This window comes from Phalacrocorax aristotelis, chromosome 2 (assembly GCF_949628215.1).
Source record: "Phalacrocorax aristotelis chromosome 2, bGulAri2.1, whole genome shotgun sequence".
Lineage (NCBI taxonomy): Eukaryota > Metazoa > Chordata > Aves > Suliformes > Phalacrocoracidae > Phalacrocorax > Phalacrocorax aristotelis.
In genome coordinates, this window is record NC_134277.1 from 52,316,830 (window position 1) to 52,448,090 (window position 131,261).

General features: G+C 42.2%; 2 protein-coding genes across 9 annotated transcripts; one reads left to right on the forward strand and one right to left on the reverse strand.

Annotated features, from left to right (window-relative positions):
• The first annotated feature begins 5,021 nt into the window (after positions 1 to 5,021).
• Positions 5,022 to 22,445, forward strand: MLH1 (mutL homolog 1). Its single transcript, XM_075083562.1, has 19 exons — positions 5,022 to 5,339; positions 6,028 to 6,118; positions 6,246 to 6,344; positions 7,256 to 7,329; positions 7,625 to 7,697; positions 8,801 to 8,892; positions 10,207 to 10,249; positions 10,887 to 10,975; positions 12,584 to 12,696; positions 13,283 to 13,376; positions 14,368 to 14,521; positions 15,363 to 15,721; positions 16,731 to 16,879; positions 18,621 to 18,729; positions 19,542 to 19,605; positions 20,180 to 20,344; positions 21,162 to 21,254; positions 21,397 to 21,510; positions 22,049 to 22,445. The coding sequence occupies exons 1-19, from the start codon at positions 5,233 to 5,235 to the stop codon at positions 22,214 to 22,216; spliced, it is 2,250 nt and encodes a 749-aa protein (XP_074939663.1). The 5' UTR covers positions 5,022 to 5,232; the 3' UTR covers positions 22,217 to 22,445.
• A 5,869-nt stretch (positions 22,446 to 28,314) lies between these two features.
• On the reverse strand, positions 28,315 to 64,565 carry STARD3NL (STARD3 N-terminal like). 8 transcript variants are annotated; one of them, XM_075083563.1, is made up of 9 exons: positions 64,478 to 64,565; positions 42,138 to 42,434; positions 39,243 to 39,320; positions 37,185 to 37,262; positions 35,422 to 35,475; positions 35,202 to 35,319; positions 32,674 to 32,772; positions 29,623 to 29,692; positions 28,315 to 28,803 (listed from the first exon to the last, which is right to left on the reverse strand). In XM_075083563.1, exons 2-8 carry the CDS (start codon positions 42,360 to 42,362, stop codon positions 29,640 to 29,642), a joined length of 705 nt encoding a protein of 234 aa, XP_074939664.1. In that variant the 5' UTR covers positions 42,363 to 42,434; positions 64,478 to 64,565; the 3' UTR covers positions 28,315 to 28,803; positions 29,623 to 29,639. The 8 variants fall into 8 exon arrangements, with proteins under 8 accessions (XP_074939664.1, XP_074939665.1, XP_074939666.1 ...); XM_075083564.1 differs by lacking the exon at positions 64,478 to 64,565 and adding an exon at positions 64,164 to 64,247; XM_075083565.1 differs by lacking the exon at positions 64,478 to 64,565 and adding an exon at positions 63,894 to 63,912.
• Between the last annotated feature and the right edge of the window lie 66,696 nt (positions 64,566 to 131,261).

Here is a 131,261-nt window from a genome sequence, read left to right on the forward strand (position 1 = left end):
CATAGTGTCATAGTTTTGGCTGGGATGGAGTTAATTTTCTTCACTGTAGCTGGTACGGTGCTGTATTTTGGATTTAGCATGAGAGTAATGTTAATAACACACTGATGTTTTAGTTGTTCCTAAGTAGTGCTTACACTAGTCAAGGACTCTTCCAGCTTCCCGTGTCTGACGGGTGTGCAAGAAGCCACGAGTTTTCTTACTTCTGCTCTTCTGATTCCCTCCCCCATCCCACTGGGGTGGGGAGAGTGAGTGAGCGGCTCTGTGCTGCTTGGTTGCCGACTGGGGCTAAACCACAACAGTCCTTTTTGGCGCCCAACGTGGGACATGAAGAGTTTGCAATAACAGTTGATGGTCACAGCACTGACTCATCTTTTCTAAATATTAGTTTATCTGACCTCCACCACGCTCTTGCTTTTGTACATGTTAAAGATTGGTGTTGGTTTTTCTAGTTTGCTGTACTCTGCAGTGATTAGCGATGTTTTGCCTGGGAGATTTGTTATTAAAACACTGGCCTTGAGCTTTATCTGGTATTTGGGTTTTGTATTGAAGCTGTTACTGTACTTCAGGTATCACCTCATAGAGAAAATTGGATATACCTCCTCCTCTGATAGGTTTTTTATGGAGGAAATACAGAATGGCACCTTCACTACCTTATTCTATGATGTTTCCTCCTTCAATACAATAACTTTTCAGTACCTTGAACATCCTTGGGTAGTTAAGATATATCTATTGGTATTTCTTGGGAACACTGGTTTGGTTTTGTCTAAGGTTAATGAGCAATTTAAGAAAATAATCCAGAGATCTGCCCCAAGGCCTGACAGTTACGAGTGGCAGGGTGTGTGGGATAGTATGGGCAAATGCCTAGATGGTGGGCACCTCCAGTGTTTTAGAACTTTGCTCCTGAACAAAAGCAGAATCCTGAAAAACTAGCCAAAGGGAACAAAATATTTTTTTAAGGTGTTGTGGGTTTTTGGAGAATGCATATTCCAAATTACAGTCTGATTGTAAGCCCTCTTGATCAAGTGACCTGGAAGATTAATGATTTCAAATGGGGCCCTGAGCAATGACAAGCCTTTGAACAAATTAATCAGGAGATAGTTCATGTAGCAGTCCTTGACCCAGTCTGGGCAGGACAAGATGTAAAAATGTGCTCTACACCACATCTGGGGAGAATGGCCCTACCTGGAGCCCCTAGGGTTTTGGAGTCGGGGGTAGAGAGGGTCCAAAAGCATGCTATACTCCAACTGAAAAAGAACTACTGGCAGCATATGAAGGGGTTGGAGCTGCTTCGGAAGTGGTTGGTACTGAAGCACAGCTGCTCCTGGCACCCCGACCGCAGGTGCTGGGCTGGATGTTCAAAGGACAGGTCCCCTCTACACACCATGCAATTAAAGTTACGTGGAGTAAGTGGCTCACCCTAATCACCCAACAGCTCAAAAAGGAAAGCCCAGTCACCCAGGAATCTTGGAAGTGATTGTGGACTGGCCTGTTCACTGATGGGGCCCGTTGCATTGTAGGAAAGCATCAGAGATGGAAGGCTGCTGTATGGAGTCCTATACGACAAGTCACAGAAACTGCTGAAGAAGAAGGTGAAACTAGCCAGTTTGCAGAGGTAAAGGCCATCCAGCTGGCCTTGGACATTGCTGAATGAGAAAATTGGCCAGTGCTCTCTCTGTATACTGACTCATGGTTGGTGGCAACTGGCAGCGCAGAGGCAAACCCATCTGGGCTGCTACGTTGTGGCAAGATATTGCTGTCTGGGTAGAGAACCTGGTTGTAAAAGTATGTCACGTAGATGCTCTCATACCCAAGAGTTGGGCCACTGAAGAACATCAGAACAACCAGGAGGTGATCAGGCTGCTGAGATTGAAGTGGCTCAGGTGGATCTGGACTGGCAGCATAAGGGTGAATTATTTATAGCTTGTTGGGCCCATGACATCTCAGGCCGTTAAGGGAGAGATGCAACATGCAGATGGGCTTGTGATCAAGGGGTGGACTTGACCGTAGACACTGTTGCACAGGTTATCCATGAATGTGACACATGTGCTGCAATCAAGCAAGCGAAGCGGGTAAAGCCTCTGTGGTATGGGGGACAATGGCTGAAATATAAATATGGGGAGGCCTGGCAGATTGATTATATCACACTCCCACAAACCTGCCAAGGCAAGTGCCATGTGCTGACAATGGTGGAAGGAACCACCAAATGGCTGGAAACATTTCCCGTGCCCCATGCCACTGCCCGGAACACTATCGTGGGCCCGGAAGACAAGTCCTGTGGCGACAAGGCACCCCAGAGAGAACTGAGTCATTTCCAAAACAACCTCATAGACAGCTGGGCCAAAGAGCACGGCACTGAGTGGGTGTATCACACCCCCTATCGTGCACCAGCCTTCAGGAAAATTGAATGATACAATGGGCTGTTAAAGACTACACTGAGGGCAATGGGTGGTAGGACATTCAAACATTAGGATATGTATTTAGCAAAGGCTACTTTGGTTAGTCAACACTAGGGGATCTGCCAGTCGAGCTGGCCCTGGCCAGTCAGGACTCTTAGGTACTGTGGAAAGGGGATAAAGTCCCTGTAGTGCATGTAAACAATATGCTGGTGAAGAAAATCTGGGTTCTTCCTGTCTTGGGCAAGGTAAGCCCGTTTGCGGAATTACTTTTGCTGGAGGAGCTGGGTGCACTCGTTGGGTGATGCAGGAGGATGGGGAAGGCTGATGTGTACCTCAAGGGGATTTGATTTTGGGTGAGAAGAGCCGGTGATTTGACCTGTATGATGTTAATTGCTGTGTAATACTGTATGTCATCGTTTCTGTGGCTGCTCTATGCCATATCAACGGTATCACAGTAGGAATCTCCCAGATTAATGAAGAATGAACTTTGAGGAAACCCCAAGCAAAGTGCAGTGGTGATGGAATGAGAACTGACTTCAGCATGCAACAATCCAACACCACACGCACCATCTCTCCTGCCCTGAAAGACTGTTAGGACAGATGGACCCCAAAGTCATGGACTAAATGAACACAATGGACACTTTAGAGGACATTTTACAGACATTTCACAGGGCTGGCCCATAGACTAAGGGGATGATATCTGTGTATTCTTTCAAAGGATGGGAATGGGGCTGCTGATTAGTGAGATCGTATTGGATAGTATGGGGCCTGAGCATGACACAAATGGTATGGAATAAGGAGTGGTTACTGTCCTGGTTTTGTCTGGGATAGTTAATTTTCTTCACTGTAGCTGGTACAGTGCTGTGTTTTGGATTTAGTATGGGAATAATGTTGATGAAACACTGATGTTTTAGTTGTTGCTAAGTAATGCTTACACTAGTCAAGGACTTTTTCAGCCTCCCATGCTCTGCTGGGTGCATAAGAAGCCGGGAGGGGAAGCAGCACAACCAAGATAGCGGATTCAAACTGGGTGAAGGGATATTCCATACCATATGACATCATGCTCGTTATATTAACTGGGGGGATTTGGCCCCGGGAAGCAGTGATTGCAGCTCGGGGACTGGCAGTGTCGGTTGGTGGGGGCTGAGCGTTTGCATCACTCGTTATTTTTTTCCTCCCTGTGTTTTGCCTTTCTCTCTCTTGCTGTTTTCCTTTTCATTATATATATATTTATTTTTTTTGGTAAAATGTAATTATTAAACTGCTCTTATTTCAACCCACAAGTTTTCTTGCTTTTGCTCTTTCAATTCTCTCCCCCATCCCACCGGGGTGGGGGGAGTGAGCAAGCAGCTCCATGGTGCTTGGTTGCCGACTGGGGCTAAACCATGACAATGCAGTGATCAGACATGTCCTGGAAAGCATATTGCGATCAGAGGCACATAGTGGAACCAGCTACTGTGGTCAGCCACATAGTGCGGTCTGTACTGTTGTCATAGACACACCGCACAGCGTGAACTGCCATCATAAAGACGTACCACTGCGCTTACTGCAGTTACAGATGTACATCACAGCGTGTGCTGTGGCCGTTACCTCAAATGTATATATTCTTCTTGGATGAAAAGGAAATAGCACAGGAGTTGTTAGTAGTTAAGAAAGTATCACAGTTACGAGTAGAAACTAACACCTGAGAATGTTAAGGAGGTGGTAAATAGTGCTTAGGCCAGATGAGAGGGTATTAGCAATGTGTGCCGCACTGACAAGTGTTTCCTCAAAAGAACACAAATAGTGGAATCATCCTGCTACGAAGAAGGCTGTGAAGATATGGGAAGGCCACAAATCAGTCAGCGGTGATAAAAGGGATCACCTGGCACCAGAAGGCGCTAAAAAACTGGACAATTGCCGAAGCACAGTAACTGGGGGAAAGGTAATTCCGGCAGGGGCAGGTTGCAACTACCAACTCAACTGAGAGATGAAAGGACTGCCCTGCGCCCCCAACTCCTCTTGAGTATGTGCAGTGAATTAAAATCACACTATAGCTTTAAAACTAAGCAGAAAAGATGCAGACCAATGGAAGAAGACGTCAGTGATTATGTTAACTATCATGTATAAATGTCAAAATGAACTTCAGTAGGTGTGCTCCATTTGTGGAAATACCCCGCCTTGCACCCCACGCAGAACAGAGCAACGCCTCCTCTCTAAACATACCTGGTGTCTTTCGGGAGCTGTTTTAAATTACAGCCGACACAGCCACACACAGCTGGGGGGGACACGCCAGCCGCGGGCACAGGCTCGCGGCGTGACCCGCACCCCACCACGCCACACGTAGCACGCAACTCCCGCCTCGGTCACGGCCACCCGTCACGACGCACGCGGTGATCACGCCCCGCAGCGCCTACGTCGCAGGTGCACGCCGTGACGCGCGCTGCCCCGCCGCGCGCAGCGCAACCTCCTGCCGCCAGGTGGCGCGCTCCCGCCCCGCCCCTGCCCTGCCCCTCAGCACCGCCCCCCCGCGCTGCTCAGCCAATCGCGGCGGTGTCCCGCCGCCTGCCCGTTCCGCTCCGTGTTTGTTTTTGCCGCGGGAAGGAAGGAGACGTGTGATGAGCACTTGCATCGCCCAATGGGAGAGCCGCCCGCTGAAGGGGGCGGGCAAGCGGTGGTTTGGCGCCAGCGGGCCTGTTTCATTCCCCCCCGGCCCCTCGCTATGGGTTCCCCGTAGACCCGTCCCCATCGCCCTCCGCTCAGAGACCCCTTTGCCAGGGCTTCCCCCCACGCCGGCCTCGGGCGCTCTTTCCTCCCGCCCGGCAGCCGCCCGGGCCGGGCTTCTGTCAGCGCACTGATGGCCGGCGTGATCCGGCGGCTGGATGAAGCCGTGGTGAACAGGATCGCGGCCGGCGAGGTCATCCAGAGGCCGGCGAACGCCATCAAGGAGATGGTAGAAAACTGGTAAGGCGGGGCCTGCCCCTCCCGGCCGGGGCCTGTAACGGGGCGGGGGGTGGGGTGGATGGGTGGGGGGGCGGGTGTGTTAAAGCTGAGTGGGGGGGTGCTGAGGGGAGGTGACCCCGTGCCCTCGTATGGCGGGCGCAGCGGGGCTGCTCCCTTGCAAAACGCTTGTCGAGACGAATGTTTGGGGTTTTTTTGTTGTTGTTGTTTGATAAGCTTATGGGCCAGTCGCTTTGGGTGTCAGTGGTTCGGCTGTTTGTCCAGAAGCTAGAGGGTGTGTGGGGTGGCAGCCGCTGGCCTGGCCCCGCAGGGCGTGGTGAGGTGAGGCGGCCGCGGTGGCTGCGGGTGATGGGGAGAGCAGGGCAGGCTCTGGGGCTAGGCGCCTTCCTCCTTCATGTTTGAAGCTTCTGAAAGTTTGTCGTAACTGTTGCGGGTGGTGATTTAGAATAATCTAATTGTCCGGATGTGTCTAATGAATCTGTCTAACCTGTCTAGCATAATCACTGTCGTTACAAGAAAAGGAAGAGACAGTAAAGATTTATGCGAAACAGAATAAATTCCAATATGAGTGACAATTAGAGTAGAAACAAACTGTCGCTTGTATGTGAACGATTTGAAATTTGGTTTAAGTCATGTAGTCCTCTATACTCCAGAACTGCTGTTCTCTAGAATGCTTTCTTGGTTTCTGCAGTTTGGATGCAAAATCCACAAGTATCCAGGTAATAGTTAAAGAAGGCGGTCTGAAGTTCATCCAGGTCCAAGATAACGGCTGCGGTATCAGAGTGAGTAAACAAAGTTGACAGCTGTATGCTGATGTTTAGTACTACCTTTTAAAATTTATTTCAGCTTTTAAATGTTTCTGATCTTGAAAAAAACTTGGAAGGTGACTTACTTGTCCATTTCACATAGAAAGAAGATCTGGACATTGTATGTGAGAGATTTACTACGAGTAAACTGCAAAAGTTTGAAGACTTGACTAATATTGCTACATACGGTTTTAGGGGTGAGGTAAGCCCTTCATCAAGGTTTTGAAACTGTTCATTTGTTGTTATCCTGTTGTAGTGGGGCTTATGTACTATCTCATTCCCAATACTCTTCACAGATGCTTCTGTTTTCTGAGAGTCTGCCGTGTGAATGTAGTTCAAAATACATTTCTGTGTCTTTCAAGATTAGATAGGTGCCTAGGAGAGGCATATATTCTTTTTACTTTCTGGAGTAAGATTTTTTATTATTATTATTTTTAAAAGTAAAACAGGGTGTGTCTTCTCAAATGCTGCTTCAGGAACCCACAGGTAAAAGTCAATGAAAGATTTGAGTGAAAACTGAATCTTAATGTCAGACGTTTGTCTAAATACAATACTTTAAATGTTTGAAGGGTACATTTGTCTTCCTTTTCTTTTGCTATTTGTCAAATTTGGTGTCTCTGACCCCTGACATATACTAGTTCTCCAAATTTCTGTAGGCTGTATCTAAATTTGTCTGAAAGGACAGTCCAGGATCAGTTCTGCTCTCCCCTCTGGATGGACCCCAGGATACATAAGTATGCTGCAAGTGCTCAGATATATAGATCCTTGCAAACCCCAGGGATGCGATTCTGCTTGAGTCCTCTCATTGCATGCTTTAAACATAATCAGCTCCACAGCCAGCGGGGTCTGGTCCTGAGGCAGGTTTCAGCAAGCTGCGTGGACATGCCCATTGAGTTCTTAAGGAAAAGCATTGTAACCCAACTTTGTAATAATACCTACAGTCAGGAGAAGAACTGGGGCAGTGATGAGGAAGTGACGGCTAAAGCCTTCCAGCTGTCCTTTGTTAACATGAAAGGAAAAAAAGAGTACAACTGTAATAACTTCTGTGGACATTCCTTCAGCAATCGATGGTCTCCTGAGTGAGGTTTACAAAGGTGCTTTCTCTTTCTGTAGGCATTGGCTAGCATCAGTCACATTGCCCATGTTACGGTAACAACTAAAACAGCGGATGCAAAGTGTGCATACAGGTATGCTACCTATTATCCAAGTGTCTTCTGTTGCATGTAATAATGAACACATGTATTTAATTCTCTTTTCAGTGCTCTTAAGGAGGAGGGTGGGCTATGTGTTTCCAGGGTAGTTACAAAAACACCCAGAGTGTGAGGAAAACATAGTTTGATTATTTTTTTTTTTTATTTCAAATTGTAAAGGTAAGCTTTTAGCTAAACCATAAATTTTAAAAGTCGGGGGAAAAAAGATAAAAGAAATTCTACTTCAGCAGACAATGTAGGGTAAAAAATTATGTTTTTATTTTCTGTCTAGAGCTACCTACAGTGATGGAAAAATTAAAGCCCCTCCGAAACCCTGTGCTGGAAACCAAGGAACTCAGATCACTGTAAGTTGTGCATGGTCTGTCTTGTCCCTCTTCTGTTTCTCAGTCCTTACCCTTGCAGCACTTATCGGTACATGATACATTGTAAGGTACATGACAACAGTATCGCCTTGTAGCGTATTTTCCAAATGATGTTGTTGTGTGGTTTTGTTAGTTTATTTTGTTTTGTTTTCTTCCCCAAAACCAGCAAGGTAAACTTCAGAAGATCCTCTCTCTTTCTGGATTTTTTCCTTCTGAGGACAGCATAGTCATACACTACCAAAAATATTTCATAATCCTTCTAGACTGCTGAAAGCATCAATGGGCAGTTAGGGCTGCAAGAAGCTGAGTATGGAGGAGTGGTCTACATCAGACAAGCCAGAGTGGGAAGATGAGGGCTGGCACAGGGAACTGCAGAACCGCTGTTTGTCTTTTGGTCACATCTTTCTTATACCTACCAAGCTTTGAACATGGGACAGGATTAGGGTTGGCAGTAGGATTATGAAGAATGAGGAGCTGGGAATGGGAAGGAGCGTGCATGTTGCACAGTGTAGGGTGGGAAGTTGAAGCCTGACCTGGGAGCCCGCAGGCGCATGCCTTGCAGTGGGAGCATATGCCCAGCAAGCTCCACGTGTCCATATTTAGGATAATGTATCTTAAAAAAAGAAGCTGAACTCGACATTTCTGCCTGTGTCACTATAGCAGAAAAATAATTTGCGTATTGTTTAAATGAACAATTTAAGCTTCTCTTTTAATGACATTAACAGCCTTGATGGCAGCAACTGTTTTAACATACACTCGCATTTCATTAAAACACAGCGTAATCGGGGAATCCATTGTCATCTGCAATGAAAAGCATATAACTTTTGCTGAAAAGTTGCAGAATTGTTATTATTGGTAAAAATACTGATGTACCAAAATACTTGAAAATGTACATTTCTCTCGAGTTGCATTTTGTTAGGTGAACCTAAGCAGGTAAGGAATAAACTGAATGTTTATCCTTCATAAATGAAAAAGTTTTAAGAAAATGTTCTAGTATCTATTAAGAGGATGGATTTAGATTAATTATACAGTGAGAGAAGATTATTTTTTTAAATTATTTTTAATTGTGATCTTTCTCTCTGTAGGTTGAAGATCTTTTTTACAATGTAAATACGAGGAGGAAAGCTTTAAAAAATCCAAATGAGGAATATGCAAAAATACTAGAAGTTGTTGGCAGGTAAACTGGGATAGGAGGCTCCAGGTTTTTCTACTGCCATTGAGAGTACTGGGGTTTTTCAAGGGGACTGGCATATGTGTGTGTGGTGTAATTTTTGTGATGATGGTTTTCAGGTTTTTAACTATTTTGTTAGTATACAGTGCCAAATTACAGTCCAGTTTGATACAGAAAACAATGGAGAAACAATGTATTTGGACTATGGCTATTACTTGCAAGAATCCCAGCAAACAAATGGTGGTAGACCTGAATGAGTGAACTCTCAGTGAACTTGGGGTGAATAGAATCCACGTAAAAACTGTGCAAGAGCATTGAGATTTGGCTGAATATGAAAAAGCTGAATAGTGATTTCCTATCCCCCCCCCAAAAAAAAACCCCAAACCACTTTAGCTACCAGATATTCCCTTCCTGAGTCCCTTCGTTGTATCTTTTGCCACGTGCAGAGGCTTTGCAAGCAGGATCTACACAATTTAACCAAAATAACTGCTTTACGCTTCCAGTAAACACAAAAGCTAGCAAAGAACAGCAAGACTATATGCTAAGTGTTAGTCTGCTCCCCGAATGAGTTACTTCAGAGCCTTTATTGGGCAGGCAGACTTCAGCTGGGAGCTGAAGGGTCAGGTCCTGCTGCCCTGTGGAGCAGCCTGAAGTCTTGCTGAGTTACAGGCTTCCAACTCACTGAGGTTTTTTCCCATTGTGATTTTACATCTTCTCGTTTTGTTTTGCTCTTGAATTTTTGAGTCACTCACTGTCATGGTCACCACAGTCTAACCTCTGTCTGCATTTTTACGTTTCTTATCTTGCAAGGTTCTCCTGTGTGTTCTTTCTCACAACTCAGCAACTTTCCTAGAAGTCTGAGCCGAGGTTACGCAGCTGTAGTGTATCAGAACTTGGCCCTGGGGTCACAGACAGCTGAACCATCTGGGTAGGAGAAGCTGGAAGGGCGAGCTAGCTGTTTTTCAGATCCTTGTTCATAGTAGTTGAGACTTAATTCTGTGACACTGAGGAGGTTTTGCTGTTCTCCTAGTTAAACCTATGCAATGAAATAGAACTAACCAGGTCTATAGAAGTTGATGAGTTATTTTGGAGAAATAAGCTAAGCTGATCCTTGAATTTTATACAGTTACAGATGAGTTATAAATACAAAACATTCATGTTTTTAGCTGTTTAGTCTACAAAAGCTCAATTTGGCTCAAACTACATTACTATGTAACAGGAAATGAAATCGTTTGCCCCTGCCACTAGCTGCTTTTCAGTGATCAGGGAAAGTAACCTTTTCTTTCATATACTGCAGTCTTATGTTCACCTTTTTTTCAGATATGCCATTCATAACTCGGGCATCAGCTTTTCAGTTAAAAAGGTATGTAAATAAAGTCTTTAACTTTACTGTGTGTTTGTGTGTTTGTATATATATATGTTTGTATGTGTTTATATATATGTGAATATCTGAAAAAGCCAGAAAACTTGCACTGCATCTTTTGCAATGGGCATAGCATATAGAGCCTTCCCTTGTACTGCAGAGGTGAAGTGTATGTTGATGCAGTCTGGATAGAAAACATATTAGTTAAAAGTAAACAAGACAAGAATATATTTGTCAGTTCGGTGTTTTCTGTGTGGTCAACATGTTACTTTGCTTTAGCTTTATGAGCTGTTTCAGCTTCTTCTGAGAGTCTGGTTAGTAATAACTATATGAAAGAGGATGGGGTAGAGTACCTTCATTCTGTGGCAGTCTTGATAATTAATTACTGAACTGTCCATGTTCCTCCCTTGCAAAGATGGAGTTACTAGCCTGAATGTGTCTGATGCGATCTAGCAAATCTTGTAATCCACTTGCCATCTATTGCTTTTCTGAACACAAATAAGTAAATAATAATACAGAACATTATAATGGTGTTAGTCCCATGCCTTTATGTTAGAAATGTTCTCTTAAGTTTAATGTACTTCTAAAACTTCAGCTGAACTGTGAATTGATCGATGCTCATTTTTGCTCCCTTTAGCAAGGGGATACCGTGTCAGATGTTAGAACCTTATCCAACGCCTCAACAGTGGACAACATTAGGTCCATCTTTGGCAATGCTGTTAGCAGGTATACTGACGTCAAGTTTCCTTTTTACATGAAGTTTTCTTCTAAACCTCCTTCCCCTTTCTCTTTTAAATAACATGGGCTGTGCTAACTTTTCTTGCGTCTTTCAGGGTGAATTGCAAAGAGGGAGTGTTGCAATAATAGGACTCCCCCTTGCTTTGCAGAATGTGTGACTTTTTTTTTTTTTATTGGTATATCAAAGGAAAGAGGGAAGTTGCAAAGCTGTTCCTTTAATGCACTAAAAGGGAGTCATCTGCTTGTAACTTTGTGTGTGTTCACTTAAAAAGAGTAAGCTGTACCTGTGTTCTTTTCAAGTTCCTAGCCTCTTCCTACGCCATGAAAATGTTACAGCTTCTTGCCACAGTCTGCTACCTGACAAATTTTGAAGTCTCCTCAAATTTGTTACAGTTTAATACTTTGACAAAAGCTACATTAGATGAGGCAGGAAAGTTGAAAACAAATAAAACCCATCATCTTTTGAAAATATATCTGCTGCTTTAGGAAAAATTCTGTCTTTGTAAGACACTTAGCTGTGAAGAATTCATTGAATAGACTTGTGGCATGGATTTGTCCCATGAATATTTGGGTGTCAATTTGATTCAGTTACTAAAATGACACTTCATATGTAAGGAATGTAACTTCTGATACACGTAAACACCTTTATGAAATGAAACAAAATAGAGAGGCTGTTTAGTGATAAGGTTTGCAGTGTTGTTTGTATTTCTTTGTTATGCATTTTTTTGTCTACTACTACTGTTTATTTGATACAGTTTTTCCTTTGTACAGTTCTGAATAAAATTGTCAGTTTCAACTTAAACGTTTTGATCAGATGTGTTGAAGTGGAACTTTTCTTTTACCCAAGTTAAGATGCTGTTTAGTCTAGCTTGTTATTTTGATTTAACAAATGAACACAAATAAAAATGGCACTCAGTATATATTCATTGAATTGGAATTAAATAGTCCGTAAGCCTTTTCTGTGTTAACTTTAGAAGTTGGCATAATGCCTTGCTAGAGCTGTGCTCACCAACTACCAAAGCGGATTTCCTTGATTAATGAATCATGAAAATTATAAGAACTGTTATGAAAATTGTTAATGTTGGGATCTGTATGAATGAGCAAGAAAAAAACTTTTACGTTTTTATGACTTCATAACATCCGACCAATAAACATTAGACTAGCAAATGTGGACAGGGTAGTTCAAGAACAAGAACATTCTTCCCTGGCTGCTGGCGATTTTGAAGTGTCCTTGTCTATCTCTGTCAATGACTTAAACAGTGAAATGCGTATTAGAATTATCACTAGATGGGAATGATATTATGGATACTGTGGAATGTTAAAGTATTAAAAAGATCTTGTGGATAGTTTTACAGACTCCAGTCATACTGTATTACTATTTTACATATACTTAGGAAGAAGAAAAAATGCAGTTCAAGTTAAATAATTTTTGTGACTCAGCAATGAATGTTTGAACTCAGATAATCCTAATGTTTTCACTAACTGTGATATAAATAGAATATAGAACAATATATTGCTACTTCTGAGCACTGTTTGAAATTTGCATCAACAGAAAAATTTAATTTTTTGTGTGTGTTTCTATCAAACTGTCAATAGGGAACTGATAGAAGTGGGTTGTGAAGATACAAGTCTGGCCTTTAAAATGAAAGGCTACATCACGAATGCAAACTACTCTGTGAAGAAATGTATATTTTTACTCTTCATAAACCGTAAGTTTAAAACAAAAAGGCAGTATGTTGTACAGTCACATGTTGCTTAAATAATAATCAGAACAAAACTTTCTGAAGAACTGAAAAATGTATGATTGTTCTTAAAACACTGAGGAATAAGTATTAGAGTTAATTGTAATTCTTAAGGTGTTTTCCTCTTTGTAATGTGTATCATGCTTTGCACCCTGAATAGGGGAAAGCAGCTAAGACTGGGCCCAAAGAAACTTACGCTTGTGGAGTATCAAGGTTATGATTGTGTCCTGCCGACATACACAGAGTGGTCTCTCCATCCTGTAGCAACACTGGCACAGGATGCAACAAACCTTGACTGTATGAAATAATGAAAAGGTTGTCTGGTTATTTCAGTGTTTGTGGAAAAAAACCTACTAAATGTAAAACATACTAAGAAGTTATTGCCTATTCCTGGTTTTATATGAAGAATAAATAGGTCTCAGGAAAAATGGGTATCACAGGTACCCTTTGAAGATACAAAGCATAAAGAAGTTGGTCTCAGAGTGTAGCTGGACACTGTGCAGCGTTATTTCAGTAGTGCACTTTGGAAGTAGCGTTTTGTTCTGTGTTTCAGATCGATTGGTAGAGTCAGCCGCTTTGCGGAAAGCCATAGAAACTGTGTATGCCGCTTATTTGCCAAAAAGTACGCACCCGTTCCTATACTTAAGGTAAAGTAATAGGAAGAAGTAGCCTTTTAATACTATTGTGTTGGATATAGCTGGGCTAGGGTCAGTCAGTTTAGAAGGAATTTGTGTTCCTGATAGTAGTGTTAAGCATGGCACTGAGGTAATTAATGGCCGGACAGGAGGTAATTCACTGTGTATCTTTAATGTTATAAAGATCAATCACATTAAAGAAATCTTAAGAAGATGGGCCACCTTTTCAGAAGTAGCGTCTGTAATTTCAGCTTAAGTCCTTTTGACGTGATGGATGTTCTTCACTTAGGAAGATTAATTACAGTAGGAATACAGCAGAGCATTTAAGACCAGTCATATAATTTATTCCAAACTCATTAATGTTTTTCCTTGCTGGGATTTACATTTGTCTCGTTATTTTTAATAGTTACTGTTCTTGGTAAGCTAATGCAACAGAAGGAAGTGAATTGCATACTGCTTACAGGAAATAATGTTTTTTTTTTCTAAAGTTAAGTAATAGCTAAAATTGAACTGGAACTGTCCTTTAAAAAACTGGAGAATATGATATAGAGTGGAAGACTGGGCTTTGTAATTGCTAAGCAGTTGAATCTTGCCATTCACCAGTGAGACTTACCGATATCCAGTGCTTTCTAACAATGAAGTTCTTGCACTGCAGCGTTAAATGGAATTCCTGCTTCGGATTATTGCTAAATGACAGGGCATCAGAAGCACTAACTCATGAGACACTGCAAGTAAAAGATATTTCTAAAAACTGTTTTGTAGTAGTACAACAGAGAGATTAGTTTAAATTTACCTATGTAAGCTGATTTTGGTGTGTTTGGAACAGACTTCTTCAGAGTAATTATTTTTTTAATACGCTAACTTTACCAGGTTTCAGGACTATTTTTGGCTTCTCTGCATGGAGTAATGGCCCCAAGTCTGACAAATTTTGTACTGAACCAATTTGTGCCCTCTCTGCCATCCCTGCGAAGTTTAGGTTAACTTCTTTTAAAATGTTTTGCAGCCTGGAAATAGCCCCCCAGAATGTAGATGTGAATGTGCACCCTACAAAACACGAGGTCCATTTCCTTCATGAAGATAGCATTCTAGAGCGTGTGCAGCAACACATAGAGAGCAAGTTGTTGGGCTCTAATTCTTCAAGGATGTACTTTACTCAGGTGAGAATATGTGTTTGAAGTGCAGAGCTGTGGTTGCTATTTTAACTATCGTGGGTACATCTACTCTGTTCAATAGTACAATATATGCAGTGATTGATAGTCATCAATGTCATACTGGTAGCTTGAGATCTTTGCTCTATGTTTCAGGGATGAAATTGCTTTAATATACCTATGTTAACAATTAAAGAAATCTTAAGAAGATGGGCCACCTTTTCAGAAGTAGCGTCTGTAATTTCAGCTTAAGTCCTTTTGACGTGATGGATGTTCTTCACTTAGGAAAATGAATTACAGTAGGAATACAGCAGTGAACTGACTGGAGGAAAAAGTACATGAAAAACTTCTAAATACTCTTCTGTCAAGTACCTCTTCAATCTCTTTAATTTTACGATATGTTAGTCTTCACATGTGGTAAATTGTTTTTATTCTGCCCTGGTCTGTGTGACAGATACGTGACTGAGGAAGTTGTTCGTTCTATGGATTTGACAACACCTTGGATTTAATCTAACCAGGAAAAAAATCAGGAAGATTTCCTAATATCCCTTTATATAAAGCATAGTTTTAAACTATAACTACAATCATTTTTTTAAAAAGCAATTTTCCTTGTTTTTTTTTTTTACATTAAATATGTTTCCCTTTGAGGTAAGGGAGTGCTAACTAATGATTTCGTTACCTGCCAAGATGATGACTCTTATGCTGTGTCTAGCAAAGTTGGCAGCCTGTTTAAGCGGTTCATGCTGCGTTTGTGGGGCTTGAAAGTTACTTGCCTCTGAGCAGTAAGATGCTGTGAGAAATGTGGCTGATCTTTGTGGGTTTTTTTTTTTCTTGTTGTTGATCTACGAAGACCTTGCTTCCAGGGGCCGACTGCTCTTCCAATGAGGTTGTAAAAGCATCAGCAAACTCTTCTGCAGCTACCAAAGGAACCAGTGATAAAATTTACGCACACCAGATGGTCCGCACTGATTCCCGAGAACAGAAATTGGATGCTTTTCTTAAGCCGGTGAACAACCCCCTGCGTGCAGACCCCGCTGAAGTGACAACAGAGGCTAATGCACAACCTGCAGAGGACGTAGTCAGGCCACAGGATGCTGAAATGGAAGACGTCAGTGATGTAGTTGAAATCTCGGATGCTCAGGAGGACACAGTGATGCCTGGGGGGTTGAGTGAGGGCGGACGCTTGTCTCCTGAGACAGTGCCTCCTCGGTAAGTCTCATCTTTACTGATGTCGTAGAAGACTACCCATTTATTTCATGGCACGGCCCTGAAACCGAAGAGTTTTCTGGTCTCTTTGGACTTCCACTTTTTCAGCAGGAAAAATTTTCCTAGAATAACTTTCCATGGTATTTTATTGAGAAATTACACTTAATCTGTAAACTGTAAATTACATAACTTGTGATAAATTTCATAACTGGAATGGGATTTCCGTGCATACAGAAAAGCAGGAAGCAGTATAAATGGCAGGAAGATGTGCCAGGGGAGGTTTAGACTGGGTATTAGGAAAAGGTTCTTCACCCAGAGGGTGGTGGAGTGCTGGCACAGGCTCCCCAGGGAGGCAGTCACGGCACCAAGCCTGATGCTATTCAAGAAGCACTTGGACAATGCCCTCATGCACATGGTGTGAATTCTGGGGTTGCCCTGTGCAGGGACAGGAGTTGGACTCGATGATCCTTGTTGGGTCCCTTCCAACTCAGGACATTCTATGATAAATAATGACATTAACTTTAGTTTAGGGAGATCATAGTGGTCTGTCTCTCATTGGAGGCCCTCCCTTTGTAGGGGGATAGAAACTACATTACTGAATTTTGCAGACATTACCCTAGTAAAGGTAAAAGTGCTGTAATCTTATAGCTCCTGCAGGAGCTGTTGTGAGAGTCCAGAGTCTTCTGAGGAAATTTGATCCCCCCCAGTATTACAGAAAAATTATGGAAAAAATAATTAGAAATATCAACATTTCTAATGTGTCCTTTAGAGCCCAGTTCTCTTGGTCCTTATTGTTATTAGAGAATCATAAATTCTGTTATGAACTTCCTTTTCCTAACAAATTATGCCTTGGAAGTAAAATAAACCAGTCTTCCTTTCTGGGATGCTCTGGGAAACTTTCTGCATTTCCTGTGTTAATGTACAGCATGTGAATTGAGCATCCTGTCTGTTGGTGTGTTTTGCCTAAGTCATAGGAGAATTGAATGTAATTCCTTTAGTTTCGGTATTGCAGAAAGAGACCACGGGAAGATGCAGACATAGAAATGGAGAAAGATGACACCAGAAAGGACATGACTGCTGCCTGCACCCCTAGAAGAAGAATTATCAACTTGACCAGTGTATTGACTCTCCAGGAGGAAATTAGTAACCAGGCACATGCAAGTAAGCAAGCCTTTTGCTTCTCAAGATTATTGTTATTCCACCAACTAAATATGATTGATTGAACTGCTGAGGAAAAAGATATTTAAAAGGTGGCCCGGTCAGCTCACTGTGCTGCTGAGCAAGCTTTTAACAAAAACGTTTGTTAAACATTAAGGGCTAAACTCTGGACAGGCAGCTGAGCCACTCTGGAGGACTGTTTTAAAAACTTCCCTGTACCCTGTTAGTTGATAGACCTTTTTTGCATTCTAAGTATTTTGCAAATCTTAACTTGCATCATAACTAATAACACTATAGAATCACAGCTTGGGAAGCTACGTTATATTGTAATTTTCAAACAGAAATGGGAGCTGTGATACGGTCAATACAAAAATTTTGCTTAGTTGCATGATTGAGAAGTAAACTGGGACAGACTTGATAATCATCAGTTTATTTACTGCTTTTGCTTCTCATTTTCATTTGTAACTGTCCCACTTATATGAAACAAAAAGACTCGTGAAATATTATTCTTTCTGCTGGTAAGAGTTGTTTTAGAAAATAATAAAAGGTTTGCAATTCTTCATGGGGTTGTTTCCCTCTTAGCTCTTTCAGATGCCTTCAGAGTCAAGCTGAGTCACATAACCTGTATTATTCAGTTAGTCTAAATCTTGAGAATCTCATGTTCCTGGGGGGGGGGGGTTTGTTGAGTTGATTTTGATTTTTCTGATAGTAAGAACTGGGGATGCTCCACAGCTAAAATGGCAAGGCTAACAGACATCTGTAATAATAAACTACTTTTATGAATTACTAAAAATCTTGACCTTTAGAAAGCGTGTACTTACAAGTTACTTGTGCTACAGAAAAGGTTTTGCATTAGGCTGGTAATTCTGAGCCAGTAATCCCATATCTGACTGTCACTGTTTAAATACTGAAATCAGAGAATTGTCCCTGTGCCATAAAATGTCTCAAAATACATGGCAGAACTTGTGCAGCTGCTTGAGGTTGTGTCTTGTCTTTGCATGGGTAAGACATACCTGCAAGAGACCTTTGCAAGAAAGAAATACTCTGCCCACAATATTGTATTCCTTGGGAAAAGATAACAGTGGAATTTGGGTAGCGCAGTGTTTTGTACATGCTGTGCCTGCAGTGCCACCCTCCTGTAGCGAAGCTGCTCCCACAGACTGCAGCTAGTGACGCTTTTCTGTGGAATGCCTAAAATGAACTCATACTACGGAATCTGACTTCTCTTTTTTTTTTTTTTTAAAAGAGATATATAAATGAGAAGGCCAGAAACTTATTTTGGGAGAGAAAAATGAATTATGGACCTATAATGTCACACTTCAGAATTTAGTCTGACAATACTAGATTTTGTTGCAAAGTTGTTTTACATCTGCAGTTTTCTTTGAAGTGTGTCTGTGCTCCCTTACTAATCTCCTGGGGCTGGAAATGAATTTTGAATGGCCATTCAAGTCAAGCACAGAGATTTTCTTTTTTAAAATTGGCATTTTACTTTAACTTATATAAACTGTTCTCACTTAAGCTTTAATATATATATGTGTGTGCGCGCGCACAAATAATTATTTCAAGACGTGGATAATTGGTAGTACAGGCCTACAAGAAGAAGCAGGGGGTAGTAGTGACTGAACAGTAATCTGAGACTTGAATGCTAAAAAGACACAAACCACTCAACTAAATAAATTAGGGCAGGGTTGTAAATATGAAGGTATATCCTTTTATTTCTTCCCCACCCCCTCAATCATTTCAGATCTTCAGGAGATGCTACACGATCACTCGTTTGTTGGCTGTGTCAGTCCTCAGTGGGCTCTGGCCCAGTATCGGACAAAACTGTATCTTCTCAATACGACAAAACTCAGGTAAAGAAGCTGTTAGACTTGTTGGCAGTTGAAATAAGTACCAATTACCCAGCTGACTAGAAGGAAATGACAGGAAAAACAACATTGTCTTCTTGTTGCCGATCCAAAAAGTCACGAGGCTAAAGATTAAGCGATTGGTTCAGAACAGCACAAACAAGTCTGGCATGCTAGGGCAAAGTGGCAGGGAATCGGTGTAATTAAAATGCCAGCTACTGTACTGTGTGCTCACAGACTGGGGGAAGGGAAAGATGTTTTACTTGCTTCATGATTGTCTACAGCGTGCTGTACAAAGATGAGCAATCAGAGGCTTCAGAAAAGTCATGTAAAACGTTGTATCCAGTTATGTTAAGAGAAGCTGCAGGACGTGATCGTAACGTAAAGTTTGTATTTTTGCATATGCAGCCTTGCAGGGCCAGCTACATAAATTTTGTAACACATAACAAAATATACTTAAGATAGAAGTGTCTATCAACTTCCAAGCTCCTGGGCATTTCTTGCAGCACAGCAAAGGAGTAAAGAGGTTGAAATATAAGGTGTCTGGGAATAAACTGATAGCGGCTACATACTTGACTGTGTAACATTTCTGCACCCATGTGGCTGATGATGTCAGAAACCAACAAACAGATTTAATGGTAAACATCTAGATAGTGTGCGCGAATCTTAAACTGTCGAGTCAAAGTAAGATCTTCATTAACATGAACAGATACGTACGTCTGACGTTTCCAAGATGACCCTTACCTTCCCCTATTAATTATGATAACTTGGAGATACGTGATCCTGTCCATGTAACTAATTTTTGTACTTCAATTTAGCCAAGAACTCTTCTACCAGATACTTATTTATGACTTTGCAAACTTTGGAGTCTTAAGGCTGTCTGTAAGTATAATTTTACATTATATCCTACATTAAAAAAATCTTTTAAAAATTTGTTTACAATAAGCCTGTCCTTTCAGACAAATGTATAGTTTTACAGGTTGGTTTTTGTCCACTACAAGAGCGATGTTTCACGTTTCTTTTACAGTAAGAATAGAACGTAGAAAACTCTGTTAGTAATTTTGTGGCTACTACTGTAAGTTGTCATCCTGGCTGCTTGTTATTAGTGTCACTTCTGGACATTCACCAAGTCTCGCTGTTGCTCGTTACATTGGGACAAATAATTAATTTGAATACACAATCTATCAGAGATACAGCGTTGGTTGCTAGCGCTTATCCTCTAAGTATTGCAGCACTCTGCAGGACTGTGGACTGCACAGAATTATATCAGAAAGAAATTCATACTTCTTACACTGGTTATGATAAGCAGAACTGTTTGCTCTGCAGGCCAGAAACTAATTACATATTACATAATTACATATAAACTAATTACAATTAGTTTATATGTGAAGGAAGAAGCTATAGATTTCCAGTAGAGCGTGTTGATCATTAACAGCTTTGCCTTCTCTGTTTTTAGGAGCCAGCTCCTCTATATGAGCTTTCAATGCTCGCTTTAGAGGATCCTGAAAGTGGCTGGACAGAAGAAGATGGCCCAAAAGAAGGGCTTGCTGAGTACATTGTGGAGTTTCTGCAAAAGAAGACCGAGATGTTGAAAGATTATTTTTCTCTTGAAATTGATGAGGTGAGTGCTGCTATTACTTCTGACAGGGAATGAATGGTGGACTTGGCAGCGTTAGGTTTACGGTTGGACTCGATCTTACAGGTCTTTTCCAACCTAAATGATTCTAAGATTCTGCATTGTGGTAACAGGTAGCTGCAGTAGTTTGCTCACAGTACTTAACTATCACTAAGAACTAGCCCCAGTAAGATTTAGGTGGGTGACCTCTTTCACTAGAAATGCCCAGGACTTATGCTGCTTTTAGAAGGGCACTACGCAAATAAGTTTACATTTAATTAGTTACCAAATAAAATAATTTAGTCGTTACTTCCATAACCAGAAAGCAAATATCTTCGCCAACAAGGTGTGCAGCTCAACCAGCTCTCGCCAGGCGGGGCTACAGCGTCACCATGGCTGTTGTTTGGTGACATCATCTGTCTTTTTTTTTTGTGTGTGTGTGGCCTAATGCATCCCTTATTCTATACACAACTGAACAGCTTCATCAAGGGTCATATAACCCAGACACTGCGCTCAGATATCCTCTTGGGAAGTGGGATCTGTGTAGTCAGTGGCTAGAGGTAGAGGCTGAATTCAGGTCTTCCTGAGCTGAGTGGCTTAAACCCAGGCCTTGTGAAGCTAAACACCACCACTAACCCTCTGCCTGCAATGTCTGCCTGGTACCAGGCTTTAAAAACTTGTAGCTTCAGATACCCGTAGGACTTGCTATGTATGTTAATAATCAGTCTTATAATATGTAACAGTTTTGGTGAGTTTACTGCAAGAGTGAGGTGTTTTTTTTTTTTTTCCTCCACTTCACTGAAGCAGCAGCGTTGTCTTGCAGGAAGGAAACCTTACGGGGCTACCACTTCTGATAGACAACTATGTTCCGCCGCTGGAAGGACTGCCTATGTTTATCCTTCGCTTGGCCACAGAGGTATATTCTCTTAATGATTTTATTAATTCATAGACTACTACTTCTGGGTTTTTTTGTTCTATATCTTTACCTTATCAGAATCTCCATCAAGCCTTTGACTGCTACCCAAATTCTATTAAATAATTTATTTTTCTTTTAACAGGTAAACTGGGATGAAGAAAAGGAGTGTTTTGAAAGCCTAAGTAAAGAATTAGCTATGTTCTACTCCATTAGAAAGCAATATGTAATAGATGAAGCCAACCCGACAGACTCTCAGGTACAGGAATATATAACTAGCATTATGACCAACTAACACCACCCAGGAAATGCTGCCCTTTTTCAGCTGTAGACTTCTATCCCCAACTCTGCCTTCAGTGAAGTGAATCAAGTGGCAGTTCCACAAGATTCTGACAGAGTTTGGCTTAAATTTTCTGAAGTATTAGATGTATTAAAGAGAGCCTTTTATCTTTGGGTATTGCACTGTACTTAATATTATAACAATCCTTGGCCTCTGAGTTTTGGATGTATTTTTTAACATGCTGAGCTATGATAAGCTTCTATATAAGAATAAGGATGCACGTAAATTAAAAATATAGTCTGTTTCTAAGGATCTGCTTAATCACTCAGTTAAGCTAGCCCATTCTGTGACTTTCCAGAGCTTAAAATTAACTTGACTGTATAGAATGAACTTCTCTAATAGTAGCAGAATTTTACAGTTGCTGTAGTCTTACATAATAACTTTTCTTAAGGAGTGCTCTCCTCTGGTAAAAGATAATTTCAGTTTAATTATTTGGCATTTTTTTTCTGTATTTCAGAATGAAGATTCTGACTCTGGTTCAACAACATGGAAATGGACTGTGGAACATGTACTTTACAAAGCTTTTAGGACTCATCTTTTACCTCCTAAACACTTCACAGAAGATGGCAACATTTTGCAGCTTGCCAACCTGCCTGACCTGTACAAAGTTTTTGAGAGATGTTGAGCAAGTAGTTGGTGCGTATCGAAAAAACATTGATGCTACATTCTGTTTTACTTAGTAGAGGATAAAGCTGGAATCCTGATGGAGGAAAGAAAAAGAGGGGATTTAATATTATACTAACATGATAGCAAATGGTCTGTTTTCCTTCTGTTCAAAGAATCAAAAGAATTGTTTTAGCCAAACAATTTAGTCTAAACCCAACTGGGGTTCCTAAAATAAAATCTCAACTAATGCTTTGAGGTTTCCCTATTAAACAGCTGCTACTGAAGAAAATTAATTGGGTTAAGTAATTGTGAAAGGAGATAGAGCCTAACTTAATTGAAAGGTGAGTGCTTTAACTTAGCTTGCTTCTTTGAAAGCAGTATAGGTTACCTACCCTCCTTTTGTTTTAAGAATGACTGTGAATGTTCATGCAAAGCACTTAAAATAATCTGTTAGGGCAGGAGCTAGTCATGCAATATTTCACAGCCCTTGCTGGAAGAAGGCAAATCCCTTCCTTTCAATCAAGGAGTCTGAAAATGGAAACAAATGAGCATGCACGCACGACATTCACCTCAAAGAGGAGTTGCAGCTGACAATCTGACTACAGGCTCCAGCCGTTAGTCTTGCTCAAGCAGAGGGAAAAGGTGCTTGAGCTTTCACTTGACCCTTGACCTTCCCTGACACCATCACAAAGTTGAGTTGCCACAAGGAGGCCCTTGGTACCACGCTGCAGCTTCAGTGGGGTGGTTTAGAGCAAGGGAACTAGAAGCAGGTGTGCTCTCCACCATATGCCAAATGAGGTTTTAGCAGATGCTTTGTACATGTGAAGGCACTCAAAACTCCCGAAGTGTTCTTTAGCTTCACAATATGCACTGTAAGAACAACTAATGAACACCCTGATGGTTTCTTCTGAACAAATAAAATGAATGTGAAGTGGCAACAGTGCGGACAACTGAATGACAGTTGTCTCCAATTTAATGAGTAGGCCTAAGGTGATCTGCCACATACAAGGCCGTTTCTCAACAGGGAAAGCATTTTTCTAAGCCCCAGCAAGCTTCAGTTTTGTGCTGTAAAGGTAGCTGTTCCATTTGAAAGATGCGCTGGTCCAAGCAGAAGCACTAATACTTTGGACCATAAAGGTCCTGAAACCTGCCTTGCCTTGAGAAATACTCCTGAAAGGCAGCATTTGCACCAGGAAAGCACCTGATATGGGTCCAAAAGGATGAGGCCTCTCAGATGGGTATCTGCTGGCCTCAGCAAAGTCTAACATGGGGGCAGTCTGATTTCCAGTATTTCAGGACTGCCACTGCAGGTGCTGCTCATTTCCCCTTTGTGATGCCAGCTTGAGAAGAGTGGCAGTTCCTATTGGCATTCACTGTCCATAGAGAGTAGGCTACGGCCAAAACCCACGCTGCTCCAGAAGGCACCTTCTTCCTTGTACTCCCCGCTGCCTTTGATGGCAATACTGTCAATGAGATAACTACTGGACTGGCATGTCTTCCTGAGCCAGCCAGAGCAGCAAGGGGGAAGCAGACGCGTGGCTCAGGCTCCACTGCATGCAGCGCAACAACTGAGCAGCCAACAGCCCGCTTATTACTTACCTCCTGGTGATGGGGGCACTGTGACAGTGGGGTGTAAAGGGACTGGCACTGGGAATCACATTTGTAGTGTGATTCCACCGTATCTTGCCCTTGCTATAGTGTGATTTCAGCGTACTGCCGTATCGCTCTTCTAAATCCAACCCGTGTAATGCCTAATACATCAAATAAGTACATTTGGTATTAAACATGAAAAGGTCCCTCTGTGGAACATCTGAGAGAACCTCTTTAGACAGTAGTTGATTCAACGTGTGCACATGTGAGAAATGTCTACAGATATGCACAAACCTGCTTAAATATACATTAAGCGTGGTGGCAGATGGGGGGCGTGCACCCCCCTGCCATGTAACAAAAGCTGGCTCCTGATCACGCTGGTCTGCAGGTTCCTGATCCCACTCAAAACTAAAAACCCAGAAAATCCTAAGTATCTCTTAAGTTACGTTCATTTTTGCCCCCCGTTTTTGGTATTTAATGGAAACCTGATTACATAGTGCCAAGTTTCTAGCACAAAATGAAAAACACTCCTCGTAAGGCTGAAACAGCTTTTTTTAAATCTATATAGTTCAGAGCTTTACGCACCTGGATACGGGTTAACTGTTTTCCTAAGGAGAAAAAAATGCAGGAAACCTTTCTTACAAAATGTATTTTGAAGTTAAGATTGCAATAAATCATCGATCAAAACACTCCTAAGCCTGTCATGGATAACAAAATGCCAACCAGCCAATGGTATTAGTTTGGTCAACAGCTTGCTGGGGCTTGGGGTTTTTCCCTTTTAGATTCTTCATTCAAACCTGCTTCTTGAAACAAGACTAATTTCAAATCTCATTTTCAAGGCCAATAACAAGCAAACCCAACAAATTATAAACAGCACGCAGCCACATTTGCTGGGTCCACAGCAGTTCACAGATTCAGCTTTTCAAAACTAGAAAACCTCAGGGTGAGCTGCTTCCTTGCCTGCTTGTTTAACTGCTCAAATCAACTCAATTACTCATGTCTCACAGGAAACCTGATTATACAAAATCAGTCCTCCAGGCCTGGACATGCAGTAGTTTAGCTGAGTTAGATACCCAACTCTAGATTCAGCTATTTTGTTGTTTTTCTGACCACAACTTCCATCACTAAAACCCAATCAACTCTGAGAAATCTACCGTGACAGCCAGTATCGTACTGACCCTGAATCTCAGTAGGCCAGACTGAAGGTCATTCGTCTCAAGCTCCTTACTTCCAATTGTTAAAACATAGCAGGGTTCAATCGTGCTACTTCATTTCAAAACTCATCTACCTGCTGCCGGGGAACCTCTCTAGGCGACACCACAATGAGCACGGATTGTTCTTCGAATGCAATTCTCGGTCCATGAAAGGAGAGCCCACATTTCTCCTCAAGGCAGAAGCAAGAGCTTTCCTGAGCTGGGAGCCATGGCTGCTTCAGCCTGGCTTTGCTGTAACGAGGGCAGCTCTGTTGCCGTGATTTTCCTACTGGGTACGCTCGCAGGACAGTACCGCCAGAGGAACCGTCCCTGAGGAGCTGGGGCACCGTCCCAGAAGGACAGCTTGGAGACAACCCACGTCTGGGGTACATGGATAAGGCTGACCACTTCAGAGCTGTTCTTAGCACAAGGTAAGTCAGCTTGCTGTCAGACTGTCACACCAAGTCATCAGCCCGTTACCGCTGGCTTTCACGTGAACGATCTCATTTGTGCTAGAAACAAAAGCAGGCAGCATTTTCTAGGAAAGGCTGGTGGAAAGTGCTTCTGGTGACATCTCTGGGGTTGCCTGAGCAGAGAAGAAACATCCTTGGGAGGGACAAAATTCAACAGCTGAGTTTTTGGGTCAACTTTGCAGGTTTTACAGATAGGTTTAAGAGGAGTGAACAAAATTATTTCAGATTGTTTTAACTCCGTTCCATACCGTAACTGATGCATTTTAGATTTCCAGGAGATACCACCTCTCACGGCAGCGAGCAGAACTGTTTGTGGATGTGCCAAAGGGAGTAATTTCCTTGGCAAACTACCCATGTATGAAAACAGGGCCTCTCATTTAACTCAATATACAGAGGCCCTGAACCATGCTGGTTTAGGAGAGGCTTGCAAAATCTTTACATTTGCCATATAGTTATTCACGTTTGGTATAGCGAAATACACCCTGAAGGACTTTCTGTCACTAGTGCATCTGGTTTGTTCTGCTTTGCAGCTAATGATTTCAAATTATTTCCTGTCATGGTTTTAGCTGGGATTGAGTTAATTTTCTTCACTCTAGCTGGCATAGTGCTGTGCTTCGGACTTAGCATGAAAAAAAATGTTGAGATAACACACCGATGTTTTGGTTGTTGCTGGGTAGCGCTTGTACTAGTCAAGGACATGTCTAGCTTCCCATGCCCTGCTGGGGGCACAAGAAGCCGGGAGGGGAGGGGGCACAGCTGAGAGAGTGGATTCAAACTGACCAAAGGGATATTCCATATCATGTAACGTCATGCCCGGTATGTTATGGGGGAGCAGCTGGCCGGGGAAGGGAGGGAGCAATTCGCGGCTCAGGGCCGGGCAGCGTCGGTCGACAGGTGGTGAGCGGTTGTATCGTTTGTGTTTGTGCTTTTTTTCCTTTTTCTTCCTTCGTTTTCCATTTTATATTAACATTATTGTCATTATTATCATAATAAATATTACAATTATTATTTTATTGTAATTATTAAACTGCTTATCTCAACCCACAAGTTCTTTTGCTCTTCCAATTCTCTTCCCCATCCCACAGGGGTGGGGGGAGCGAGCAAGCGGCTGCGTGGTGTTTAGTTGCCAACTGAGGCTGAACCATGACATTCCCCTTTCCTAATTTTTCTGAGTACTGAACTGCAGGAGGAAGCGTGCACTGAGAACAGGTTGCATTTCTTAGATTTCCGGAGGAAATGCATCTTCCAGTTTGAGGAAGGTGTTCAAATAAAGTCATGCACCTACATGAACTTCGCAGGCTTAATGGAACCTTTGACCTATCCCAGATGCATTTTTCTCACTGAGTTTAATACTTGGTTTAGGAACATTCCGGCATTGTTAAATGACAGGTTTTGATTTTTTTTCCTTCTAATGACTTACTCTTACCTGCATCCTCTGAAACAGACCTTGAATATTCTGAAGTGGCATAAGTGATAGACTTGATCCTGGCTTATTTTTTGCACCCAGCAGTCACAGAAGAACATTTTAGAAATAGCATGCTGAAGCCAACGTAACCATTTGCTGCCTCCAATGTGTATTGATCCTTCAGTGTGAAGGAAGATAGGCTGCCTAATCCTTTAGTCATACACTTACTTACAGAACTGTTATTTGGAGCTAAAAGGCTGGTGATGATTTCACTGTTAAAGCTTGATAGCAACTAAAGTGAAATAAAATAGCTGTGAAGGTATTCTTGAAACATCTGCTTAAATGTAGCTCTTGCAGACTCCAGTAGCATCACTTTCATCTCCACCTCTTCCTCTCCATTCCCCTTGTACTGCCCCCCAAACAGTCTTGTTTTCGGCGCTGTAGCCTCACCTCCAGCAGGACAAGTAAGCAAGCGATCATGTTCATGACTCAAGCCCACTTTAATAAATGATCTCCCGGCCCACTTGCGATGCCTCATACCCAAAGCTGAAAAGAAAACAAATCGTGCACCCACGCAGCCCTAAACAGTGTTGAACACAGGTATCCATCTGCAATTTCTGGGGCTCATCAAGTTCACGGCTGGGAGTCTGACGGCTGCAGTGGCTTACAAGCCCTGCTGCTAGTTTACTGAATTGCTGAGACTGAATAAGGGGAAGCCAATGTATGTTTTAATGCTGTGAGGACTGGCTTTTGGTTTGTGCTTTTAGTGGAAGAATCCTGTAAACTGAAACAGTCACTACTGCTTCAAGGAAAAGCTGTGATTGGAATGGATAGACCACAGCCCATCCTGCCTTCTACCCACTGTGCTTCTGTTCCACAGCCATGGAAATACTACAAAGCAATATAGTCTGTACACATGAGTTAACATGTGATGAATACGTCGGTACTTAACAGTCGCTGTGCAGGTTGCTATATGGCTATATAAGGGAAGTGACAACGCTTACGTTTCTCTTTAAGTAGGAATTAGGTGTTACCTAAAACTTTGGATCAAGCATTGGTTAACACTTAAGATCTGTATCTGAAAATACATATACTTACACACGTAAATCCAACAACTGACTACCTTCCTTTCGCTACTCGGGTAGTGCCAGTGTTTGCAAAGGCTCCCTTACTCCAGTTTCCTCCTTGAACCTGAAGAACATCCACCACCAGTACAGGAGTGGGAACCAAGTTACTTCAAAAAGCTCCTTGCATCTTTTTGATGTCATATATGCAACAAAGAAAATGATGTTCCACTACCACTAACACTGAATCCCGACAGGCAGCCAAACAACACTGTAACACATTTTGCACAAAATCTATGCAAACTAGAATCCTCATTACCTCACAAGAAATAAAGCAGTGGTACATGCAGATTTTCAGTTGATAAAGCAACAAAATATCATAAAGCATTACCCATGTTTTAACATTTTTATTTTAGAAAGTGAACATATCCATTAAAAAAGAAAATGCATGGAGTTAAAAAAAGTAAACATAAAACTAATGACAAATTTGCAATAACGTAAAATAATTCTACCTAGTGAGTCCCAACAATCATTAAATATACTTTGACCATAGAGAAGTTTCACTTCATTATATTACCAGTCTCTTGATTAGGTACACAAGACAACACTTTCCAGTAATTACCTAGTCATTAGAAGAATCAACTTCAGGAATCACTGAAGAATAAAATACATCATGGAGAAATATTTTCATACCACCTGGGAGGCAACCTAATATACATATGTCAACAAGGTACATCTTTGTGAGGTATTACAGTACACGGGAACCATCCCCTTTGCTTTCTAATGAATAAATTTTCCTGTCAGCAGTTCCACCAGCAAGTCAGCCACAGACTCTGTTGCCAGTTTCCAAACCCCAACAACTTCCCTCAGAGATTTTCCTTCTGTAACAGATAACACAAGTCAGGATAAATGACGATGCGAGTGAAGAAAACAGATATTGAAAACAGGAAGCCTGAAATGAAAACGTCATCCACTCTTCCAGATGCGCACTAGAAGATTTCAAATCAGAAGCTTCAGCTTCTCAAGAATATTTAATCCCTCCCCTAGCTTGAGCTTTGCCATGTGTGGTGAAGTGAAAGCATGGGGCAAGACAATTCCAAAAGTAAATAAAGTCATTTCCAAAATAAGGAAACAATCTCTCATATTTAACCAAAGCACAGTACAAAAATCTTAAGATGAAGCTGCTCCACTCTAACCCTTTTGTAATATTAAACAGACTGAGGAGGGGAAATATCACAGTAGTTTTGCACAAGAAATCTTCAAGATTAATATATTTGCCCTAGACCTAAACTAAAAGAAAATCTTTTTCTAGCACTCTTGCACTGCAATCTCCAAAGAAATATCTCTCCCTACTTCCAAAAAAAGGAGCTTTTACACATCTGGTCCACCACTGTCCTTTCCAGGACAGCCAACAAATAAATGCTAGAGGTGTTCCGTCCCAGCCTGCAGCCTTTTGCACTACGCTCCAGAACAGCTCGCTTGGACCCATGAGCCTGGGTTAACCAGAACTCGGCAGCAGAGGACCCCAACTATAGGCTCTCAAGAACAGGATTTCCTGCTTTAAGGTTGCTGAGACAGACAGACTGGGTTCAAAGATGATGAACTCCTAAGAGTTTGCCCACTGTTCAAATTATTTGGGAAGGAACTAAGAAGAAAAAAGTATTTTTAGGAATATCCAGGTTCTATGCAAAGGAACTTACCTGCTTTTTCATATCTGCTATACAACTGGTTTTTCACTGTCTTGTTTTTCTTCAGATTCTTCATCAGATCCTGAAAAGGAAGACAAGAATGCTATTAGATCAGTTCAGAGAAGACGACAAAAATAATAGAAAGAGAAAGACGCAGACCACCACTGGTAATGACTTACCAAAAGCCAATTCAAAGCAACTATTTCCTATTAAAATACCTACTTTTTATTTTAGATTTATTTTCTTTTTGGATGTTTCACACTGAAGGCTTTTTAACAGTTATCAAACCCAAAACCCAGCACTGGGATCATCCTTGAAATACCAACCTTGTTAATGGATTTAGTTTGGAAGTGCTTCAAGTTTTCACTACGATACACTTGGGACAATCAACTCCACATTTGCCCACTGATAAACAGATCTTCCCACTTGCTACATCCTGCCCTTTGAAAGACGGCTTCAGAAAATACTTTCAAAGCAGCCAGAAATACTGCTTTATAAATTAATAATTTCTGCAGCTAGTGCTCAGGCAAGAGATTGTCTCACTCTAAGCCAGAAACCAAACAGCTCCCTCTGCCTCTCCCCTGCCCAGTTCTCTTCTCCTCGTCCCTTGCGTGCTCTCAGCTCTGCTGTGACAAAGCCCTGGAAGGCCCCAGAAAGAAAGCTTAGCTAGTCACAGGGGTACGTGCCCAGAGACAGCTCCTGCTGGAGGCATGGCTTGAGAGCGAGAAGTTATCAAGCAAGCAGGGTGAGCAGCGCTGACCCCCAGGTCTGGAGATCCAAGCCAAGCCGCAGATGTCTCTGCCCACATCTGAGGTGGCAGCCAGTTCTTGCAGCAGTCAGCCCTTGTCAGGGACGACCGAGGAAACTATAAGCCCATGCATTTCACCATACGTGTCTTGGGCAGTTAAAACGACACTCCCACAGGGGAAAGAAAAAAAAAAAGGTGAGTAAAGAACTGTCTTTGATAAGATGCCTGGGAGACTTACTTGGGCTTTTGCCATCAATTTAAAGCTGAACTATGGACCTATGTTCCCTCTCTGAAAGAAGTAAAAAAAAGAAAGACAAAGCTGTTAGGCCTTTTTTTTTTTTTTGCCAAACTACTCTGAAGTCCTTTCCTTTCTTGGAATAGCATACCTGCCTTTCATTTTGAAGCTCAAGTTGTACAGAAACTATAGAAATTTACTCTTTCCAGGCTGATTTTCCACTTGCTACCTCCAGAATGCTTACTTGGCAACCAAGCCTAATGTTGAAGATGAAGGGTCAACCCATATAAAGAAGTGGATGGAAAAGGGTACGCCTGAACACGTGCATCTTCAAGGAAGACATAAAAAGATAAATATGCTGAAAATTCCAACAGAGCCTGTTATAAATGGCATCTCCTGACAGCAAAGATTGCCATGTCAGCAGAGGCGTTTATTCCCCTCTGCATGATCACGGGGAATAGTTTATTTCTAAATATATTTCCAATCAATATGTAAGGCAAATTGACCAAAAATTGCTCTCTTAGAACAATCCATAGTTGGTCTTTTCTGAAAGAATCGCAGAATTTTGAAGAAAATGTTTTTAATTGTTAGCTAGCTTTACTGTACATCATCTGTTTCAGAATACTTTGTGACTACCAGTGTGTGTATTTTAGTTCAAATATATTCATTTGGCTGTTTCCTTTGCTTCTCATACCCATAAAAGGTGCTTAAACAAATTTACTTGGCAGTTAGGGCAGACTAGGAGAAGCCACGTGAGCTGTTACTGAAAGCCAGGTGACAAGCAGCCATTTGCTAAGATGAAAGCAATGGCAGAGCCATTCACCTGTAGTCACCACACGCATGCTGAGGCATGATAGCTCACTGCACATGCAACACTGACCCTGCGAAACTGCCGAGGAAAACATGTTAGCTCCACTTACGCTTCCTCTCACACTGTATATTCTATTGCCAAAAAAATCCCAGGCTGAATCCAGTATCATACTTCCAACCATTATTCCTCAAGATATACTCACAGCTTTAACTAAAATACGTTTTCACTTTGAATCATTAATTACACTAGACACTGTCTTAATGCTTTGTCATCCCTAGATGGAGCCCTAAGTCATCCATTATGCCAAGATGTTCAGCAACCATAGAGACAGCCATTAAACTGAAAAATATCACCAACGTGTATAACTCTGTAACACAAGATAGGCAAACGTACCTGTAGCAATTAGCAGATATTAATATTTTAAATATATTGCATAATACAGCACAGCTTTACAGAAGATATTTACATTTTAGGGTAAAAAGACTGTCATAGGATTTGGGTGTTCACGGTGTGTCCTCAAATAAACCAAATCCATTCAACCCATAAAGAAGTTACACATTTCCTTGAAATGCCTGCAAACACATTCTTAAATCTTGCAGTATTTCCATTTATTTTTTGGATTATTGGGCTCACACCTTAGCTAGAACAAAGCACATGATATGCAGAGTTAAGATGTAATTAACAGTTCCCCTCAGTTTAATATACCCACACAGCTAGCCTTTTTATACAGACAAGGCTTTTTCTTTTTGTTATGAGAACAGAAAAGAGGCTCTCATTGAAATTTCAGTTTGCTTTAGAGCAGTTTCAGGTTCACCGCCTATCCTAAGATACTGTAAAGCTCCAAGTTTAGGCTGGATTAAACAGTGCATTGCTGCATAAACACTACTGCTAGCAGATAAAAGATCACAGAATATCGCAAGTTGGAAGGGACCCATAAAGACCATCGACAGCAGAAACAAACAGTAACCACCTCCTTTCAGTTGCGGTACCATTTTCCTTCAAACTTATCCTGTTTTTAACACCTTTGGGGCACATCACAAGCCCACTAACTACATGTAATTAATCTGATAGGTAGTAACTAAACTGAATTACTGAATTAAAAAGAAATATAAATCTTTCATTTTAGGATTGCAAAGTACACTTTGCCTTTAAAAAGGAAAATACATTTTTTTCCCTTCACCCTTCCACCACCCCACTTTCTGAATGGGGTGAAATACGCAGAAGCTTAATGTCAATACGGAAAATCATTCACTACGCGAACATAACTACCTGCAACAGATTCAGGAGGAGAATAGAACTGCCCATCAGAGAGGACTCCTGGGTGAAGGAGAGCTGCTCGTTCAGAAGCATCTTGTGCTATCAAAAATCCTAGAAGGTAAAAAACAAAAAAACCACCCTGAATCCTCAGTGCTATCACATATTGGAGAAGAATATTAAAGACTGATGTATTATACTGGCATTCCTAGCAAGTTACTTCCATAAATAAATACCTCAGTAAAAAAGCAAACTGTTTATTTAACATTTATGTCCTCTTTATAACTTCAGGTTGCTAAGGAGACCCACCCTAGAAAAACAGAAGTACTGTACACATGAATGAAGGAATACTTCCTTCTGCTACATATGGTTCATGATTAGGATGCCGTATGTAAATGGCATCTAGTCTCAACATACCTAGTTACTGCAACCTTCAATTCCTTTTGGCTCAATTTCATCTAAAATCAGGAAAATTACTTGGAAACCAGATGGGGCTATTCTGGTGTGTTTAATACAAGACAAAAAACAAAAGGGGTTGGGAGCGAAGCTAATTCATCTCATCCTTACTGCCATAAACAGGCCTTCTGATAACAACAGGGCAAAGATGGCATTTTGAATCAACACAAGGCTATTGAACTTCCATCCTTTACTCTCTGCCACATGAAGACTGATGGGAAAAAAGAAAAGAAAACCTTGATGTTTTACTGAATCAGGAGAGCTATCGGAGGGAGTCAGCAGTTATTAAAAAAAACAAACCTCTTTCCAACTTAAACTATTTCTACATACCTATTTATCTTATTAACCAGTTCAAAATCTCCAAAGGAGCCATCTATTTTACTTATATTTCCACTCTGTCCAAAAGAGGATGGTCAATCTCCAGACTTAACAATGAGTCACAAGATACCAGAAGACACATACTGGTTGCACTTTAGCTTTAAATCCTGCTCACAGAAGGAAACTATTAGAACTAGAGATCTTCTTCGGTGGAAAGTAAGTTTTGCCTTTTTTTCTTTTTTTTTTTTCTTCCTAAAATTACAGACAAAACACCTCCAAATTATAAGCCCTGCTGCATTAGGCAGAAAATGGCTGTGGTGAGGTTTTTTTTTGTTTGGGTTTTTAAAAACAAAACAGTAAGATGGAAAAAAGTCAGCTTCCACTCCCACTAGAGACAGGAGAGAAAAATACCTGGTCAAAAAGCAAAAACTATTAAAATCTGTTTTCCTCATCCACCTCAGATTTAAAAGCAAATAAGGCACTATATAAAAGTAACACTACACAACACAATCCAAATGTGCCTATGATTTGTCTGACCTAACTGCTTAAAATCAGCATTTTATAGTGAAAGCCCATCTTTTTTGGAAATACGCAGAGTTCAACTAAAAAACATGTATTTCTAAATAAATACCATCTATTTCAAGCTCAGTAGGCATGAAGAAAGTGTCATTGAATCCCACAGGGATTTAGCAACAATATCTCAATTTTATGAATAGGATCATCAAGTATTTACATGTGTATGTATCAAATACTTTCTTTGTCTATGAATATTCAGTATAAAAAACGCAGAGGTCTCTGAACTGGTTAGATTTATCTACTGAGATAAAAGTGTGATGCAGCTGTATTTACTCACCCCCTCAAAAGCAAAAGAAAAGAAAAAAGTTAACCTGAGTGTCCCTTTCTCTGGGCAAAACCCAGTGTATTCATTTAACCAATTTCTTTCTTGGAGTGGCAGGAAAGAAGAGGGAAGGGATCAAAGTAGAAAGATTGCATTTCAGTGCACTAAAAAAATAGAAGCATCCATGCCCACGTAAAGTTTTTATTTCTACCTAACAGCCAAACATGCCCTTCCAACAGTTTCAGACTGTATTTCAGGTAACAATGTACAAATAACAGGTTCGCTGTATAGTTTCAACAGCAGGCAGGTAGCTAACAAAACAACTATAGCAGAAATCTACGCTTTCTCTTCCTCACCACTCAAGCAATATACTCTTTCAACTAAATCAGTGGGTTTCCTCCAATTATTTGAATACATCAAGTGTCAGATGACCTGCTGCCTCATCTCGGAGGCTGAAATTCATATGTTCTCTGGCCTCACTCCGTCTGTGCATGAAGCACTCTGCACAAAACCTTTGATTTCCCTTTTCCACCTCAAAAGAAAAGTTAGTGACATTGAGTTAGTTATTGTGTCTACCATTTCTAATAGAGGAACCAGACACTTATTCAATGCATTACCCAGAAAATGAAAATTTAACTGACTTGGCATGTAAAATTTTACACCTTAAGCAAACAAAATTATGTGTATTCCTAAGTGCTTGACAAATAGCTGATCTGGCCCTGGTAACTTTTAACTTTGCCTCCCTAAATTAATTAAACCCTTCTTTGAAGGCATTTGTTCCTTTCCAGAAAAAGAGAAACTATGACATCTGATTTAATTTTTCCCACAGCTCTTCAAATTCTGAGAAGCCGAAAGAAGCATTCTTCTGCCAGATAACATGGGATCAAATGTTGCCAACTGCAGCAACTGAGAGGAAATATCAAAAGCTTACTATTTTCTTCTTCAGCTTCTTGTGGTAACACTTTGAAGTCCAGGAACCAAGTTTCAATCCAAGCAAGTATGAAGGATATGATGGGCAGCACGTAGCCAAAAGCACCCTGTGAGAACAGCTTGAAGGAAATAGAACCACACAACATTACAGAAATTACCTTGAAGAATCTTGCTTTCAAGAAAAAAACAAAGTAAAACAAACATTTGATTAGAATATATACCTGTGAAATAATTACTTTTGCTAATAAAAAGGCACTGGTCACTGCTGTTGTAAACTGAAAGAGACAGGGTAAGAACAGTTAAGACTAATAAATGGATTTACTTCTTCATTTCTGCCATTATCTATCAGTTGCAACGTTAAATATTTATCAACAACAGCAACATCATAGATTAATAAAACGTAACAAGTATGATACAGTTAACTTAAGCGTTATTAAAATAACCTCCTTAATAAAGATAACTTTTAATATGGACATCTCCAAATGTTGATTTCCACAGAGCAGACAGGCAGTTTAGATGCTGCACAGATGCTGAGTTATATAATCGTGATCTTACTGTATAATGAAGATCCAGTATTTTATTCACCAAGTCCCTTAAAAAAAAATTTAAAAATCCCATCTATGTATTTGGGAAAAAGCAAACAGCAATTGCTCCAAATGCTCTTCACTCCCATCCAAATCAAAAGATCAATTTCAAATAACAAAACATCTTTGCAAGAATAAATTTGAATTAATATTTTAATTCACATACTGATATTGTGAAAATTAATCACTCTGGAGACTTGATACTCCCTGACATACTTAAAAAATGGCAGGCACCATAAAACGTATGAAAAAACAAAACAAAACAAAAAAAAACAGTGGACAAGTACTGTTCACTTAAGCAACGCTTCTAACTCTGTTAGTGCATTTGGGTCCAGCAATTCTTTAAATAACAGCAGAACCTAACTAGCTTCGTGTAAGCACAGGTAGGATTTTAAGATTAATGGCTTTTGCAAAGCCTTCAGTGAAGCTTTATACATCTAGTTGCTTACTACCATCATGGGTTCACTCTCGCCACGTCACAAACAACTGCATCAAGTTGGAGGCTGTCACTGGAAGAAATACTCTAAAGCTACACAACTACGAGTAAGGGATTTTGAGAGGCGTGTACTTAAAAATAAACACAATCAGAGCAGCAGTTACTATTATTTCAGTAAATCATGGCACGTGATCTCAGACTACTAAACAAACAGCATGCTACTCACTTGAAGAAAGTCACACATGACCATATTCTACACGCGCCAACCACAGTGTAAGGGGAAAAAAGTCCAAGATTTACAATGCACTAAGCCAGCAATATGCCTATTGTATTACAATCTATAGTATTGACTGGTGGAAGTAAGAATTTGTCATCAAGTTTTGCATTCTTTCCCATCCACACAGCACAGCTGCATTACACATATATGATCCAATCCACTGTGGTTGCCTACAGTTCTCAAGAACTTCCTTTCCAAGAAGGGATGTGTATTCAACATTTTGTATTGGAGCATGAAGCAATACAGGGGCTAGTGCTCACTGGGTGGCATCCGAGTGAGTGAAAAGCTGAGAATGTGGGAGTCAGTGGACAGCTGGATCTCTGGTATAAATAATGCTAATTCTTTTTTAAATACAGTTCACTATTTCAAACGCAAATATATTTCAAACATTAATTAACAAGTCAGAGGAAACAAGCAGTTATGACTAGCCACCCATACTGGATTCAAAATAAGTCTTCAGTTTGTATTAGCGCGATACCTAATAAGGACAACACCCACTGTGCTATTAAATTCTTGTCTTTAGGCTGAAAATCTTCCAGAACAGAGGTTTTTGATCTGTTACTGTACAGTGAATTTTTATATATAGCATCAAGATGATTCTTAACATACAAGCGTTAAGAGGCATCTAAAATTTTGTCTGTTTGATGCATTCTAGTTAAAACTCCATTAAGCTTGACTACTACTCACAGCTATTGCCCACCAATGGCGCAGTCTGCACATTGCATATGCAAGTATTAACACCTTAAATCGAAAGACTGCCAGTAGCTATAGAGAAAGGAAAAAAATATTTGTCGGTTAATTCAGAAAACAGAAGAACCACAAGATTCTCAGCTCACCGAAAATACTGACTGCTTACAAAACAACTTAAAACAGGACAATCTAAGTTCTGTTATCGAGAAACAAATGTGTATGTGTGCTTATAAAACAGAAACAGAACATAATTTCCCATTTGCAAAGCACTCATATGCCCACATCGGCTCAAATATGCAAGCATGTGCAATTCCACAAGTAAGTTAGAAACATAAGAAAGCTACAGAGAGTATGTTCATGATAATTTTACCTGACTGGAATCTAAGCAGTTAAATCTAGATACAGTTAATCCAGCAAATACCCCGAACATCACTGTGCATCTCACTGACCTTAGTGCTGCGCTACTGCGCAAGAATATCATTAAAAACTGTAGAGACTTCACAAAGGCAATCAGAAAATGGGAAGAATTTTTAAAAACTATTTTTGTACTTACTAAATCTTTAGTATTTATTAAAATATTAACATTGCAACAATCAATTATTCTTTATGGAGAAGCCTGCAATAGCAAACCATTCCAAATATTTTGCCGTAAAGAAAGGTAAGTTATGGTATTTATAGGCCAGAAAATTAAATCAATAGCAGACAGATGAGATTTCTGAATTAGGGACCCTAATCCTCAATTTCCCTGTTTATTCTTTGATATTAGATGGCCTCCAACTTATTTTAGATGTGTTCAGAATCTAAAAAATGTGAAACAAATGCTTAAAAATGAAGAGAAATCAAGGATAGACATGGCCAGAGGTATAATGAACCCATTTAATATTAATATGTGTTTCAGTGACATTTAGTAAAAACAAAAGAAATCCAGTATACACCCACAAATCATTTGGCAGAATGCAATGACCTAGTCCCTTCCCAGGGAATAGAAGTCTATTGTTTTGCATTACATGTTTTTAACCCTTGGTTCAACTACAGGGCAAAATAATTTCCAGAGCATCAACATTTACAAATAACGTTTTTTGCTTTCTGCAGTAAAGTATATCATGGAGAACCTGCCAGCAAAATAATGAGAAAGGTGGAAGTAGCATAGTTTGCTAGCTTATGAAATTTTTGAATCTGGTACTTCATTCCATTTGACACAGCAAACAGTCCAATGCAGAAGCAAAAATAAGTTTTTACACCAGTTTCAAAGCGAGATTTTGGATATGGTCATCAACATAAAATGACTGATACCAAATCAACTCATCTCTGGTAGGCAAACAAGATCTGGCAGAATCAACGATCTTGCAAAAACATGGGGGCCTTTAGAAGAACCGTAAAGAAGCAGCTTTTACTTTGAGAACATGGTCCATGCACGGCAAAATGCATTGCAACTAGAGAGCTACAGCATTGCAGAAAGACAGAGAAATTTCCTAATGCGGTAGTTCCTCCCATGTGCCTACGGTGCTTATACATAGTAAAAGAGAATCCTACTTCACATCATCTGTTTTTAGGACAATGTTAAAAAAAAACCTGTTTGAGTTAAAACACAGAAATGTGAAAAAAACCTGACCTATACAGGCCAACATGGGAACAAGTCTCTCCTCGCTGCAACTGACATTTCTGGGGAAGGACAAAAATGTCAGTTTAAACAAAATTATTTTACAGCTGGAAGACTACTGGTCTTGCCCTCTTAATGATTTATCTTTATGCTACATCAGTCTCACATTCCTGACTGAGGTTTTTCATCTGCTTTTCCACACCCCCCAAAGCAGAAGATGCAATTTAAGCGTGCCTAAGCACCTCTAACCACAGGCTCCATGAGCCTGCTGCCAAAGCAGGACTGGGCAACCCCTCGATGGGTTAAATTTGGCACGAGTCCTTACGGTTTAAATTATCAAGAAAGGTCAACCCTTTCCCAGGACTTAAACTAGGGAACATCTATGGAAGGTGGAATGTGGGAAAACTATACTTTTGCTGCTTCTTTTTTTTTTTTTTTTTAAAAAGAACACTTACAAATATATCAAAATATGAAGAAGAGTAGTCATATTGTAGGACTTCTTTCTCTAAGGTAGTCTCAATGCCTCCTTTTACCTACAAAGAAACAAGAGCACATACAGCTTTAGAACAGAAGTTACTGAAGCCAAAATACACACATCTGAAGGGTGAAATTAATAGTTCCCCACTGATGTACAAAAAGATAACTAAACTAAGTACAGAGGACATATATGCTAAGAATGTCAATTTCAGGATTAGTGTCCTTATTTGTTTTTCATGATCGTATACAATTTTCAAAGTGAAAATGCTTAGAATTATCACCTGGCCTATGCAAGCTACATTTCAGACTGTCCCAAAATAAAAACAAACAAGTTCTTGGGGGGAAGAAGAAATGATTAAATATAAGGTCTGTTACACAAATTTATTGAGCATTTTATGTCTGATAAGGAGGATCAAAACAGCTGAACAGGTGAAAACACCCAGACTAGCGCTCGTTAGTCACATTAGCAAATAGGAAAAAAACCAGTAACTGAGTTAATACTCCAGAGCTTTTCCTTATCAGCATACATCCTATTTGTTTTAAGAGAGACAAGCAAATGAAACAACTGTAAAAAACAAAAGAGCTGCAACTATTAGCCCATTCTCGCACAAATAACTAATGCCCAAGTTTAATTCTTTCACGATTTTTCATTACATCTTCCTTAGCCACTGTGGTTTTTTTCCAGTGGAAGGATTCATCACTTCCCTGTTCATACTGGGTAAGAAAACCCTTTAGGATGTCCTGGGTCAGGGAGTGAGAGGAGAATATATCTTAGTTGGGAACAAAACACCTTAGTGTCCAAATCCTGTTGTTTTTAATATTAAATTCAATAATTAAGCACCGCATGAAACAGTTACATGAAGTACTGGAAAACAACACCAACAGAAGGCTTTAATACTGAGTTTGACTACTGTTATCCTTTTAAAGAAAGGCAGTACCAAAGCACACCAACAACATACACTCAAAGCAATGCAGTCTAGACACTTTCACACTTTCCCAAACTATACTGCCGGACAGTGTTTTCCTGAGACTATTCACTCCAACTCCAAATTTCTTCTACTACTTCTCCTCTCCCTCCCCTCCATGGCTACCTGACAAATAGTTTTCTAAATATAGCTTCCCCTCGGCTGCTCTACTGCATCAGGTATGATCACGTTTCCAGCATAACTAAGGAAGATCAATTTCCCGCCCTCCATGCTGTTCACTGTGTGGCTGCTTGAGCACCACATTGACGTAAGAATGAAGAGAGAACTATGACAGCCTTGACTTAGGGTTTGCTCAAACTGCCATGAAGCTACTCCCTGAAGTGTTTAAAAATAGATTACACCTAAGCACGCTGGATAATAGCGACAAAGGGAAAACAATACTTACAGGAACTCTGGCGGCAATTCTGAAGTCCCATTACTTATGTACCAGTAGACAGTCATAATACAGCGCTATTATTTCACTTCCCAATGGACAAAACTTAACTTAAAAAACAGAACAAAAAACCCCTAACCATGCGTCAGATCACAGATATCAAATGATGGATTCTAATATTATGACTTCTGAAGACAAAAAACTGGTTTTCATTCTTGATGACGTTTGGCTATATAGGACTCCGGTTCATAATATGTTCTGCTTAAAACAAAGCTTTTCACAAAGAAAACTGCTAGGATCTTGAGGTCCCTTAATGCTGCAGCATTCAAAATGAAACACTGTAAGTTGGTAGCATTCGCTATACAGAGTCTTAAAAATTCTGAGAGTGCTAATATGAAAATCTGTACTATGAAACACCGACAAGAAATACAAACCCAGACCCTGATCCTCTCAGTCGAACAAGCTGTTGAGAAACTGGCCTAAAAAAAAGAAATGCATCAGAACTATGCTGCTTTTTCTGAGACCGGCTAACTTCACACACCGGATACAACAGCCTTTCCACCCAGAGAGACAACAGATGTCTAGTCCCAAAATTACGGCATTCAGGCAAGCGAAGCCTGCTTTCTTGAATCAAATCAGAAAGTGTAGTTTTTACTGTATCAATGAACTACGTGAACAGTCAGCTCCTGAAACTTTATAATGTCAGATCAATAACCAAGGTTACTTATCTTGGAATTGGAAAGGAATGCTGACAAAAAAAAATGTTTACTCAAGATCTTTCTTGCCTAGAAAAGGGATTCCTCCAATTTTTCCTGTGTGTTTTTTCTTAACTGCATACTTTAGATTATAGCTTAAAGCGCAGCTCAAGGACTAGGATGCTACTTATGAAATAATAACCAATCAGCTATCCTATTGCTTTCTGGAAATTTCAGAACTGCCTCATTTTCCAAGTTACAAATGCTGGAATTAAAAGGTGGCAAATGTGGGAGTTTATGTTGTTTAAATGCACCCTGCTATACACAATTTATAGCATATAAAGTTTGTCTCAAAGAAAATACATCACAGCAAAAGAAAGGTTTTGGCCTTTGGAAGTCTTTGCAGGGACTAAGACCTCAGTGAAATATCACTGATTTTGAGTTACTCAGAAGGCAAACTCTCAAATCTTGTTAAAATTCACACCTCTGGTAAATTCAAGGACATACAGTAACATTTTTGTTTACTTGCTGCCTAGAAACTTCACTGGATTTCCAATGGTTCCTTCAGCATGGTTCATAGACTACAGGAACATCAAAAGGTTTAATGCTAAGAAGACAATAAATCATGTATCCTAATGACTAAAAGTAGATGCAGTTGAGTAGATACTATGTTCATGAAAGCTTAAAAGTAAGAAGCTGCTTTAATTTAAACAGCTACTAACAGCACATAATTTGGGATAGAAAAGAGCCATTTATTAGCTGCTTCTGAAGTGAATAAATAAATTAATAAAGTCTAAGGGTACTGAAAAGGCAACTCACATTTAATTCTATTATCCACAGCAAGGTTATGAATAAGAGATCAAATGTAACAAACAAACAGAAAGTCCTTCTGACATCTGATATGCCTTTCTTCTCTCTGCCTTCATATGACTCGATCCTTGCCATCAGCTGCGCTGGGTTGATGGAGTGGACATCCCGCAAGGAAGGACAGGATTCCACACTGCTGCTGTGAGCATTTTCTGTATCACCTGGCACCCGATTCATCCTGGGTTTGCTTAGAGTGGTCTTCTTCCAGTTGCACCATCACTAGAAGGCTGATCCATATAGGAAGAATTTCTAAACAAACAAATAAACCCAAAACACATTAGACACCAAAACCCCAGTAGATACTTTCATCTTACCATCTCAGTTCTCTTTTTGCTAAACTGACACCTAAGAGAATTTGGCAAGTAGGCTCTAAAAATGTTCCTGAATTATGATATATCTAGGCTGTGTTCATCTCTCTGAGGATTTGTGAAACAAGAGACCTGATGTTCAATTAGATCGGTGGGAATAAGGGAGCACTGTCTAGATTTAGAAGGCTCTGTTCTCCACGTTGTTAGAGTGACATTATTAAATGGGAATGAATAAAAAGCATGATGTTGTGCGTCTTTAGGGTTTCCAACACTGATTTAAACACTATCAATAGGAAGCCAACCTAAAGGCAGTTCCACATACAATTCCTGAAAAATGGCAATGTTAGCAACCAGTACATCCAGAGCTGATACAACCAAAAGATGAGAAGTCCATTAAAATCCTGAATACTGTGGCAGTCATTCGACAAAGCAAATACACTGCTATTTGCTCTATAGATGAATTCAGCTGCTACAACAATTTACATTGACAGACAGGGTCTCTGAAAAAACTGTATGCAACCCAGTGGTTAAAGGGAATGCAATTACCCTAAGTCTCTTCTGACTATATAATGCTTTAAAAAAAAAATTTCAGGTTAAATTTCTTATAAAACTGGAGCAGTTTGATGTACAAGTCATTACATTACTCCACAAGAACCTTTTCCAATTAAAGAGTTGACTAAGAAGGTCACAAAAGTTTCAAGGAAACACACAGAAAATTTAATTTTATGCAAAATACTCAGAAGATTAAGCTGTATATCCTGCAAAACAAATCACATCGGCCAAGCTTCCGTAACGCTGGGGGAATAACTTTCTGAAATTCAAGAGCAAAACTTTCTCTTCCTGTGTGGGCTGTCTTTCAGTAAACTGCAAAACAGAAAGAGAAACCCTTCCCACTCTTCTATTCCAACAGTGTTTCAACTCCCAAGTCTGCAGGCACAGCCAGTCAAAGCACAACTGGAAGTGCAGACGGGATCTGTAGCACACCGCTAGGCAAACATGAGGGTACAAGGACACAGGGAAAAAGAAAGATGGGGCAGGGAGTTGCCACTGCACACACATCACAGCCGAGGAAGAGGCACGCCAGCAAGGGATGGCCAATGTCTAGGTCAAGTCACACATACAGCCTTCAGGTAGTTCAGAGTCCACTTTTCTTGGCCAACGTCATGAGAACGATAACAGACCCGCAACAGAGACAGAAACTACCTTGCCAGCTGAGTCTCTGCCTGAAGGGAACAAGGGATCATAGGCAAACCAAGCCACTATCAATCACCATCTCATTTTGGGATCCAGCTGTGGGCTGAACCAAGCACAGCACCAAGCACCAGCACAGGCAGGCTACTGCCATACTGCTCCTGCCTGGCAATCAACCCCAGGACGCTCCTGCCCGTGCCTTTCCAAAGCCAACCTAAGGTATTATGTCTTCTGGTTCTCAGTCGTAAGCCATGGGACCAGGAAAGCTGACAGGCCTTTTGCTGGGCCTAATCTGCTTTAAAGAGGTGTTAGCAGAGTACACATTACCAGAGAAATCAAGAAGTGGGAATATCAGATTATCAGTTTCATCATTAACTGGAATAAAAATAAAGACAGAAATCACTGTACTGCACTTGCTCCTGTTTCAATATCTTTTCAAGCCAATTTACAGCTGATCGTCTTCATTACTTCTCATTCTCACTCTCTTGTTTACCCAGCTTTGGGTGAGAGAGGTCAGGATTTGTGCAATGACTTTTCCCAGTAAGTACGAGTCAACTCTGTAACGCATGCTCCCTCCCCTCCTCTGCATCATGCACAAATTAGAATTTATGAACACCGTTAGGCAAGTGGAGAAACATTCAAGTTAAACAGAACTTGCATCAGGTTTCTACCTTTTATTAAAAAAAAAAAGGCACAAAAAAACAACACACATTTGACAATTATAGTACTGGAAGGACTAGGAAGCTTTACTGTAGGAGCCCGAACGCAGGCTTACTCCACATTAAGAATTCCAGTGAACCTGCTTCTCTCCAACTATCCCACGCTCATACACATTTTCAGTCAGAAACCATTTTGCAATTACTTCTATACCTCTGTTCCAAATATCAGCCACTAAACCTTATTCTACAAATCACATTTATCTGTTTGATAATTTTGATCTGTTTGATCTGTTTGATAGTTTGATAATATCCACATTATCTAAAATGTCTGTCTACACAAAGTGCATCATTTAACTGTTCACTGTGCAGACATATTTCAGTACAGTACACAGTAAAGTTGAGCGGAAACATGGTTATCTCGTAACCTCCTCCAGTAAAGCCTAGTACATAACCAGGGATTTGTGTTTCTTCTTTGAGGAAGAACATTTTGAAAAGTAAGTAAAAGTTCTGAAGAACTGCCGTTTATTCTGTCCTCTCTTCCCCCAAATAGAAATAGTACTACTAATTGCCACTAATTTCATTAGTGCCATCAGACTCAAGATTCTGTACAGCAGAACAGAACAGTTCAGTTCAGCTGGAACAGACCCACACAATCACCTAGTCCAACTGCCTGACTGCTTCTGGGCTGACCGTAAGTTAAAGCATGGTATTAAGGGCATTGTGCAAATGCCTCTTAACCATTGACAGGCCTGGGGCATGGACTGACTCTCCAGGAAGCCTTAATAGAAAAAGACCTTAATTTTGAACAGAACAGGTCTAGAAATAATTGATAATTTCTTATAAGACCTCAAAGTGAAGCTCACCCAGGTCTGCACACCAGAAAAGGTGATGGCGCTGTGCCTGCCACTGGACCTTCATGGGGCTCTACATGGAGCCAACGTTTTGCTTTCTGCACACAAATGCCATTCACCTTTATGCTTGCAGGAGAGGAGGCAAAACCTAAAGTGAAAGGAAAGGTACTAATTTTGGAGTATTGTTTAGGTGTGTGTTGTTGTTATGCATCCTAGCCCTAGGTAGCTGCAGCCTGCCAGATGCCGACACAAAGGAGACCAGTGACAATGTTGTATTCCTAACTGGTGAAATCACTTTTACCCAGCTGAATTTCTATCCCATAAAATAAAATATGTTTATTCGCTGATCAATTCTCTGACTTAGAGGTGAACTTTCTCAGGACAGCAAATTCATGAGTCTGCATCAGCAACAGTTGACCCTCAGAAGATTTTCTTAAATCACTGACATAATAAATAATGCAGCTTGTCAGAAGGACTGAATTCTGAATAAGTACTCTCATCTGGCGTTCAGCTTTGAAAGAAGCTGCTTCTGTTGTGAGCTTCAAGAGAGGCTCATGCCTAAAGTGTGCTAATTTTTCCCACTGTACCAATTATGCTAATGAAAGATATTGCCTCTTCCTACAAACCTTGTCTTGTCAAAGGGATGTGGTTTCTCTGCTTGTGTGTACACTTGATACTCTGCAGATTTCCAAAGAAAAATTATGTTTTAGGCCAGAACAGGATCTGTCCTGGATATTTTTCTTAGTCAAAAAAAAACCAAAAACCAAAAACAAACCAAACCCAGAAGAGAGCACGCTATGAGGAACAGGCAGTGTCCCTTATCATAGGAGAAAAATTACCCAAACCGATGACATCTTCCCGTTTCCAGCCTGCTGGGACATCCTAGGCTGGAAATCCCATTCAAGGAATCTATAACATTCATGTTCCATGTAGGTGAGAATGGGGGGAAAAACAACAATGAAAGACCAAGGTGAAAAAAGAAGTGAGATGAGGCAAAATTAAAGTATGCCAACAGAGTGGTAGCCCAGAAACCAGCCAACCACACCGCAAATAAAAGAAGGGGGGAAAAATGAAAGGAAGAAGACAGAGAACCATCTTTGCCTGCCCCTTCTCAGCCTCTTTTATGGGTTTATAGAAAAATTGTGGGGGACCAAATCCAAATTTAAAGGTTCCTAACCATCAGCATTTCTTCTCAGGCAATACAAACCTCTGAAAGACCTGACCAGCCTGGCAGAGTACCTGTGGGGTTTGCTCAAGCGGATGCTGCTCACTCAGCGCCTGACGGCCCCGCAGGGACCTGCACAGGGCTTTCGGGTACCCCACGGACGGAAGGAGGCTTGGGGTGGATTTGACCTTTCAGGCTCACTTCAAGGAAGTGCCAAACAGTTACACCTCCTGCTGAAGTGGGTAGATCATCTCTAGCCAGTGGAAATCAACTGTCAGCGCTTATGACCCTGTTCTTTCCTTTCCAAGAACGCATTTCTTAGTTAGCTGAGCTGCTGAATTTGGACACTGAAAGCGCCTAACTGCCTTCCATGTAATTCCCACCTTGTGCTACCTCACACTGCCAGAATGCTATTGCCCTTAGGATTATTTGTTCCAACAGTCTCACTCTTACAGATGTGGATGAAAAGGACTGACGGTCCCCGTGGGAAGCGTTAGGAGAAATAATCAGAGGGAGCAGTCCACAACAAAGCAAGGCAGGACACGTTCCCAGGCACCTGCTGCCTTTCCCATCACACGAGCCACCCGAGCTGGACTTGCAAAACAGGCAACTGCAAAAACTAAGCCACCGGAAGCAAAGCACTATCGCGCTTCAGAGATTGGGGCTAATATTGGTGCTATATTAGAGCAGCACTCGCATGATGTCAGACGTGTTGCTTGCTAACGAAATCTCCCTCTCTGGAGAATCTTTTTTTAAGAGCAGCAGCAAACGTTGGCTATTGCCTCCATGGCGAGTCGTGTCCTCCATGGCGAGCCAAAAGCACCAGGCAAGGGCAGCCAAGCACAACACATCTTTAAAGCTTCCTCCTCTATTTCTACAGCAGCTGCCTGAAACGTGGCTGTCAAAGGGCTTTAGAGGAGGAAGACATATGTGGCATGTGTTTGGTCAGGTGTTTCCAGTGCTACAATGAGCTTTGGGCCACCTGAACCCAAGGGTGTGAGCAGAATTGCTGCACTCGAGTGCCGTAAACAGCACTTGCTTTGTACTGAAAACTGTCCCACTGAAGTGCCCTGCTGTGTAACAGGCGTTCACAGGAAAACATTTGGGATGAGATATAAACCCAAGACCTGGCCATCAATGCCAAAAGAGAAGAGAGAAGAGAGAAGAGAGAAGAGAGAAGAGAGAAGAGAGAAGAGAGAAGAGAGAAGAGAGAAGAGAGAAGAGAGAAGAGAGAAGAGAGAAGAGAGAAGAGAGAAGAGAGAAGAGAGAAGAGAGAAGAGAGAAGAGAGAAGAGAGAAGAGAGAAGAGAGAAGAGAGAAGAGAGAAGAGAGAAGAGAGAAGAGAGAAGAGAGAAGAGAGAAGAGAGAAAAGAGAGAAAAGAGAAAAAAGAGAAAAGAGAAAAAAGAGAAAAGAAATCGTTAAAGAAAGAAAAAAAAGCTAAGAAACACCCGCACTTCCAAAAAATTTCCATCTACACTGGCTAAAAGATGTGACTTCTTTTTGATGTGGCAGTCAGTGCAATTATCTAGGAAATTGTTACTTCCAGTCTGGATCGTTGCTAGATACAGCACAGTACGGGAATGCAATTAGTACAGCTAGAGCTAATTGTTTCAGGATGTGCTAGTTCAAGCATTCATTTGCCTTGCGGGGCCCTTTGCAAAGAGGAAAGCATGCTCTTAAAAGGCACTGGCTACCAGTTCACTTTCAAGCAAAACTCGGGACATCGGTTTGAGCTTAAAAACTCCGTATAGTCTGAAATCCTTGCTACCAACAGCCTGTCTTTGCCTCAAAGCCCTCTGGACAGGGGGCACTCCTGGCAAAGGAATTTGCCTCTAGCCTCACTCTGCCTGCTGATCCATCAGATCCGCGTTTGGACACATGCAAGGGCCTGTCTTGTCACACTGAGCTGCCATCAAAATACTGAGGTTCTTTAACTGAATAGAAATAGCCTGGCACACTCCTGCACTCACTGCACCAGTTCTGCAAACTGATTCATCACAAAGTCTGCGCTAGAAGATTGTTTTCCATCGTTTCCATCATCACTGGAGATGGCCAGCCACCTCCTTACCCATCTGAGCATTACCAGCAACAACCTTCCTCTTCACTAAATGCCTGCAGAATTCATTTTAAAAAAAGCATCACACCTCTATTCACACTCCTGGAGAGTAAAGCATATCCCCACGGACAGCAGTGCCACCAACTGCATCACATTGACTCACCAGTGTTTCGCCTCCTGTAGCTATTCCAGCGTCTGGGCTGATTTGGCCCTTTCCTCAATGAAAATTCCAAAATGGAACCACAGCCAGTGTCGGCTTTGGTGATTTTCTTCCCTGGAAGCAGACATCCATTTTGAAAGTGACTGGACTGACACCACCAGCTGCATGCTCAGAGCCACCCACGCAGCCCATCCATTGCTCAGCCAGCTGGAGGAGGACTGGGTCTGCTGGTTGTAACTGCTTGGAGCTGGACTCCTGCAGGCTGCTGAGGGGTGAAAGCCCCCTTACCACATCTCTCAGGCTCCACCCTTCTCGCTTTGATGCCATCAGATGTATGAAACTGACGTTCATGGTTGAGTCTTTTGAATTCAGATTGCAGAAAACCATCGTTCAAGAACTGTAGGCTTCCTGCCTTCTCCAAAAGATACATTCATTGGGCACATCATAGTCTGGATTTCATGGCATCCATGAAGCAGAAAATGCTCTGTCTTACCGTACAGTTCTACGGCCCCCATCCTCCCTACCAGCTGAAGCTCTGACAGAAGAGATGTTCCCTATATCAGTAAACCCTGCATGAAGAACTGCAGCATAGACATAGGTAACACAGCGTCAGGTGGAGCGCCATGAGTTTCTGCTGCATTTCAGAAACATCGGAGTAAGCAAATGTTCCTGCAGGCATGAGTAAGTCACAGGGTGACTTACATAGGTGAGCCCATAGATATGATACAGGCAAACACATTCTTGTGTGTCAGGCAAGGTATTTCCATAGGAAGGGCAAGCACTGTGCAAAGCCCTGGCAAGCACTCACCTGGACCACTATGGACATTTCTCATTATTCAGCTTCAAGAAAGATATTTCCATCTGGGATAAAAGCAGGCAAAGACTAAGCAGCTGATTAGGAGCATGGAGGACCTACAGGAGACGATGACAACTAGCAGGAGCAAGACAAAGGCTGACTTTCAAGAAAGATATCAAGGATGAAGGCCAAAGGAGGAAAAGGGCTATTGAAGTGCAAGGAAAAATACGGGAAACACCACAAAACAATTCAGGTCTTCCTTCCAAGCACACATCCTCACCATAAACAACAGTGTGATAGCACATGTCACTTGATGCATTGGTAAGGAATGGCGAGGAAATCATGCATGCTCTCTACATCTCTGCAAAGTTCACGCAGAGGGAACCAAACCCCCTTCTTCCACCTCTGGCATCACCACAACCGAATAAATGTATCTGGTATAAAAAAAAAGAGAGTGGGGGGATCTTTTAACAGCCTGAATGTACATATGAGTTTTGGTGTAAACGTACAAAATGACAAGAACTCTACATTCCTTACACTTTCAGTACTCAAAATAATAAATCCTACAGGAAAGAGGTTTGTCAGGGTTTTCAATAAGCTCTGGACATCTTCCCACAAAGTGAGGTAGAGAAATAACTCTTAGAAAGGTGAAAGTCACAAATGAGCTGTGGAAGCTTTACCACGTGGCTGAAGCACATTTTGCATCCCTTGTAAACATGGTGTGTGTGTAAAACGGCACAACTTGGTTTCAGTAGGACAAGGGGACGTGACGGCAATAGCAGCAATGGGCTACTTATGCCATTTGGATGAGTTGTCATTTGCCTGGCTGTGCTTTGGGCATGAATCTAAATGTTCTAGTTCTGAAAATGACCAACCTTTCCACCACACCAGTGTCACCTCCACTCACTGGTTTTTCAAAGCCTGTGTTATTTCCATGGAGGTCTACTGGCACCGTCCATCCCAGCCTTTGGCTCTGGTTACACTTTGGCTTTCCTCCGGGCTGTGGCTGCCAAAACCACCCTCTGTTAGCCCCCCAGAAGAGTTTGTGCCCATCCTCCTCCTCCCTGCAAGCTCATGGATGTTAGCTGTGGCACAGAGAGAGGGCGGCCAATAGGGGTGGTCTGTGGGCTACAGGGTTGGTTTCTGCCATGGCCTGAGGGAAAAGTAACTGCACCAGGTTTTTCCTTGGGAGCCGAGTGGCAGAGAAGGCACCAGGGACGCCCAGCAGCTGTTGCCAGTGCATGGCCACCAAGGGCAGGGACAGGCCTCTGGGCCTCCTGGGCACAGGGACTGCCTCAGGGCCAGCACCCCAAAAGCCTTCCCCTGAAGGATGCTGGGCAGAGGGCTGGTGGGTGGGGCTGCGCATGGAGGGCCCCGTCATCCCCGTGTCACAGGGCCACCACCCGGCAACGCAGCAGTCACAATGCCCCGGGACAGGATAAAAGGGAGCAGCGTCCCTGGCCGTTGCCAGTGCTGGCCCAGGGGCAGCCTGAAGACATCTGCGAGGAAGACCTCGAGGAGCCAGTGGAATTACTTGGAGGCAGCTAAGGGAGGAAAACCTGAGGATGGACAGGGCTGCTGGAGATGAGAAGAACCACCAGCTCCTGAAGTTACCCTAGGCCATCAGTCTTTTTCAGCTGGATAGCAGTGAAGCTGAAGGGAATGTCTTCTTGAGGAACCCTGCACCGCCCACCATCCTCTTCCCCTGTGGAGCCAGGGACTGCAGCCATAACAAGTTGGATACAGAGAAGTTGCAAGGGATCCCACGGCTTTGGAGCACCCACTGGTGGGCTGCCAGGCGCAGGAAGGACTCTTGCCCCACCAAGGTCAATCAGGCCAGGGCCATTTGGCCACTCTTGGAAGCCCCTGAGGTGGCTCCAGGCTGAGGGACAATAGGGCTTGGGCATCTCCTGGGAGGCGTGACCAGCCTGTGGGATGAGGAGGCAGGTCTTGCTCACATGCTCAGGGAATAGCCGATCGCCAGCGCTGCGGTCAGGAAGGAATTTTCCCCCAGGGCAGATTGGCACTGGTCCCTGGGGGTTTTTTGCCTTCCTCTGCAGCACTGAGCATGACCACTTGTCAGGGCTCCTCTGCTCCCTTTTAGCTGGGTCACTGCCTGCTGCTCGTGCACCACGAAGATGGCCTCTCGTGCCCTGCAGCTCAGGGGAGGAAGGCTTTTTTTTCCCCCAAGGTGGGCTAGAGAGTGTCCCTGGGGGTTTTTGCCTTCCTCTGCAGCACAGAGCACGGCCCCTTGCCGGGGCTCCTTTGGCCCATTTGGGCGAGGTGCCTAATGCTCCTGCTCCACGAAGGTGGCCCTCGTGCCCCGCATCCAGGGGGAGGAAGCTTCCTAGACCCCCAAGGTGGGCCCCCAGGTGGCCCCCAGGGGTTGCTTCTTATCCTCTGTAGCACTGAGCGCTGCCCCTTGTCAGGGCTCCTCTGAGCCCTTTCAGTTCAGTTCTTGCTGCTGCTCTTGCACTTCCGAGGTGCCGCTCATGCCCTGGCTCTCTCTTGCCCGCTGCAAGTTTGGAGTGGGACTGAGCTCTGCTCTTCCTTCGGCTCCGTTCCCTGAGGTGTTCTTGCTTGCACAAAACAGCCTGTGCTTGGAAGGGCTCCAGGCTTCCTGCACCATCCGGAGCTGCCGCTTTTCAGCTCTCCCTGCCTGCAATACAAGCACCAGACAGACACGAGAGCGTTTTTCATGCGTTGCTGGCCAAGAAGCACAGCAGAGCAAGTTTTGGAAGGCAAAAGTGTGCTTCTCATCAATGTGTGTCATACTTTTGAAAATACCACACACCTCTTCTTTTGCCTGTGATTGGTACTGATCCTCATTCTCGCTCTTCAGGAAACAGTGACTGTTGGCCTGTGCTCATGCTGCCATATTATTTGAGGTTTTGCATCCTAAGTGTTACATGACATTGGTTATAGTCCTTTCGATTCAAAGGCTAAAAGGAAAAAATAGCTTAGGAAAAAAGAGAAAAAATCATTATAAACTAGATGTGGGAATGTTTGGGTTTGGATTTTTATTTTTACTTTACGCCAAAATACAAATTCATGTGAAAAACCTCATTTCCAGAAAAAAAAAAAAAGAGAGAAAAATCACATTCTTAAAACTCTTGAGTTTGTTCTAGAAAGAGCCTTCTTTGTGCATCCGTCAGTTATCTGCTCTCCTGTTTCTGGCAAAGGTTAATATTTTATAGTTCATTTCTGTTTTTTCAATATCAGTTACATATTTTCAGGACTGTTGTATCATCTGTGGGTTGACCCAGTGTCTGCCTCTGATTTGAAGGAGACCGGCTTCAGCTGGCACCCTTTCTTTCGGCTCCAGGCAATCCCATTGTTTGGATTATTCTACATGGCAGGCCTCAGGAAGGATGTGTGGTCAAAATCAAGTACGTCCTATGAAGGAATGATGTTTACAGACCGGCATGTTCATTCCCTGCAGCGCCTGGGTGAAGGACATTCACCAGGAAGACAAACAGCCTGTAATTCACGATACTGCAGGAAACTCTATGGGCAAACTTGCCTGGAGAGGTGGAGTTCATAGCAGCCGTGCTGGATCCTAACTGTGCCATTAACTCCTTGTCACAAGAGACATGTGAGCGAGCCAGAAGTCAGTATTCCCCATTCAGTCTCGACAGCACAAGGCTCTCCACAAAATGTAGGGGATTTGTGACTTTCTGTAGCTCTCTGACTTGCCTTTGCCAGACTCCAAGGGTTGTTTTTTCAAGCTAAACTGAGGATTGCATCAGCCTGCTCCTGGCTACACTTGTGCACTGTGTTAATGCTTGTGAACATCTGCCCTGAAAGAGTCAGAAAAATACAATAAAATCCTGTTTCCACTTGTATCCTTTGTCTTATGTGTCCTTGAAAGAGTTTTTGGAGCTGAAAAGCCCCTGGAATTTCAGGCAAATAACAGTCTCATCGTTATTTGACTCACCATGGGTGTAGAACAGAACAGAACACTTCAGCTGCAAGGGACCCTACAATGATCACCTTGTCCAACTGCCTGACCACTTCAGGGCTAACCAAAAGTTCAAGCATGGGATTAAGAGTATTGTCCAAATGCCTCTTAAACACCTACAGGCACGGGGCATCAACCACCTCTCCAGGAAGCCTGCTCCAGGGTTTGACCACCCTCTCATGAGTGGGTAAAGAAATGTTTCCTCAAGTCAAGTCCAAACCTCCCCTGACAGATGCAGCTTTGAGCCATTCCCACGCATCCTGGCACTGGGTACCAGGGAGAAGAGGTCAGCACCTCCCTCTCCACTTCCCCTACTCAGGAAGCTGTAGAGAGCAACGAGGTTGCCCCTAGGCTCCTTATCTCTGAACTAGACCAAACCCTGTGTCCTCTGACAAAATCCTCAGAGGACATGCCTTCCACCGGCTTCCACAGCCCCTTCACCGGCTTTGATGCCTTCAGGTACCTTAAACATCCTCTTTAAATGGTGGGGCCCAGAACTGCACACAGTGCTTGAGGCGAGGCCGCAGTTACGCTGAATACAGCAGGATAATCATCCCTTTCAACCGGCCGGTTATGCTGTGTTTGATGCACCCCAGGATGCGGTTTGCCCTCCTGGCTGCCTGGACACGCTGCTGACTCATGTTGAGCCTCCTGTCAGCCGGCACCCTCAGACCCCTCCCTGCAGGGCTCCCTCCAGCCACTCCTCTCCCAGTTTAGACTTGTGTCTGGCGTTATCCATCCCAGGGGCAGAATCCCACATTTGTTCTCGTTAAATGTCATGCCACCGATGACTGCCCAGTGCTCCAACCTATCCAGGTCCCTCCCCGCAACGCCTCTTGTCCCTCAAGACAGTCAACAGCACCTCCCAGTTTAGTATCATCTGCAGACTTACTAATGGTGCATGCAACTCCTGCCTCCAGATCATTGATAAAAATATTGAACAGCACTGGCCTTAGAGCTGAGCCCTGAGGAACACCGCTGGCGACTGCTCTCCAGCCAGGTGCAACCCCATTCACTGCAGCCCTTTGAGCCCTGCTGTTCAGCCAGTTCTTCACCCAGCACACCATGTACCTGCTCACTTCACAGCTGGACAACTTGCCCAGAAGGATGCTGTATGGGGAAGTATCAAAAACCTTACTAAAATCCAGAAAAAACTACATCTACCGCCCTCCCTTCATCCACATGGCAGGTGAAATGACAGAATTTATAAGCTTACTGAAGTGTCAAAATATTTAAGATGAAAATAAAAAATTCTGTGATAAGAATCCACATTAAGTGTATTTGTGATATACTTTCTCCTCCCTTCTACTTACTTCAAGAGAAGTAAGATTTTATCTTTTTTTTCTTTTCTTTGCTACTGCATACATTCACTTTCACTCATTTCATACCACTAAAATATTTAGGTAAGTTTCCTATACTGACCTATTAGAAGTCTTAAACAACGGGGGTGGGGGGTGTCCTGGAAAGAAGCAAAGTTTATCTCTGTTTAATTTAAAATACATTTATGTTTTGTTTTCTTTTTTTAACAGTTAATTGTTATGGCCATAACTCAGGCTTCCAAACAGAGAATTAAATTCCAAAACTTTTCCTAGTAAATATTCCTAAATATTCCTAAATATTCCTAAATATTCCTAAATATTCCTAAATATTCCTAAATATTCCTAAATATTCCTAAATATTCCTAAATATTCCTAAATATTCCTAAATATTCCTAAATATTCCTAAATATTCCTAAATATTCCTAAATATTCCTAAATATTCCTAAATATTCCACTCCTACTAATGGTATTAACTAGTATAATAAGTGGAAAATAAAGGAGTTTATTAAAATTAGCAAAGTTAGGACTGCAATTCTTCCCTGCCCTCAAAGTCTAATGAAGGCTTCATTAATACATGGAGACAGCTAGCCCATGATTTTCAGGTTACATTTACAATTAATACCAATATTTTCACTCATACTGACAGAAGCAGATGGCACACGTTGCACATAACAGTTTTACGTCCATCTTAGAGATGCAGGATCAGAATGGTACTTCTCTCTTCTATCATTATACTATCACTATTCTTTCATTCTGTTGTTCTTGTTTTAAATTATTTTTGTGTTTACTGTCTTTCCAAGGAAAAAAAAACAAAGCAGAATTTAACTGGGAAGATATAACAAAAGTGTTTTTTTTTTTTAAAAAAAAAAAGAAGGCTTAAAGGGCTGTCAACAGCTCAGCAAAATTGAAAGTGAAAATGTCACATGGAGGCAATTTTAGGACAAAGCAACTTTGTTTTAGTTTAAAATATTATGGAAACCATATTTGCATAAAGTAACTAGGCACACAAAGTAACAGTGTGTAACAATTTCATTGAAACCTACTGAAAACCTACAAAACTTACCTATGTCTCTAACAACACTAAATACTGCCTAAGAATTCCCACCATAAATAGCTCTCCTGTGAAGGTTAAAAATATAGCCTGAAAATATTTCTTTCTTTTCAATGAGTAAAATAAGATGACATGGCCAATACAGCGGCCAAGATGCTAAAGTATTGTGAAAACGACAAGGTGTTCAGTACTAAAGCCTTTCCTGATGAGAAAGCTGATACTGAAACAGTAGTAATATTAATTCATAACAACAACAACAAAAAGGCACTTCCTTGCGAAAAGTTTCTGCATATAGCGATAAATAAAACACACCAGTTATTTACCTCTCCCTCTTCTTACCAAAGGAGTTATTTTCTCATAAAAGGACCTGCATTACTGCTTATCAATCTGCAGGGATACACTACATGGCATAGTAAAAACAAAATTCCTCACAAGACCAGAGCTCAATACGGTAGCTGATATTATAATCCTAATGATCAAATATTTAAGTTATACTTAAAAGACAATTTCAGATTATTTTAACATACATTCACACAACATAAAACAGAAAAATGTGTAAGCATAACAAGCAACCTAATACCCACAGGAAAATGGTTTTCAAGTCAGCAAGTTCTGAGCTGGCAACTTTTCAGGCAAGGAGGGTGCTGGGCAGCATCCCACCCCAGACCCAGCGCGGGCAGTACCCACCACACGGTGAAGTGCCCATCACGGCCACGCCAGGATTTACCCAGCCAGCATAGCAAACTATGCCGGAGCCGAGTTCACTGCACGCATTCTCTGGAAGCAATAAAAGACCTCAGGTTCTGGGAACTGTCATACCTGTTTGCTCTCCCACCATCACAAACTCCAACTTCATTCTTCATCTAGGCATAGACACAAATTGCTCTAGTTAACGCCTTGGACAGAACATACAATTAACTGTAAAGACTGGTTTGGTACATGTCAAACAAAACCTAATAAACTGAGAATATCTGCTATAAACCTGTATTAACCTGCAAGAGTATTAGCAGAATTCTCTCGATGTGTTTTCCGACAGTCCCAGCATAAACCCAAATTAAGAGCCAACACAGATAAACCCAACTCCTCTGAAGATGAGGTAATGCTGACTGTAAATTTGGGGGGGGGGGGGAGGAATCCCAAAGAGCTGGATACTGCCTCCAAAGCTTACCTGGACATGTTTTTTTTATACCATTCTCTACTATAAATAAGCCGAAAACATTCTGCTGACATACTCTCTCCCTCTTCTGTTTATATAACTGAAAGAACTAATTTTCATTAAATCTGCCTGTAGCAACACATTGCTAGTGACCTCCTGATAGTCATTGCTCCCTCTCCTGAAGGGCACTTAAAGCCTTTCCAAGCTGCACTCATTCTGTCTCTAGCTCTCACACATCATTGCCTCGGAAGCATTTTAAGGTTTCAATGCCTTTAAAAATACTTCTCAGTTAGTCTGAAGTAATGTTCTGTTTGAAACAAATTTTCCTTAGTAAACATGAGGGAACATTTAAAAAAAAAAAAAAACAACAACTAGAGCATAGGTCTGGGGAAATATACCATCTTAATTTCAAATCTGATTCGTTAGCTGATATTACAGCCTGATCTTGAAAGTACAGAATTTGGAAAATGGAAATATCTCCACATGCACTTCCATCTTGCAAATTTGGGTTTTAGCTAAACAAGAACCAATATTATAAAGCCTTTGATTGAATTTCACTACTGCAAAACATTAGTCTAGAGACTGGTCAACAACAGCTTACCACCTCCTGCACATCAACATAAATACCATAAGCAGAATAAAAAGACAAATTCATATAAAATCTGGCCAACATGAAGCAGGTACACAGTTACAGAAAATACAGAGAATGAAAACTCAGTAATTTGTGTAGCCACAGAATCACAGAAATGTTGGTTGGAAGGGACCTTTGGAGGTAATCTAGTCCAAGCTCCTCCCAAAAGCAGGACCAGCACCAGACTTGACCAGGTTTAACACTTGATCAGTTGAGGCTCTCAGCAGCTGAGTCCTGAAAATCTCTAACAGTTTCTCTGGGTAACGTACTAGTTCTGCACTAGCTCCTACAGAGGGTTTTCCTATGGTTCAACCCAAGTCTCCCAAGCTGCCCCTTGTTATGCCACCTGCTGCTACCAAGATGAGTTTGGCTCCATCAGTCACTGCTTTAAGACTCACACTCAGCTGCACCTAAGTTAGCGAAAATTCAGGCATGAAAGGAAGTGATTAAAACAAAAAATAGGCTTGCCACAGCAAAAATTAACCTGCAGTTATTTTAAGGCAAATCCAGCCTTTCCTGAACTTTCAGTTTCAGAAAACTAGCTAAGACTTGTTGTGAGATCTTACTGGCATAACTCTGATATCCCACAATACTCAGAGGTTTATAGGGCCACCTGAAGACACCTGCCCTACACATAGTAGCAGCCTTTATAGTCATGAGAAGTTGCCTAATAAGTGATGCATCATGTAGTTTATAGTCCTGCTTACTCCTTGCATGTTAGACCAGAGACATAGCATCTGAATCTTCATTCGAATGAAACAAAAATATTTGAGGCTGTACTTACTCAAATCGACCCAACTTATCTGTTTCCCTATTAATTACTTCACAGCATGTTTGGGAATTTTAAGACTACTCTGCATCCTTTCTCTACAGATCCTCTTATTCCAGTTAAAGCACAAAATCTACAAAAATAGTTCCTTTTTATAATCTCTAGTTTTAAAATAGGGAGGCAGAAATTTTTGAACTGTATAAATAGGTGCACCATGGTACTGGACATCCCTATTCAAAACTAGAATCTACTGAATAACAGAGGACTACAAAATAACCAAACAGAAGCTAAAAGAACAGTGGTTATCATTTAGAAAGGAGACTAAAACAGGAAAAAGATGTAATTTCCATTGACATGTGACATTCTAGTTAACATTCAGGTCACATTATATCATGAAAAGGCCCAAACATAGAACCACCGTTTACAGAATTAATATTGATTTGAAGCAATTGCTTTTAAGTGGGTTGTGTCTGAGGAGCAGGCACAACTTAAAACTCATAGCTGCACATTGCACCAAAAGGCTCAGGCTCCGAATAGTGAGACTAATCAGTATGAACCAACACGAAGGTACCAAAGACACCTGAAGAAGCCTAACACTAAAAAAAATGGTACCATAGATACCAATTCCAATAACTGTCAGTCCAAAGAAGGTTTTCCCTCAACCAGAAAATCTGTCCTTTGCTGTTCCTGACTTGCGCAGGATTGTATTTCCTTTACATTTGTCTTCTGTGGCTCCCTTCCTCTCCTCTTCAGCTTTATTCACATGAAGTTCCTGCAAACAAGTAAAGCACAACTCCCCATCTGCAGAACAGGGTTAATCAGCTCCACAATGCCTACTCCAATGTTCACTCCAACAGATATTTCATCTAGTTACACAGTTAAAGATATACCTTATCTTACAGTCTATCCTTGAGACTAATTTCCTAGCTAGTTACTGAAAAAGAAAAAGCACTTAGATAGCATCACATTCGAGAGGCCCTATAGACTTCAATCAAAATAAGACAGGAAAACTCAAATGGATGCACACCCGTAAAATTCCCCGAACATAAGCACAAGGTACTGTGTGTAACTTTTTGGCAATACCCTAGATTTTCAATTAAGCAACACAGCATGAATTACAAGTTTAAAATATGCAACACGTTTAAAGACTTCCCCTCAGAGGAGCCAGGCAAGACTCATCACTATACAGGAGGTAAGTCCTTACAAAGAGTTTGGCTCCATCTGAGTGTTCAGAACTAGAGTAGCTCTGCTTGACCCTGAAGTAGCAGCTCTTACCTATCCCTCAGGCTAAAAGAACACTTCCCATCCAGCATGCAAGATGAATATACAAACTATACTTGAGTACAGCTTGTACAGCATACAAATTACTCTTATATTTATAATGCATATCTGGTTTCATACCAATGAGCCCTGAAATAACTTATCACCAAGATTTTGAAAGATATGCCACCAAACAGATGGCTAGATGTCAGCCAAAAACAAAGCAAGAAAAGCAATTAAACCTGCCTCGGTTACAAAGTGAATGGAAACACAAGTTTGCTTTTGCTCGCAAATTACTGTTATTTTGTTTTGCGTACTTCCTATTATTTCTTTCACATGAGGTTTAAGTCTTACTTTCTACAAAATTATTATACAACTCAATTCTGAAGATATGCTATTTACTTTAGTAAGAACTGTATTTGAAAAACATTGTGATAACTTCTGCCTTTAAAGAAAACCAATCCACCAGTTCGTTTTTTGGGGTTTTTTTTCTAAAGTTTCCTTGAGAAAGATGTTTCCCTGATTTCCAACGCTCCAACAGTGACCTAACAAAATAGCAAGGCAGTTGCACACATCCCACATTCATACTGAACAATAGTTTTCCCAGAACATTGGAAGAAGGTGCTGAAGAGTGCACGACACAGTTTGCAAGCTAAAAAGAGAAAGAAAAAGGTACGTCAATCTTTTGGGTCAGTAGGACCTGAGGGAACAGCAACATCACCTTCCACCATCCCAAGAGTGAGACTCTTAGATTCAGAAAGTCAAATCAGAGTGCTCCCACCTTGGACTAATTTTTCCCTGCAGCTGAAGAAGCCCTGCCAACTGAGCAGTGTCCTGCAGAATGCTGCTGTCCTTTCACAATCACTTCGCTTCTTGTTCTACAAGAGCTGAGAAAACAGCAAACAGCTTGTAAATTCGGTATCAGCATTGCCTTACTTTTATTTTCACTGCCACTTTCCCCTCTGAGTTCCGTCTTAACAGCATATCCCAGACTTTTTACTTCAAAAATGAGCAAGTAAGACTTTGTGTCTGCATATGAGAATGCTTAAACCAGACATGGGAAACAGCATAGGAACGAACAGTTCTTCAGAGCTAAACCAAAGTGACTTTGAAAATATACTCCACGCTGAATTCATGATGCACTTGAAAACACACTTGCCAGACCTCAAAATGTGTGGAGTTCAGCTTTTGTTTAATCAAGAGTGTCATCTTAAATATGCAACTACATTCTAAGAAAAACATTAAAAACTAACATACAAAAAGGATGCACCATAAGAGATTCCAAAGGTGTGCCTCAGATCTCAGCTGTACTCAAGATATTTAACCACTGCAAACTACAAAACTGAAGCACATGCATTTTATCAGTTATGTCCTTTGAACATACAAAGAACAAGTATCTCTGTTACAGAACTGACGACACATCATCCCATTTGAGACCAATACATTCTGATTGATAGTATCAACTTAATTACCCAAACTAAGTTAGTGTTTTATGGTTTGGAAGTTCTAGACTAGTCTTGCTAAAGACCTGAAACTACATCAGGATTTTAAGGCTAATTGCAATCAGCCCCAATAGTTATATTTATGTAGGTATACAGTATTTTTGTACCTTTTATTTATATGTACACACACTGGTAACATGCAATTAAAAAATTTAAAAAAAAAGAAAAATAAAAAAAAGAAGCCACTGATTTCTCCAAAAGCAGTGAGGGAGGAGAAGTGGGCATAAAGGGGAAGTGATACAGAGAAAAGTCAATTTAAAAACCTCCAGCAAATCTGGTCTTAATTCTTCTTCACATCTATTACCTGTTCTCTGAAGCTGACTTTGTAGCTCACCTAACATCCGCTCACATAAATAAAGATTTCACTGCAAATTTTACTCCACAAAGCACTAAATACTAAGCAACAAGGTCTTATAATCCATTCAGTTTCCCAGGGTTAAAACAACTGTAGGCCAAATAAACTGTTTAGGTCTCAAAAGCATAAACTATTTTGCCATGTCAGCATTTCTCAAAATACAAAAGGCAATCCTTAAAGACCAAGCATCTTACTGATTGCATCAAACATCAAGCACGACACTGGTATATTATACAGGTTACTCATTCATATCTTTTTTTGCTTGTTTTCCAACAATCTCCAATTAAACAACAAACATATGCCCCAGGGCTGCTAGCCAGATACTACTTGGACAAGAAAAACTCTTTTGCTAGCACAGAATTGTGGGGCTTTTCCTGAAATATGTCAGTCATTTTATGTATTAGTGGGAAACACCCAGGATTCTGTCACACCCTCAAAAACTATTCAACAAAATGGAGTGAAAGTTTTATCCAGGCAAACTCAAGCCCTGTAAACTCTTGAGCACACTTAAGAAATACAGTATTTTAAGAAACTGACATCCATTTTAGAATATAAGATAAACTTTTGGAACATTTTTTTATTCTTAAATCCTATTTTATAGCTCTGGAAAATGCTTAAAAGCAAAAGGAAGTATCAGGTTTTACATATTACCTCCATTTTTCTCCTTACAAGACTTAAAGGACATTATAAGGAAATAATTACCCAGCCCAAGCAGCAGCAAAGTCTAGCAAAGATCTACATCTGAACATTCAGCATCAAATATTTATTATAACGCACCTCCACATAACTCATCTCTTTTTCTGTTGATGACAGACAGAAATTAACTCCTGATGTCTGAAGTGATGCTGTTTCAGGGCTTCAGCTGATGACTGAATAGCTGGTCTTAACATGAAAAGCATGATATTGTCACACGGTATTCATTTGGTTCTTTACTAAGATTTTTCTTTTCCTCCAAACTTTAATTTTAGTCTTACTCCTAGCTGTATTTAACACAGCAAGGCAGAGAGGTAATATACAAGTTGTCTTTCAGCACGATCACTAAAGATTTAAAAATCAAGAACAGATTTTTAGCAGATACAGTTAAATTAGAGAATTTTTAACAAGCAACACATCTGTGATCCTTTAAAGTGACTCAGCTAAGTTGCTGGATGCTGCAGGATAACCGTGCAAAATCACAGTTTCTGCTGTCACAAGTGCGATTTACTATTACTACGTCACCAACCCCTCCTGCACTGATAAGCACTGATAATACTGTGCTTACTAACTTTATTCACTGAATGAAATCCATTGATCCTGCTTGTTAGAAATGAGGTTTGGCCTTGTAAAACTTTACAACAAATACAGTTATTAAAACATATGCTTAACTAGGATGGTCTAATGAAGTTTGAAAGGTAAAGTCTAAATACATTCTTTTGTGTGAATGAAGGCCTGGAACAATTGTGCTAAACTCATTCTGAAAAAGTCATGGCTAAACACTTGAGAATTTATGAAAATTAGAATGCATTGCATCAAGAAAATCCCATTCTAGTCCCAACACACCAAAAAGAACACCTGATCCATCTGAACTAAGAGTTTAGTAATTCACAAATTTCAGCATCATTAGAAAGTTCAAATACTTCTTTCTTGACCTATCAAGTCTATAAAAAACAACATTCATCCTGAAAAATTCTAACACTCAAATAACAGAAGAATACTTAAAGTTAAGGATCTGTGTCATAACAAGAGGACCACCAGTGAATTTTACCCAAAGCATCAGGCCCTGAACACTATCAACAAACAAACAAAAACCCAGTCACTCTGCATCCGGCCTACTTAAAACTGCAAAGCTGGAGAAAAACATCTACTAAAAATAATAACAGCCCTTTTGGTTTATAAATAATAATGAGCCTTCTTGCAATGTTGGATTGGCTAACAGCCCCCCCCAAACACTAGGATTTCCAGAACAAAACAACAGGTCGCACTGCAAGTAATGCTCAAAACAATCCTACATCACATTTTAAAAACCTAGATGACATACACGCGTAATAAAATGTCCTGGCAACACTGCACAGAGATGCTTTAATGTCCTTACGTCTCTCTAAGGACACTAACCTTATTTAAAAAAAAAACCAAAACAACTCTTTCTTCAAGTTTAGTATTTGTAGTGAATAATTTCCATGCTAAAGTCAATCACTGTATCTACTTACACCTGACTGCCCTGAAATTGTGGACTCAGAAGTTACCACTTCATCAATGAGTAACTTTGCGAGTACAGACTAAACCGCTGTAAGCTTAAGCCGTTTGCTCTGCAGACGTACCAGCGTAACCCTTAAGATACATGTAAAACGCTACATTTCAAGACTGAATGACCCACTTTTAATTCGGATGCTGAAACCGGGCAGTGCCTCTCCGAAGTTACCTGAATTCAGTCCGACATTAAAATTAAACCTCAGCGTAACATCTCCCGTGATGGAACCCAGAGGTTCGCACGCCCTTATCAGCTCACGCCGTTATCAGCAGGACAAACAGGTCACTGTACCTCCGTGAAGATGTATTTGCTGAACTAGGATCTCAGAAAGACGGCAAAAGCAAAGCAACCCTCCTCCTCCTCCCCCGGCCCTCGGGTCCGCGGGCAGACGGAGCGGCGCCGGGCGTGCGGCAGGCCGGGGCGCGGGAGAGGCCCCACACGCAGCCCTGCCCCTGGGCACCCCCCGACCCCCGCGGGCACCCCCCGACCCGCAGAGGGAACCCCCGCGCCGCCCCGCCGCCGCCTGGCACGTGACCGCCTTCCTCCCCCCCCCACCCCCACCCCAGCAGGGCAGCGGGCGCCGTAGCGGGAGGACAAAGCCGTTCTGTGGGAGCCCGGTGAGAGCGGCGGCGGCGGCGGCACCGCGCGGGGGAATGAACGGGAGGGCCGCATCGGCGCCGCGCGCTGCCCTGCCCCGCCCCGCCGCGCGCCGCTCCCCTCAGCCGCGGCCTCTTCGCCGGAACGCCGCCTCCCGCCGGTGGCGCGGCCAGGCCGTGCCCCTCCGCCAGCAACGCACCCGGCATCCCTCCCGCGCGCCTTCCTTCCCTCCCCTCGCTCCCCGCGGCCGGGCGAGGGGCGGCGGCAGCTGCGCTTACCTGAGCGCGCAGCCGGCCCGAGGGAGAAGGCCCGCACCGCGGCCCGGCACCGTCGCAGGCCCCGGGGACTGGCGGGGCGGGGCCCAGCGCGGAAGGGGGGCGGGGCCTGACGCCGGAGGGGGCGGGGATATCCAGGGGGCCGGGCTCAGCCCCGTCGGTGGCGCGACGGGGCTTCGGTTTGGTCTTAATTAAAGAAGCGGGAGGGACGAGCCGCGGTGCCACCAGCCGGGCCCGGTGCCTCCCCGCCGCCGCGGCGGTGTGCGGGGCTGTGCGGTGCAGGGCTCCGGGAGCAGGCGGCGCTGGGGACAGAGGCCAGGCAGAGCGCAGATGGCCTATGTGCAGCCTTGTGCCCCGCGGCAGGGGATCTTCTCCTCAAATGTGAACATCCCCAAACTGTAATGAAGTGATCAAAGCGAGCAGTGAGGCTGGTTAACTGTCGTTGGCCTAAATCGTAGAACCATTAAGGCTGGAAAAGGCCTCTAAGATCACCAAGTCCAACACTCAACCCAACACCACCATGCCTCCCAAACCATGCCCTGAAGTGCCACACCTACATGTTTTTGAACACCTCCAGGGGTGGTGACTCCACCACCTCTCTGGGAAGCCTGTTCCGATGCCTGACCATTCTTTCAGTAAAGACATTTTCCCTAATAACCAATCTAAAACTCCCCTGATGCAACTTGAGGCCATTTCCTCCTGTCCTATTGCTAGTAACTTGGGAGAAGAGACCAACACCCACCTCACTACAGCCTCCTTTCAGGTAGTGGTAGAGAGTGATAAGGTCTCCCTGCAGCCTCCTCTTCTCCAGGTCAGTTAGGCAGGACCTGCCTTTCATGAAGCTAGGGTGGCTGGGCCTGATCCCCTGGTTGTCCTGTACATGCCTGGCGAGCTCACTCAAGATGAACGACTCCATAACCTTCCCCAGTACTGAGGTCAGGCTGACCGGCCTGTAGTTCCCTGGATCTTCCTCCTGGCCCTTCTGTAGATGGGCATCACATCAGCAAGCCTCCTGTCATCTGGGACCTCCCCTGTTAAGCAGAACTGCTGATAAATGATGGAGATTAGCTTGGTGAGCTCCTCTGCCAGCTCCCTCAGTACTCTTGGGTGGATCCCCTCCAGCCCCATAGACTTGTGAGCATCCATGTGGCTCAGCAGGTTATAAACTTCTTCCTCCTGGATTATGGGGTGTTTATTCTGTGATCTGTCCCTGTCTTCCAGCTGAGGCTGCTGAATATCCTGGGGATAACTGGTCTGACTGTTAAAGACTGAGGCAAAGGTAGCATTAAGTACCTCAGCCTTTTCCTCATCTTTGGTGGCAATGTTCCCCTCTGTGTCCAGTGGAGGATGGAGATTCTCCTTGGCTCTGTTTCTGTTGTTAATCTATTTGTAAAAACACTTTTTGTTATCTCTTACAACAGTGGCTAGATTGAGTTCTAGCTGGGCTTTTGCTTTCTAATTTTATCTCTGCAAGACCTAGCAAGATCCCTGTACTCTTCTTGAGTTGCCTGACCCTTCTTCCAAAAGTGGTAAACTCTCCTTTTTTTTCCTGAGTCCCAGCAAAAGCTCCCTGTTCAGCCAGGCCGGTTTGTCTTACGGCACATGGGGACAGCCTGCTCCTGTGCCTTTAAGACTTCCTTCCTGAAGAACGCCTGGCCTTCCTGGACCCGTTTGCCCTTCAGGACTGCCTCCCAAGGGACTCTCCCAACCAGTGTCCTGAACAGGCCAAAGTTTGCCCTCTTGAAGACCACAGTAGTGGTTTTGCTGACACCCCCCTCCTTACTTCGCTGCTTAAACTCCTGTGTCTTGCCATTGCAGAATCCTTATATTTACAGAGATTAGCACCAGAAAATCCAAGTGTGATTGGCATTGTTGTGAAAATATGACAGAAACTCAACCAACCAGCCACTAAAGAAAACCGTCCTTTCCTTTTGGGGATGTATGGCTTCCATCCTTATTGAAGACCAAAGCTTGCCAGATGCTTATATATGTCGTAAGGTTTGTCTGCAGTCCAGCGTTGCAGGCTAGAGCCATGATACATCTCTTCTAACAAAAGATGTACAGAGATAATGTGCTCTGCTGTACATATCAAGTTATATAGAGCAAAAAAGAGCAAAATAAAATTAATCACAGCTATTGGATTAGAGCAGGGAAATGGAGGAAGAAGGATTAAAGGTAAGGTCTAGGAAAAAAGGCTGAAACTACACAGTTTGTGGTCACCCACCCCACCCTGCCTGGCTCCGCCCGACCCCATGCATCTTCAGGGCGGTCAGTGCACAGCAGCTGCAGGAAGGTGACAGTGGCTGCTGGGGTGTTTAGTCTGGAGTTAGAACACAGCTGAAAACAAGTACCCTAAGCACTTGATATAATAAAAAACATTATGGTGAATGATAGCTGAGATGAATCACTTCATCCTTGTTCCACAACCCCAGAACTTGCAATAAAATGCACTATCCACTACTGCCCCTCATTAATGGGAAGGGAGAAGAATTCCTTTAGCTGTGAGAAAAATCTTGTAAGATTTTTTTTTTAATCATTCTTTCTTATTCCAAGTCTGTGAACATGAAATCACTTTTTCATCTTCTGTGCTTTTTACCCATGTTAGTTTACTTTTATTATCTTTCTTTGGTTTTTCTCAGTTATTCTACTAAAGATCACCTCAAGCCATCAGGCAGGTAGCTGTATTTTGGATTTATTGTTACTTTTCATACAAATGCAAAGAGAAAGACTTTTAAATCTCAGTGGTAGCCTGTATTTGAATTACCTGTCTCCAGATAGCTTTGATACAAGTTGATTAACACTTTCAAAACAAAAGCAGCAGCTCTCTGTCACTGCATATATTGAAATAAATTTATCTTTAAATAAAATGTGGTTGACGTTTTGCCAAACAGATTAGGAGCATAATGGTGAAAACACGTGAAAAGCTACTGTTATTCAGGACTTCTGAGTGATTATCAAACTATAAAAAGCCTAATGTTACATCTTACAATGTTATAAATTATGGCCCATAAATTAGCTAGCTTTCAGCCAGCTAAAGCCTATGCAGGCTGTGCGTAACCATTAACATCATAAGCAAAGCAGAACTCTCAATATTCCTGCCCATTCCTGATGGAATAAATTAGTATAAACCAATAAAGAAACATGATAATTATAACCAGCTGAGTCTCAGGCCTGATAGCCATACATATTCACAGAACCAGGCAGCTGGCAGGTTAACGGTAAAAAGGAGATCTGTCTGTAAGGAAAGGACTAGGTAGAAGGTAGATTGTAGCTCCAGAATGGCTATTCTATTCTGTAGTTAAGCTAGATATAGTAGTAGAATAGCAAAAAACCCCAAACGTAAAGTCCTGAAAATGTAGAAGTAATGTAAAGTAGCTCTGAGATCAACAAAGAATCTTCTTTAAACTATTCATATGAGCCACTGTGATTTGTCTGTCTCCTCAAGCTTCCCGTCCTGTGGACAGAGTGCTGGTGAGAACTGGGAGAGGTTAAGCTAGAGAGTGGTGGAGAGCTAGAGAAAGGAGTGGTTGGCTTTAAAGGAAAGACATGAGGCAACTCTGGAAGGGAGGGATCCTGGGATCCTGGATCAGATTTAGGAGAGAGAAGAAATTTCTGTCTTAATATAACAAATTGATGTCTGAAGACCAGCCAGCTTGATGTTTGAATCTCCTCCTCCTTCTAGGTGGCCTATCTCCTCTCTTCTGCTAGCTTTGTCAAAATACTACCTTAGAGAATGTCACTGGGGAGAAAACAGTGTTTGTTCCGCTTTTCCTGTTCTTCAGGGTGCATGGAGGCAATCCTGATGGCTGAAGAACTGTTTCAGTTCCTACTGGAAGGAGTCAAATACACCATGTCTTGCATTATTCATGGAAATTCAAGTAAGGTTTGCTGAGAAGACTTTAGTAAAAACAGTTAGTAATCAAAGTGCTTAAGTACAATATGCTAAGGCTATGTTTTCAAATCTACTGAAATTCTGACAACCAAAATACCTTCTCATGTAACACACAGTATTATTACTGGATGCCTTAATTTCAGATCATCTTAGTGAGCTAAATAACACCTTGATTTTGGGAGCTGATAACCAACTTCTGCTTTTGGATAAGAAGTTGAGAGATTTGTGGGTTTACATTCAGTTACAACTCAAGTAACTTTAGACAGATTAAATTAAATAGAAGTTGGCTTTGAAAGTCCTAGTTATGAACAAATTTAACAAAGCAATCTTGTGATTGCAATGCTCTCCAAAGAGGGGACATTATTGTGGCTTAACTGACAGACATTTAGCATTGCAGACTTGGAAAAAATGAGCTGATCATGGGCTAATTTTTCCAGGCTCTGTAGAGGTATTTTCCTAACCTTCAGTGGATCTGAGTGTTGGGAAGGACAGACAATATTGGATCATGTAAAGAGGACTCTGCAGTTTCTGCAATAGTGCTTTATGAACAGAGGCATGTCTCTCTTGTCCTGACACTGAAGTTTGAATGTGAGCAACTTCTGTATGCAGGAAATGGAGTGCCTGCTCCACCTTCCAAAGGAGTGGGGCAGGTTGCACATAAGTCTCGGACAACATTCCACTTAAATTGTCACCTTGGACTGTGTTCACGTGTGCCTATTACAAGGCATTAAGGAAAGAGTGTAATCTTCTGGAGCAAGAGAAATAGAAAAAGAAGCACAGGGTCAGGACTCATAATTTACATCCTAAAGCCTTCCTCATTTAGTTTTCCTCTGCTTCTACATAAGTTTGTATTTTCAGTCCTTAGGTCTGTTCCCACTGTAAAAAGTGTGTAGCAGTAATAGCTTCCTTGGTGAAATAAGTAGCCAGCAACCAAGACAGGTTCATATTTGTGTATTGTTCTTAATATGCTAATTCTCAGCTTTATATTCTTTCTTTCTTTCTTTCTTTCTGAGGAAAGACCATTAAGGGTCAGTACTTCTCTGAGGGCTGAAGGAATCCTAATTCATATCCAAAGGTGCTGTCACTACTTGACAGATAATAGGTGAAACCTAATTAAAGCTACCGGATGTAAACTGCTACCTAAAGATTCCTCAGCCTTAAGCTGTGGCAAGGGTAGGGAAAGAGGGATACCATATGGAGGCAAATATACCTGAGCTCTTCCTAATGCTGCTCTTTAGAAGGATTTGTCAGTCTGCAGCAATAGTGGAGGGGAGTCTGGGAAGGAGCAAGAAGGCCTTCTTGTCACTTGGCTTTACCAAGGGAGGGTATGTGGTATAGAGCTTCCTAGCCTGTGCTGGATCTGTGATATGGGTCGTTGTTTCAGCGTGATCCCTCGCCCAGGGCAATTAGCAGGTCTAAAGGCTGGGAGTCTCAGTTAAGGCAGGGCACTGCTCTTTGCTGTCCATGCTGGCTTTGGGACATCAGTTAATTGTTCTCACAGCAGATAACACTCTAAGGTGAAGCCTGGGTGCTGCAACAGTTATCTGTAATATGCCTCATTACATCAAGTAGGTGGATGTAAAATGAGCCACTTTCTGATGTAAGAGTCTCAAGTATTTCTTCCTGCACTTTCATGCTGTGGTAAACAGCTGAATGAGTCGGTTGGTTCCTGTGACAGAACATAGATAAACAAACCTGTAGTTAAATATTAGTGTCTAAAGACAGACACTAAGATGTACAGTCATTACACCCCCAAATCTCCTTTGAAATCGAAGGAACTGATCTGCTTAAATACATTTAAGGATGTGATGGGAGGTTCATCAAACCTGACTGGTTCTCAAACCTCAAACTGCAAACCTATGACCAAAGACATCCCTGGTATCTGGGAGTTAACACTTCTGCTTCTTGAGCTGGAAGCGTCTATTTCTCCTTCAAGAAAAGTGAAGTAGGTTACACTGGGGGGTGATCAGATTGCCTCCTAAATAGATAATGCAGATAGGATGTGATTAAATATTTCTGCAGCAGAGCAGGAAGAAAAAAAATCTCTTGACTAAGAAATTGTGAAGCAAGTATAGAGTTAGGCTTCTCACATAACTAACTACATTTCAATGTTAAAGCTGATATTAATGCTTTCTTCCATGGTGTGGTTCAATTTAAGTGAACAAACCACCCAGTATAGGAACTGTAAGCTCACCCTGTGGCAAGAAAATGGCTAAGCAAAAGCGAGAGGCAAACTCCAACCATTTGTCAGGCATTGAAATAAAACACATTCTTTTTTAGATCTTTTTTTTAGGATGACGTGATGGTATTAGTGCAAGCAGTAATTGCTGCTTAATATTCAGTGCAGTAGCTGAGCAGCACTGTTCAGCATATTTCACAACAATAAAAAGGCTGACATGCCACTTTTGCAGGCACCTTTTGCATGCCATGAAATTAGATACCTCCCACCTACCCTACACTTCTTTTCTCAAATGCCAAAAGCCCCAAAATTTCTAACATGCACATGAATCAAATTTTATAACTCTGTGCTCTGAAGAGACCCTCTCCTTCCCTGGAAAAGAAACAACCCACAAATCCCCCTCTCTCTGATGTTAATGGGAGCTTTATTTGGCTGAAACCCACAGCAGTTTGCTCGTCAGCTCAGTGACAGAAATGTTCTTCTCTGAGCTCTTGCCCATCATCAAAGAAGACAAATCCTGTCTTAAAGATAAGAGCTTATTCACTTGGGAGGAAGAAAGAAATGCTTGTATTTTAGTTTTAAACAAAAGACCATTCTGAATTTCTGTTGGCTTGTGGAAAGTGCTTTGAGCATGCAGAATGCTGCCGGGCCATTTCCCAGCCGATTTCTTAATTTTTGGCCATGCGCACTCATGTTCTATTACACTGCAAACTCTTTGTCATTTCCCCTTCTACTGCCTTATCTTTCTAATGCTTATTATTATTTTCTATTAACTTTCCCTCATCAGTTCCTCTCTGTTCCATCTACAGTTGCCCAGTTTCTATAAATTTTTTTTTCAGATTGTACTTCCTTCTTCTTTTGTATCAAGTTCCTTTGCCCCAGGAAAAGTGTTTTCACCCACAGTTTGAGTTCACAAGTTTAATGAGAGCAAAAATGAGCAGTTTCAAACATTTAATGGACTTTTTTGCAGTTTCTTTTCCCTAGAAACTGGTGATAAACCATCTACCTGTACCTAAAACTCTCTTGCTATCTTTATCAAAAACCTTCTATATGCAATCCTTATGTACATCAACAATTACCCCATTTTTAGCTATGTTTTTGTTCATAAACTACTATATATTAACTTGGCTCTCAATCTACTTAATTTTCTTTTATCTATTTTTCTGTATTTCTGGTTTTAACTACCCATGTTTTCCACCTAAACAAGTTCCTTTATGCATAGAAATTTATTTAGTAAATATAACCTTAGGAATATGTGTATATGCTTGCATGACCAAATAAACATCTGGTAGTTTCATGAAGCTTTAAAAAGAAGGCATTATTTTTGTCATTCTTGTGACCAGACCTATTGAAGCTAAAATATTTAAGTGAAAAAAGGAGAAGTAAAAATTAGAAAAACAAAAAACCACCACCCTAGGCCAGAGATTTTAAGTGTGACCCTTTGATATATTTTATTCTGCTAAAAGAGGAAATATGTCCAGATTACTGTACAGAAACTGCCCAGTAAGCAAGACAGGGTTTTCCACCAAACTGGACTTTACCCAGGAAGTATTTCTAATGCTTATTCTGCAAATCCTGAGACAGCAGACCAACAGGGTTAAGTACAGTTGCAACCTTCAATAAACAAATTTACAGTTATGGTATTATCAGTATGACTGTCATCATCTCAGTAGACAGTCAATACCTCTCAGGTTTTAGACTTACTTAGTTAACAATGTAGTACTAACAAGAGAGTAACTGTTTCCTGGATAATTTACATACGTGCAAAGTCCTTTGCCCACAGTTATGTTCAATAACATTTTCTGACCATAAATATACTGAACTCCAAGGAAATAATGTGTATTTAAAGCACCATCAGTTCTAGAAAGGTTGAAAATGCTGACATCTTGCTTCAGCAAAAGGGTTACTTAAAAGGGTGTTTTGACAAAAGCTGTTCAAAACCATTTTGAAATGAGTGCTGAAATAGCTGCTGTCCAGTTTTTTTGTCTTAGGTGGCCGTAGAGTGAGTAGGTCCCTCTAGCCCTTGCTTCCTCCCACCTCTTCATCCTCTCTGTTTTGCTTCAAGGATGTTCTAATAGGAAGGCTGCTAATGTCAAATACGTTGTTCCTGTCTGAACAACAAATATTTTTCTGAACACAACATTTGTGGGGAATTCTGATTAAGTGGATGAAAAAGTACTAAATCATGCAAATAAAAAAATGAGGCAAGCAGAATTATGCGAGTGGCAAGGAAACCTGAGAAATTCAAATGACTAAACCTTGTACCTTTTTTTCTCCATACTTTAGCACATGACCACGGATGTGGGTATCAGAGTTTAAAATATTTACAGTCCTTTCTCCCAAAACAATATACACAAAACCAGCAGAATAAACTGCAGAATGCACCTTTTAATTTTCTGTAATCAAACTTAATGAAGCTTGTGTATTTTGTTCCTTTTACTCACTCCTATCTGAAAGACGCCATGTACTCCATTCTATCTCTTTTACTGTTCCCACAACTACAGTTTCTTCTGAAATTCCCATGCAGTTTAGGTTTGTTTCCTAAAATAATATACATGGACCTCATGCAATGTACTGGCTACAATTTCAGTTGAATCTAGTTAGGCGAGTCACTCTAACCTGAGAGGCTCCTTTTGAAGATGCTGTTCAGGCCCTTGTGCTGGCGTGGCACCTACTTCTTCAGATTAGTCCCTTGCAAAGCCCCTTTTGGCTCGAGGGGGATATAAAGCATACCAGGGCCACACTCAAGGTGCGGAGTAAGGAGCTTTCAAGCTGCTCGGAAACTTGGTGGTCTCTCAGTGCAGATGGTGTACCATCTCTGGATGGGTACATCCAGGACCCTGGTTCTTTGCAATTGTCCTACCACCAAACTCGGAGGAGATGCTTTTTGTTTTGGCCACCAGTCGATTTCTGGGGAGTGCACACCGGAGGCTGGGTGACAGACGGGGCGGGGGGAGCCTGAGGGCTGGCGAGCCGCAGCTCAGGCTCAGGTGGGTGCCCGGGGCGGTGGCGGGGCAGGGAGGGCTGGCGGCCCCCGCACCCCCACCCCGAGCGCAGCCCGCTCCGCCTCTCCCGGGGAAATGCGCGACCGAAGCGCTTTTTTTTGGGGGGTGGGAAGCCAGCCCCCTCTTCTGGGCAAGCGGTACGTTGCACCTCCTGCTCCTGCAAGCAAAGCCGAGGAGCGGATCGCTGCGTTTCGGCTGAGTCCTGCGTCCCGGCAAGCCGGGCTGCTCCGAAAAGCCGGGCTTAGCCAGCCCTGGCGTGTTGTTTCCGTACGGGGAGACATTTCTCTTCGTCCAGCGCTGGAAGTCATAAAAGTCATCTGTGGCTCAGCTTGGCAATAAACACTAACTTACAAGAAAAAAAAACCCAGCCTCTCTCATCAAGCAAAAGATATCCTGGAAAGGACGAGAGTCAGAAATTAATTTGGCCCTGAAAATGTAGAAGCTGGATGCTGGAGATGAGATGAAGATATACAAGAACAGCATTTGCTGACAAAAGGCCTTCACATGCGTGAGATATCTTGTCAGCGTTCATTTGGTTGTCAGCCAAGGTAAAACACTGCGCTATTCTTGTTCTTAGAGTTCAGTCTAACAGTCCCAAACCACTGCACTACAGAGAGAAGGAAAACGATGTCTATGAAAGTTAAAAAATGGTATCTGACCCACTACAGCTGTCTTTGAGCTACCTCTTGTAGAGGCTTTACAAAAGAAAAAAGAAACATAATTTCCATCTTTTTGTCCAGGATTCTTTCCTTCCAGGAATTAGCACCCTGCAGGGCAAAATTATCATTCTGTGCAGCCATCTTTTTATCAGAGAAGGCAGTTTCATCATCTGTATTGCATTGGAATGCAACTTTCAGAAAACAGGGCTGAATGTAATAGGTCAAGTTCACACACATTACAGATATTAAAGGATTTTTTTTAGTTGGTGAAATGTAGATATAAACTGTATTTCATTTAATAGTAATTTGTACCCAGGTAGATAAATTTGGACAAAGAAATTAGTTCAGCAGGCATCGAGAGCATTATCTTTCTTCACATATGTATTAGAGAAAGATACTTCACATGTAAGAGTACACTTTATTCCCTTTTATGCTGAGGTTGCATTCAGCTGTAATTTATTTGCAGTAAATGGCTCTGCGACTTTCAAAACACAGATTTTTACAGTGATCTGTTTTGTATAATCTTACACTGGTAGTAGATATTGATAATAATAACACAAGCAAAAGAATATAATTTATTTAGACAGTATATACATAAGAGAATACCAGTTAAAGAGGAGGTAACAAAAGCATCAGCTTCAAAAGTCTAACCTTAGCTTTAGAAAACAAAGCTTTTCTAGAGATTAAGCAAATGTTAATAACAATTTGTATTTTTAAGAATTCTTAAACCTGATGAATAAATTCCTGAAAGAAACAACTTTGAGTTCAAAGAGACTGTAAATGTAAAATGTTGAGAGTTTGAGAAACTTTATGTTAAAGCTAACGATTTCAGTTGCAAAATGATGTGTTTGTTACAGTTGCTTAAAAATGGAGAGAGGCTGCTGTTCTAATGCTGTGTTGAACTCTGCCCTGCACTGTAGAAATGGGGAAGGAAATGCTCATGTTTTTCAGTCTGTGATATGGAAGCCTAAAACTGTCCCTTGCTATAGTGGGAAATCCCATCTGTTAGGTAGACAGCGCAGAGCAGTGCAAGCAGCTGCGGGCTGCAACCTCTGTCGCTGGCTCTGTGGGAGCTGAATTTGATTTTTTGAGATATGTTTTGACTGGTACTTCATTTAGGTAACACAGCCACTTCCCTTTCCATCACACAGGAGGAACTCTTGAATTGTCATCTGGTGGCACTGAGCCCACAAAACCGTGTCCCCTGTGGGGACAGGCTTTGATTTTGAACTTGCACCTTATTAACGATTGGCGTCGTTGCCAGGGTTGTGACTTCATTCACACAAGCCTTGTTGGCTCAGGAATACCTCATTGAACTTCTTTTGAAACCCTTCTGCCCTGGGCAGTGTTACGTCTTGCTGCATGCCAGGCGGCTGGGCGGAGATGCGGCGGGTGCGTTGCTCCCAGGGTGAGGGCTGATGGAAAAGATCCCTTCATCCTGGCTCTGCTGAATTCTTTCTTCTTGTTTACAGTAGGACCATGCTGCAATTATCACACGTTTCCCAGGTGCGTTCACAGTTAGACGTTGTTGCTTCCTTGCTGGGAAATATTGTCTTGTTCTCCTTCTGTGATTGCTCTCAAGGGAGAGAAACATGCACGCAATTAATGGGTGGTTTTACGGCTCCAAGCTGGCACCTGTTGCTGCACGATGGTGTTGACAGCTTAAACTTTTCCCACACTGGGCAGCAGCTCTGCCAAAAACTGGTGTCTGACCACATGTGGCAGCAAATGCAGTCTGTAAGCATGGTGGGCACCCGGGCACGTTACCCCCAAGCCTTCAGGGTTTTGCGGGTGCACTGGCCAGCGAAGGGATGTGGAGGGTCATTCACCCCAGGCTCATTTCAGACCTTGGGAAGCTTAGGAAACCATCTGCACCTCTGTTTTGTTAATCACTGCATTGGCAGGGAACACTCCTAGGACCTTTTTCAGGGATACAGGATTTAAAAGCCACTCTACTGAGCTGTTGAAGGTGCAGACAAAGTTATTGTGCTTGAGGGTGGAGGCGTGGAGGTTAGATTTCAGGGTGGGTGGAACAGGAACTCCCAAAGGTGGATTTTTCCTGGAAGGACAATTTAGCAAGTGAGGCATCAGGTGAAGAGCAGAATAATTAACTTACTCTGGGACCAAGTAAAATATTCAATTTGAAGGCTACATATGAAGGCTGCATAGTTAATTGGCCATGGTTTATGCAGTTCTGGGACAGCGACTGAGAGGCAGGGGCAGAAGGACAGGTCAAGGACATTAATGCAAAAAGGGGGTTAGGTGAATTAATAGACAACAGGTCCATATACAAATAGTAAATATGTAATAAATATAAACCAAATTTTATTCCTTTTATGCTGAAGTTGCATTCAGCTGTAATTTATTTGCAATAAATGGTACTGCAACTTTAAATGTCTTACAGATTTTTGTCGTGAGGATACGTAAGGATTTGTTAGTGGAGAGGTGCAGAGATGTACATACACCTCTGCCAGTAAATGCTTTCATAAATATCTGTAGATGTGCTCCCATTCAGAAGGTAGCAAAGAGTTCAAGGCTGCAGCCAGAAGCCACGGGCTGTGTCCCGAGCACCGGGTTACAGCCTTCACAGGGAAGATCTTGACTTCCAAAGGAGAAAGTTTTTCTCAGACAAATGCTTATTTTAAAAGTATTATCTGCCTGAGCCTCTATGAAGAAGAACTAGCGTTGGTTTGTTTGTTTTCCTCCCAGGCTATGGGATCTAAGCCTTTTTTAGCATGGTACAGGGAATGTGAGCAGTTCTGCTCTGGTTAAAGCTAGTGTTTGCCTTTAGAAAGAGATTTCAAATGAAGCAAACTGTAACAAACACTAAAATGGGTGGATGTATCAGGGCCAAAGTAAGCTTGCTTAACGTTTCTGTGACCTAAGCCATAAATGTAACCAGAACCTTTCCTTTTCTGAATTTTTGAAGTCATAACTTATGATAAATTTAGGGCTAATTAAGAAACATTTTAATATCTTGAACCAGTGGTGAAGTGTGAACTAGTTCCCTTGCATTTTAAATTATGTTAGTTAATTCTGAAAATCAATAAGAACAGCTCATGGCATGAATACAGTAATGCTGTTGCTTTTTGAAGGGGGACCAGACTGCATTAGGTGTGTGGCAACACACCTGGAAGAGGAGAAAGGTAACGGCAAAAGTGCAGGTGAGGTACAAAGTACAGAAAGCAAGATGAGTTTCCAAGGACTGCTGCTACTGCAGGAGCAAGACACTAAACAAATACCTCAAAATCAGTTCATAACTGACTTACTGACTTTTGACTTGTACGCAGGTCTCCCAGAGATTATTGTTGGGATCATTCTGACAATAAAAATGAAGAATTACAGCAAATTTGTTACCTGTGCCCTAAATTCACAAGGTTAACAACTACAGCTGAGGGACTGTTTAAGAATGGCAAAGTTGCCAGAAGTACAGATAAAAAAGCAGCAAATCAATGGAGAAAAAAATGACAGCATGGGTAAATAGAAGCATTTTAGAAAATTTTCTATTTAATAGGTGCCTTACCAAAGAGGAATTAGCTAAGCCATACAAAAAGACAATCAGGAAAGGTAGCTTTAAAAGAGATGACCAAGTCAGAAAAGTGTGTTCTATCGATGTATTAGTAGTATCTACTAGCAAAGCAGACTAAGCTAAGCAAGCCATGTGTTGGTAGAATTATGGCAGAGTTTCTGTAGACTGTTCTGCTTACACCCTAAAAAACAAAGCAATAAAGGCTTGAAAATATTTGGTTCTACTGATCAATATCCTGTGTATTAGGCACTAGCGCAGGGTTACGGTAAGCCTGAACTTTTCACATCTCATTCACAAGTGATGGGACGGGATAGAAAGCTGATGTTTCAGTTGTGGCTTGGTTCTACTCTATTGTATTTTATTATAATTACACTGGTTTGAGAGTGAAATTACTGATGAAGTGGCGCATGATTCCCATGTCAACATAAAACCTCTACAAACAAGGTTTTGGTCTCTAAAATACACACATCACAACATACTATCCTATCATTTACATCTGACAAGACATATCCAGTATTTTGGTTGGCCATCAAATACATGGGAATAGCCAAGTTTCCAATAGCTTCACTTTCCAAACTTTAAATGAGGCTTCAAAAGCTGTAGAAATGCAATACAGGACTATGAAGTCCTATACATACAATATCAAATCTTTCGAGAAGGAAGAACTGTGGGTGCAATTATTGTTATGCTAACTGACATAGTTTCTGGAAATTGCTTGGGATTAGTTATGAAGACTTCAGAAATCTTTTCCATCTGTTCTTTCTCTAGGTTATTTTAGGGTGCATTTATAGAAATACATTCACAATATATTGCAGCCACAATACGTAGATAATATTTGAAATATGCATTTCCACTATAAAGCTAAGTTTAAAGTAATATGAACACTGATTTCCCTAAAGAGGCACCCAAAGTAATGCTAGGACTGAGAATGACTGAAGACTCAGACGGATAGTCTTGGCTAAATAATAGCCTGAGGAAACAAAAATTCACTTGGTCATTAGCCTCAGAGGAGTGAGCATTGTCTTCCTGTTCAGTGCAGATCTCAAGCCTGGGAAAGGACTGAGTTTTTCTTCACATAGACATACTTCAGCAGAACAGTATCCAATCCACGGAAATACCCATCCTGCAAAAACTGATCATCTATCCCGCAAAAATTAGGAGGCTGCACATCCTGTGGTAAGAACAGGATAGTTATTACAGGTTAGTTAGTAGCTAGCCAAGATGCTGACACTATGCAAAACACACCCACTGCATCAAGGCTTCAGCTGTGGACCAGTTAAGTGCATGTTTTTCTCATGCTGACTTGGTTATCCAAGAGATCAGGCACACCAGACCTTTTTTCAGCTGCTTTTCAGGATAAAAGTGCTTATAATACTGATATGTAAGTGAAATGTAGTGTTTCAAGTTTCCGATGAAAAAAAAATCCCCAGAGGACCAGGCCTCCAAGTCATGGTTTAGGCAGTAGGAGTGAGGGACACCTGGGCTGCAACCAAGGATGTCATCTTTAACGGGAAGCAGTAGACCTCTTTCTGGAGGAGCTTCTGTATCTTAGGCACTTAATTTTGCAAGCATTGCTCACCCCATTGACAAAAACTGTACAGCGGGCTGAGGACTGATATAGTCTCTAAAGTGCTACAGCCTCATCAGCAGGAAATCAACCTTGTGAAGGGGTGGTGAAGGAGTCAGAAGTAAAGACATTCAGCTGACAAAGCTGGAGAAATATTTTGTTTGTTTGTTTGTTTGAATGTTATTCATAAGCTACTGCTAAGTTTCCATTACAGAAGAAGGGGAAGTGGAGGGGCTTGTAGCTGTTTTTTACATGATTAAGGGCATTTAGGCACTTCTGAACAGAGAGATGATTTTTTTCCTCTTGGGTATGCCTAAAGAACTTCAGTGTTCCCATGCACTGCTGAAGCTCCTGCAGAGCTGTGGTGCCAAGAGACTATCTCCATACCCCCAAGAAATTTTCAGAGTGGGAGTAGCAAGCTGGCACAAATCTTCCTTGATCTATGGAGGATGAACATTGCTCCACCTGCCTGGAGGACCTCTACAAGCAAAGTGATCATAAAATGTAATCAGAAGCTGATGGGATCTTGAAAAATATCACATTTTAGTCTATCATAATTTGCTTTTACATGGAAGTATATACAAGAAAAAAGTTGCATTCCCTAGTCATTGCTTTTAGGCCCAGGACTAACGTCTTCAAGTTTCGGGTAGGATGTATGCAGCTGCTCTGTTCCGTGACAATGGTTCAGTTTCTCAGCCTCAGCTTCTTCTTGTCCTCTCTCATCTCCGAATATAGTATTGAAGCAAATTGTTATTTTTCTTTTTAGACACCAGATGCAAATCTAGGCATGCAGCCAACTTCATGTATCCTTGAACAGAAATAATAAGGCAGACCTTCTGGGAAGAGCAAGCGAGGAGTTCAAAGGGCAAATATGCTTCCAGCTGCATTTATGTTATGCTTACACAAGCCTCAGCACCCACAGCAAAATTAAAAAAACGTTGGAAAGTAAAGTTAAGCCCAACTGCAGGTAGTTAGACTATCATCACAGAGGAGCAAACAGTTATCAATGCAATAGTTACCAAAGAAATGCCAGCAGCCATCATGTGTTGCCAGTCATGCTAATCACAGCATTAAGTGCAGCATCATGTAGAGTTGAGAGTGACATGTCATCCCCAGAGAGCATGCAAGGAGCATCCAGGCCCAGCAAATGGCCCTTGGCCTTCTGAGTTCACACCACCCTGTTGAACTGTGAATAAATATCAAATGTGGAGGGAAGAGAATGAAGAGGAGAGCTTTATTTGCTCATGTGTGGGCTAAGAAGAAAAGCAGACATCTCTCTCCACTTGTAAGAGAAGCCCCGTGGAAGAGATGAGGACTAGAGACTGCTGCTACCAGACCCTCTGAAGAAATTAAGTGCATGAGTGTTGTTAATAAATTGTTGTTGGTTTGAGCTGCTTTTTTGCTGAAACTGATGGTGATAGAACTGCTATTCCTGAAGAATGTAGCAACCAGAATAAGGCCTTTCTTCTTTTTTGTGACAGCCTGGGAAATTGCTGGTGAAATTTCCTAATGCATTTCCTAATCCTTATTTATTTGTCCTTCTGGTGCATCCATCACAGTGGTTGGTAGAATTTAGGGACATGGTGAAATCTGTGGGTGCTGAAGGGGTAGAAACAGATGTTTCTTGATGTGACTGTGACTGCTAAAAAAGAAATGTCTAGAAAAGAAGGCTGAAAACCAAACTTTATCTGCACAATGCTCTAGTATTGACAGTCCTCAATGTTGACTGTTGCCTGAGCTGGAATTGTGCTACAGTACAAGTCTGAATGGGTGGGAGGTCAAGCGAAGAGCATGGATCTGCAGATGAATAAGCTGGTGAACAAGTGGTTGTGGAGTACTGAGTAGAGATGGGATAGTGACCATGTCTGCATGGCCAGTGACAGGCTGAGAAGACAGTGCATAGGTACACAGTCACATGGAGGGTTTGGCAGGCACCAGGTAGTGGCTTTTACAAGCATTGTTAGTAGTTAGTAGAGGGGTGCAGAGGTGGCTAAGTCCCCATAGCAACAGCAAAACTGGTTTTGATAATGATTTGAAAGAGCTTTTATGTTCTTCGCGTTGCTGACCCCTCTCACTGAACCAAAAGGCTTAGTTCTGAGGTTCCCCTGGTCCACACCTTCATCAGCACTTTACTGGCTGATTTGTTCAGTTGAGCCTCGGAAGGGAAATACACCTGGAGGACCACAAGGAAATATAGTGTATGACACTGTGTGAGTCTGCTTGGTAGGAAGATGCACACATCAAAACAAACAGTTTTGATGCACACAAAGTCAAATGACCAGAACAGCACCCAGTAGCTATCTATAGACACTTGCATCCTGCAGCATTGTTGTGCCTTACTCTGAAAGTAAATGGAGTATGACTAGTGAGGCAATAGGCGTGGCCACCAGAAAAAAAGAAGTGACATTTAGGGAAGTCAGCTAGACTGTTCAAACTTGCAGCATCTTGGTTTCCATTATGACAACCTCTATGATCACAAAACTATGTCTTGTAAGACCCTGAATCAAAGAATAACATCATCATTTCAATAACACTCTAAATGCAAGGTGGGGTTTTTTCCATCCTGGAAGACCTACTGATGCATATAGCTGAACCATACCAGAAAAAAAAGCACAAACCCATCAGCAGTACATATTCCACATTAGATTTACACCAAGTGATTGTCACTAATGCAGTACTTGCTTTGTTTCTATTTTATGAGCACTGGTCAAATATATTTAGCAGGGTCTGTTGACGTATTTGAGTATGGAAACTATATGTTGGGAAATGGAACCTCTCTTAGTGATTACCCTCATTTATCAACAGGAAATTCAACTGTTCTTTAGGCATCAACACTATTACAGAGACCCATTTAAGTAACTGAAAACAAAACAATGTTAATCTGTGCTGAAGGATAACATTCACTGAAATGACATGTCAGATTATTGGCTATTTCTCACTTGCAAAGCTTTGGTTCATATTGAATTCTAGATGGAAATTATATCTACAGCTCAGTGAATCTTGTGAAGGTTTATTAAATCTGTATTGAATGGTGTGGTTTTATGTTCACAAGCATGGTTGAGACACCCCAGGGCTGACCTTCCCCTGTGTGGAGCAGACAGCTATGCTCCACACTTGCTTTCTATCTCTGGACAGGCTCCTCAGTCACAAAGAAAGACGACAGACCTGCAAGAACAGTTTTAAGCCTCCCCAGGTCCTGAGGTCTTCCAGATCTGTCTGAGGTATGGCAACTCCTGCTGCTGTTCAGTGAAAGTATTAGGGGGCAGGGCAAGGTTTTGGATTAGGAGCCTAAAAGGAGACCAAGAACATCAGCATCTGTATTTCAGCATCCAAGGTCTGTAGCAGCAGTTGTCCTTCACTGTTATAAGGTTGCATTGAACAGGGGTTTCACAGGACCACCACTGATCGAATGGAGCAAGCCCATGACTAGTTTCAGGCTTGATGAGTTTGACGCTCCAGGGCCAATTCAAGAATGTTTGTCCCTAACATAAGCAGCTGGATCAAAGAGTGTCCACTGGTGATGAATACTGAGGACTTCAATCCTTCCAAGTCTTATTCTTTTTATATCTCTGTGGCTGAAGAATCTGAATTACTTATTTCTAGCAGCCACTTCTGACTAGCCTTTAGAAACACTCTGGTTGAGATTTGTCAATATTTTGATGGCATGATTGTCTTTAGGAAGTTCTCCTGGTACCTATCCATTTGACAGAAGTTGATCAAACCATATCAGGATTTTTTTTTCAGGGTCTTATGTGCTTCAGAAGCCTAAATAAATTTGGGCAGGACACAGATATGCAAAATCTGAATTCTGATGTGGAGTTTCACTTTTGTTTCTAAATCCTGTCCAAACCTCTCACTGCAGAAGCTTTTAAGCCAGTTCTCCAGATCTAGCTTTCTATGCCCTTTCAGCCTAAGGGCACTGACATTGCCCACCTCCTCCACAATTTGTTTGCTCTCTTGAATGTCTTACATCTTCATGGTTTGGCAAGAAAACTGAGTTTTCCTATCTGCTCAAGAAACCCACAGCGTAAGGACTACTATCACACCTCAAGTTATTGGTACTCTTTTGAGATTTGCCCTGGCTGAAAAGGACTTAATCAGTTCTGTATATGAAAGAATTTTAAATGCAAATCTATTTTTTTAATATATTTTTTTTAAAGGCATATACTAAAGAACCTCAAATCCTTTCTTTCAGGAGAATGTCATGCACAAATTTATGTAAATGTGTGACAAAGTCAGAGACTATAAACATGGGAAACGTTGCAGTAAGAGCAACAGGGTTTTTCCTTTAGGTTTTTAAATAAGGGTTTTGGAATTATGTATCTGGACTATACGCTTATGACTTCCATGAAGTCTAATTAACAAGCCACCGGTAAGCTTTAACCCTTTCTAGATTAACTGGGCTTCATCCCATCATTTGAAATGGAGGAAACCAGAACAAAATGTCACAGTGTGGACACAGGGTCTTGTTGCAATGATTAGGCATGAAATAAGTGTATTTGTTTTCCAGTGGTCAAAGTGGAGTTTGAAATTTTTTATTACTCGTGGCCAAAAAGTATTTCTGAGAGGACTTTCGGTCACAAAGGGAGACTATGTACTCCCATGGTTGGTATGGCCTGTATATACAATAGAGTATGCAATATAAGCTTTTCCTTAGCTTATTAAAAATTCTCGTGCATAAAATGCATTAGTATTTTTTAGTTTTATAAAATTTTAAAAATGAAATATAACTAAGAATTATGTAGCCGTTTTCTTGTTAAATGGCATCTAAAGAATTTTTTTAGTACCTTTTTTCTACAAAAATGTATACTAGCGATGAAATACAATACTGTGGGATTAATATAAAAGGGTTGTTTAACATTACAAAACAATAAGAATAACTCTAATGTGTTAAACCTTGTACAACATAAATTTTTGTATAATGAAATCCAGAAATAACAAAGGTCTTTAGTGGGTTTATAAATAATACCTATGCAATTGACGCATTAAAATATGTGCTATGTTTGTTTGATAGACAGCAGTAGCCCAGGCAGCTGCTCCCTTAGTTACACATAAATCAGTACACCAGACAATTGCAGGGGAATTTTCTGAAATGACTCACTGGGAGAGCAGGGTGTTGAAGGATGAGGTGGGAAGACAGACAGCCGAGTCATCACTAAATTTTAAGCAAGAGGAAGACAAAATATGTGAAATTGCTGGTCTTCAGAAATAATTGTTAACCCAGACAATAGAATAATTTATTTTAATTAAAATAGGCAGCTCCATTTTTCCTGGAGTCAGCAACGTGAATTGTCAGGCCAGGATTTTAGGCCGAATTTTGGCATAAACTGAAGGGATACTTCAGACTCACTAAAGTAAAATTCTGTAGATAAGCACGGCTAAAATGAAAATCCTTAAAAAAGATTAAAAACAGTAAAGTAACTGACTAACTATGATTGGCTTTTTTAAAAAATAAATCCGTATTATATGTCTTCACAAGGTGTGTTCAGTGGACTGGCTATTGGGCTTTGCTATCTTTGACCATCCTTCACTAAGGAAGCGATTGTTTGTATTCCATGAAATTAGACTTCAAAGCCAATGGTCTTGCAAAACAGCTTTGCTAACAAGGAATTTTAAAAGGGTGTTCGAGAACTTGCTTGGGTAGTCTTGTAATCAGTGGCATGATATATACTGTGCTTATGTCATGCAGTGAATTTGCCATGTTTTCTTTGCTGCCAGAAGACACCTCCTTTATTCAAAGTGTTCTCATAATAACTAAAACCTTGTAATTTGAAAAAATAAGTACTGCCACAGCAAAGCATAAGGGATGCCAAATATGAGATTCAGATTTGAAGCATACTACCACTGCTAAGGAAAAGAACTGACAACAAAGAAGGAGGAAGAATAGAAAAATTAGGATTCATAGCCTGTAACTAGCGGAAGACAGAAGACCACACAACACAATGTATGGATGGACATGGATTTAAACTTAGCTTGCTTTCTGGTGATGACAGGAACAATCCATATGAAGCTCTCAGTGTAGAAAACAGAAAGAAAATATATTCCCCCCACCTTGCTGAGATGCATCAGCTGAGCCTGCAAGGCTTACCCAGCCTACATGGAGGGAGATTGCCAAAGGTGATGGACCGTGTCATGCAGTGCTTCGGTGCTAGCAGTAGGAAATCGGAGGGACTGGCACCAAGGAGAGCAGTGCTTTCTTTCCCTTGGTGCCAAGATAGAGCTGGACGAGCAGAGGCTGTGATTATGCAGGACTGTGTTAACGGCAAGCAACATGGAAACATGGAAAGGAGTATGAGTAGCAAAACACAAGCCCTTCCAAAGCCACCAGAGCAGCACCAATGAATGCCCCAAGTGATGCCTGGCTGCATGTGTTCCCCCCAATAAAGCTCTTGGTTACAACTGACCTACCCAGCGACTGTCCTCCATCCTGCCCTGTCTGTCATCCCACACAGTGAAGATTGGTTGTGGAGGGCATATGGCTATAAAATATTCTTTTTTCAACTCTAGAGCTGTGGTGGGGCAAGTAGGTGACCACAGGTCATTGAGATCTGCTGCTGCTAAGATTTCCTATGGCAAGGTTCCCCTCTGGCTACTGCTTTTCACCATGAATGCCCATTTTGCCTGTTGAACACCTTTGCAGTTGGCTGGCTTGCTTGCTCTGCCCTCCTCTAGTTGTTTCCTCTAGCCATGCTGGCTGGGGTGGACCTTGTAGCAGCCTATTTCAGTAACTGATTTATTTAAAGAGGGTGCAGTGGCGTGCGGGATCCACACAGAGTCCTTGCCACATAAAAAATGACGGCTTCCTAAAAGGAGTTTTTCCTTTCTTAAAAAACCCTCTTTGCCCAACATTTTGTGAGTCTATGGCTTTAGCCTCTAATTAGGGTGGCTATTCACTCCAGGCATGTCGTGTACAGTGAAGTTGCCGTTGGTTTTCCCCCAGGGTAGTAAATGTCCGAGTTTCTCCATCTTTAGGAACAAAATGGTTTTTAACTGTAATATCCCAAAATATAGTATCAAGGGATATGAATTAGATGTATGTAGGGCTGCCCACCAGTCCCTTTGTATCAGCTCTCTGAAGGCTCCCCTGTGAGTCGGGCAGGGCTTGGACGGAGGCAACCGCCAGCCGCCCTCAGAGTGGGGCTCTCAGAGTGGAGCTGCTCTTGCCCCAAGCCATCAGCCAGACCTCTACAAGGCAAGGGGAGATTGCTTAAACCAGCTGTTCTGAAAACTCCATGCTGGTGCTAGATGCAAAGAGTTTAAAAATATGTAGCTATATATTTATTTTTGCAAAATTTACAACAATCATTCTCAAGCTTAATTTCAAGTAATAAAAGTAACTGCTCATGTCACTGCATGTTAGTTAAGGGGAATAGCAATTTCATCTTTTGCTATATTAGGGGAAATTGCCAAAGAACCCCAACACACAGCAAGTCCCACTTTTTTTTTTTTTCTGTTGTTTCTAGGCTTCATATGACAACCATCCAGAAAGTCTTCCACAAGTTATATTTCTTTAATGAGTATCATCATGGCACCTTTAGTGGATATTTTCACTGTATGAGTCTGCACAGTGCTTTGCAATCCCCCCAGAAACCTCAGGGCTGCTTTTAAGCATACTCACAGGTTATGGAAGAATGTTTTTCTAGTCCCCTGTTCTTACATTTTGGCCCTGCTGTCCATACACAGGACCCTTAGACAGAGGTACGCAAACACACACACACATATATATATACATGTATGCACATCTATATGCAGACATACAAAGACACAAAACCACACACATTAACTTGTTTCCCAGGAAAATAAAGCATATCCAATATATGCTTGGTTTTATTACTCTCTACTTTTTTTCTTGCATATTTTTTTTCAGGAAGAGTCTGAAGGCAAAACCACTTCACGATAAAGGCGGAGGAAAGGGGAGAGCAATGCATACCTTGGGCAACTGTATGAGCTACAGGAATTGCTCTCATGAAGCTAACAAGGTGCAAAGACTCTAGAAGACTTAATATCCCAATTTACTGTGTTTGGTGAAAAAATCATGGGGACAGGGAAATCAGAGGATGCATTAACTCAACCTGCTAAATATGCAGTCACAGAAAATGGCCATACAGATCATTGTATTGGGAGTAAAGAAAAGCAAAACCACTCCTTTTGCACAGCAGGATCAAAAGTAAAAACTTCAACTTTTAATCTAAATCTTTGTTTTATGGGCGTTCGTCATAAATGCAGACACCCTAATGGTTACTATGATTTTCCTTTTGGGAGGTGGGGGAAGGGGTGCATATATTTAGAGAATTTCGAGACTAATCTTAGAAATGCTTATTGTCTTAGTGACCAGTGTGGCTGCTTTTTTTTTTCCTGTGTTTTTTGTTTTTGTAGAAGCTAAAAATAATTTAATTGGTTTGTGTTAGCAAGAAATGCTTGGTTTTTCTTCTGTGCTGCCATGTGGCATAGTCTGGGATGTGGGTTTTTAATGGCCCAAAGTAGTTTGTGCTTTGTCCCCACAGTATCATCAACACCATATGCTCCAATGTACCCTGATGTTTGTACAAGAAAACGAAACCTTCAGGCACCGCAGCCTTTCTTTTAATAACTCTTCCACCTGCCGGACCTGAGTCAAAGTTAGGCTCTACAGCATTCTAGTGTGGTGTAACGCTTTGGCAGAAAGCAGAGTTTAAAAACAACAGGGGTTGTTCATGGGTGCCTTTGGTACTTGCAATACCCTTTTGGGATTTGTCTTTTTATTAATATTTCAATACTCCTCACACTGGACCTCAGAGGTACCACCTTCACATACTAAAAAAAAAATTAAAAGATATTCAGGTGGGGGGCAAGGCTTCCAATATCTGAGTTTAAGCAGATTTAGGGGCAAAAAGAGCTGCGTGGCCCTGGTGCTGAGTTATTGTTCATTGCAAATAATAAGCCTGAGAAACTGAACAGGAGTTGCTGGCTTACACCACCATCTGTAAGTCTTTTAACTTCTTGTAGTACTAGTCTAAATTATATACTTGATGCTATAGGTCCCTAATCAGCTAACCTCTTGGACCTGGGAAGGAAGGAAGGCAGGGATGGGGAGGAAAGATCACTCACCTGGTAGTCATATATTACCCAGCATTTTTATTCTAGTTAGTAGGAATCATCCTGTAGCACTATGTCTAAATTTGGAGGATAAGGCAGGATGTGTCTTATCCCAGAATATATGAAGACCCTTATGCTATGCCACTGGTTTGTGTTTCTTTTGATCAAGCCAGATAGTGCTTTCATGTTTTAGTCTGCAAAATTCTGCATTCCAGCCTTGTTCAAGGAGCAGATTTCAGATCAGGAAGGAAACCGAGCAGTGCAGTAGAGCCAGTTGTGTTACTCAGCTCAGTAGCATGACAGTCTCCAGTATCAGGGCACTGTAGAAAAGTATGTCTTGCGAGAAAAGCACAGCTAACAATATATTGCAAAAAAAATCCCCCTTCATCTGTATTGTCTATGTACATTATTATGGACAATTTGGATCTACAGGGTTTCTGAGCAGGAACCGCTTATGAAGATGAGAGTTTCTGCTTCCTGTTGCTGCACCTTCCTTCCCCTCCAGCTCACAGTAAAACTACCCTTGCAGAAAAGGATTCGCTACTGTCTGGGACTCTTAAGACCCTCTGCCTGATGCAGTTAAAGTTTTGTGTCAAGATTCATGCTGCTTACAGGCTTCCATCATGCTCCAAATGAATAGACATCAAGGCTTTTATTATGGCTGGTCCAACTATGTGAAACTTACTTGCTCTGATATCAAACCCCTTTAATGTTTTTCACTTACAACTGAAAGAGCTCTAGCCATGTCTTTACAAGGGGCATTTAAAATCAAATTCCATTGATTTTATTTGCTATGTGCATTTAATTTGTGTATGGGTTGGTGAATGATTTAAAAATGTTCTTTACCATGGGATTGTCCATTGATCAAAACTTAAGTAACCCCATAAAAATGTCTTGATTTATTATTCCTTAAAAGAAAATGGCAATTTTATCAAATGAGTGGTAGAAAAAGTAAACCAATCTCCAGCTCCTCTGAATGTAGTAAAGCACAGGTTTATGTGTGGGTGCTCAAGAGCACAAGGAAGGTTTGCCTTCCTCTTTGTCCATCACCATCATCTGTCCTCACTGAGGAGGCACAGCTATGGAGCTCTACTATCACCTCCATGGCCAGACCACCTCTGCTAAGGAATAAATGTGTGGATATTTAACAAACTGTCCCACTGGCCTCCTGTGGTCTCCCTGCAAAGTGGTTATTTTGTTGTACTCTATCCAACACCTTAAAAACTCATCTAATAACATTCTTAATAAAAGCACATATTTCTTTTAAATCAAGCATTCACCAGTATTCATGGTGAGTTTTCTCAGTGCTTATCCTAAGTTTAGCTTTAGGGGTTTTGGGGTATATATACAGTAACTGCAAGCAGGCACAGAGTTGGCAAGGTACAGAATAGCTAGAGGAAACATTAATCTACCATGATAAGACATGAACTGTGAATCTGACTCAGGGACCAAATTTATGAGTAAATGTTAGAATGTGGCTAGGAACCGGGGTATAAAAGCCACCGTAACCAGCCAGTTAATGCCACTGAATGATGAAAACCATGATAATTACATGGTTGTATTTGCCTTTACAGCCATAGGAAATCTGTGGTAAAGCACAAACTGAAAAGCCAGCACAAAAACACTATCAGTATCTCCAAGCGGGTGTCACATTTTTACAAGAACACAAAGATGTTTTTCAAACCTCTTTTTTATCTACATTGGTGTCGTAAAGAATAGGAAGGCCAAAAGCTGTAGTTGACAAGTGCGTGACCAACACCTAAGATGCAATCCATATTGCCCTGCCTCAAGAGGAGATGGGGAACTGCTGTCTGAGCTGCTAATAGGGACCAAATAGCCCCTGAAAGTGCAGCCTGGGGGACTCCTTGCGAGCCTCGCGGAGACATGAGAAGCATCAGTGCCATCAGGAGCAGAGGAAGAGGGCAACAGCTGTCCTGTAGGTAGCCCTGGAAGCAGGAGTTTGCCTCCTTGTCCTGTCAAGGCAGAGTGCTAAGGCACAGCATGGTCTTTGAGTTGCTCTAAAACCTTGACTCATCCTCTGAAGTTTCTGAAGTCAGACCATTTTGCAGGTTTAGGCAGCAAGAAGACGAGTTACGTAGCACTCCCTAAATTCTTTATAACTTTCCGGCTATACTCTCAGCTACATCATGGTTTCTAGGGAAGAAAGGGAAAAGGAGAGGGTAAAGATTTTGCTAAATAACCTGGGCTTTGTCTGCAGATTGTTTTGGGGCTGGTCTTTGGTCATTTGCCTAGAGGTCAGCCCTTTTAAATAAATCAATAAAGGCTTGGGACATATTTATGACTGCTTTCTTAAAATCCCCAACTTGATGTGAGCCATGTTGTTTCAGAAGGTGCACCTTGGGAAGAAGGCACAGCTGGAGTGGGAGGTGGTGAAGGGTGACCAGCATTTGCTGTCCTCCCTGTCAGCTCTGGCTGTGTGGATCCAAAAAGAGCTGTTGTAGCAAGCAGGAAAACTCCCTAAAATACCAGTGGTTTTTGCGGACAGACGGTTACCTTTACAGCAGGCTGGGATCCTTCCCATAACATATTAGGATGCTTTTATAGGACCTGTCTCCCTTTAGCTCTCTGGGCTGGAAGTTGATGTCTCATGAAGCTCGTTGCAGTGTTTTGTTTTGTTACTGGGAGTTTGAAGCTCGGGGCGTGAAGACTGTGACCAGCGGCCCAAGGGATTCCCCGGGCTGCAGCCGCAGCAGCAACCATTTGTTTTCTTTTGACAGCCTGCCGGGGCCCTGAAGGCAGCTCAAATCCACCAGTTGACTACAAGCTACAAACCACAACCCCTCTCCACTGTTTCAGAGCATGTACCTGACGAGAATATAAGCCCTGGAGGCCCTACTTGTGCTTTCCCAACTGTTCTCTTGCATTTCACAGGGTTCTTTTTTAACCCAGGATTTGCCCAAAGGAGCTTGCTTGTATTTTGGCATCCCTAGAGGTGATGGCAGCATCTCCAGCTGCAGCCTTCCTCTACAGAGGAACCTAGAGGAAGAGATTTTCAGAGGGATGGGAGGTCTTTTCTACTCCTTTAAAGTAACTTGGGTACCATAGCATGTCTGCAGAAAATATGTTGTCCCACCCTACAAGTGTTAAGAAAGTGTGCATGAATTGGGTTAGGAAATTATAGAAAGGATGTTTCATCCCTTAAGCTGTCTGTGAGATTGCTGTTTTCACATCCCAAAGCACTTCCTAAACAGCACGGCTAGAAGGAATTTTAGATAAATTTGAGCTGGAAGACAACCATTTCTTCACTTTGTTCAGTGAAAAATGCTAGACCCCAATGGCCTGCTCTGTCATCCCAATAGGTTCAAGCAGAGCAAGGCTGAGCAGGCTGCTAGCACAGAGCCCATTACCACACTACTGTTAAAAACTTTCTTTTTCCAAAACATACAGGAAAAGTTTTGAAGCCCTATGAGAGGCAGATAACTATGGAGATGTGTTCTTGCAGTGATACTGGAGAGATGCTGTAAATGAAGGACCCCTTCTCCCTTACTCCCCAGTATTGGGTAGATTCAAACCTTGTTGAAGATAAAGAAATAATAATATTAATAATTGAAAAAAACCCCAACCACATGCACCACATATGAAGGTGTTCATAAAGTCCAACGCTTATTTGTGGACAGGGCCAGGCACCATGGACCCTGACACATCTGATGTCTGACTTCTCAATCTCTCTGGAAGATTGGGAGTTTTCTGTAGCCTGCCTGGTAGACGGCAACCTCCCCCACACTCAGCAGTCCAAGACCTGGTTCAGCAACTGTTTGCCTGCTCTATCAAAGGCAAGCACACAGGCCACACAACCAGGCTGGAAGGATAGTTATTATTTCACTGTGGTAGCTAGTCGAGTGTCTTTTCAATCTGTTCCATGATAAATTTACACAGGGGATGGATGACCCCCACCTCAACTGTCGCGCATGGTGCCTTTTACTCTAAAACTCTTACAAAACTACTGAAGAGATCTAAACACAATTGAACATCTCAAAGGAATGGTGGGTTTCTCACACTCAATCTGATGCATGTTATAGTTAAAGCCCTATGAGGTCAGTAGAATGTATATCCTGCAAGGGGACAGAGGGGCAAAATGCGACCTAGCCCTTACTGTGGGATTAAGCATGCTAATTTCAGCTGTAGAAGAGAAAAAAAATAGTTGCTTATTGCTTGGGGCTTTATCATAAATAGGTAGGTCTGAAAACCATTTTCTAGCAGCGCACAGCTACAAACACAATATTATTTCTAGAAACCACCCATGGCCTCAGTGCTGAAAGATGTAGAGGGACCTCAGCATGAGGAACATCAAGTTCTCGTGTTCCAGACTGCGGTTTCCTTACACCTTTCCATTTTGGCATAAGTTTGCAAAGCCACTCTCCATTTTTAATATTTAAAGGTTAGCTGACGCACCCAGCATATTCTTGGGAAATGGTGTAGCTGCAATTCCAATAGACATAGCTGAAAGCGGGGAAAGTAACACGATTGTATATCTTACAACAAATGGGGCAACAAGCTGCATGAGCCAGGAAATACATTTTTTCCTCGCCTAGGGAGTTAAGTCTTACTTTTTTCTTAAAACTATAAAGACGCTGGTTAAAATTAGATGATTCATGTTGATTCACTACAGGTTTAAAAACAAAAAGCCTCTCTGACCAAATTCTTTAGTGGGTAGGAGAGCCTTCTTTGTTAAAAACAAAACAAAACAAAAAAAAGCACAACACACACACACATTCACACACACTTAAAAGTTACTGTTTTCTCCCTGGAAAATGTGGTTTCTCTAATTGAGGGTTGTAAAAAAGAAAAAAACCTTTTCAAGCATCCCACTCGATTAGTCATTCCAGGGTGGGTCAGTCTTATCATATCACGTGATGTCCAGTAATGGTGATGCAATAAAACAGATGCTGTCCGAATTTCATGCCACCAGTCAGCAGCAAAACTATGCAAATCAAACCGCTGTTCTTTTCTAGAAATTCCAAAACATCCCGTCTCTTCCACGCCCTGTGCTTAATAGTCTCTGCCTTCCCAGACAAACTAAATACATGATCATTTCTTCTTCGGCAGCACATGACCAGGATGAGGCCCAGGCTACTGGCAATACAGCTGGGTTGAAATCCTTGTGTACAGATGGGTACTCCACCTTCTTGGAAGAAGAGGTGGGAAAAAATAAGATTTCCATAAATTGAGTACAGTTGGCAATCTATACTGTCTGGCAACCAATACTATATGTAAAATCTCATACTGAGGCAGGATCAACTCACTTAGTCCTTCCAAGACACTGTATTATCCCTGGAAGTTTTTACACCAGGAAAGAAGGATGATGACAAGGTGTTATTAATTCAGTTTCTATTTTGTGCATTTCTTATCTAACTGATATGCGGATACATAGAAGGAAAGGTAATGTGCTGTACTGTCAAAGTTAATAGCTAATTTATTTAAACACATTTCTATTAAGTTGCCCTCCATGATAGAGACTGTGGCTTTGAGTGACTAGTTATAGTCAGCTTTTACCCAATAAATGAGGGAAAGCCTAGTGAAAGTGTTACACCCCAAGATTTTATTGCTATGAAGTGGGATAATGTTAGCAACATAAGAAGTACAAGGATGCAATCAGAATGACTAGCACCAAGCACAGCAGTCCCTATAAATCATACCATCTGAATAAATGATAAGGTATGATTTTTATGTTGAATCTGGTTTTGCTTGAAAAAGTGGCAATATTTCTGCTAGAACACGAAGCCTGGAAGTTATTTATGACTGAAGCTTTTCTTCATTCTCCAGTTGCCAACAACAAATCTATAGCAACACTATCATCTCCCTTTAAACACTTTCTTGAGATGCATGTCCTGCCAAGTTGAGGATGAGTTTTCTACCTTATAAGTAATTTCTCTAAAAACTTCTGAAGCTACTTTGGGTATATAAGTAAACCCTAATGGGATTTTCCCTAGTGGGAAAATGTGCTCCGTCTCCAACTGCAATTCTAAAATTTGTAGACATGCTTTTTATAGCTAAAGAAATGATACCATAGATTAATGGATTGTGTAATTAACGCCTGAAGAATGAAAAGCAGGGTTTTCAAAATATGAAGTCAGCTGTAGTGAAAAGACAAGATGTGATGGCAGTGGCCACGTGGCAAGCGCAGTTGGGTAAAGAGCCTGTTGCTGTCAGTTTGCTGCTGATAGAACTGGCCGGTGTACTCAGAGAAGAGACAACCAGGGTCACTAGCTATCCTCCTAAATAAAGCTCCGGAAAGACATGTCGCTACTAACACCAGAAGTTTGCTCAGCCAGCATAGCATGTACACATCAGAGAAGTCAACCAAGCTAAACACAGCTATAGTAGAGCCAAATCATCCCAAGACTTACCCTCTGTGCTCCAGTAGCTTCATAGCCTTTTTGCTGTGGGCAGCGATGGTGCCCTGTGAGGCTGAGGTGTCAGAAGCTTACTACGCACCACTCTGTGCCCTCCAGCATCCGATGAAGCCAGCATGTGGTTTGTGGGAAACAATTCAGGAATACAAGACATTTTGAAGGGTCTCCAAGTGCTGGCCCAGGAGAAGGCTTGGGACTTAGACTGGAAAGGCCTGGGATAAAATGCAGCAGTGTCTGGTGAAGTTAACTACTTGGAGAAGTAGAGATTGGGGCAATAGAGTATTTGGCCTGAGTAAGGGAAATAGGGAAGCAGGCTTCTGGCAGGTTTTCAGTGATGGAGTAGTTAAGGAAGTCTAATTGGCAACAGGCTGACAGTGAAGTGTGTTTAAGGACTGAGGGATGGTAAAGGAAACCTTAACAAAACCATTGCTTTTCACAGGACAATGCCTTTCCAAGGTGTTCAAGTTTTCCCAGAATCAGATGTTCAAAAAAGCTTCAGCAAGGCTTGCAAAAGACCTACAATGCCACCGTTTGTACCCTTGGCCTGCTTCTGGATTTCATGCTCAGTCCTTTCTCCACCAGCATGATGTAGAGCAGCGATGTATGAAGGCTGAGTCTGACCTAGTTACAGCCTTGAGGTGCTTTAAGACGCATGCCCAGACTGGATACGTGCGAAAGGGCTGCCAATATTGGGTCTCCTTGGCCAATGTCTCTGCAACCATGTGCTCCCAGATCCTCCTTAAAAGAGACTCCCCATCCCCTGTGTGGTGCATGCCACTCTAGCATAGCAACTTGGAGCAACTGAGCAGAAAACAGCAGTTTTCTGAGCTAGGACTGAGCTAGAATGGAGGGATGCAAATGGCATTTGGAAGAGGAAGAGCAGGAACTGAGACCTGTCAAATGAAGACTGAGAGAGAATGGAAATATATCGAGCATTTCCTTCCAAACAAGAACTTTGAACCAAATATTTCAATACCCCTTACACGACAAATTGAGTTAACTTACTGCAGTCAGAAACGAATATGCAATCTTTATGCATTCCCAGGAATGTGAGAGGCTTAAAAGCTCTGTAATATTATAGTCTACTGCCTTTACTGGAGACAACAAAAACACACAATGGTGTGGTGTTTAATTTGGGAACGGAACACATTTTCTGGATATTATTTTTTATTTGCATTTGTTCGAGAGAAATAATCTAGCCTCATAACATTTATGCCTCGTGAATTTACCCAGGTGAATTTTATGAAACCAGTACAGAACAAGTGATCACCCATTCTGCTTGGAACAGGTGTTAGCATGAGAGTTTTGGACAGACTGAAGGAGTGTTGCAAATGCACTGTGTTGTAGTGACATGCATTGTCTTTTACTAGTATGCTGCACGTTTAAGCAAGGACCACTGTACTTGCACCTTGTTAGGCTTAGCTTTCTGATTGCAAGACTGAATACAATGAAGGAATAATTCTGGAGTAATTTATTTTACATGCCACCATGTCAAAATCGTTAAATAAATTATCAGCTTCAGAAATGACCATGTAGCACATGAGGTCAGCAATGGCAACACTGGTTTTACTTGTTTCTTAGTGATATTTAGTAGTTTTTGAACTTTCCTGCCTGCAACATTATGAGTGCAAACAACTTTTGGAGAAGTCCTGGAATCTAGAAGCATTCTGATGGGTAATTTGGCAGAGAGCGACAGTACTGTGAAGAATAAAATGCTTTTCTAGGCTTAAAAATAGCCAGCGTTAACAGGTCTCTAATCTTGCACAGATCTGTCACTTGGGCAATGCAGTCATAAAATTGAGTACTGAACACTTGCATTCTGGTGTTTCCATTTCTTAATAATTCAAAGTGCTTGCCAAACATAAGGAAACTTAAATTCCAAAGATGCTCTGATGCTGTGTCAAAGAGGAATCAATCATTTTCCAATAGATGATGTCCAGGAATGATGCCTGCCAGAATCTCAATGGGAGGCTCTGAAGGCATGTTTTCTATAACTGAAGGCAGAGGCCAACTTATTTCACACAGCTCTTCAGCATGATTAAGTTTTCAAATGCCTGGTACCTACTTTGAAGTAACTATGGCTGTTTCATCTTGCTTTCTGTGTTTCCAGTGTTGGATTATTTGCCTTCCTTCATCTCCAGCTCTCAGTTACAGGGCCTGTTAGTGGCTGACATTTGGCAATTTATGTGTATGAAGGATATTAGCCAGTGAGATGGTCATGGATTAGAGCCCATCTGTATCTTCTCTGTGTGTGGACTCACAGAGTCCTTCAGGCAGGAAGGGACCTCAGGAGGTCTCTGGTCCAAGAAGGGTCAGTGCCGAGTTCAGACCATGCTGCACAAGGCTGTGTCCACTTGGGTCTTGAAAGCAAGGAGCAAGGTGACGACCTCTTCTTGATAACTCTTTTCTGCACCCCAGGAGGCTACACTGAGGTCCCATACCTGGAGACCCTGCCAGGTTCGTTTGGCCTGAGGAGCCAAGCTAGATGGTGCTGTACAATTGAATGCTTGGGCAGCATTAGAGCACAAACATTCAAAGACTTCCCGTACCTTTGGGTCACGCCTTCCCCTCGTCTCATATCATTGTTATTGTTTGCTACCCAGGGGAAGGGTGTCCTGTGGAGGGCTAGCAGAGACCTGCGTATTTTCCCTATTGACCTAAGGAGTTGCATTTAACATGAGAGGGGCACAGAAGGGTGCTAACACACCACGGACATTAGAGTAGCATAGCACATGTGAACCCTGTGTGGGAGAAGAAAAGATGTCACAGAGCCAGAAATAAACACAACTTCTATTATCCATCTTCTAAAAGTGACTTGTCCTTGTGTTTTCCACTCTTAGAGCTGTGGACTTGGACAGGCAACGGAGGAAACCTTCCCTTCCCAGAAATTTTAACCAAGCTGGATGAATTTCTGGGAGAGAACTTAAGTGGCTGACATTGATGGGAAAGATAATCAGTGCTAGGGTGAATGCTTTGCTTCACTGACTCAGACATTGCTCAGTTAATGTTACGTGCAGTACTTGCAAGATCTCAGCACAACTCTTGTGGCTTTCCCCATTGGTTTACTTCGTCGAATATCAGTTCCTGGTAGGGCCAAAGTGGAAGCAGGAGAAGAGAGACATGCACTGACAGAAGCAAGTAGTATGGGTCCCCACAACTGAGCTAGTGCTCTCTGATAAAATACAGCAAAGGAGTATAAAGTAGGCATGAATAAATTCAAGCTGGAAAGTAGAAGGTGTCTAAATGCTAGAGAAGGGAGATCTTGCAACACACTATTCACAGGAGCAGCAGGAGGCAAAACAACATTATTATTTCTATGATGGAGCAACCCTGTGCTTATAAAAGTGAAGTGTGGTAATAAAAGGACCATGTCTTGGTGCTCCAAGAAATCCTAGTGCTCCTTTGATCAGTAGGAAAGATGAATTTAAGAAAGCTGCTTTTTCATATAAGGCAAAAAAATTCATTTTTTTTTAATATTCTGGAGAAGTTTTATAATGGAATTCTGTAATGTGAGTGAGTGAGGAAACACTCGTAGCTTCAAATGAAGAGTACTTCATCAAAACAAGGAATGCTGCCTCTCTATTTTTTAATTTGACTTGTGGTTAATGAAGCCCTGGGAACATTTTCCTTGCCCAATTAAGCATCAGTTATAACCAAATGTTTGAAGATAAATGTCATGTTTCTGGGTTCTTTGTTTTTTTACAAAATATCCCAACAACAAAACGTTTCAAAACCAGATGTGTTGCCCTTATCTACTATTGGGTAAACAAGTCATGGCTTTTGGGGTGGGGGATTTCATGACGTGTTTGTGCCACAACAGCTACCAGCATCTGAGACACACCAGGTGATTTCATTTTGGCTCATGCACACTTATAAAACCCACAAATGTTACAAATGTGACTGCCAGAGCAGTTACCTTCTCCTCTCTCACCGCCAGCCCTGGTCCACTTTAAGCTGTGCTTCAATAACCTCCTGGTATTTCTGTGTGAGTGTTCAACAAAACCTCCTGTATGTCTGGCTGACCTTCTACTGAGGGTGATATTCTGCAGCCGTTGAGCTAAAAATCAGTGATACAGTACTCACTGTCAGGGTACACTGTTGGGCATTCAATTTATTTCCAGTCTGAAATACTAGTCCAGATAGTCCTTCTACAGAAGGTCTAACTGGTTACTGTTCACCACAGCTTTAGTTACCTTGCTCTGCTCTTAGCTGTTTGTCAAGCCACTTTAATTTCCTTCTGTCACAGGCTTTGTGGGCAAAGCAAAAGCAGTAGGTGTCATATATCTTAACCATGTTTCATATAACACTCATAAATAAGCTAGGGAAATATGGTCAAGATGAAATTAATATGGCAGGGGGGCGAAGCTTCTGGAAAACTATATAATCTGTGAATGGGGCTTTATCTGAGTCTGATATTACACACCATTTTTGAGTGACCTGATGATAGAAAAGTGTTGTATTAAATTTGCAAATGACACAAAGCTGGGAAGGAGGACGTGGTTAGAACTCAAAGAAATTTTGCCAAATTGGAAATATATTAAGGAAACAAGATGAAACAAAACACTTTTCAACAGGGACAAATGTGGGGTGTGCAGTCACTGAGGAGTAACAGCTGGCGAGGCAGCACATCGGTAGGGAGGGGACTACAAGCTGAACGTGAGTCAACAAAGTTGTAGAGCTACAAGAGAAGCAAAAACTGGGCTGCATAAACAAAAGGATGACCTATAAGACACATGGATGGAAAAACCCAACCATTGTGTGACAGCACAGCCGTAGCTGAAGCTCTGTGTCTAGCTGGGAGGACACAGCTACTTGAAAAGTATCCAGAGAAGAGTAATGACAAAGAGCAGAAGCCTAGGAAATGCAGTCTTTGAAGAGAGGTTGAATCTACTTGTGTTTTTCCTGAAGGCGGCATGGCTAAGCAGGGGCATCACAGGTTTCCAAACATGAAAGGCTGCTGCAATGGTTGCTGCAATGAAGAGAACAACATCATCTAGGACACTCCTAGGAGCATGGGAAGCAAAGATAAATGATCAGAGGAAGCAGTGAGGTCTTCAGTTTTGGAGGCTGCTAGGAGCAGACTGGTTAAATGCTGATCAGGAATGATGCAGATAGAGCTGATCCAGCTGTGGGGCAGCAGACATGGGTTAAACAGCCTGCCAAGGTACCATCCAGACCTGTGAGCTGGAAATCACCGACCTGGTAAAACAACACTGGGAAATATGGATGAGGGCTCAAAGCTGTTCTAAAAATGAGCCCATACCACTGCAAGGGAACTACAGCTTCATAGATCTTTTTCATGCCTGCCTGGAAACGTAGGGCAGTTGTGCTGGGGGGAGATGGGGCTGCACAATACCACTTCAAAGCAATTGCCAGAAAGCAAAGGCTTAATGCTTACCATCAAAAAAAACCCACCAACTTTCTGCTTTAGTGTCCTGTTTAGTCTCTCTCTTTGCATCATTACAATGTAACCAGGAAAGCACTTATCCCACCTCTTAGGCTTCAGCATTTTACCTTAAGATAAAGACAGAAATAGTAAAAAGGAGATACAGAGTTTAGTTTGGGCTAGTTTATGTCTCAGAATACACGCAAAATATGGTATCTATGACAAAAGGGCCCTGAACTACTCAGAAATCGGGTCCTTAGATAACTTCAGATGCTGTCATCAAGCATTACCACCATATCGCATAAGTCCAGTGCGCTTAGGCTCCTTTCAGGTACCATTCAGGCACCATTCAGGCCTCTCCTAATAACTGCATCAGTCTGGGGATTATGGGAAAAAAATGCAGGATCAGAACCAGCCCTTTGGATCATGTGGTCAACCGATCCAGGCACCCATAGCTAGAGCTGGTCCCAGCACCACTTTCAGAAGTGGAGAGCTGCTATTCCCAAAGGTTTTGTTAGACAGGGCTCTCTCATGGTGTGAAAGAACTGAAAGAGGGACATTTTCCATGAGTAAGCCCCAGTAATACATCTTCTGGGCCACGTTTATGTGATACATGATATGTGACAGGTAGTGAAACACTGCCTCTCAAAAAAGTAAATATACGCATGCACGTAACAGTGCCAGTGCTTGCAGTGAAACCGCTTTTGATAATGCCTTGAGATAAAAGGCAGTGTCTAAAAACTATGGGTAGTTGATGTGAAGAATAACATGTCTAATAGCTTTTGGTTAAAAGTACTCTGGTGCTACAAATACCTGTTATTTTATATACTATTCTGATGGTTTGATACACGAGATGTTTCACTGAGAACTGGAATTGTGCCTTTGTTGAAAATTTACTATGAACACTTACTTAGCAAGGTTTTACAAGGAGTAGCTCTGAAGTTTAACCTCCATAATGTCTATGAAAAGTCCTTAATAGACAGAACCCAATCTGAGTGTCATCAAAAGTTGCACAAAGATACAGCAACATGGAGGGGTGGAGGTTAATCACAGAATCATATTGTCTTGGGGTCTTCTTCATTCATTGTACCACAGCAGGCTGCTACAACATGGATGAAAGAGATTTCCTACCTGGTACAAGTTTCAGCGAACCAAATCCTGCAGGGGAAAGTATTACTGAAGTGATCAAGATACTAAAGTTCTAACAGATGTATAGAGCTGCCTAAGCAGGTTTTTACATAAGATTTCTGGGCTGAGAAGGCATGCAAACCCCTGGAATGCTTTCATTGCAACCAGATGGTACACAAGACAGGGGAAATGTCAAGTGGGAAACCATTAAGAGAAGGAGGTCAAATATCAGCCACTGAGGTGGTAACATCTGGATGTTTAGTAAGCCTGTGTAGGAAGAAATTCCAAGGTCTCTTGAGGGGGTGCTTCATTTTCAAGTTAAAGTGCATAGATGATGGAAAATCTCCTTCACTTCTTACCCTAGCGAAATCAAGCAAGTTTTTGTTGTCTGAATAACAGTTCTTGTAACAATCAGCACCTCCTGCATTTGAGTGTTGAAATTTTCCGTCTGTTTGATGATCAACAGAGTGAGGCTGACAAGTCTGGCTTTCAGCTCCACAACACACTGTATATACTAGGCCTTACTGTGGTAATCTCTTCTTTTTCCCCTGCTTCCTTTTAGAGCAGTGAAAGCAGAAACAGTGCTCACCGTACTGCCAGAACTGAGTTTAATGAATTTACAACAGCTAATGGAAAGAAACCTTGTTGCACAGGTTTCTCTGATCAGAAATACAAGGTGACATGAATAAATCTCATCCGTTTGCCCCAGCTTACATTGCTGCTCACAGTAATAACAACTTGACAGCCCTCACTCAAAGCTTGGAACTTGAGAACATTTTCACATATTACACGACAATTGCTGTGGACTTTATCCTTGTAACATCAAGGCATAATGAAAATTATTTCATCAGCTTGAAGTTTGACAGTGATTAGACCAAGCGTCAGACCAACAAAAACTGGAAATGTGATGATAAGAAGTGTGTAGTCTTCCAGGCACGTCTGGCACACTTTTAGTTCTTGTAAATTTTCGAATTTGCTGCAGTGCGGTTCCTCTGGGGAACTATGTATGAAAGACATACTTTTTCTTCTTTTATCTTGAAATAAAAAAAAAGCTTTGCAAAGAATATTGTCTTTTTTACAAATGGGATGCTAAACCAGAGATCACTCACCTAATCTGTCATGGTAGATTTGGGAAGCCAAGAGGAGCCTGAGTCAGCAAGGTTGCTGAGGTACCAAATTGTATTTAGTTTCCTAACTTTATGCTGAGCTCAATAGGAAATAAGTTGCCTAAATAATTGTTTTTAATTTTTTTAAATAAAATATCCAGACTTTTTAACAACCACATTGTAGATAATGGAAGGATTACAAAAACATCCTTTTATATTAACACGTAAAACCATCTGCAGAGAGCCTGCTACTAATTATTTGGATAGTGGTAACACTATCAGACAACAAATCCTTTGCTGTAACCTCAGTTAAAATAACCCTTCTCTCCCAATCAATTGAAATGTACCTTTCAAAGGAAATAAATGTATCTCTGAGGAACATTTTTAGTGCCTCGCTTGGATATGCTACATTTCTTGACAGGCGTCTGAAGGTGAAGTCCTTACATGTAATAGACAAATTAATAGAAAGAGACAATGAGACAACAATAGAAAGATACAAGTTTCTCTAAATAACTGGGAAGAGAAGGGTCAAGGGAGGAAACATTTTGTTGTCTTGAAGTTGGTTTAAAGCAGTTTTTGAAACGTTTTATGCTTTAATAATATGGCTGGGGGAGTGGGGAGTTTTTGCCTAGAATAAAACTGGAAGAATGATTCACCGTATGTCTGCAACTGTTCCTTGATCCCAGTTAAGTTTGACACCACTAACACCTATGAGTCAGCGGAGGCTCCTTGGGATGGGCTTTGCCTGCTCTGTTTTGAGCCTGTTACAGTAGGATCTTTACCCAATGCTGGAAATTGGCTTCCAGCGTTGACTGCGTCAGTTTTTCCTACCCACTATCAAATACCACCAGCCTCCACTAAGAGCAGGGATCCCATGATCTCTGCAATACAGTTGTAATAGTCTATACTTTACCATTTATGTCCAGGACCTCAATACTGTTTATCGTCTCTCTGTAGCCAGGTTAACAGACGTTCCCATAGGGACTTGTGACACAATGTTGAAGATGAACATCTGGACTGGTCAACACAGCCTAAAAAAGGATGGCTGTCATAAACAGCGGCCAAGCCATGGGAAGGATTTGTGTGTCATGCTTGAGGATCCTTTACTCTCCCTGAACTTTCATGTGCTCTGTGCTTAAGTTTAGGAAATGATTCTGCTTCTAAAAAAAAAATGATGTAATTTTGGGATTTGACTAAGTAGAAAGTAAGGGAACTCTTCCATATATGATGCCATATTTTTCACATCTTATAATACGTCTTTGTCTTGTTCCGTTCCAAGATTGCTCCAGCCTCTGAGCTGCTTCAGCTTTCTATCTTGACTTGGCCTACAACTCCCTAGGCAACTGTTACAACATTTAAATTTTTGGCTAATGAACAGGCTTCTATCTTCTGGAGCCATTTTTCAAAAAATGTGATGAGGAAATTGTAATGGGAATACTTGGAAGCACATTTGATTGATGTGCTTGCTACATTTATCCAGAATTAGAATATTTTACAGGAGTTATGATTTCTTTTAGTTCTCTACCTAAACCTAGTTGTTTGTTGAGGTTTGGTTTGGGTTTTTTTTTGGGGGGAGTGTGTGTGTGTGTGAGGTGCTGTTGTTAGTGAACATCTTACTAAACAGTCTTCTCTATACTGCAGTGGGATGGACTGCTGACCATCCTGCAAAATGAAATAATTTCTGAGAGCCATTTTTCTCCAGATTTAAGTATCAGCCACCACCTCCCATCAAAAATATTTTATACACACAGCACATGGGCTCCTTCTTAAAAGATAAACATTAGCGAACAATATTAAAAAATAATTCAGTAAATGTAGAAGAATGATCTGTTTAAGCTATTTGCCAATAGTCACAGCAAGTCAGCAACAGGTCTGGAAGAGAAGACAGGTTTTTTATGTAAAAGCAAGTGTGGATGCATCTTCCAAATTTCACCTCAAAGTATTCATTGCAATGTGAACTCTTGGACAGTGTTAATGGATAGTCCAGATAAGAAAAACAAGTTTTTAAATAAATCCCCATGTCTGTAGTGCTTGCTCTGCACATATTGATTGTAACAAATTGACACCTAAACTAAGACCAGCTTTGGGAATACAGAGTAAGGTGTTTGGGAGGCATTTGGCAGATGCATAAACAACTCTGCAAAGCTCTTCAGAGGGATGATTATCTGCTAAATTTTTCACTTTGCAAAAGGTGATGAGTAGTTTTCCATGTCAGAGTAAGCAATCTCTGCAGTGATACCACCTGGAAAAGCAATGATTAAGGGGCTAGTTAACATCCATGTCTATCATATAAAGTCATCATTGCTGTTGATGGCCACAGGTTTCTGGTGTAGGGTAATGGTTTTGTTTCTCACCTGTTAGTTTCAGACTGGATTACTCTGATGGTCTTCACTTACACCTGATGCTTTTCCCAAAGTGGAAGGCAGCACAGGATTCAGGTTGCAGCTTGGTACCAATGGCTATGTCTTTCCACGGTACATCACATCCATGTGCCAGGAACCGAAACACTTGTCTGCTGAATGCTGAGTAGAGTCTTGTCATATTGGGTTCTGCTCATAAAGTCTTTAATGGGATTGCAATTATTTATCTTGATCTCTGTCTCTTCCTGTGCCATGCGGCTTACAGTCATGGTCAGAGCAAGGATTCCTGTTCAGTAATAGATGATACAGTTTCCGCCTAGAGACAGGAAAAAAATCCTCTGGCATTTGGCTTTCTGGCTTTCCTGAAGGTATAGACTAGTTCTGTTGCATCTGACTTCAGGCTATGTGCTAATATTTTAGCTGCTGTTTCTTTGATTTATTGACTAAGCAAAACTAGAATTTCTAGAATGGATTCTTTATTTAAAAAATAATTCAGCAGAAAAAGTTCATGTTTTTGAAATGCTTATGTAAAAGCTTTATATTTGTCTTTGTTGCATTTAGTTGGCTTCAAATTATGCAGTCCCAAAGCCTGACATTGAGCACATCCTGCCTGAGCTTACACTGCCCTTGAACTTCCATCATGTCTTCAAAAATGAGGGAAAAGTACATCAGCTCCTACAGTCATGCTCTCCTTCATTCAACAGCTCAAACAAATTTTTTTTAAATGACAAATATATTGTTATTTAAAAAGTATGTACAGGAATGATTCCCATCTTGTCTGCTCACCACTTGTAGATGTAACACTCTTAGCTTAAATCCTCTTTACAAGCCCCCAGAATGGTAACTGTAAAAAGTTATATCTTTACCAAAGCATAGTCTTAGCAGAAAAACTGAGGTCAAATTTAGAAAAACAGTTCCCGTACTGCAGTCTGGGATTTTCAGACTTCTTCAAGCCTGGCCACCCATCTCTCTACTCCTCTAGAGCTTCAAGAGGAAAATATTGGAGCACACCCCGGGATAAGGTCTTTTAACCTTTAAGGTAACTTTGCCACTGCTGTAATTACGGTTCTTTAATGTTGCACTATGTCATAATTTATTTGCAGGAAGTTTTGGATGTCTCCATGTTAAATATTGTTTTCGTTACAACAAAAGACCTCATATGATCATTAAATTTGCAGGAAAAAAAGATTCAACAAACTGGTTTGTTTTCAAAGAGTATGTAAAAATAAAGTTAAAATATTATCAAAGGGTTATTTGGGAGGAATTTAAAAATACTTCTGCCAAGAAAAATACTTTTGGAAGCTGGTGGCAAGGTCAATATTTGAAGTTTTTATTCTTTAACTTTCTTAACAAAGTCTTTTCAGTACAAACAAAGATACCCTATCATTAGGCATCCACTCAGATGGTCCTGCTGGATTTTCTCTGTCATAACTCTGAAGAATGGTCATAAGTCTTCATGAAAGAGAGCAAATTTTAATACGCCAAAAATTATATAAGTGAGCTGGAGGTGAAACATTTATTCCATTAGAGGGTCCTGTATTTTAAAAATAAATGGCATTTTAAATGACGCACAAGAATTTCCCTCCAGACTGGTCTTGTGAAATGTAGTGGCTTTGTCTCTGTCGTGGTTTGGGTTGGAGGCCTTTTGGTAAATAATAGGTTTTTTTAGTTCTCGTCCAATTATTCCTTCAGTCTAATATCTGTCTAGGGTTCCTTCTGGGGCAATGATAATATCACAGTAAGTGTTCTATCTTCAGTGCAGAAGAAAGAAATGGATTTTAGGAAAGAACATTCAGCTACACTGGACATTTGCTGTCAGGTGACTTGCAATTATTTTTCCCTCCAGAGCAGGCCAGCAAAAGGCCTTGTATTTTATCAGTCAGTAAATCTCCTTTTAATTCTGTTACCAGGTACAGTCCTTGAAGGCATCTCCAGAGGGCTGAGGGCACGCATGTCACTGCCATCCCTTTGTGGCCAGGGTACAGGCCAGCAGAGGAGAGGAGAAAGCAATCCTTCACAGGGTCGTTAGAAAGCGCATGTCGTCAGGACTGCTCAGCACCTCCCTTTTCTTTCAAAATGGTGTGTTAATGAAATAGCAGTGGTACTGCTGGGGTGGACACTTTCTGCAAAGACCAGTATCATTCTTCTCATCTGGTACAGACTTTCTCCATCTAGGTCTTTTAAAAGGATGCTAAATACCCAAAGATTTTACTGCAAATCTGTAAATAACTACCCGCAGCCATAGCACAAATCTGCATAAATACTGCTGTTGTACTGAAAAGTTTAAGTGCTCATTAGAAAATATCGCTATTTATTTTAAACACAAGGACAAAGACTCGGAGGAAGCCTAAACATGAGTCTTAAGGTGCTGATAAATAGCTCTTGGTTTGTTGCCTGCCTGGGGATAGCTGAGCTACCCTGGCCTGGAAGTTTAAGGCTAGAATTTATTGCCTTGTGTTGTACAATATGGCAATTTGTGTCTGGAAACTTCTTAGGTTGTTGGAGGAAGTGAAAAATAAATTTGAGCAGAATGCTTGGTCTCCCTAATTATATACCCAGGTGCTTTACTTAGTTCAGAGGTGGGTGAACGCTCCACTCCAGCTAGAGCAAAATACTTCCATATTAAATTATTGGTTATGAATTCAGAACGTGAATTTACATCAGCCACTGAGGTTATGTTTGGAGAAACCGCTTAGGTTTAAAACTAAAATTTCCCTGACTTTTCCAAGTCTCTGTTCTCTATACTCCTGGGATTTATAACTTGCTCTTTTTTTTCTTTTTTTTTTTTTTCTTTTTTTAAGTTATCCCTCAATTTTGAATGTTTGAATAATAAGCTAGTAGCAGCTTTTACAGCTTTGACTTAGTCAATGGTCTCAGTTGGCTGAGGAAAATCTATAGAGGCTCTGAGAAGCAGAGCTGTTCATGCCTGTGTATCAACCGTCGTATTATTCTTTCTGTAACTGCTATTGTCATTAAAGAATTAAATTACTTTCTCCAGTCTAACCCACAAACTTTTCTGCCTTACTGCATCAGAAATTGGAGTATTTGCCACAGCAAGTTGAAATTTCAGTTCTAGAGGATGTTGCTCAGTCTAAATGGCAGTGAAAGCAGGTCAAGTAAATATAAATTATTTTCCTCCGTGATCAGCTCTTATGTCCGCATTTATATTTTGCGATATTTTGAAAACATCATTTGAATTTAGAAGACCTGGCTTTTTAACAATGTTTCTAAAAGATATGGTTGATGCTAATGAAAGTTTTTTCCAGGATAATATTATTAATAAAGTTACTCTAATAGGAGACCATAAGTTACTCTTCATTTTACAAAATAAGCCCGTCTAGATATGTGGCTTACCATACCATGTCTGGGGACTTTGTCTATTGCAGATGCTTATTCATTCTCTTATGTGCCAAAATATGGGTTCCCTTTGGTAATAGATCAGTATTTCACTCCCAAATTCACTTGAAAATTAGAAAGCTTGGTTTCAAAGTGAAAGTGGCAAAAGTTGTAAAATGCTGATGAAAATATAAAAAAAGTCTTCAACCCTTCAGATTTTCTGGAATTACTTTGCCATCTCCTCTGTTCTTCCTACTACCTGTTTACACACTCTTAGGGGAAACAGTGAGGGGGACTGAGGTACAGCTTTCAATAGGCCCGACTTTGTAAACCTCTGCAGAGCACACAGCAAGGGTGGCAGAGACAAACACTTCGGTACCCAAATACCCTTGAAGGCAAGAGCAGGCAAAGTGGGAGGAGAGTTGCTGTCCTTCACCCCCTGAGGTCTAGCAAGAAAGTGGATGGAGCCAGGCTCTCTGAGGTGCCCAGAGAAAGGCCAGGAGGCAATGGTTGAAATTTGCAGCAAAGGAAACACTGGTGGTCCATAAGGGGGAAAAAAAATCTACTGGGGGAGTGGTGCAGCCCTGGGAGAAGGAAAGCTTCATCCCTAGAGATACATTCTTTGGAGAAGCTCAAGACACAGATGGACATGGTCCTGAGCAACCTGACTTCTCTTTAGAGATAGCCCTGCATTGAGCAGGGTTGGACTTGAGGGCCACCAGCAGTCACTTCCAGCCTCAGCTATCTCGAGTCAATGACTCTCATGTAAGATATCCAGATAGGGTAGAGGCGTGAAAAACCAGATAAAACATTCTCACACCCTTCAGAGGGATAAGGTGAAAGAGGAGAAATGGTTCCAGAAGAAAGGTTTAGAACAGAAATCTTATTCAGATTTTCAGGTTATAGAAAATCCTCTGTAAGGTTCTCTCACAGATACTTTTTTTTTTTGCAACATACAGAGAGAAATCAGTTGTCTTCTGAAATGATTTAGTTCAAATCCTTAAGTCAGCAGCAAGCTTGACAATAGTCAGTGTTGAGCAGCTGAAAGCTGTTCCTATCTGGGCAATACAGAGTCTGGAAGCTAACTCCTCTTCCAATTGTTTATGTTATTGTGGGTTTCATTTTCATTTAAGAGTAAGTTCTTGCTAGAAAACATTCACTGTGTCTGTAACGATGATATTATAATAAGTTTAAATGAGTGCAATTTTCTAAAATCCTCAAAAATGTTCTACCATATTTTTTCTCTGCAAACTTTTTCCAAAAGTAGCTCTGCATTTACTGGCTTTGCATGTTGTCTCCCTGACAAAAAAGTAATTGTAGTGAGACAGGAGGAAATAAAGCCATTCATAAGTCAAGTGATGACCTTCTTAAAGATTAAAATACTCTGAAAGAACACAGGTAAATCTCTTCCTAAACAGTCGTATAAACAAAACTACCACAGTCTTTAAATCTTATGTTAATATAAGGCTTTACGAGCATCAGCTGAGGCTTTCTAGTCCTCTGCTAGATATGCAAACATAAATCATCAGTTTTCTGAATTTGAAGTCCTACCTAGAAGGAAAACAGTGCTTGGTAAAATGATTTAAATGCAAATTAAAAACCTGTCTTTATGAAGGAGTCCGTGAGTAATGACTTTTTATACTGCTTAGGTTCAAAATTCCTCAGTAACAGTGTTTAAAATGTTTTAAGTACTAAATTACAAGTTAGCTGCCCAAACTAACTCAAGTGGATGGTACAGTAGATTGCAAACCAAAGTTTGCATCTTTTCCTTGAGAGACTGGTCCAAAGCCAGTTGAAGCTAACTGGAATCTTTCCAGTGAATTCACTTTGGGCTTTGGAAGATAAACAATATGTAAGTGCTTATGTCTTTTTAATCTCCTTCTGCTTCCACACAGGGTATGCAAAGAAAGGGGAAACCAATGAATGCATACAAGCTTCTGAGTATTGGGTTTGAGGTACAGTAGTGACACGTGCTAAATATCCTATTTCAGTGCTGTGGCAAATAGTCCACACAGCCTGCAGCCAAACACTGACAGCCACCTCTGTTACTGGATGCACAGTCCACCACTTCAGGCTGCAGATCTTACAGGGGCATTGGGTCATCCTCTGCAAGAGTGAAGTCCTCGCTTGGATCTGCCCCAAGGCTCCTGCAACTCCCTCATTCCCCTCATTAATATACCTTCAGGAGGCATCTGTGTTGTGCCCAGGGTTTAGCTTCTCTTACTGGTAGCTCTAGGTGTCCATGTACTGAGTTTGAGCTCTTTGCTTGGCATGATCCCACTGCTAAGCCTGATCTCAATATTTCCAAGTGTATAAAATATAGTTTTACATCCTACCACAAAGCATGAGATTCTTAGCTCCATCTCATTCAGCCACCTGCATTGCACTTTGAAGTCAAAAGGCTACCTGAAACGAAAAGATATTTTTGATCCTTACCTGTCTCATAGATGCTGGTATCATATGGCAATCAGCCATTCTTCTTTTTTTTTTTTTTTTTTGCATTTATTTTCTTTTTGCATCAATGCAAATCAATTTTGCACAGGTAAAATCCCAAAGCATAAAGCGAAGCAGGATGGAAGTTCTGTAGAATCTGTCTTATTCATCCTGCCACAGCTGGGAGCAGGGAGGAGAGGCAGAAATGGGGTCTGTCACTATCAGGAAGCATCATCCCCATCCACAGCCCAGGCACTGCAACCTCATCTCCTGTTCAGCCCTTTGGATTTACCCAGCGTTTTACATCTGCATGCAGCACACATGTGTGCTTTAGGTGGCAGAGTCTGAACTTGGTGAAGTTAAGAATTTGCATTGTCTCCTGCCAAAACTGCTGAGTCCACTAATAGCTACAGCCCTGTAGTGTTTAAAAACGCATTATATTTTTAAATGTTTTTGCAGGGCTAGAGGCTACCAGATCCCAAGTGCTTGAGGAAAAAATAAAAAAATATTCTGAAACACTGGACATCTGTATCCTATAATGGCAAAAATGTAAATTTAAAACTGTGCTCCTGTCTGCTCTAGCTCCAAGTAATGATGCACAGACCTGTAACACTGAGAGTGTTTCCCAACAAATTTCTGGGGATTTAGATGAAGTTCAGTGGCAGTCTTGGCGATAGATGCTCTGACGTAGTTGAATAATTGATAAAAATATCTGCTGTGAAACGATTAGCTAGGCACTGAAACACACCGTCTGATTGCGCTCCTCTCATTAGAAACACTTGCACAGCCAAAGCCTGAGCCCTCCCTGCTGCCCAGTGCTGAGCTAATTGCTGCTTGCCTTGCATGACAAACTTCTCCCCTCTTTCTTAATGCAAAACTGCTGATTTGGCTCTTTTTCCCCACTTTGTTCTTAAGTTTAAACCAAGGGCTCGGTGTGCAATCCTTTTGAGGTCCCCAGCATGCATGCTCACTCTGAGCAAGATTTTGATATAGTACAATCTGATTTGCATGCATAATCTCTAAATATTAAACGTGAGTCCTAGCTCATTCTGAGGTCTTTTGTTTTGCTAGTGTAGTTAACATACTACTGTAGGAATCGTGAGCCTATTACCTCAGCTGCAATGCAATGAATGCTTATGGTAAACTTACCTTCCCCAGCCCTGAAACTTACCCACTCCCTAAAAAGCCCAGACCTTTACGGACTAATGTTTGTGTGCAGAGCTCGATAAACATTGTCTGTGAGCGTAAAGCAACATATACAATGAGAAATACATAGCTTACAGGGTGAAACTATAATTATGTTGTTTCAAATAACTCTTTTCTATCTTAGCTGCTGGAGAGGCTGAGGTCCTAAAACTAGCTATAGCCTAGTTTTGCCTAATATAAGGAGTTAAGGCATGGGACAGACATGAGACTAATGCAAAAAGGTGAGGCTGCAACTTTACTGGGACTGGAAAGCTGGCTGTAACCAATACACTCTCTGGGCAAATACCTGTTATGAATTTCCCATCCTTGGGTAAAACAGCAAATCTAGACAAAAGGTTCCTCCTTGCTTCAGGAAGCCTGCTTGTTTGCCCACAGAGGTTAGGCTGGGTGTCAGTACCTACTCCCAGCTGCTCATGCTGCTCAAGGGAGCCACGTGGCAAATGCCCTTCTGCTGCAGGGCAGGATTCAGACCTCACTGCACAGAAAGCAGTCCTTGACAGCACTTCCTTGCTTCAGTATCGGCTACCTGTCAGTCATAGTCTTTGGATCTGGCTTTCCAGGAAGATAAAAGTGCTCTATGAACCAAATAAAATCTACAATCATCAACACTGGGCATATGGACAGAGGAATGCTGTCTGGGCAAAATACAAAAGGCAGCAATAAAACATCCTGCTGCTGCAAAGTGTTCCCGTCCAGCCTCATGGAAACCAGCCTAGAGCCAGAGAAGCCTGTCTGCAAAGGAGGTGGAAAATTTCACAAAGTGAGAAAAGCTCTTCTATGCAAAGAATCTGGGTTCACTCTCCCAAGCACTGGGATAGGTGACAGCCCTGCCCATGGTGTGGGGCCTCCTCTTGTCCCACTGGTGGGGATAATGGGTGTCTTGCAGCATCTGCACCACCCCACCGCACCAGGCAAGCCTAGGGAAAGAAAACACCCTTTGGGAAACTTCATTGGCACACAGGAGTGTCCGACCATGAGTTGCAAAGAAACAATTGCACATCCGCTGGCAAGCTCACACACTTTAATTTTAGGGGGTTTAAGCCACTCTCATTATATCTGGGAGCATTTTTCTTGATGTCTGAATACTGGGGGCTGGCAAAATAGCCTCAGTGGATGATATTTGGCACTTCATATATTTTCCATGCAAGGTGAGCCAACAAGCCCAAGGCAGCTGAGGCTGGCCAAGTCCTCCTCCCTGTCGTGCAGACTCATGATGTGCCAAGGAAGCACCACGAGTGGCTGCACAAAGGTGGGAAGGCAGCGGGGGGAGAGGAAACCTTGGCTGCCCATTTCACTGCTCTCCAAATGGCTCCTAACATCCAGGAGGAGAAACTGCAGAGGAAACCTCTCCCTGCATCCGCAGCCTGGCTAACAGGAGACCTTTCTACTCCTGCCCAACACGTGACGGTCCTTTATTTGGATGTAGCTTCTCTCCCACCCCCTCACCGCCGATGATGAAAACCCCCAAATTTGTCCCAGAAGCAGTGTACCTGACTGTGTGGAAAAGGACAACTGTCTGCTGCAGAAAGAGCAGCAGATTGGGCTGTGGTTACTGACACTGTCTGCGGCTGAGGGCTCTGCCGGTGGAGGAGCCTACGTCCAGCCCTCGGTGATGCTCCCGCCTTCCAGAGGTGGCTGGCAGATGTTGCTGATGTCTTTGGCTGCCCTGAGTGCCCCTCGTTCAAGGCCCTGCACTGAAATCTCTCCTCTGCCAAGAGGTTTAGAAAGAAAAAAGAAAAAAGAAAAATAAAAAAAGAACTAGACTTACATTTAAAAAAGCAGTTTGGAAAATATGGTGCTTAAAATCAACCCCCATTCAAAAAAATTAATTCAAGATGTTGTCACTTTCCAAGCCAGGAGACATTGGGCGCACAATGCAGAAAGCCTGTCCAGCCCCTGCACTCCCCTCTGACAGGGACACATTACTGTATGCGGTGAGATAAAAGAGTTTTCAAGCACCCAGACAAAATTTTCCTTTGACTCTGTGCAGTATATATGTAACCCAGTCTGTGACCTGCACTGACCAGGGGGATGGAAAAGAGATTCGTCATCCTTTTTCAGCTATATGTCTATGAACTTGCCTGTTTTGGACAAATTACAAACAGCAGCATATACCCATGCTGTGGTAAAGTCTACTTCTGCCATGTTGCCAGCAGGATGTGGCTAAAGGGGGCTGCCACAGACCCCCTTCACCCTGCCCAGGCTACCCTCAGCTCAGCGCTGGGCAAGATCCAGGCCAGTCCCTGGGGTACCAACAGCGGGTAAAATGCTGCAGTAGCATCACACCTGCCTGAGAGAAAAAGCAAGTGCTGCAAAAAAGCTGTCAGTGTTTGGGGTTCCATATTTGAGGATCTTGGTGGTGTCTGAAAGTGTGACAGAGAATAGCTAAAAAAATCAGTGGAGAAATGCAGCAGCACAGTGCAAAGGGTGGACTAAACCGTAGGACTACTGGGTAGAGATGCGGCAGGAGGCTGATGCCAAGTAATGCAAGGGGACAGTGAGCCCACCACGAGAAACATAGGAGTAATTAAATCTTTTAAAGTGAGCAAGAATACTGCTCTGTGTGTGTGGTTGTTAGGTTGTGATACGTGCTAAGAGCACTGAGACATAGAACGAGAACTGAAACAGAAAGATACCTGTTTGTTAATATCTGTCTTCCAGCATGACAGTGCAATCACATTCACGATTTATTTTAGAAGGGGGAAAGAAAAGGAGGAATAGCATTTTTTCTTTACCACTTCAGGGTCAGATCCAAAGGTCTTTAAAGTCAATGGGCATCTTTCCAGTGCTTTCATTATGTTTCAGCAGATACCTGACTGAAGTAGAACAAACTGGCTTTATTTTATAGGCAGATAAGTCACCTTTAATTAGCAGTAAGTTTCAGTGCGAGAGAGACAGAACTCATATTTGGGAGTTGATATATTGTTTAATAACACTCTGGCAGCACTGGGAGGTATGAGATTTTGGATGACTCCATAGAACTGAACATCCCAAAGAGAGGAGAAATGTAAACTGGCATCTGCTGTGCATAAGGTGTTGCTTCCAAGGGCCCCTCCTTTTTTTTCTCTTTTTTCTTTTCTTGTTCCTCATTTCCTTAGCCTGCTCAGCCTCTCCTTTTTATCTTTTATCCTAAGGTTTTTATTTCAGTGAGCCAATGCTCAGCCTGTAGAATATGCACTCCAAGGTGAATTTTTTGGTAACACGGTTTTAAGGCAAAGATCAAAATTAATCTTTCTCCATTTTTAGCATTGCAGCTCTTTTCCATGTCTGGTAAGTTAAAATACATAGCACCGTAGTGCGAAATAAAGGCTTATAAGACATAAGCAAAGAAGTGCAAGTTCCATTCTCAACACATATTTTAGTAGACAGAATCACCTATTTGTTAACTTAAGGAATTGTATAATTTAATAACAACTTGTAATTGTTTATATCTGTAAGTAGAACTTACAGAATTATTTCTTCTCAATACAATCTGCATACATTTCTGAAGAATAACAAAAAATGTAGTTTAAAGGGTCTAAAACATATTCTAAAATAACTTTTAGATATAGATTCTTATAGCACTGAAGCTGGATCTCCCGGGATCCTCTGTAGAAAGGACTGTATTTCCTACTTGCAATGCTATCACAGTCTTGACTCTAATTTTTGAAAGTGCATGTCAGAAGTTAGGGTTCAAGTTAATTTGCTGGCATTTGAAATATTAATGGTTTGGGTTTTTTTTGTCAGGGTTGAACATTTAAGAAACCACTGTCTTTGATATTATCTTAGAAGGGCTTAAGTATGAATTTAAGAAACTGAATTTTGAAAGCTGGATGATATCTCTTTGGCTTTGTTTAACAATTTTTGAAAAGATTGTTTTCTGTAAAGTAACCTTAAAGTAAACCTATACACTGGCAAGGAGTAATTTCATAAAGTGATTTGAACAAATAGAGGTCTTTTCCCCTCTCATTTAAAGGCAAAACACTGCAGAGATTAGCAAATATGTGAATTTTGCCTCCTGGGGTTTTGGGAGATGAGAAAACAGTTCTTTTCTTGTTGAAGTAAAAAAAGGTCCCATTTTATCTTCAGCTGTAGAAATATTTGCTCCATATTTAAGTAAATGAAAAGCCTGGCTACAGACTAAAAAGTTTTCATTTCTGTTCAGGTATCAATTATAATAATAATACCCTGAGAAATTAGTTATATGATAAAGATGAAAAAAAGATCTAGGAAATTAATCACTTCACAACGTAAGATTTGTATCACTACCCAAAGGGAAAATCATAGCAACTCTTGTTAAAATATGCAATGCAAGGCAATAATACTTGCACAAAAAGACTATTCACATTTGGGTGCCTAAATCTGCGAACTTCAGGCAATTTCCTTCAACAGTGGAAAACAGAGGCAAGCTTCACATGGTCCAAGGCAGATATTAACAAAGTTACCCGTGTTGCAGCTGGATTGAAGAGATTAATTTTTCAGTCAACTGAGCATTTTGAGCATTGCAGTGACCATTGCAATGAATGCAATGAGCATTTTGAGAGATTTGTCTCCTCCTAAAGCAGACTTCTCACTCAGGTCACATAGCTCACTCCATAAAGTACCTCTGTTTATTCATTGCCTCTAAGGGGAGCCGAGCTTGCTCAGCCACAGGTCGGTCTAGCTTCCCATGCTGGTATCCAAGGTTGGGTAAAACTGTATAGGTTATGCATGTAGCTTTGAAAATATCAGAGTGATTTTTAGTTGAGAAACTTAAATCTATGACTTTTTTTTTTTTTCAGGTACTTAGTTTAAAAATTCCTGCTGAACTGAAATATTTTATTTTCACTAGAGATATATGAAATGGGTCAGGAAGTCTTGGACCTAAATGCCTAATTGCTTTCATAAGTTTTCTCCAGATGACAGAACTAAATATAATTGTGCTTTAGGATATTTTTCAAAGTATGTGTTACTTTCCAAATTAAATGTAAAAAGAATTTCTAATCGGTTAGGTATGTCTGCTACCTGTGGCTGCTTTGCTCTCTCTTTCATAGACACATCTGTGCTGTGCATTTCTCTCATTGAAATAGAAATAACTCCTATCCAAAGTTTCTTCCTGAATTAAAAATATAGGCAAAGGTCAGAAAAGAGAAGGTTAAGCATAATTTCTAACATTACAAACCCATTCAAGCCATAAATAACAAGGTGATTTGGTTTCTTAATGTTTACCATGACTTCAAAACTAGCAGTAAGGAGTCTCCAGTACTGGGAAGTTGAAGATTATTAAAGGTTATGAATATCAACCAGAACCTAGATGTTAGAAATGGGGCTATAAAACAGGCCAAAGCTGTGCTGGCTGTGAAGAAATAAGGGTTAGGAGCAAGACTCACTGGCTTTATGCCGGAGAAATTCTTATTTGACAAATCATTCCACGAAATCCACTGTACCTTGTCTGTGTGCCAGCAGCTTTCACAAAGGCAAGGCATCGCAGTGGGACATTTCCTGCTCACCCTGTGCAGTCTGGTGCTGAGCACTGAGTAAGAGCAAACATACCACGTTTCAGACCTCCAGTTCAGACTGAGACATTGCATGCTGGCTGCTACAATGGCAAAAATCTGGAGAGTCTTTGCCCAGGAAGGTAAAGGTTGCTCTGGAGTTACCTTGATGGCCTTGGGTTAACCTTTGGGCTTGACTTTGAACATGCCCATTTTCAGTCTTCTGGTTAGGGTTTGGGTCATTCACCTTGAACAGACACATAGCTCAGTATCATAATGTTTTAGTGTTAGCACAACGTTACACACTGGACTTTTCTGCAGGTTGTCTCAGTTTTGCTGTTCTGGTTCAGGTCTTCCCCTGGCATCCTTGCAAACATCACTGTGGCCTAAGCTTGGGTCCTCTCAAGGCATTTCATCCAAGTGGAACTGGTTATCCAGATTATTAACAGAGGATACCACAAACTACATTGTATGGAAACAGGAAGCAACAGGGACCTCTTGGATTCACACACACGCCTGTATGTGCACTACAACCTGGGAAGCCAAACATTACCTTTTCTGTTTGTTGGGTCAGGACTACCTTTTGTTGTGCTTCAGGTGCACAGAGGTTAGATCCATGGGGTCTGTGCACCAAACAGGACACCCAGGCAATGTCACAGAGCCTGTGAGTGATGCTGATGAGCAATGAGCTGAGCATGAGTAAAGAAAATCCAATCTGTGCAGAGCACCAGCTTGCACAGCTCCTGAGCCTTGGCCTTATGAAATGCACTTATTGGCAGAAAGCTGCTGTTTGCTTCCACTTTCTATTTTGCTGGAGCTGTGTCTTTAATTGCAATGCCACCCTTGCGTGGTCTGGCATGTGCTTGTTAGGGGATGCTGAGCTCCTGCCAGCCTCCTGCCAGGAGTTCATTAATTACAAGCACAGAAGTGCCGCCTGTGCGCTGTGCCAGCGTGTGGCTTCCAGGTCTTTGATGGCGTGTGTTTATGCAACTGCGGACAGCACTGGCGTTTGCTGTGCCTTGCAGGGTGACAAGGAAATGACAGTAAATTCAAGGGTGTACTCGTCCACTGCTTACATGAAACCATCCTGCTTTCATCATGCCAGAGAGGGGCCAGTGTCAGCACTCAACTTTATGAGGTCACTTCACCAGTGTCATGTCACATGCCCCCTGGGATAGTTGCATGGCCAGACCAGCAAAGTTGAGGAGATTCACATTTTGTTTCAGAGGCAGTTGACCAACATGCCACTGGCTAAGGTCACCAAAAACAGAGCTAAAACTGACCCAGGCTGTGTAATGGGGAGCTCTCTAATATGGCCCTTGGGGCTCCCTGGTGTCCCCAGCCCTGAAAGGATTTTCTTTTGCCTGGATTTCATGCATTGCAAATGGTAGGTAAGAGTCAGAGGCTCACTCGACACCAGGCAGCGTAGCTCTACTGGATGCTGTGGACTGACACTGGTTTGCACCGTGCTAGGGTCTGGCGCACGGTCTTTTGGACCTCCTGATTACTGTGAGTCATCCACATTCCAACTGAAAGAAGACAGTTTAAAAATGTAAAATTAGTGCTTAGTTTCTTGACTGCTAGCATCAAACCTGGCCAAGATAGCTATCTGTAATTTTAGAATGTCTCGAGAACGAGAAGATTTATAGATTGCATGAAAACACTCTTTTCCATCTCCCTGGTGATTTAGTCTTCCACTTGCTTTTTAACTTCAGTCCATCTTTGGATCGTGTAGAAACAACAGTAAAGCTGAACACAGAATGAGAATGAGCTCACACCATCTGCAAAGACTTCTCTCCTGGAGATGCTATGTTTAACTTAGGAAGACCCCTACCAGGGCAATAGGAGTTCAAATAAAAAGCTTTCTGTAATAGATTTATTTTAAGGGTGTATACAGTGATACAGAGCATCACACTCACTGATATCCTTGCCAGGATTTGCTACAAAGGAACATCAAAATAGAAACGAGTTTCATGAGCAGATGACAACCTTTTTTAATGTTAGACTGAAACAAAACTTCGTAGGAAAAGTGAAATAGAGGAATAAGATTGGAAAAACTTAATATAATGATCATAGCAGTGGTGGAAACTTCCAAACATGTTGTTATAGCCATTGCATGTAAGGTGAACAGTCTTCTTAACAATATTTCCTATGTAAGTAACCACAGTAATAATGATTAGTGCTTTCATACTCGGCAATTACAGATGTTATCCTTGTATTGTACAGATACGTATAACATGCATCTGTAATATAATACACTGTTACAGGTGAGGGGTGAGGTGTTCTCAACTACCACCTGACAAGGGATCAAGCAATTCAGTGCCGTAAAAGGAATGTTTACAATACACTTGTGAGTGTTTTACAATACTCAAAAAATGGAAGAAGTGGGGTACAGTAACTGGAAAACAAAATGGTATGAGAGCGCTTGGAGCAGAGGCCAGCAATAGGGTGAGTAGAGAAGGAAGGACTTTTGACAGAAAAATATAAGCTTAAACTGCAACAGGTGGCAGCTGAACTGCAGCTACTGCAGATAACTTGAAATAAAATACTAGGAACTGTAGAGCCAACATGCCTGTGCTCTTCCGAGAATTGCATAAATTTAGGACACCAGTTTTTCTTCTTAGAGTTTTCCAGTCTTCCAGAAAGATATTTCACAAGGGAAAGTCAAAAACCACAATGAACAATGAACAAATAAGGAGCCCAGATCATTGCCATATTAAACCTGGAACCAAAGATACTTGATAGAATCTTTTATGATGTTCCTTCATGCCCATCTGCAGATTACAGAGCCCTTCAGGCTCCTGCTACTGAGTGTTGTATGTCAAGCTTGAATTGTCTGCTGGCATGCCCACTTTCCTGTCATACCTGCCAGGAAAACATGTGGCTGAAAGTCTGATAGGAAGCTGAATCCTTTATTTCTGTTATCTGATGCTATACAATGGGTGAGACTAACTGCTCGGTGTCTGTCAACAAAACAAAAAAATGGACTCCCTGGATTCGCCTTCCAAGGTCTGTCTGGTAGGAGGAATATTTGAAAGTCCGGCTAAACTGTCCTTGGCTCCATACTTGCATAAACTCACAGAAAGAGCAATATTCTTGAAGGCATTCTTGAACTCTCTCTTTGTAGCCCAGTTCGGCAATTTTGCTACTCCAGCAAGCATGGTGTTAGAACCAGGTGTTTTTGTACAGTAGACATCCCCACTGACTGGAAGCTTCCCAGTGTTACTCAAATTTACAAGAAGGGCATAAGGGAAGACCCAGGAAAGTACAGATTAGATTGTTAGTCTAATTTCAGTACCTGGAAAAATTATGGAAACCATCATAGAGGGTGTTATTGAAAGGCATTTAAAGGATAACAAAATAATCAGGCACAGTCAACAGGGGTTCACAAAGGGAAAGTTGTATTTAAGTAATTTGATAACCTTCTGCAATAAGGTCACCAGGCTAGTGGAGGAAGGGAAGGCGGTGGATGTAGTTTTTTCTGAATTTTAGTAAGGATTTTGATACTCTACCTCACAGCATCCTTCTGGGCAAGTTGTCCAGCTGTGAAGTGAGCAGGTACATGGTGTGCTGGGTGAAGAACTGGCTGAACAGCAGGGCTCAAAGGGCTGCAGTGAATGGGGTTGCACCTGGCTGGAGAGCAGTCGCCAGCGGTGTTCCTCAGGGCTCAGCTCTAAGGCCAGTGCTGTTCAATATTTTTATCAATGATCTGGAGGCAGGAGTTGCATGCACCATTAGTAAGTCTGCAGATGATACTAAACTGGGAGGTGCTGTTGACTATCTTGAGGGACAAGAGGCCTTGCGGGGAGGGACCTGGATAGGTTGGAGCACTGGGCAGTCATCGGTGGCATGACATTTAACGAGAACAAATGTGGGATTCTGCCCCTGGGATGGATAACGCCAGACACAAGTCTAAACTGGGAGAGGAGTGGCTGGAGGGAGCCCTGCAGGGAGGGGTCTGAGGGTGCCGGCTGACAGGAGGCTCAACATGAGTCAGCAGCGTGTCCAGGCAGCCAGGAGGGCAAACCGCATCCTGGGGTGCATCAAACACAGCATAACCGGCCGGTTGAAAGGGGTGATTATCCTGCTGTATTCAGCGTAACTGCGGCCTCGCCTCAAGCACTCTGTGCAGTTCTGGGCCCCACCATTTAAAGAGGATGTTTAAGGTACCTGAAGGCATCAAAGCCGGTGAAGGGGCTGGAAGGCATGTCCTCTGAGGATTTTGTCAGAGGACACAGGGTTTGGTCTAGTTCAGAGATAAGGAGCCTAGGGGCAACCTCGCTGCTCTCTACAGCTTCCTGAGTAGGGGAAGTGGAGAGGGAGGTGCTGACCTCTTCTCCCTGGTACCCAGTGCCAGGATGCGTGGGAATGGCTCAAAGCTGCATCTGTCAGGGGAGGTTTGGACTTGACTTGAGGAAACATTTCTTTACCCACTCATGAGAGGGTGGTCAAACCCTGGAGCAGGCTTCCTGGAGAGGTGGTTGATGCCCTGTACCTGTAGGTGTTTAAGAGGCATTTGGACAATACTCTTAATCCCATGCTTGAACTTCTGGTTAGCCCTGAAGTGGTCAGGCAGTTGGACAAGGTGATCATTGTAGGGTCCCTTGCAGCTGAAGTGTTCTGTTCTGTTCTACACCCATGGTGAGTCAAATAACGATGAGACTGTTATGTGTCCTTGAAAGAGTTTTTGGAGCTGAAAAGCCCCTGGAATTTCAGGCAAATAAGACAAAGGATACAAGTGGAAACAGGATTTTATTGTATTTTTCTGACTCTTTCAGGGCAGATGTTCACAAGCATTAGCACAGTGCACAAGTATAGCCAGGAGCAGGCTGATGCAATCCTCAGTTTAGCTTGAAAAAACAACCCTTGGAGTCTGGCAAAGGCAAGTCAGAGAGCTACAGAAAGTCACAAATCCCCTACATTTTGTGGAGAGCCTTGTGCTGTCGAGACTGAATGGGGAATACTGACTTCTGGCTCGCTCACATGTCTCTTGTGACAAGGAGTTAATGGCACAGTTAGGATCCAGCACGGCTGCTATGAACTCCACCTCTCCAGGCAAGTTTGCCCATAGAGTTTCCTGCAATATCGTGAATTACGGGCTGTTTGTCTTCCTGGTGAATGTCCTTCACCCAGGCGCTGCAGGGAATGAACATGCCGGTCTGTAAACATCATTCCTTCATAGGACGTACTTGATTTTGACCACACATCCTTCCTGAGGCCTGCCATGTAGAATAACCCAAACAATGGGATTGCCTGGAGCCGAAAGAAAGGGTGCCAGCTGAAGCCGGTCTCCTTCAAATCAGAGGCAGACACTGGGTCAACCCACAGATGATACAACAGTCCTGAAAATATGTAACTGATATTGAAAAAACAGAAATGAACTATAAAATATTAACCTTTGCCAGAAACAGGAGAGCAGATAACTGACGGATGCACAAAGAAGGCTCTTTCTAGAACAAACTCAAGAGTTTTAAGAATGTGATTTTTCTCTCTTTTTTTTTTTTTCTGGAAATGAGGTTTTTCACATGAATTTGTATTTTGGCGTTAAAGTAAAAATCCAAACCCAAACATTCCCACATCTAGTTTATAATGATTTTTTCTCTTTTTTCCTAAGCTATTTTTTCCTTTTAGCCTTTGAATCGAAAGGACTATAACCAATGTCATGTAACACTTAGGATGCAAAACCTCAAAGAATATGGCAGCATGAGCACAGGCCAACAGTCACTGTTTCCTGAAGAGCGAGAATGAGGATCAGTACCAATCACAGGCAAAAGAAGAGGTGTGTGGTATTTTCAAAAGTATGACACACATTGATGAGAAGCACACTTTTGCCTTCCAAAACTTGCTCTGCTGTGCTTCTTGGCCAGCAACGCATGAAAAACGCTCTCGTGTCTGTCTGGTGCTTGTATTGCAGGCAGGGAGAGCTGAAAAGCGGCAGCTCCGGATGGTGCAGGAAGCCTGGAGCCCTTCCAAGCACAGGCTGTTTTGTGCAAGCAAGAACACCTCAGGAAACGGAGCCGAAGGAAGAGCAGAGCTCAGTCCCACTCCAAACTTGCAGCGGGCAAGAGAGAGCCAGGGCATGAGCGGCACCTCGGAAGTGCAAGAGCAGCAGCAAGAACTGAACTGAAAGGGCTCAGAGGAGCCCTGACAGGGGGCAGCGCTCAGTGCTACAGAGGATAAGAAGCAACCCCTGGGGGCCACCTGGGGGCCCACCTTGGGGGTCTAGGAAGCTTCCTCCCCCCGGATGCGGGGCACGAGGGCCACCTTCGTGGAGCAGGAGCATTAGGCACCTCGCCCAAATGGGCCAAAGGAGCCCCGGCAAGGGGCCGTGCTCTGTGCTGCAGAGGAAGGCAAAAACCCCCAGGGACACTCTCTAGCGCACCTTGGGGGAAAAAAAAGCCTTCCTCCCCTGAGCTGCAGGGCACGAGAGGCCATCTTCGTGGTGCACGAGCAGCAGGCAGTGACCCAGCTAAAAGGGAGCAGAGGAGCCCTGACAAGTGGTCATGCTCAGTGCTGCAGAGGAAGGCAAAAAACCCCCAGGGACCAGTGCCAATCTGCCCTGGGGGAAAATTCCTTCCTGACCGCAGCGCTGGCGATCGGCTATTCCCTGAGCATGTGAGCAAGACCTGCCTCCTCATCCCACAGGCTGGTCATGCCTCCCAGGAGATGCCCAAGCCCTATTGTCCCTCAGCCTGGAGCCACCTCAGGGGCTTCCAAGAGTGGCCAAATGGCCCTGGCCTGATTGACCTTGGTGGGGCAAGAGTCCTTCCTGCGCCTGGCAGCCCACCAGTGGGTGCTCCAAAGCCGTGGGATCCCTTGCAACTTCTCTGTATCCAACTTGTTATGGCTGCAGTCCCTGGCTCCACAGGGGAAGAGGATGGTGGGCGGTGCAGGGTTCCTCAAGAAGACATTCCCTTCAGCTTCACTGCTATCCAGCTGAAAAAGACTGATGGCCTAGAGTAACTTCAGGAGCTGGTGGTTCTTCTCATCTCCAGCAGCCCTGTCCATCCTCAGGTTTTCCTCCCTTAGCTGCCTCCAAGTAATTCCACTGGCTCCTCAAGGTCTTCCTCGCAGATGTCTTCAGGCTGCCCCTGGGCCAGCACTGGCAACGGCCAGGGACGCTGCTCCCTTTTATCCTGTCCCGGGGCATTGTGACTGCTGCATTGCCGGGTGGTGGCCCTGTGACACGGGGATGACGGGGCCCTCCATGCGCAGCCCCACCCACCAGCCCTCTGCCCAGCATCCTTCAGGGGAAGGCTTTTGGGGTGCTGGCCCTGAGGCAGTCCCTGTGCCCAGGAGGCCCAGAGGCCTGTCCCTGCCCTTGGTGGCCATGCACTGGCAACAGCTGCTGGGTGTCCCTGGTGCCTTCTCTGCCACTCGGCTCCCAAGGAAAAACCTGGTGCAGTTACTTTTCCCTCAGGCCACAGCAGAAACCAACCCTGCAGCCCACAGACCACCCCTATTGGCCGCCCTCTCTCTGTGCCACAGCTAACATCCATGAGCTTGCAGGGAGGAGGAGGATGGGCACAAACTCTTTTCTGGGGGGCTAACAGAGGGTGGTTTTGGCAGCCACAGCCTGGAGGAAAGCCAAAGTGTAACCAGAGCCAAAGGCTGGGATGGACGGTGCCAGTAGACCTCCATGGAAATAACACAGGCTTTGAAAAACCAGTGAGTGGAGGTGACACTGGTGTGGTGGAAATGTTGGTCATTTCCAGAACTAGAACATTTAGATTCATGCCCAAAGCACAGCCAGGCAAATGACAACTCATCCAAATGGCATAAGTAGCCCATTGCTGCTATTGCCGTCACGTCCCCTTGTCCTACTGAAACCAAGTTGTGCCGTTTTACACACACACCATGTTTACAAGGGATGCAAAATGTGCTTCAGCCACGTGGTAAAGCTTCCACAGCTCATTTGTGACTTTCACCTTTCTAAGAGTTATTTCTCTACCTCACTTTGTGGGAAGATGTCCAGAGCTTATCGAAAACCCTGACAAACCTCTTTCCTGTAGGATTTATTATTTTGAGTACTGAAAGGGTAAGGAATGTAGAGTTCTTGTCATTTTGTACGTTTACACCAAAACTCATATGTACATTCAGGCTGTTAAAAGCTCCCCCCACTCTCTTTTTTTTATACCCGATACATTTATTTGGTTGTGGTGATGCCAGAGGTGGAAGAAGGGGGTTTGGTTCCCTCTGCGTGAACTTTGCAGAGATGTAGAGAGCATGCATGATTTCCTCGCCATTCCTTACCAATGCATCAAGTGACATGTGCTATCACACTGTTGTTTATGGTGAGGATGTGTGCTTGGAAGGAAGACCTGAATTGTTTTGTGGTGTTTCCCGTATTTTTCCTTGCACTTCAATAGCCCTTTTCCTCCTTTGGCCTTCATCCTTGATATCTTTCTTGAAAGTCAGCCTTTGTCTTGCTCCTGCTAGTTGTCATCGTCTCCTGTAGGTCCTCCATGCTCCTAATCAGCTGCTTAGTCTTTGCCTGCTTTTATCCCAGATGGAAATATCTTTCTTGAAGCTGAATAATGAGAAATGTCCATAGTGGTCCAGGTGAGTGCTTGCCAGGGCTTTGCACAGTGCTTGCCCTTCCTATGGAAATACCTTGCCTGACACACAAGAATGTGTTTGCCTGTATCATATCTATGGGCTCACCTATGTAAGTCACCCTGTGACTTACTCATGCCTGCAGGAACATTTGCCTACTCCGATGTTTCTGAAATGCAGCAGAAACTCATGGCGCTCCACCTGACGCTGTGTTACCTATGTCTATGCTGCAGTTCTTCATGCAGGGTTTACTGATATAGGGAACATCTCTTCTGTCAGAGCTTCAGCTGGTAGGGAGGATGGGGGCCGTAGAACTGTACGGTAAGACAGAGCATTTTCTGCTTCATGGATGCCATGAAATCCAGACTATGATGTGCCCAATGAATGTATCTTTTGGAGAAGGCAGGAAGCCTACAGTTCTTGAACGATGGTTTTCTGCAATCTGAATTCAAAAGACTCAACCATGAACGTCAGTTTCATACATCTGATGGCATCAAAGCGAGAAGGGTGGAGCCTGAGAGATGTGGTAAGGGGGCTTTCACCCCTCAGCAGCCTGCAGGAGTCCAGCTCCAAGCAGTTACAACCAGCAGACCCAGTCCTCCTCCAGCTGGCTGAGCAATGGACGGGCTGCGTGGGTGGCTCTGAGCATGCAGCTGGTGGTGTCAGTCCAGTCACTTTCAAAATGGATGTCTGCTTCCAGGGAAGAAAATCACCAAAGCCGACACTGGCTGTGGTTCCATTTTGGAATTTTCATTGAGGAAAGGGCCAAATCAGCCCAGACGCTGGAATAGCTACAGGAGGCGAAACACTGGTGAGTCAATGTGATGCAGTTGGTGGCACTGCTGTCCGTGGGGATATGCTTTACTCTCCGGGAGTGTGAATAAAGGTGTGATGCTTTTTTTAAAATGAATTCTGCAGGCATTTAGTGAAGAGGAAGGTTGTTGCTGGTAATGCTCAGATGGGTAAGGAGGTGGCTGGCCATCTCCAGTGATGATGGAAACGATGGAAAACAATCTTCTAGCGCAGACTTTGTGATGAATCAGTTTGCAGAACTGGTGCAGTGAGTGCAGGAGTGTGCCAGGCTATTTCTATTCAGTTAAAGAACCTCAGTATTTTGATGGCAGCTCAGTGTGACAAGACAGGCCCTTGCATGTGTCCAAACGCGGATCTGATGGATCAGCAGGCAGAGTGAGGCTAGAGGCAAATTCCTTTGCCAGGAGTGCCCCCTGTCCAGAGGGCTTTGAGGCAAAGACAGGCTGTTGGTAGCAAGGATTTCAGACTATACGGAGTTTTTAAGCTCAAACCGATGTCCCGAGTTTTGCTTGAAAGTGAACTGGTAGCCAGTGCCTTTTAAGAGCATGCTTTCCTCTTTGCAAAGGGCCCCACAAGGCAAATGAATGCTTGAACTAGCACATCCTGAAACAATTAGCTCTAGCTGTACTAATTGCATTCCCGTACTGTGCTGTATCTAGCAACGATCCAGACTGGAAGTAACAATTTCCTAGATAATTGCACTGACTGCCACATCAAAAAAAAGTCACACCTTTTAGCCAGTGTAGATGGAAATTTTTTGGAAGTGCGGGTGTTTCTTAGCTTTTTTTTCTTTCTTTAACGATTTCTTTTTCTTTTCTCTTTTCTTTTCTCTTTTCTTTTCTCTTTTCTTTTCTCTTTTCTCTTCTCTTTTCTCTTCTCTTTTCTTTTCTCTTTTCTCTTTTCTTTTCTCTTTTCTTTTCTCTTTTCTTTTCTCTTTTCTCTTTTCTCTTCTCTTTTCTCTTTTCTTTTCTCTTTTCTCTTTTCTCTTTTCTCTTTTCTCTTCTCTTCTCTTCTCTTCTCTTCTCTTCTCTTCTCTTCTCTTCTCTTCTCTTCTCTTCTCTTCTCTTCGGGCATTGATGGCCAGGTCTTGGGTTTATATCTCATCCCAAATGTTTTCCTGTGAACGCCTGTTACACAGCAGGGCACTTCAGTGGGACAGTTTTCAGTACAAAGCAAGTGCTGTTTACGGCACTCGAGTGCAGCAATTCTGCTCACACCCTTGGGTTCAGGTGGCCCAAAGCTCATTGTAGCACTGGAAACACCTGACCAAACACATGCCACATATGTCTTCCTCCTCTAAAGCCCTTTGACAGCCACGTTTCAGGCAGCTGCTGTAGAAATAGAGGAGGAAGCTTTAAAGATGTGTTGTGCTTGGCTGCCCTTGCCTGGTGCTTTTGGCTCGCCATGGAGGACACAACTCGCCATGGAGGCAATAGCCAACGTTTGCTGCTGCTCTTAAAAAAAGATTCTCCAGAGAGGGAGATTTCGTTAGCAAGCAACACGTCTGACATCATGCGAGTGCTGCTCTAATATAGCACCAATATTAGCCCCAATCTCTGAAGCGCGATAGTGCTTTGCTTCCGGTGGCTTAGTTTTTGCAGTTGCCCGTTTTGCAAGTCCAGCTCGGGTGGCTCGTGTGATGGGAAAGGCAGCAGGTGCCTGGGAACGTGTCCTGCCTTGCTTTGTTGTGGACTGCTCCCTCTGATTATTTCTCCTAACGCTTCCCACGGGGACCGTCAGTCCTTTTCATCCACATCTGTAAGAGTGAGACTGTTGGAACAAATAATCCTAAGGGCAATAGCATTCTGGCAGCGTGAGGTAGCACAAGGTGGGAATTACATGGAAGGCAGTTAGGCGCTTTCAGTGTCCAAATTCAGCAGCTCAGCTAACTAAGAAATGCTTTCTTGGAAAGGAAAGAACAGGGTCATAAGCGCTGACGGTTGATTTCCACTGGCTAGAGATGATCTACCCACTTCAGCAGGAGGTGTAACTGTTTGGCACTTCCTTGAAGTGAGCCTGAAAGGTCAAATCCACCCCAAGCCTCCTTCCGTCCATGGGGTACCCGAAAGCCCTGTGCAGGTCCCTGCGGGGCCGTCAGGCGCTGAGTGAGCAGCATCCGCTTGAGCAAACCCCACAGGTACTCTGCCAGGCTGGTCAGGTCTTTCAGAGGTTTGTATTGCCTGAGAAGAAATGCTGATGGTTAGGAACCTTTAAATTTGGATTTGGTCCCCCACGACTTTTCTATAAACCCATAAAAGAGGCTGAGAAGGGGCAGGCAAAGATGGTTCTCTGTCTTCTTCCTTTCATTTTCCCCCCCTTCTTTTATTTGTGGTGTGGTTGGCTGGTTTCTGGGCTACCACTCTGTTGGCATACTTTAATTTTGCCTCATCTCACTTCTTTCTTCACCTTGGTCTTTCATTGCTTTTTTTCCCCCCATTCTCACCTACATGGAACATGAATGTTATAGATTCCTTGAATGGGATTTCCAGCCTAGGATGTTCCAGCAGGCTGGAAACAGGAAAATGTCATCGGTTTGGGTAATTTTTCTCCTATGATAAGGGACACTGCCTGTTCCTCATAGCGTGCTCTCTTCTGGGTTTGTTTTTTTTTTTTTGACTAAGAAAAATATCCAGGACAGATCCTCTTCTGGCCTAAAACATAATTTTTCTTTGGAAATCTGCAGAGTTTACTTTAAAGTACAATTTCTAAGGCAGAAAAACTTCAGCTTAAAGGTACAGATTGTTTTGTAGATATAGCTTTTGTTTCTCTACACGTCTTCAGAATTTTCTACTTACCATTTCTTTAATTCAGAAGTCAACATTTTCTGCTCATAACAGTTTTATGTAATTTCTGTAGAAGTGTGCTGGGAGAAAACTTCTGTTTTTCTGTCTCTCTATGAAGCAACTACTCAAGAGTGAACTATGGTCACACATACAGGATTTAGTACAAGATATTACTTTAATAATGCAAATGCAACACAAGCTGCTCCTTATTTTCCTTTGGAGAGGTGTGGGGTATTTCCTGGGGCGAAGAGCCTACAGCCTCTCCAGAGCCCCCTCCCCTGAGGTTTAACACTGCCATGATACTTGGTAGTCACTTAGGCCACCAGTGACAGGATTTCTGCTGTCACTCATTACTTTCAGTATTTTCATCCCCTGTGCTCCTATCAGTGCAAGCTGCTGCCAGCATCAAGAATGTCTATTGCTCTACAAGTTGCCAAGTATGAGATATTGCAGCAATAAACAAGGGCCGCTACCTGACACAAGAGGGTGATTAAAAAACCCAAGCTCAGCATCCCTATGACAAATCACCCCATAAAATTAACAGAAGCAGCTCTCGTATAAAGAAGGAACCAGCTGAAGCAACCACATCAAAAATTAATCTTGAAATGGCACGGCAGTGGGAAGAGAGGATTGGCTTTTTCCACACCTTTGCAAGCCTCATAGGAAAACGGAGAAGACCCGCCAGCCCTGTGTGTGGGGACAGAGAGGTCCCCGCTAGACCCTTGCTTGTCCTGGGGAGTGGGGGATGGAGGGGGACAGTGGGGACAGGCTGAGAACCACTGTCTGGCTGCCTGGGGAACTGTCACAGACTGCCAGACAGGGGCAGGTGGCATGGGCAAAAACCCCTGCCAGCCAGGCTGGGAGGGCAGCGGCGGGGTTGATGGGAGGGGTCATGCTTTCTCCACCGAAAACAAAACTGAATCCCTGGCGGGCCTGAAGGATAATTTTAGTGCAGAGGGTGAAACCCAACCCTCTCCTTCAGTGTGACACAGGCTGTAACACGGAGCTGGCAACTCAGCTGCTGCTGTTTCAGGAGCATCAAAGCTGTTTAGCAGCACTCTGCAAGCGTGGGAAAAACTCCAGTCAGGAGCAGGGTAAGCCCAGCAGGCTTTCCTTTCCTTTCCTTTTGCTCATGAGTCCCTTTGCCTGGAGTCAACAAAGCCTGAGCCAAGCCCAATTAATGGTGATGGCTGGGTGCTGAGCTCATGAGCAACAACCCCATGCACTGAGCGAGCACGCAGGGGTGCAAAGGATAAGCCCATACGTATAACACACACACATAATTTTATTACATGTTGTAAGGCAGAGGCCGGAAACCCACCATGACATTCATGCTACTGCAGCAATGCCTTTGCAGGCCCCACTGGCTGAGGCAGTGGTGGTGGCCCAAAGCTATAGCAGTCAGGAAGACAAGAGCAGGTGGAAAGCAGAATTATTGTTCCCACTTTGCAGAGCAGGAAAGGAAGGAGCCTGAAGCAGGTTCCCATGGATGAGGTGGTGAGAGGAGTGATTCTTCTGTTCTCCAATGTGCTCAGCCTCCACTCAGAGGCAGCACCCCTCCTGAAAGGCACATATATTGCTGTAGCTAAACAGGCAGGTCACCAGTTGCTCACGCGTGTCTGCAAAATGTGCACTGCTGGGCTATTTATCCTTGCTTCAAACAAAATACCATACTGTAACTACATGCATCATTTCATTCAGTATGCAGTTTCAGGCTCTGTGCTGAAACAGCCATATCAAAACACACAGATCTTTACCCGGAGCATGTTAAACCAGTATGCACTCAAAGTAATATTTGGAAATTTACCCTAGCAGCTTTGTAGCAGCATCTCATCATTCTCATCCTACATATCTGTCACTGTTATCTGAGACTACTCATTGGATCATAAGCTTTTCTCTCTCTCTCCTTACAAAGCAGTAAATGCTCAGAAGTGTTTAAAGAGCCTT

Bases quoted from the DNA above. Each gene is read 5' to 3' on its own strand.
- MLH1 (XM_075083562.1), top strand. From the start codon at position 5,233: ATGGCCGGCGTGATCCGGCGGCTGGATGAAGCCGTGGTGAACAGGATC. The intron at 15,722-16,730 runs GTAAGTCTCATC...TCGGTATTGCAG, and splicing joins CCTGAGACAGTGCCTCCTCG to AAAGAGACCACGGGAAGATG. The intron at 19,606-20,179 runs GTAAGTATAATT...CTCTGTTTTTAG, and splicing joins TTGGAGTCTTAAGGCTGTCT to GAGCCAGCTCCTCTATATGA.
- STARD3NL (XM_075083563.1), bottom strand. From the start codon at position 42,362: ATGAATCGGGTGCCAGGTGATACAGAAAATGCTCACAGCAGCAGTGTG. The intron at 39,321-42,137 runs GTGAGTTGCCTT...GTTTCTTTGTAG, and splicing joins TGTGGATAATAGAATTAAAT to GTAAAAGGAGGCATTGAGAC. The intron at 35,476-37,184 runs GTGAGTAGTAGT...TGTCTCTTTCAG, and splicing joins GCCATTGGTGGGCAATAGCT to TTTACAACAGCAGTGACCAG.